We start from the raw sequence: 142,173 nt of genomic DNA, 5'->3' as shown, positions 1-142,173 counted from the left end.
TATTTACTTTCAAATTGAGAACCTGGTAATATTTTAATATATATATAAGGATTAATGAATCCAGTAGATATTGAAAGTAATAATTTATTGGCTAATTGGTAATATTCCATTACATTTCTAGAAGATCATGTTCTTAATAATATCTTTCTTGCATGTTTCAACCCAAATCTTGTCCGCGTCCTTCCAACTCTATATAAAAGAAAACCCATTTAGTTCTAAACCATAACGGCCAATCTTTTTTCTCATCCGAAGAAAAAAATATATTTAAGAGAAGAAGAAGAAGAAATGGCGTCTTTGAATCCTGTTTTCTTTCTAGTATTCCTCCTATTGACAACGTTCTACCACCTTGGTGAGGGCCGTGCGCCCCATACATTTCTTGTGGGAGGATCAGACGACGGATGGAAAGTTCCAGAATCATCCAACAAGACTCGACTCATCCATTGGGCTGAGACCCAAAGATTCCTAGTAGGAGACAGTCTCGGTACAGATCTCATCTTTCTTTAAATTTTGTTTATCTTATGTAACGAAATGGATCTAGGGTTAATAGCGATTATTAATCATAACTATTACGGTTTTTTATAAGAAATATTTTATGTTATATATTGATTTTGTGGTTCACACTATAGTCTATAGTTTCATGATGATTTATTAGTCGATATAAACTAATTAAATATAATTATATACCACGAATACCAATTCAGACTTGTATTAACATTATTTTTGCATGCGACAGAGTTTAACTACGATAACAAGACAGATTCGGTGTTACAAGTGACAAAAGAAAACTACGAAAAGTGCATTACAAAAGAGGCTTCGAAAACATATACTGCGACACAAACCATCCTGAAACTTAATGACTCAGGTCCACACTACTTCATCAGTGGAGATCAAGGTAATTGCGCTAACGGTGAAAAATTGATCGTGGTGGTTCAGTCACCTGATCACCCGCCCATGCCCAAGCCCGTACCCCCCACTGCTCCACCAACTCCTTCAAAACCTCCTACTTCACCGGCACCTCCTACTTCACCGGCACCTCCTACTTCACCAGCACCTCCTACTTCACCGGCACCAACTCCGGCCAACAACACTGCCGTTGGGTTGGTTGCTGGAAGTGGCATCTTCTGGACCTTTATTGCTGTCATTGGGCTCGCTTGGGCTTAAGCCTCTATATTAGAAGATGATCTTTATTATGCGACCAAATCTATGTTCTAGAGAATAATGATTATCGAGAAAACGGTCATTTAAATACCGAACTCACACCAATTTGCAAAAACAAATACAGACTTTTCGTTAATTAAAAAAATCATACTTACATTGACCAAGCCAAACTAGATACACTTATGGTCAACTTTATTAATCGTCAAATCTCCGTTTATAGTTCACGGTGTCATATACGTCCTCGTTTAATAAAAAGGAATAACTTTCCAAAATCCCCTAGTCGATACTCTTTGAACCCTAACCTCCAATTGAATTCACATCTTCTTCTCTTCTCTGCGGAAATAGAATGTTTGATTTTCACATCTTCTTCTGCTTTTCTTCTTCTTCTACTCTTCTCCTTTGTTACTTTTAAAGGCTATAATTGAGTGACGAACTTGAGTTTGATTCCATTTGGAAAACCAAGCTTGCCGTCAAAGTGTGTTTGTAGGGAGTAAAGTATCTATTAACATTAGGATTTCATTTGATAAGAGCATTTATTTAAGTGGGTGGAGGTATCATTACTTGAAGAGGTTGAAGATTCAGTTCCAATACTTGAGAACATTCTGTCTGACAATGTGAAAGAAGAGGCTGATTGCTTGAATAAGGTGGCTGAGGAGTTGAAAGAGGATGTAATTTTGAAAAAGTTTGAGATGAGGAAGTGGAAACTCATTACTTAAATAAGTTGCGGATTCGTTTGTTTTATGTTTGTTGTGATTGTAATAGTCTGTCTCATGTTTCTACTAAGCTCTTGATTGTCTCATTTGTAAGCATTTTTTATTAAACTCTTGTATCCTTATCTCATGTGTAAGACTATTAATCTATGTTTGTTGTTGAGCTCTTGTATCTTTAACGTCCTCTGGTTTTTAACTGTCTTTGTGTTATGAAAGAAGAATTAGACACTAATCCCAAATACCAAAAAAGTTTACCAAAAAACAAAAAGTATATCTAACAAAATTTAGGAACAAAATAAAGACAACATAAGTTCTGCCGTGACCCAGTCCACAACAAGTAACAGACAAAAAAACAACGACAAAATGAAGCAACATATGCATCATACGACCATCTTCTGAGCCAACTTGTGATCCACTTTGTGAGAATTGTCTCCTCCATCATTCTTGCAACATCTCGAAAGTGTGATGATAAAACTTTTCACAAGCTTCTTCTTCAATTCTTACGCCATTGTTCTAATTCTCTTCTTCTTCTTCTTCTTCTTCTTCTTCTTCTTCTTCTTCTTCTTCTTCTTCTTCTTCTTCTTCCTTTTCCTTCAACTTCATTGTTTCTTCTTCGATCTCATCAGCAAGATCATCAACAGTAGAATTATCATCGAGTATAGGTTCACAATCGTCTCCACCATCGTTTTGAATTGTAGTAGATCATGTTTCATCACCTTCAACAAAGGTCGAGGCTCAGGTTCTCTAGTTCTACCTCGACGTAAAGCTCGTTCTGCCTCATCGTATAAGGAAAAAAACTGATTTGCAGTGAAGAGATGTTAAGAAGGGAGAACGAGTATGGGTTTGGGGATTTTTAGTTCTCTATTCTAATTAAAAAACGACATCATATTAATAGCCGTAAACGGAGTTTTGACGATTTAGAAAGTTGACCAATGATAGTATCTATTTCGGCCTGGTCAATATAAGTTCATGATTTTTCAGGTTAATGAAAAGTCTATATTTATTTTGGTAAATTTGTGCAAGTTCGGTATTTAAACGACCGTTTTCTCAATGATTATCTGAATTTATGCCATATCTGACATTTACCAATAATTAATTTGCAACGTTTTTCCTCTTGTCAACAAATTTAATTTTAATACATACTGTATCAATTATTTTCCTAGCAATGATTAATCATCTTGGTACCTAAATATATCATATAAGTTATTTAACTAACAAAAATATACGATTGATCATGGCTTGGTTGTTTATAAAACGCTTTTTCCTACATATGTAAAACGCTATCACTTGGTTATTTTCATTCAAATACTAAAAGAAGAATATATTGTCACCAAAATTTTACATTTCTGATATTTAATCATATGATTGTATATGCACAAGTTTAAAATATGTTGATCATTTTATTTTTCCGTACAAATGTATTATATAATTAAATAATTTTGACTTTTGTTGCAGTAATCCATAGTTAAATTAATTACTTTTAGTTTAGCAATTTTATATAAATTAAATATTATAAGAAGTTTTATTTTTATTTTTAAAACTAAAAGTGGATCAACATTTATTTACAATATTAATTTAACTAATTATTTAAACAATAAAATGATAGTTGTCGCAAACATTATGATATTAGAAAGAAAATAGTTGCCACTAGTCACTTGTGATAGAGCTATATTGATGTAGCTTACCAGAGTTTTCATTTTCATAGGATAGCGAACATCAGCACCATGCAGTGGCGGGTCTGAGGGGAAACATTACAAGCATCCGCTTCCAGCCCACAAAAAGTATTCGCATAAATCAATTTTTTCAAAAAAAAATTATCTACAAAATTTATAAAAGTAACCAATTTTTTTAAAATTGCTTGTGGTCTTTTTCATTTCATAACATGTCTTTAAATCCCAAAATAATAGTGCAACTCCACCGAGATTGGTTGTATATGTCATCCACACAGATATCGATGAGTTGATCTATATTTTGAAAATTGACAAAGAAATACACTGATGAGTAGATCAATGGAATTTCTCGAAAAGCCGGAGGAAACCATAGTTACTAAATTTATCTTTTTCGATAAATGTAAAGACGAAACTAAAATTATAACTAGGGACTAGCCTTTGATCAACTTGATTGTTCTTTTTTGTGTTGTTGATTGTTACAATAATTTTAAGATTTGAATATCTTTTCAATGTGTTTAGTTTCTAAACTTTCCAAGTTATGGTTTTTATACGTTTTCTGCAATCCGTAAAGTTTCTAAACTTTCTAAATATTAAAAAAGTCCTAGCAAAAAAATGCAAAATGTTATTATTTTTAGTATATTTTATAGTTTTATTAAATTTAAAGACGGTTATTTTGATCTGAAACATGTATAAAAAGGTAAATTTGATTTTATGTATATTTAAAAATTGGTCCAAATAACAAAAAAATATATCAAAACAACATCGTTTTAGTTTGTTAACGGTTGACTAATTTCTGTTAAAGTCAATGTTAATTTATGTACATTTTAAGAAGTTCTGATACTTTTTTGAATTATAATTGAGTTGAGTTCGTATTTCTGATTGACTATTTGTTTGGGGTATATTTGGTACAATCGAAATTGGCACATCAGCGGAAAGGAGCGAAGTTAAGGAACAATTAGAAGATGAAATAAGGCCCCTTTAGGAAGATATTCTGGCCCATGAAGGACCCATTTTATACATCATTTCGGTCAGAGCATAGTGATATCCCGAATAGGACAAATGAAGAGAAGACAGCATGGTGGACCCGACCCGGACAGCAACAAGAACAAAGTCAGTAATCTTACAACTCTTTTTCTCTATGCTTTCTTCATCGCCGTCAGATTCGACTGTAAGTTATATCTTCTTCTTCTTCTTCTTGTTCTACATGTTCCTCCCAGAAAGATCTCAATTGCTGAAAACTGTCCGAATGATCTTTGATTGAAGTACTTTTTTGTCTAGATTAGGGGATTCATGAGTTGAAGGAATCTTAGAGAAGAGCATGTTTGATTGTGGCACAAATGGAGTCAAATCTCAAGTAATCAGTGGCCATCGTGAGAAGTTCGTCAGGTATATATAGCTAACCATCTTTTTGTTTGTTTCTATTCATGAACCTAAAAGCAGTTTCTTGATTTTCTTGATCAGGTTAGAGAGTATGGACTCAAGGTACTCTCAGAGCTCCGATAATACAGGCCTAAACAAATGCACATTAAACATACAAGCGCCCAAACGTTTCGCTCAAGGAAGCAAAACATCGTCCGAATCTTTCAAGAAAGGTTTCAGAAAAGGCTCCGAGGGTCTTTGGTCCATAGGAAGATCCATAGGACTCGGCGTTTCGCGCGCAGTCTTTCCAGAGGATCTCAAGGTATCAGAGAAGAAGATATTCGATCCTCAGGACAAGTTCCTCTTGCTCTGCAACAAGCTCTTCGTTGCTTCCTGCATTCTAGCTGTTTCAGTGGACCCGCTCTTCTTGTACCTTCCGTTTATAAACGATAAAGCGAAGTGCATCGGTATAGACAGGAAGCTGGCGATTGTAGCGACGACGCTGAGGACGGTTATAGATTCTTTTTACCTCTTTCACATGGCTTTAAGGTTTAGAACGGCGTACGTTGCTCCTTCTTCGCGGGTTTTTGGGAGAGGGGAGCTTGTGATTGATCCTAAACAGATAGCTAAGCGGTATCTGCAGCAGTACTTCATCATTGATTTGCTTTCTGTGCTTCCTCTTCCGCAGGTATAACAACAGATTATATAATCTCTTAATTTACTTTGTTTGGTGTTTACTTTTTCTACATCTTTTTCAGATTACAGTTTGGAGATTCTTATACACTTCTAAGGGTGCTAATGTTCTGGGGACGAAGCAGGCACTTCGGTATATAGTGTTAGTTCAATACATTCCGCGTTTTCTTAGGATGTATCCTTTAAGTTCAGAGCTGAAGAGAACAGCAGGAGTGTTCGCTGAAACTGCTTGGGCTGGTGCAGCTTACTACTTGCTACTCTACATGCTTGCAAGTCATGTCAGTAACATTTCTTTTATCCTTTTGTTACCATTGTTTTGTTTCTTAAGTGTATGTGGTTGCAGATTGTTGGGGCTTTGTGGTACTTGCTTGCCTTAGAACGCAACAACGACTGCTGGAGTAAGGCTTGCGTCAAGAAAGACAACTGCACCAGAAACTTTTTGTTTTGCGGTAACCAAAACATGGAAGGTTATTCTGCTTGGTACACTGCTAAAAGTTCGGTTCTTCAGGAAAAGTGCCCTGTCAATGTCACTGAAGGGGAAGAGCCTCCTTTTGATTTTGGAATCTACTCGAGAGCTCTCTCCTCTGGCATTGTCTCGTCTAAGCAGTTTGTCTCAAAGTACTTCTTCTGTTTGTGGTGGGGATTACAGAATCTTAGGTAATGATGAGAAGACAAACAAATAAACAAACCCATTCAGCTTTTGAGTCTATTGTTAGTAATCACTGTGTTGTCAAAAATGCAGTACACTTGGTCAAGGGCTTGAGACTAGCACTTACCCTGGAGAGGTTATATTCTCCATAGCACTTGCTATTGCTGGACTCCTACTCTTTGCCCTTCTCATTGGTAACATGCAGGTACTAAAAACAACAAGAGCTTGTTCGGTTATTATGTATTATGAAGAAACAATGTTCTAGAAATCATCGTTAGGTGGTAACTAAACACTTTGTAGAGAACTAGCGACTAAGCGGATGATTCGGGGCCTAGGCAAGATCCATGCGTTAACGAATTATTGATTTATTATATATATTTTTTACATTTATATAAGATTTTAGCTTTTGAATTTAATTATAAAATTGTTTTGATGTATTATCAAAATTAGATATACAAACCCCAAAAAATAGAAAAAATTGTGAATTTGTGCCAACATTATTGCTCTTAACAGATTCAGATTTAGATCGATTTAAACATATTTTAACCCATTTATAATAGTTTAAACTCATTTGAGTCGTATAAATTGGATTTTAAGAAAATCAACCAAAGTGCCGCCTTAGGTGGGTGTCTAGGTGTCCTCTAAGCCTATTTAGAACCATGTGAAGAAACATGTAATGATGTTGGTGTTTCTGTGGACAGACTTATCTTCAATCGCTTACTATCCGGTTAGAAGAAATGCGAGTCAAAAGACGCGATTCAGAACAGTGGATGCATCACCGAATGCTTCCACCAGAACTGCGAGAACGTGTCAGAAGATATGACCAGTACAAGTGGTTAGAGACGCGTGGAGTTGATGAAGAGAACATTGTCTCCAACCTCCCAAAGGATCTAAGAAGAGACATCAAACGTCATCTCTGTCTAGCCTTAGTCCGAAGAGTAAGTCTCCTCTCTCTTATCAACTCACTCCATTTGAAACATCTTGTTTGAAAACTGAACGTCTCTTAGGTTCCATTGTTTGAAAACATGGATGAGAGGCTGCTAGATGCAATCTGCATGAGGCTCAAGCCGTGTCTATACACTGAGAAGTCTTTCTTGGTGCGTGAGGGAGATCCTGTGAACGAGATGCTCTTCATAATCCGTGGTCGGCTCGAGAGTGTCACCACTGACGGTGGGAGAAGCGGATTCTACAACCGTAGTTTACTTAAAGAAGGAGACTTCTGCGGGGACGAGCTTTTGACATGGGCGCTTGATCCCAAATCAGGCTCTAACTTACCGTCCTCGACGAGAACCGTCAAGGCCTTGACAGAAGTAGAAGCCTTCGCTTTGATAGCTGATGAGCTTAAGTTTGTGGCCAGCCAGTTCAGGAGGTTACATAGCAGACAAGTGCAGCACACTTTTAGATTCTATTCACAGCAGTGGAGGACTTGGGCCGCTTGCTTTATCCAAGCTGCGTGGAGACGGTACACAAAGAGGAAGAAACTGGAACAACTTAGAAAAGAAGAGGAAGAAGAGGAGGAGACTGCTGCGAGGCTTATTGCAGGAGGTAGTCCTTATAGCATCAGAGCGACGTTCTTGGCTTCAAAATTTGCTGCCAATGCGCTTCGTAGTGTTCACAAGAACCGGATTAGGAAGTCTAATTTGGCACCACCGTCAACTAAAGAGCTGGTGAAGTTTCAGAAACCTCCAGAACCAGATTTCTCTGCTGATTGCTGAAGAAGATCTTTGGCTTTATATTGATACTATTCTTCTTCTTTTTTTTTTACTTGTACACAATATCTAAGAACACGTCAACTTAAAAGATTAGTTTTTCTGTTATAGAAAAATACTTAGTTGGGTGTTTTATAAGTGTTTGTTAACACCCAAATACTGTAATATAAAGAATAATATGTTATTTGCCTTTTTCTTTTTTTAATTAAGACATGTGAATTATATTCCACAGAAATTGTTTTTGAAAGTTATTTATCCAATGACAAAGTTGAGGTGGTGTATTTTTAATGCAAATGCAGATTGAACTTTGGTAGATATACTTCCACCAAATCATTTTATTCCAATATACTTTCACCAAATCATTATTCACCTCATTTTTTTTTAATATATGGCATATATGCTAATAATAATTATTATGTTTATTTAACCTATTCAGTCGGGGAAAAAAAACATTTCACTTGATCCAGTTCACTTGAATGATTCAATTTTTTGTAATAAAAAGTTACAGGTGTGAGTTTCTCAGGAAAATTAAAACTGCATGTCTCCCCTTGTCTCTTCAACAAATTCTTTAACTTTTAAATTTTGAAGAACTGAAAAGTGATACTTCATTGAAATTTCAATATTCAAAACCTCTATTTACTGTTCATTTAGTTACTATAATAATATAACTTGCATGTAATTCTACTAATCTCGATTTGTGTTTTGGAACTGCCATTCTCGTCTCTTAACAACCATCCAATACCACAAGTTTCAGAGTCTACATGCCATAAAAGTATCTACAATGCACTCCAGTTTATCTACTGTAAGAGGGAAGAGAGACCATTTTGGAATCCGTTGAGGTTATTTTAATCCTTTTAATCGGCTTTTTCTCTTGCTTTCAAGCTATTATTTTGCATTTCAGTTAATCTGGTGAAGGATGAGATCACTACTATTTTTATTAGTTTTCATTTTACATTTTCATGAAAATTTCATTTACATTCAAATCTTACACTATCTAATAGAAGTTAGAACGAACTTACACATCTGTTTGTGTTTTGGAATTTCTTTTAGTTGACAACTTTCAGTTTTTGTTTTATTTCTAAAATTTGATTTTGATTTGAATTAGTTCTACTACTGGGTTTCGGCTAATAAGCCCAGAGGCTTTCCAACGGCTTCTTCACGTATGCTCTCTTTTTGGCATCTCTTCTTCGCGTATTCATGAAACAGATATCATCATATTTATTCATATCCGTCATGAGGATAATATAGCCTCCGTTACCAAATATGATAAATCCTTTTCGTGGGCACGTGCGATAAAGGTTCGCCTGCTCAGTCGGGCTAACGTTTACTATTTTCACACTCTTCTATCGATTTTTTTTTTTGATAAACCTCTTCTATCGATTTTACCAAAGAAAAACACTGAATTTGGTGATGTATCACTTTTCAAAAGTATTAGACAACTAATTGTTTTATATTTCTATCCAGAAGCAATATACTGATATATCCTAGTCCACACGATAAATCATCTTTTATTTATAAAAATTATATATGATCATTGTTTTTTGGGTTGTTTTTTTGAAAAAAGACAAAAAAATATATATATATATATGATCATTGTTTGTATATGCAATAACGTATATGCAATATAAACGTTGTATATATGAATGCTTTTTTATTTTGTGTTCAAGTTCATTGTATAGTATGATTTCTCACCGTATTGCATGTATCAAAACCGTATATAAGACTGCATTTATGTTAAATATATATATACGACTGCATTTTATCATATTTAAAAAAAAATATTTTTAACATGTTTACCAAAAAAATATAAATATATATATTTAAAAATATGGTTACAAAGGCGTATATAATATGAGCATGCACGCAAATAAAATAAGGTTGAAGAAGAAAGAGAGGAGTTAGAAAGAATGATATCAGATGGGGAAATTGCAGAAGAATAAACGCACTCCGACGAAGATTTGCCGACTCTCTTATATTTCTTTTTTACTTTTACACTTTTACTTTTACCTTTACTTTTGCATGTACTTTATTTTACTTTGAAATATTTTTGCGGATATTTTAGAATTCCAAAGCCAAAACGCGAGTGTTGCTTGTGGGGTGAGCTTTTACTTCACGCACTTCTATAAAAATATCAGTTGATGGGGTTTTGTGTATATAGCTTTAAAGCTTTTTAATCTCATTTCTGTTGTTCTCCCTTTTTGCGAGTGTGAGAACTGTGAATCAAAATATCTTGCTACTATGGATGACATGTTTAGTTTTTTTTTCTTTAATTTTAATATGCAAGTCTTTTAAAATTTCGAGATTTGGAAAAAAATTGATTTGAGCATTACAAATTTTTAGATTAAATAACATCTAAGTTTTTCTAAAATAAGTGATGGTGATTTGGTGATGAAAAGCATGTGTATATGGTATATTTCGTGGATCGGTTTCACACTAAAAATATTTCAATTCCATTTGGTTAATCAAAGTGGAACGCCATAAACTCATTACAAACTCTTACTTAATCAGCTAATTTACTTATAAATTATATTGGAAGGTTAATCGGAGAGTTTAGGCCTGATCACACTTAATTAACAAACAAAAAAGCATTGTAAGTAGATTATTAAACCACATAATATTTATAGACACTTATAAGAATATTTCATAAATTCAAAAGTCTTTTAGTCTCTTAAAAAGTTTTTCAAACCAATAGTTCTTTAATGTATTTTTAATAAATAAAAATTAAATAAAATTATAAATTATTTTCAAGTTTCAAGAAAATTACAAATATTAGAACTTAACGTTTTAAGATATTAGTATTGTGCACTATTTTGCCAATAGTATTTTGCACTCTAATTTCGGATTATACTGTTAATTTTAAACTCATTTAGGAGGCGAATCATATAGAGATAAATAATTTGTAGGCATATACAATTATATTAGCATGAACATTTTGCACCTATAACCATGTTTTTTGGATTCATGGGTATGTTATGCATGTATCATTACGTGAATTCAAATACATATAATGTATTATTGTTAAAAAAAAGTACGTCATATCTCAGCATCATTAGATGATATCCAATATGGCTGATGCTTTTAGTCTCACTTAATTATCAATAATTCAATATAATGTTCTCTATGATGGATACACTTCAGTGGGTTATGTTATGTAGCTGTTACAATAGGAATGTAAGTCGCATATGCCATTAATGCATGTTTAATAAAGTTGAGTAAAATCATGTTTTTTGTATTTTTGGTTTACCCCTCTTCAAACATTGTCATGAAATCTCTTTGCTTCACACTTCAGCTAATTCTATGTGAACGTTATATACCTCGTTTGGGTCTTCGGTTTCAGTAGCCTAATATATGTCACATGAGCTGAGGATAAATGATATGCTGCTACAATTTTTTTTGTGGTCAAGATGTTGCTATGAACTTATGACTACCGAAATGTTTTCTACAAGAAACAACACTTATCTTTATATATAAAGTTGGGTTTGTTTCCTTCTTAGGTTGTCCACGTAGGCGTACATGTCACTAATTCGAGTCTTAAAACGCCGACACGTGTCCGCATTCAAAACGCGGCGTTTCATTAATTTAGAGATGGAGATCGTGTGGGCTTTTGGTGTAACTCATAAACATGCGAAAATATTGTCGTATGGACTTTAGATCAAATTAAAAATAATACTTTTAACATATACTTTTATATTTTAATAAAATTCTTCGTCCGTCTTATGAATACATCATAAAAACAGTTCTTATAATATTGTTGACATTCAATCCGATCATACCGATATGACAAATTAATGTAAATCAACACCACCGCGTACGATGATTTTAATTGGATTTACATGTGTTGAAAATACAATAAAATTTTTTTACTTATTTTAATGTGTAAAATAGCCTGTAAAAACCAAAAAAAAACTAGATGAACCAATATGCTTATAGTATATTAGTGAACTTAAATATAAAATATATAATATTATATAGTGAATGCAAAATTGAATTTACTAATTTGATATACATATACTGAGCATTTAACATATGAATAATGTTTTAGCAAAAAAAACATAGGAATAATTATTTGCTTTACCCATTTACATCAATTTATTTTTTAAGATCCATGATTTCACGATAAATAATGCTCCTATAATTTTGTTTTTCCATTTACATCAATTTATTTTTTAAGGTCTATGATTTCACGATAAATGGTGCTCCTACTTCTTCTTTTTTTTTCATACAATAGCACAAACATATTATTATATATTACTCCTACTTAGCTATTTGATTAAACGAACACTCTGATAATTGAAAATTTTGAACGATTCCCTTGTACGGTAATCGGTTTTATTTCAAAGTATTAATACACCAATGAAAAAATATATTTTGCAAGATAATTACAAGCATCTGCAGCATAAGTTCTTTATTACATATGAGCATGAATGCTATAAAAACGTCCATGCAATATTATCATTTAATTTAAATGTATTGTTAATTCATAACGCAAGTTTCCACGGTATTAATAACTTCTAAATTAATAGTAAAACTTATTTAATAAATTCTAAACTTATATTTAATAACAATAGACCATATTCAATTTAAAGAGTTGAAGTATGACTTTCATTAGGAGAAAACTATCACATTTTAATTAAAACATACACAGACCAAGCTACTCACACTAACAAAATTTTGTTTTAGCTTAGATAATATAAACTTTTCTTTAACATATTTTTCGGCATGATCATTGCATAATTATATAGGGACATCATTAATCTTATTATATTAGATTGTTCTTCATAGAATAATGAAAGTTATTATCATTTTAATTCAGTCCAAATTTTTTATTAAAAATAATAACATGATATCTGAATTCTATTTATTTAATTTTGTTTATAATATCGCTTTCAATCTATAATTTTTTTTTTAAAAAAATGCTTCATAAAATTAATGTAAATTCATATATAATAGTTTTTTCTAACGTCCGCAGACCCTAGTTAAATATATTTTGATGAAGTGGCCCAGATGTATATATATATATATATATATATATATATTAGTTTTATGAAAATTTTCTAAATTAAAGGTGATAATTATATGTGTATGTATACCTCTAAACCATAAATAATGACGTAAAACAACATATATTTTCGTATACCTGATGGTATAAATGATAATGGATCGAATTAAAGTGTTGTTTCCCATTAACTTCGAATGTGCTAGATTCGATTCTTCTTTTCATCGAATTTCTGCAGAAGAAGAGTATTTATTCAATTAAAAGCAGAAAGAACAAGTCAGGCGGACGAACACTATAAGATACAAATGTGTAGAACACGAATTTGAAGCATATAACATTGGTGTAATTTGTGTTTGTGAGAATATTGGCCCACATGATATAGATTAGATATTTTTATTCTTTTCTAAGTGGTTCAGAAAATAATATTAGCATGCTTTTGTAAAAAGAGAGGCAAACATCAACGTTTTAATTCGGCCACTTTAAAATTGATGTGGCGCAAATTATTGAGCAATATGATTCTGCTTCTAAATAATCGACTACTATATATGACAGGTTTCAACTTATAGTAATATTGGTGGTAAAAATGCCATCAAAACTATTTTGTACTCCATGGATTTCATTTTAAATATCGTTTGTTTATTTTTGCATAAATCCACAAAGTATTAATTTGTATTATATATTTAAATAGTAAGCTATCTATTTATTTAAAACAATGTAGTAAAACTAAAAAAAAACTCATTTTTTTCTAAATCAACAATTTTAAATGACATTAATATAAAAATAATGATAATATTTAATAAAAACACACATAAAGCATATAATACAATAAAAATAATGCAACAGCCACTTTTTTTTAATGATATTCTAACTAAATTATATACATACAATGAAATGGAAGAGTTAGATATTCTTCTTACTAATAGATTTGGTAATATTAACGGGAGAATAACTTATTCATGGTTCAACTTAGCTCAAATGTGACAATTATATACGTATTTTAACTAGACTGTTTTCACATTTATATTCTTAAATTAGATTTTTAGTATATCTATTTTGAGAAAATCAAATGATGAGGTGCTGCCACTTCAAATAAAACAATTCAAACTGCTGAATTATCTACAACTTCAGTCATTACGTTGTTAATAACTAGAAACAAAAATCTATATATTCTAATAAATTTATAGTTTCAGTAATCTTAGTAAAATATAAATTTATATATAAATCGCATTTCTTATACTTTGATTACTACTGTTAAAAGTTATTTTTATCTGTCATCATTAATAAAGCACAATAAAAAAAAGTACTCAAAATTTGATACAAATTCGTTGAGCCATGCAATACATGTCTAAAACCAAATATCATAATGATATAGAGTTAGAGGCTTCACCGAAAGGTACATACGGTACGGAGGTTGGATCACAACTATACTAGATCTGAAACAAACCTTCACCACTAAATTAAGAGAAACTGATTTCTGAAACAAACCTTCACCACTAAATTAAGAGAAACTGATTTCAATGTTGGTTTATCTGGATTCGGACTTGAATCAAATACAAAATTAACCTAGAAGCCTTGTGAAATTACAGTCCAGCCCTTGTGACCAAACAAAAAAACAGAAGTCATTTTTACGAATATAACCCCAGTAAGTCGTCTGAGATGTTGGAAGTCGTCTGGACGACTTCAAAGTAAATCTTCAGGTGTAGATGATCTTAAAAATAAATTATAATTTTTTAAAAAAATATTTTGATAAGCGAAAAATTAAAACCATGTAACTATAAATAATTTTAAGTGATATAAATTAAAATATAACAAAATTGAATTGTTTTCAGCATAGATGAGTGTAGGTAGTGAATCATTGTATTCTTTGGTCTAGGGTTTGACAACATATGTTGTAGTATTGTATGTATTCTTAGGGTTAGATTTTGGAAAGCTTGAATGTTTTTTTGAAAAATTAAATTTTTACCTATATGTGTTTATTTTTGTGTATAGTAAACACTTTTGAAGTTTAATTTGATTTTATGAAGTGTTTAGTTAGTTAATTAAGTTTAGGGGTTATGTTTAGGGTTTAGATGACTTTCATGGAAGTCGTCTGGTGAAGAAATTAAAACAGACGACTTACATGTAAGTCGTCCAAATATTCCCGCCTAAATTTTTTTTAAAAAATTATTTTCCCGCTTAAATAATTTAAACCAGACGACTTACTTGTAAGTCGTCTGGAAAGTCTTCTATTTTAGTTTTCCGCTAAAAATATTAAAGTCTTCTGGGCGACTTACAAGTAAGTCGTCTGAATTCAAAAATATTTAACCTAATTGGATTTTTTGACTCCCTATATAAAGAAAATTTACACATTCCATCTCTCCTCTCAAATGGCTGCAACAAAAATGTAATGTTCATCATTCTAAAACTCTTCAACCTCTCTCTAATCTCTTTGACTTGAAAATACCAAACTTTATATGAATTTTTCAGTTTTGTCTCATGTCTTTCTTACTAATCTATTTTTTTTTGCAGGTTTTTAATCAGATGGTACTCATCTTCCACTCATCTAAAGGTAAATCTATTAATTTTAGATATGTATTTTTGTGTGTTCTATAAAGGTAGATTTATCTAATCTTCCACTCATTTTCTCTGTTTTTAAGCAATTTGAACGTTTTTGGATATGCAGGTTTTTCAGATCTGGATTTGACATGCAGGTTTTTTAGATCTGGAAGACTTCTGGGACGACTTACCTGTTAGTCGTCTAAAATATAATGCACTAGACGACTTCCAGGAAGTCTTCCAGACGACTTCCAGGAAGTCTTCAGACGACTTCCAGGAAGTCTTCAGACGACTTCCAGGAAGTCTTTCAGACGACTTCCAGATGACTTCCAGGAAGTCTTCTGACGAAGTGTTCTTCCATATCAAGTGTAGTCCAAGCTTGTCTTTGTAGAGGAATGATCTATAATAGTTTTGTTTGTGCTCTGTTTTGTGATTTGTATGTCTACTATTTTAGTTGTGAATTTTTTGTAAAATCAGTAATAATGTTTCCCAAGATGTAATACATGTGCTAACAATGTGTTTACACATTTACAAATTAATGAAATAATAGACTTCAATAGCATTTTTCTTATATTTTGATCTTTCATATGCAATAATAAACTCCAATGGCCTTTTTCTCATCTTAATAAACAATAATGTTGGTAACTTCATATTGATACAACATTTTAAGAAGCATTTTAACCCTTCTTCCAACTCATAACAATACTCATCATTTGTGTCTATAACAATAATACTTAAGAGATGGAAACAAACAATAGTAACTAGTCAAAGCATATCATATTTTTTATAAGTTTGTGTTGAAAAACTTAGTCAAATTTAGTAAAACTAATGGAGAAAACATATTTTGAAAATATGATTTTTACATATCTTGAAGTTACTTATCACTCTTAAAAATACAAGTTATTCCAAAACTAGCGTAGAAGACTTAAAAACTAGCGTAGAAGACTTAAAAACTAGCGTAGAAGACTTCCACAGAAGTCTTCTCGGATCAGTTAGAAACTTTAATAAACGTGAATGTTGGTAACATCATAAATATCACCAATTAAATTATAAATTTCATTCAGTAGCCCAAATATTCATTAATAAACATGAATTAACAAGAAAATGTTAAAAAGTCTTTATATTTTTAGAGAAAATGCAAGTTTATTAAACATTGATGCAGACGACATCCACGGAGATCGTCTAGTAGACTTCCAGAGAAGTCGTCCATTTAGGTCATTTTTGCAATTAAAATTTTACAAAGACTCTTTTGTAATGAGTAGGTTAACTCCACAGACACTGTGTTCATGTCCAGGTTATAATCGTCTTGAGCCATTGCAACAAGATCAACATGTGTCGAACCTTCACTCAAAAATAACATTCTCGCTCCTTTGAAATGATCAATCACAAAATTCCAACATCCATCTTTCAACAACCATTCTCCATACCTTGTATGTAACTGGCGCATCATATGAAAAAGTCAAAATAAAACACATTAGCAAACATAGAACAAAGAAAATGAAAGTTTATTAAAGATCGACGCGGACGACTTCAATCTAAGTCTTCCAGATGACTAAAATATAAGTCGTCTCGTCAACGCAGATGTTATTTTGCAATTGACTTTGAAATCTGTTATCTTAGACGACTGAAAAATAAGTCATCTACTTTTGTTTGGTTAAAAAAAACTCCAAAAAATCTAGACGACTTACATTTCAGTCGTCATATGTTAGTTTTGCATTTGACTGGATTATTTCAGAAGTTTGACTTTCGTGGACGACTTACATTTCAGTCGTCTGGTGAAAAATTGAAATATCAATAATTTATTAAAACTTGACAACTTACAATTAAGTCGTCATAGGTTAGTTTTGCAATTGAAAAATAAAACTTCAATATTTAATTATATATAGGTGACTTACAATTCAGTCGTCCGTCCGAAGACTTACATGTAAGTCGTCCAGGATTTACGAGGTTTGACCAGAATCTCAGAATAAAATCCTGGACGACTTACATGTAAGTCGTCGGGCGGACAACTGAATTGTAAGTTGTCTGGGTATAATTAAATATTGAAGTTTTTTTTTCAATGGCAAAACTAACCTACGATGACTTACATGTAAGTCGTCAGATTTTAATAAAATATTGATATTTCAATTTTCCACTAGAAGACTGAAAGATAAGTCGTCCAGGAAAGTCAAAATTTCGACAAAATCCAGTCAAATGCAAAACTAACCTATGACGACTTACATGTAAGTCGTCTAGGTTCTTTGGAGATTTTTTGTAACCAAACAAAAGCAGACGACTTATATTTCAGTCGTCTCAGAAAACAGATTCCAAAGTCAATTGCAAAAATAACATCTGCATTGACCAGACGACTTCCAGGTAAGTCGTCTACAGCCAGACGACTTACCTGGGAAGTCGTCTGGACGAACAGATCTGGAAAAAAACTCTATTTCATACCTTAAATTAGTGAGATAGCTTCCTTAGCACACATAAGGCTTCTCCAAGCTTACAGAATCTCAAACGAAAGTGACCCACCCAGAATCGTTAGCTTCTATGACTCTATGAACCATAAAAAATGTAAAATCAAAATCTTGGGTTTTTTTAGCTGAATGTGGAGAGAAAGTGAGAGGGATGTTGTGTTTAGTTCATAAGAATGGAGAAAGAAGAAGGGTAAATTTATTTTGGGAGCATTAAGAACTTCAAATTGGTTGTTCATGGTGGTTGGGGTATTGATGACAATGACAATCTTGTAATTACTTGAAGATGATGAGGGTGAGAGAGTAAAAATGTCATTTTCGAAAGAAAAAATTGTTGGCATCTTCATGAATTATATGAACTTGTGGGGTGAATAGGGCAAAACTAATTTCCAAAAAAAATGGAGGTTAGTTTTGTGTTTGACTTTGAGTTTTAGGTCAATTTTGCAAAAAGCCCTAAATTTTTTATATTTATTTTACCAACTTACATGTATATTTATCAAAAAAAATTACAATGTTGTTATGAAAATAAGGGGAAAGTCTATATCTTTATTAGACAATAAGGAGCCCTTTATATAGGGAATTACATAAGTACGAAACCCTAATACAATATGAGCTAGAAAATACAAAAACATAAGAATATGGGCCTTCGAATATGGGCTTCCACCAGACCTTGGTTTATAACACTTCCCCTTGGAAGACCATTTCCGAAGTGGTTTGTAATACGCTTTGGATGTTGCCTCATTAAAATATTACCAGGAAAACCCAATGGGATAAAACCATGGTGAAGAAAAAAGAGTACAACACGTATTACTCCCCCTGTTGAGTACATCTCTGGATGTCAGTAACGCCTTAGTGATTAGATCCACCAAATCCTCGCTTGAGTGAACTTGGACGGACAAACAACCTGTATCACCAAAATAATTTTTCCCTTCTTCGGGTAGGTTAGTATCAAATGGACCCAAGTCTTTAGTTCCTTGTAGGTAACAAAAATATGTATAATCTCGTTCTAGTGCCTTTGGGTTGATCATGAGCTATATCTAGCTAATAGATTACGGCAAATTATTTATCTAGCCTTGTATGGCTCGTTAAATCCGTTAAAACTTTATGGCACTTAGACATGGAATTTCGGGACCAAAGATCTCCTCATTTTCTTCATTAGGGCTGAAATTATCTTTTCTAAACTGAGGAACCTTATAATTATGGGACTTGTCAATTCGTAAGCTTAGTCCATATCAAACTTCTTGAGCATGTTATCTATGTATGTCATTTGATACATAAGGATTTTCGTTTCAAGGTGCTCAATGTATAATCTAATATATAATCTTGTTTTCCCAAAACTTTTCATGTTGAATTCGAATTCTTTCTTGATGTATTCTATATTTGGGAAATTTCTCCAGAGGTTCCTAGGATATTCAAGTCGTTCACATAAAGATATTCAATATTGTTCTCGAGAACTTGATGTGTTCGGTAGTTCGATACCCTCTGGAACTTTCACATAAATTTCGTTATCCAGTGGACCGTATAGATATGTATTTTATTTGCCAGACTTATAAGGAATCAGAATGTCGTTGCATCCACCACATAGGAGTATGTCTCATTTATAATTGATTCCAGGTCTTTGTGAGAACCTTATGCAATTTCACCATTCTTATTATGTTTTCTCACCAAAGACTTACTTATGTCCAATTGGTTTGACTACATCTCTTCTCTTAAGAGATTTCATATACCACGTCTTATAGCATTATCAATTTCCTTAATCAATTTCTCTGAGTGCACTCTATGATAGACGTTGGTTTCATGATCCTTGCTTTTGTCAAGCGCTTTTGTATTCAAATATTATATCATCATCGACGTCGATATTATTTTACTGGTTCCATTTATAATCCAGACATGACATAATGCATTTAGATTTTATTATTTTCAGGTACCTGATCTTTATTCATGGTCATGTCTAAGGTTTCCTTTGGACAACCTTAATTTCGGATCTGCCATTTCAATTTTATGCTCTTTTCATTTTCGAGTAATACATGTATGGAACCGTCTTATCTTAACTAAGTCCAATATCAATTTTATTAGAGCATAACCCGCTGGTATATTTCAGTTTGGGTCATCAAACATGTCTGGCAATTGACTTGTTTAAGTTCTAAGAATGATTCATTCTTTGGACTTTTATTCTAATTCATATTTGAGGATCATTATTCATTCTCGAAATCGTTTACCAGCTTATTATTTCTCTCCTTGATGTTGGATATACGGATTTATCTAATCCATGGCTTAGCCTTAATCATATCTCTCGTGGCCTTATGTATTCTTACGGAGATTTATATCCAACGTATACACTTAATTCAATTTCAGATCTCATCTTATAACTTTGTGGTGGAGCAACTTATTTAAGTTCTCTATATGGGAACATTAATTCTTGACCCTTTATCATATATAGGGGAGAGTCTCTATTTATTCTTTGGCATTTTGCAAACAAATTTTCCTGCAACTTATAAGGATTCATAAATCCACCGGTATCACCAATTACGCTTGCAAACTTATTGCAGATTTTGACAAGGATATGTACAACCATATGTCTTCACATATGATGGATGATCAGTCCATCCGTGGGTGATCAAGCCCACAAAATTTCTTGCTTATTTTTGAAATATCATGGTGAATACTCATATTATCAATTCCCTTATTCAAATCCCAAAGGGGCAGCATATCTTAAACCATTCAATAGAATGTCGCATACTTAACCGGAATGGTATGACCGGTTTGCCAATCATTAATCTCCATATAATCTTTCTGTCTTGCAATTTCGTTTTCAGATTTGATTTTTTGGCCGAGTTCTATTTGGGCTATTGTTGTCATGGATGGTTAACTTATTTAGGGATTTTGGAATTCTCTGATTCTCCCCCTCGAGATAATAACACTTAATGTTCATTTATCTCGTATTGAATCCCAAACTTAGGTAATTTAATATCAAATTTTGTTCTCTTAGACAATAATTTTTAAAACATCATGCATTAAATAAATCAAAGTGTGCAACAAATAGCCATAAATAAATTAAGTCTGATTAGATTAATAGAGATTTAAATTCGGCCAAGATAGATTATTCAAAAGACTTTGGCCAAGGAATTTTGGCCAAGGGGATTCGGCCAAGAAGATTTTACCAAAATGCTTTGGCCAAGAGATTCTATTAGTTTGACTAGATTTCATATTTGGCCAATAGAAATTTCAATTTGGCCAAGCTTTTGCCTTCGGTCAAGGTCTTTTAAAGGTTGGACAAGAGAATTTAGACTTTGCATTTGATTAAGATTTAAGCTAGGCCAAGCTTCTATATTTGGCCAAGGCTTTAAAGATCATGCGATTGTTCATTAGGCCAAACATAAGTTTCGCCCAGGCCAAATCCGAATGGTTCTAGGATTCTTATAGATTTCGGCCAAGGAGTAATTTTATGATCAGATTTTAAGTTTTAAACAAGTGATCATGTCTTAAAATTTGGCTAAGATTTCATTTGGCCAAGGCTTTGAGAAACGATCCTACAAATGTTCATATGAACATGTATAGTCTTGGCCAAGCTAAATCCAAACAGTTTTAGGATTTGGTTATGTGTTTCGGATTTGCTAAATTTTTCAGCATATGATTCAAGGTTTAAAAACACATATAGGCCAGGCAATGTAATCGAATCAAGTTTAGCATATGATGAAGTTTTGATCCTACGGCCAATCTTTTAATCATGCGGATAGGATTTCATGCAATCTCTATGTTTTAAACAAGCAAGACATCATTTTCAATCAAGTAATCATCTAGCAAATCAGATTTGGATCATGTGAGCATGTGACTGAGCAAATTAAATCTAGGTTCCATGCTGCATGCAATGGGATTTTATCTTTAACAATCAATCCGGATTTTAATTTCTTAGCATGCGAGCTAGGCGATCAAACAAATCAGATTTTGGGGTTTGAAGCATGCGAATCAGATTTGGTTAAGACATACGATTCAGATTTTAAACATATCACTAAATTTTGACCCGCACTTGGAAAGCGCGGGTTTTTTGGAATATATTATAATACAAAGTCTTATTATATCGAAAAATATAATTTTTAACAGTTATATAATCTATGAATTAGTTTATTTGAGATTTTATATGTACACTTTTACGTACGTTTCTTTTAGGCATGAGAATTATATCTTTCAGTTCATCGTGTCAGATTTTGAATATGATTTTGAATTTTTAGGTATTTGAATTTTTTGGGTATTTGTTTGGAGTTTCAAATATTTTTCAGATTTTTTAGATATTTTGATTTTTTTTAGGATCCTAAATACCCGAACATATGTGGACCCATGACGTCCATATCAGGTCCAACAACCTTTTGATATAGATTTTTAACGTTATTGTACAAACACATGGTTGTTGAAATATTTTTCTGAGTAAAGGTATCATAAGAAATAGTATTAGGATCTGTTAAAAATATTTAAAATATTGTATGGTTAGAGTGATTAATGGTATTACCAAAAAAAAAGTTATACATGACTCCAACAACTTTTTTATATTAGATATTTTAAGACTATTTATCTTTTAATAGCATTGATTCGTTTTTAAGTGAAAAGTATATAAAAGTATAATATCTAAATCAATAATTTTCAAAATCGTGAATAATCAATATTGATATCGTGAAGTCGGGCTAACTTTAACAGAACCAATGAATTTCTATATTTTTGTGAAGGTAACATGAATATTCAGAAAATTCATTTTTAAATATGAAAATATCGATCAAACTTTTGACGGTTGCAAGTTTAGTATATGATATGAGATTTTAGTGAGAAAGTTTATATATGATATTATTACTTTATTAAAAAAGAAAGAGGAAGTTAGAATGTATACATATATGTCGTGTAACTTCTCTTGCTTTAAATCATATATTATATGATAAAAGTGATAATATAAAACATTAGTTTCAATGCTTTTAAGATTAAAAATAAAAATGGTAAATATAATAATAGTAATGATTAGGATTTAGGAGTGATATTTGAATAAATAAAGAAATTTAATAAATTATTGTTAGAGAAATATATGGTAACATATTGTTAGTCTAAATTTAAGGTAAGACCAAAAAATAATGAGATAAATGAAATGGTCCAAACAACTTTCATAGGTAGATTTTTTAAGACTCTTTCCCTTTTAATAGTATTGATGTGATCAAGCAACCAAATCAGATTTCAATCAATAGCATGTGATCAAGGTAATTTCTATTTCTAATAGGATTTAATCATGCAATTTCAATTTCCTAGGTCTAATCGATTTTTAATCAATTAGCATATGAATAATTTCAATCTAATCATGAAATTTTATCCCTAGGTTTCATATGATTAAATTCTGGAATTCTAATTTAAATTTAGTAAGTTTTAAATTTTCAGGAAATTCCAATAAACATGCGATCAGATTTTAGGTTAAATTTCAAATCCTAATTCTAATAGGATTTAGACACGAGAACATGTAATTATTCTTAGTCTAATTATGCAACCTCAAAAATGTATTTATTCATGAAAATATCAAGTTATGCAAGCATAAAATCGGCCAAGACAAAAAAAAAACCTTTTTTTAAGGGGTTCTAGGTTTTAGCATGCAATTTCAGTTTAATGTTTATGTTTCGATTTCTAACATTAAAACATGTAATTTCTATTAGAGATCAGATCAAACAATTAGGTTTTATCAATCCTATCATGTGATTAACAAAATCAGAATTTAAACCTAAACATGCGATTTAATTTTCTATGTCTAGCATGCGATTTTGATTTTAATGTTTAGCATATGATTTGCAAACCAAAAACATAAAATTTCTATTAACAAACAGATCAGAGAATCAAGTTTTAATAATCCTAGCATGTGATTAGGTGGTCAAACAAATCAAATTTCAATTAAGCATGCGATTTGCAATTTTATGCCTAGCATGCGATTTCTAATTTTTTTTAAAAAACATGTAATCAGATTTTCTTAAACAAACAATCATATTTTAAAACTTTAAACAGCATGTGAAAACAACTTTTAGAAACAACTTTTAGAAAGTTTTCATCTAGGGGGTTTTAATTTTAAAGCTATGTGATTTTTAGGTTTAAGCAAATTAGGTTTTTGATGTTTAGGAATCGGTTTTTCAAACATACCAAGTATGCGATCTGATTATTGACATAATCAGATCTGAAACTATAGTTTTAGGTATATGATTCAAGTTTTAGAATTATTAGAATCATATTAGATAGTATAGGTTTATACAATTTTTTTGTTTTAAGCATGACATTCGATTTTCATGTCATGCGATTTTAGGTTTAAATTAGTTCTTAGGTTTAAAACTTATGACCATGTTTTACTAAGTTTTAAACATATACTATATGATTTATAAGGATATAAATCGAATTATGTATTCATAGTTGGTTAGGTTTTGATTTCTATGATCACATACTAAGGTATATGCGATCGGTTCTCTCTTGTATGGTTCGAGTTTAATTACATTAAACTCGACCTCTAAGTAGTTTTAAAGTTTGAGATAGTTTACCTATGAACTCTTTTTGATTTGAATGGAAAAGAGAGTTTGATCGCACGGGCAGCAATTCCTCTCGGCTTAAACTCCTTGTTGATATTAGATTTTAATTCCCTCGGCTCATGAAACAACACGAGGAGCATTAGATAACATGAACGCCAACAAGATAACATGAATCAACTAAGGTATGATAAACTTATCTTGCACAGGAGTTGAGTTCGGCTAGAAAATCCTTGTTGGAATCGGATTTGGTTTCCAAATCAAATCGGCGCGCACTGTATCTGTGCGTGAGGGCGCGTCGGTGGTCAGATCGACAAGCGGTTTGCACTGACGGATTCGTCTCGGCGAGGGCTTCGATTTGATATCTTGATCGTTTTCTGGGTCTTCACGGTTTGAGAGAACGGTCTCTTTGAAGTTAGGAGGCAGATTCCTTTGCGTTTAGGGTTTGATGATTTTTGGCTGAGATGAAAAATATTTCGTGAGGGCTTAGAGTTAGAGACTATCGTGCTGATAACGTGTTATGAAAATAAGGGGAAAGTCTATATTTTTATTAGATAATAAATAACCTTTTATATAGGGAATTACATAAGTATGAAACCCTAATACAATATGAGTTAGGAAATACAAACACATAAGAATATGGGCATTCGAATATAACTTTCACCGGACCTTGGTTTATAACAAATGTATATTAAATATTAATCGTAGTTTTTGTTTGCTCATAATTAATATCAGAAATATTATATGGAAAAAAGACTAAGCAACAAAAACAAGGAAAAGGATAAAAGAAGCGTTACTTAATAATGATCACTGAAAATACGTGAGAAGGAAAATAGGGAGATTGGTTGCATAGCATATTGCTCATGACCTCATCTTCATCTCCCAAAATGGGCAATTCTGGTCCATCTAGTTCTGTTTGAACTGTCCTTCTGAAGCTTAGCAAACAATCAAACTATAATCTTAATTAAGCTTATAGTAATTCTTTGATGAGCAACGTAGGAAACGAGTGAAAAGCAATATTAATAACAACGAAACAAGGAGTCAATCACGCTACCACCATTGGTTATGTGTTTCTTCTTTATGTGTTCATTCTTTTACGTTATTGTCATTCAAAAAAAAATCTCAATAAATTTGTTGCTTTTCACAATGACTGAGAAGCATTTGATGTGTTACAGACTGGTTTAGAATATTACATGTTTTGTAATTTTTAATCAATACTTAACTTTTTAAAAAGTAGAGAGCAACACGTGACAAGAAAGGATAACTAGAATCATAGAATAAGAAAAAAGTAAAGCTGAATTATAGTGTATTAATTGAGAAGGGACATAGTGCACTCAACGATATTAAATGGTCAAAAAACGAAAAACACAAAACATATAGGGACTTCTCAGAGAAAATGTAACATCGCAAATCACACCACATCAGGCACCAAAAGTAAACCTCTTTCCGTATTCCACCCTTTTTAAAATTTTCTTTTACTTTGTTTCACATTTCATTTATATTCTATAAATAAAAATGCCATTACCATGATCTTTTTTTTTTAAATAGAAATTATATCTATCTTTCCCAAAAGGGCATCCGGAGAATACAACAGAATCCGGTTAACCGGAAAAAACGTAAGCTCTAGATTACATGCTTCTGGCCTTAAACAAACATAAAAAAAGTTACAGTAACAAAATTATAGTAAAAATATGGAAGAAAATAAGAACAAGACAGACGCAAACTGAAGAGAAGCTTCTAATATTGAACTCTCTCAAGCACTCTTTTCGATATGGGCTTTAACTGCTGGGTTGTCAGAAGCTTCTTAGGTTTGACTTTCTTTTTTGGGACTCAGATCTCTGACACGGTCACTCCAACGTTCAAATTTTTACTCCTTTGAAACGTATCTGCTGGATTTTTAACCACCTCCTCGATTATTCATTGGGTAAAACACTCATGGGAGACTGTTCTCACCGGAACACCACCGGGCCAAGCTCGGAACACCACCGGGCCAAGCTCGGAACACCACCGGGCCAAGCTCGGACCACCGCTCCTCCCACCAACCAGAGGCCTCGGTGTTCCTCAACAGAATCTACACATAGGTTAATAGACCGGCAGCACAGAGTCGACTGGTAACTCCTCTGTAGCCTCAACCTCAACTCTATTCTTCCTCAAGGGACCTCTCACATATCAGACACATAACCGTTCCAACATCTACAAAGACACGCTACTGCTTCCGCTCTAGACACATTTCTCTCAAGATAAACTCAAAGCTCTACCAGTGAGTTTACCCACATAATCTTCTTTTATACTTTGCAATGGCTCCACGACACTTTACCGCTGCTGAGAAAGGAAAAGGCATAGCGTCTCAAGCTGATGACGCCCTCTGCAAGCAGGTGCGAGCTCCAACGTTTGATACCTCAGCTCTCATCAGAGACAATGCCCTAACCCTCATTGGGAGAGTTACAAAACCCTAGAGAACAACCTATAAGCTCTCTCATCTCGTCGCTACCAAGGAAATAAAAACTTAAGGGCCATGTTGCTGGATCTGATCTGGGCCAACTCTGCTTTCAATTTCGCTTTGATTTAGAAGAAGATCTGGTACAGGTGCTCCATGACAGACCCTTTCACTACAATCACTGGATGCTGATTCTTCAACGCTAGGAGTCTGTAATCTCTCTCCTCTTCCCGTCACAAATTCCCTTCTGGATAAAACTCCACAGCCTTCCGCTGCACTTCTGGCATGAGAAGATGATTTACAACATTTGACAAAATCTGGGGACCTTTGATGACTACAAAATCACTAAGACATCAGCCAGAATATGTGTCTCCATAGATGGCCTTAAACCCCTAATCAAATCTGCTCTTGTAGAGTTTGATACAGGAGAGGAGCTCCCCATCACACTAGACTACAAAGACCTTGGCTACCACTGCTCCTCTTTTAATAGCCTCTCACATCTAGCTCGAACATGCCCCACTACGAGAAGAAAACTCAGCCCCTCCCCACCCTCTCAGTCTCTCCCATCAAGGAGCCAGAATCAAGATCTCTCCTGGACGTCGAGGGCCCCACACCTCTCTGATGACGAGCCATTCAACCGAAGAATTGATAGGCATGGAAGGCCTTTTGGTGACAGAATCCCACTCCCAGAGGCTAGAGGTCGTCCACTTCAGAACAAAATCACTCCCTCCTTCTATAGACCGGTGCCGCCGAGGCAAGAAAATAGGAGACATAGACTCCACCGCAGCAGATCTCCGGTAAGGCAGTGGAGAGAGAAGACGCGAAGCCATGATGAACCTTTAGATGCCAGAGCAAGGACATCAAAAACACCCCCACGCGCAGACCCCTTGGAGGATACTGAAACTTCTAGACCTTCTGGAGTTGACAGACTACCCGCCTCCACCAAGGATCCCTCTGAGAGAGGATGTGATGGAGGACCTCCGCAAGGTTACCTTCCAGTACACAAATGTCGCAGACCCTATCGAAGCAACTGCAAGACTCCAAAGGGTTATTCGCAGTGAAGAGGAAGGATTGATGGAAGAAATAGCTTCCAGGATCATTGCTGCAGCAACAAATAACCTGAGGCAACACGAGGATAGACTTAGAGCACTCCCAGAGGAAGATACCATAGAGCAATCAACACCCACAGCTAGGGTTGAGAGGGCCTAAATCCCACCCCTAGATCAACGAGGAACACGAGAGAGAGAACTGGTACCTCACATAGAACGCAAGCAAGCCCTCGTATCTTCACTGTTACCAATCTGAGGAAGCGCAATATAGCTCAAACAGCTTCCAGACACTGCTTCCCTCACGCAGCTCCAATACACTCCTCACAAGGAAGATCCCACATCCCTGCCCCTACAGAGGATGCACCAGTAACTGCAGCCTCCTCTGTTAACCCGGTGGTGAGATCGTCGGATTTTCACACCCATCTTCCCCCTCTTCCCCCTCTTCCTTAGTCATCTTGAGCTGGAACTGTTGTGGTTTAGGAAACCCCAGAACAGTCCAGAGGCTCAAGGAACTCAATAAGAAATATTTTCCCGATGTAATCTTTTTATCTGAAACAAAAAATCCAGATGAATTTGTCTCTAAAGAACTTTAAGAACTAAATCTAGAGGAACAATACCTCTTTGCGCCAATCACACCAGCCTCAGGAGGATTGGCCCTGTTATGAAAGAAAGATGTCAACTTAACCATCCTTTCAGCCAACCAAAACTTCATTGATACACTCATCTCTTTTAAAGGAAAAAAGTTTCACGGTACCTTCGTTTATGGTGAACTAGAGATTTCGAAGCGCTTGGTAGTCTGGACAGCTATAAGTGAGCTGGCTACAAACACTGACACCTCTGAGAAGTCGGGGGGGGGGGTGGAGAGACCGGAAAGCTCCTTTAGTAACTTTTGCTCCTTCCTATCTGCCTGCGACCTCTTCGATCTCAAACACACCGGGAATTTTCTCTCATGGAGAGGCAAAAGGAACTCCCACCTTGTCCACTGTCGTCTAGATAGGGCAATGGCAAACGGCACGTGGTTAGACATGTTCCCAAATGGATGATCCCATTATCTTCAGTTTGAAGCCTCATATCATAGACCGCTCATCTCCACTTTCGACTCCAAAAAGAAGAGAACATCAAGGATCTTCAGATACGATCGACGCCTACGAGAAAACGAGGAGATCATCAAACTTGTTAAGAATGTCTGGAATGAAAACCAGAACTCACCGGTGACTACAAGGATTAGCAGATGTCGACATGCCATCTCTGCTTGGAGCAAGAATTTCCACATCAATAGCCGGAAACTCATAGTGGAAACAAAGGAAGCTCTGGATGCTGCTCTCTCTGCCAGTCTTGCAGATGATGAAATGATTGCTCAACTAAATCTGAAGTTGCTTAAAGCTTATAAATCAGAAGAGGAATTCTGGAGTCTACTAAAGGCAGAAGAGCCAGAAATAGGATCTCTGTGATTGAAAATGCAGAAGGCTTACCAGTATTTGAAGATGATCAGATTGCAGAAACTATTGGAGCATATTTCTCTAACATCTTCACATCGTCAGGAAATTCTGCAATAGAGTTAGTAAATAAAGCTATCACACCTTGCATCACTCAAGCCACAAATGAGGAGCTAACTAAAATGCCCTCACCTGCTGAGATCAGAGATGCACTCTTTGCTATTCATCCCGATAAAGCTCCAGGCCCCGATGGATTCTCTGCTAGCTTCTTCCAATCCAATTGGGAGGTAGTTGGCCCTGCAATAACAAAGGAGATTCAATATTTCTTCGTTGAAGGGACTCTTCCACATTCAATCAGTTCAACTCACATCAGGCTAATTCCAAAAATAAAAAGTTCTAAGGCGGTGTCTGACTATAGACCTATTGCTCTATGCAATGTTTACTATAAAGTCATCTCAAAGTTGATTTCCATCAGACTAAAACCTATCCTACAAGAAGTGATATCTGAAAATCAGTCTGCTTTTGTACCTGGACGCATCATATCCGACAACGTCTTGATCACGCATGAGGTCCTGCAGTACCTGAAAACATCTGGAGCTGTTAAACATTGTTCAATGGCCGTTAAAACTGATATCAGTAAAGCATATGAGAGACTGGAATGGTCCTTTATCAGTGCGTTCTTTACAAGAATGAGGTTCAGTAATACCTTCGTAGAGTGGATCATGGAATGCGTAACAACGGTCTATTACTCGTTCCTCCTCAACGATGAAGCCGTGGGGCGTGTGATCCCCCAGCGCGGGATTAGACAGGGAGATCCAATGTCACCATACATTTTCATCGTCTGTGGTGAGGTGCTCTCAAGACTCTGCATCAAAGCACAAGAAGATGGATCACTACCGGGAATAAGAGTTTTAAGAAATAGCCCATAGATAATTCACCTGCTATTTGCTGATGATACTATGTTTTTCACTAAGACTGACAGCCACGCCTGCTCTAGTCTTATAGACATACTACGTAGCTATGAAGCAGCGTCAGGTCAGCAAATTAACACACTGAAATCCTCCATCTCCTTCTCGAGTAAAACCCCTGTAGAAATACGCAACAGAGTTAAAGAACTTCTAGGCATAGAGAAGGAGGGTGGAGTGGGCAAGTATCTAGGCTTACCTAAACATTTCGGTAGGAAGAAAAAGGACCTCTTCTCATCGATAGTTGATAGGATGAAGCAATGTGCCATGAGCTGATCTACACAGTTCCTCTCCATTGCAGGCCAGGCAGTGATGATCCAATCAGTCCTCTCGCCGATCCCGTCCTTCTCTATGACTTGCTTTGAGCTCCATGTTAGTCTTTGTAAACGGATTCAATCAGTGTTAACCAGATTTTGGTGGGACACTAAAGACGGAGTGAGGAAAATCTGTTGGGTCTCGTGGGAGAAGTTGACACAACCAAAAGACCTAGGAGGGTTAGGATTTTGAGATATACAAGCATTTAATCATACTTTGCTAGCAAAAATAGGATGGAGGTTGCTCACCAAACCAGACTGCCTCTTAGCAAAGGTTCTTCTAGGGAATTACTGCCATAAGACCTCCTTCCTAAAGACGCAACCGACCTCATTGATCTCGCATGGCTGGAGAGGGATCCTGCGTGGCAGAGACCTTCTTCTGAACCACCTTGGCAAGGCAATAGGAAACTGTTAATCAACGTCTGTTTGAACTGACTCTTGGATCCAAACAGAGACAAACCTCAAACCAATTGGCCCCGTCTTCCTCCTAGACAGAGACCTCATGGTCTCAGATTTATTGACACGAGAAACAAGAGAGTGAAATACAGACCTTGTGGTAAAGCTCATGCCTGAGTTAAAGGAACACATCTTGAAGCTGCGACCCAGCGTCCTTGGAAAGCAAGATGCATACATCTGGCCCCTGCAACAATCAGGAAACTACAGCGTTAAGTCGGGTTATTACTTTACCTTCCTCTCATTCAACCAATCGACAAAAATAGTATTGGGAGTCAACAATGAAGGTAAATGGAAAAAACTTATCTGGTCTCAACATCTCCCCCGAAGCTGAAGTTCTTCCTCTGGAAGATAGGATCCAACGCGCTACCGTCTGGTGAGAATTTGCCCAAAATAGGGATGCTTCAAAACACCACTTGCAGCCATTGTGGTGAATCAGAGAGTATGGATCACATCCTCTTTCACTGCCAATACACAAGTGAGGTCTGGAGCTATGGACCGTGGAATCAACCCATTGACACAACAGCTACTACATTGTTCTTCGAAAAGCTTGAGAACTCCTGGAACCTAGCTCCCCTCCCACCTTATGGATTCACTGGCAACGCCTTGCCGTGGATATGCTGGGCAATCTGGACCTTCAGAAATCAACGGATCTTTGAGAATAGAACTCAAACGCCAAAGGAAACAACTCTAAAAGCTATCCAGGCCCTCAAAGAATGGGAGATCGCGCAACCCCCGCGTCTTAAAAGCCCAAAATCAGCGACGATTCACCAGCACCAAGATCCGCCGGCTCTCGATCCCTCTGAAATCTTCTGCAATATCGATGCCTCCTGGAACCACACCTCGAAAGAAGCAAGGCTAGCTTTGATCTTCACAAACGGATCAGCAACAGAAGTATCTCGCAGGTCGATTAAGCAAACGGCAGTTTCATCGCCATGCATGGGCGAAGCTCTGGCAATCAGAGAAGCTCTACTCCAAGCAGCCACCAATCACTACTCCAACATCTATATTCGAACAGACTCTCAAGTACTTTCACAAGCAATCAACTCTCGGCGAAAGACGACGGATCTCTACGGGGTTCTTTCAGATATCGACGAGTTCGCCTTCTCCTCTTCCTTTCCCTTTATGCATTGTCGTTTTACTTACATTTCTAGAGCCAAAAACGGGCCGGCTGATGGGCTTGCCAAGGCCTGTCTTGTAGTCCAGCCCGTTTTAAACCCAAACTAAAATTCTGTTTAATTTTTTAATGAAATTTCATGTTGTTCAAAAAAAAATAAGAACGAGACAAAAGGAAAGGTAGTAGAGCAAATCAGTCTGGTACCCCCACTGCCACTTGTATAGTACCGTGTTACTAGTGGTGGTAGGCATTAGTACACTACACACGTCTATTCTTATTTTGTTTTATTTTTATTTCTCGAAACAAAAGATATATTGTTCATAATATTGAGCTATCTTACGAAGACAATCATTTAAAAAATGCATAGAATCACATATACTAGAGTATTTTTTAATGGTAGCTACTAGCTATTCTATCAAGATCCATTAGAAAATTTCTAACTCCGCTCTATTTTTCAACTCTAAGATAGAGTTTAGAATAAAAAAATTTCAATGCTATTTTATTTTTCACTATAAGAACATCTCCAAAAGACACTTTGTAACTTCAAATATTAAGTTTTTTGTTCTCCAAAAAGGAACTTCGAAAATTCAAATTTGAAGTTTTGAAGAATGAAACTCTATATTTGAAGTTTCATATTTTTATTTGCATTTTGGTCCCTAAAACTACACATAACATTTATGATTCATATAAATATTTTCTTGTATATTGTTTTAATCCTTATAAAAATTATATCTCATAAATATTTTAAGTTTTGTTTACAAAATCTAAGTTTTACACATAAAATTAAATAAAACTTTAAAATAAGATTTAAAATATTTAAAACTAGATTTAGACAACAAAAATATACAAAAGAAATTTAACAAAAAGCTTTTAAAAAATTACAAGAGGACATAATTATTACACAAATTTAAATATTACAACACCACTAATAGTCATGTAAGTTTGATCCGGAACCTTCAAAATTTCCAAATATTGACCAATTTTTGTTTGTGTAACTGAAGATGGTTGTTGTTGTTGATGATGTCTTTTCGTACAATTCTTTCTTGTTCATATTGAATATATTCACGAGTATAAATATCATCGATAAAAGTTAGTCTTTTAGCAATATTTTATGTTTTTTGTTTTATTTTCTTGTTCTGATCTAATGTATTTACAAGTATTAATATTACCTGATTTCAACAATTTTTCATCTTTAATTTACAAATTAATAAAAATGAGGAGAGTCATTTTTACTTCGAAATGCACTAGTATATCTTATATGCATTACGAAAATCACTTTATGAATAATATGATATTTTGCTTGAAGTTTAATACTAATTAAGTTATTTTGCTTAAAATTTTATATTTTAATATAATATTTTATTAATTAATATTTTTGTAATATGTTTATATATGTGCTAGTTATTTACAAAAGTTTTATGAATTTAAATTAGTTATGAGAAATATAAAGATCATATTATAAAATAAAAATAATTTTGAAGTTGAGTTTGAAGTTTTGCTTTTGGAGAATAACACTTTTAAACTTCAAATATAGAGTTTTAGAAACTTCAAAATATAGTTACTTTTTGGAGATGCTCTAATAGAGTGAAAAATAGGTTAATCCAAATATAGAGTAACTTGTTTTTTTTGTTCATCACTTTATTTTCTACTCTAAAATAGAGTACCATTGAAACAAACTCAAACTCTATTATAGAGTTACTATATTTTAGAGTTAAAAAATGGAGTAAACCATTAGAGATAGTGTTAATATCATTAACACATATGAATTTTTCCATTAAAGTTTTTAAAATATTACAAAATAAAGATATTAATAAACTGTTATTCTGAATTTTTAAAATAATAACTATTTATATCAGAGTGTAGCATATAATAAAATTTGATCTGAGTTTGAAATATCCAAAATTAAGTATACATATCTTTAAATTTACACTTACATATTTAAGAGATTCAAAAAATAAGGTTAAGAATCTTCCATTTCCTTTGGTACTCTTAGGTAAGAGTAAAATCTAAATAATCCCAACCTATTGGTGATTGATATAGAGTTGAAACCCTATATAGGTACAAAATATCAAAATCCAAATCTTTAACAAATTTTAGATTTCTTTCGTAGTAAGTTGTTTAAAGAATGTCAAACTGAGAGTATACTTCGTTCTCATGTACTCATATTAATCGTGTATGAGCTCTCTTTGTGTCTGGTTGTGTGTGCGATCCGATATTCATAATTGTTAAGTGTAGTTTAAGTACTCATATGATTCGAATCCAACAAAAGAACATAACCTTACTAATGACCAATTCTATTTAAAACTAAGCGAAATCTCAACATAATTTATCAATTTACAATGGTATGATCTTTTTTGTTTTGAGTTTTTAGAAAACAAAACAAAAGAATAATATTTTCAGTAACGTACCCAATTAAGAATAATGCTCTATTTGATATTTTTAAATTTCAAACAGGGAACAAAAGAAAACTGATTCTCCATGCTTATGATTCTATTCCCATCAAAAAGTTGATAAAAATGCAATTTGTTAAAAAAAAAAAAAAGACTAAACCTTTCTTATGTTCTCATCCCATCTCTGATCTCCTCCCCTAATTTGCCACCCTTATTTATGTGTGGAACAAGTTTTCACAAAATTGGCATTAAAACAAAAAAAGAAGAGAAACTGAACAAAAGTAAAATCACACACCAATACGGGTCCGTATCAGCTTTCCAACCTCATTCTCCCCTCCCCACACTAACCACTATACAACCTTCTCTCTCTCTACAAATCCAGAAAAGAAAGCTCTCTGGTTTTAAACCTGTTTCTGTGTTTTGATTATCTCTCCTTAAAATTCACACATAATTCAGTGCGAGCCAGAGACAAAGAAAGTTTTTAAAACAAAACCAAAGAAAAAGAAAAGCATTCTTCTTTCTTCTTTCTTCTTTGTTGCTTTTGCTTTTCTCTCTTTTGTGGGCACAAAAAACATCAAACAAAGTTTCTGTTCTTCAGTTTTGTCTTTCCTTCTCCTTGTGGTAAACCTTTCATGGCGGTTATGAAGAAAGATCCATACTTTCTCGTCTCTTTCGTCTCCTTCTTGTTACTCTGTTTCTCAACTTGTTCCCTCTCTTCTCAGCCCAGAAACCCTGAAGGTAGCACCAAAAAAAAAGATTGCTTTTTTTATTTATTTATTTTCTTTGGGTGTCTGAAAGCTTCAAAATTTATGTTTTCTTTTTTTTATGTTGACAGTGGAAGCTCTGATAAACATAAAGAACGAATTACACGACCCTCATGGTGTTTTGAACAACTGGGATGAGTTCTCTGTTGATCCTTGTAGCTGGACCATGATCACTTGTTCTTCCGACAACCTCGTTACTATCCTGTAAGTGTTTTTTTTACTCTCTCTCTCTTTTGGTTTCTTGTAACAACTCCGACAGACATTAATCTTCTTCTTCTTCTATCTCCAATGGCAGAGGAGTTCCAAGCCAGTCTCTTTCTGGTACTTTATCAGCCTCCATCTCAAACCTCACTAACCTCCATCAAGTGTAAGACTACAACACCCTTTCTCTCTTCTTCACAACCATACAAAATAAAGTTTGGAACTTTTCCTTGTTTGTTTGTTTCTTCAACCTCGATTCGAGTTTTATGCTGATGGGTTTTTGTTTTTTTTTTAAAAGGTTGTTACAGAACAATAACATCTCCGGCAACATCCCACCGGAACTCTCTTCTTTACCAAAGTTACAGACTTTGGATCTTTCCAATAACCGGTTTTCAGGCGAAATCCCCGGTTCGGTTAACCAGCTCACTAGTCTCCTATATCTGTAAGTCTTTCTCTCTGTGTTCTTTTAATAATCAAGAGCTTGTCCTCTCTTAGTTAACCTCGTACGTGCTGTTTTGTTTTGGTGTAATGATTTCATTTTTAGGAGGTTGAACAACAACTCATTATCTGGGCCCTTTCCTGCTTCTCTCTCTCAAATCCCTCACCTCTCTTTCTTGTGCGTATATATACAGTCTTTTTTTTTTAATTTGGTTTAATTTTTAACCTTTCTTTGACTCCTGTTCTTGATGTTTTGTTTCAGAGACTTGTCTTACAACAATCTGAGAGGTCCTGTTCCTAAATTTCCTGTAAAGACAATCAAGTAAAGAGTGCTTTTTCATTTTGTTATAATCATTTCAACACACTTGTTGTTTCTTGACTTATTTAAACTGATTTTATTGTAGTATTGCTGGGAATCCATTGATTTGTAGAAGCAGCCCACCTGAGATTTGTTCAGGATCAATCAATCCAAGCCCTTTCTCTGTCTCTTTAAGCTCCTCCTCTGGTAAAAATCTTGGTCTCTCTTCTCCTTTGGTTTTATTACATTTTTTTCATGAGTCTTTAACCATTTGTGATATTGTAGGACGCAAGACCAACGTATTAGCAGTTGCGCTTGGTGTAAGCCTCGCCTTTGCTGTTACTGTGATCCTCTCCCTCGCCTTCATTTGGTACAGAAAGAAACAAAGACGGCTTATGATCCTCCGCATAAGTGGTTAGTTAGTGAACTCAGACCCTTGTGTTTTTTTCTTTTTCTTTTGCTGCTCAAATTCAAACCTTTTGTGTGTTGTTGTTTGTGCAGACAAGCAAGAGGAAGGGCTACTAGGATTAGGGAATCTAAAAAGCTTCAGTTTCAAAGAACTCCATGTAGCTACGGATGGTTTTAGCTCCAAACACATACTCGGTGCAGGCGGGTTTGGTAACGTCTACAGAGGAAAGCTCGGGGACGGAACCATGGTTGCGGTGAAGCGTTTGAAAGATGTGAATGGAGCCTCAGGGAACTCTCAGTTCCGCACCGAGCTTGAGATGATCAGCTTAGCTGTTCACAGGAACTTGCTTCGGTTAATCGGTTACTGCGTCAGTTCTAGCGAAAGGCTTCTTGTCTATCCTTACATGTCCAATGGCAGCGTCGCCTCTAGGCTTAAAGGTAACACTCATAGAACTCATTTAAGTAACAGGAGACTGAATCACTTTTTAACTGATGATTGTTTACTGTTACAGCTAAGCCTGCGTTGGATTGGAACACAAGGAAGAAGATAGCCATAGGAGCTGCGAGAGGTTTGTTCTATCTACACGAGCAGTGTGATCCCAAGATCATTCACCGTGATGTCAAGGCGGCGAATGTGCTTCTAGACGAGTTTTTTGAAGCTGTCGTTGGAGATTTTGGGCTTGCCAAGCTGCTCAACCACGAGGACTCGCACGTCACAACCGCGGTTAGAGGCACGGTCGGTCACATTGCGCCTGAATATCTCTCCACTGGTCAGTCATCTGAGAAAACAGATGTCTTTGGGTTCGGTATACTCTTGCTAGAGCTCATCACAGGCATGAGAGCTCTCGAGTTTGGCAAAACCGTTAGCCAGAAAGGAGCTATGCTTGAATGGGTGAAGAAGCTGCACAAAGAGATGAAAGTAGAGGAGCTTGTGGACCGAGAACTTGGGACAACGTACGATAGAATAGAAGTTGGAGAGATGCTGCAAGTGGCTTTGCTCTGCACTCAGTTCCTTCCAGCGCATAGGCCGAAGATGTCTGAAGTGGTTCAGATGCTTGAAGGAGATGGATTGGCTGAGAGATGGGCTGCTTCACATAACCATTCACATTTCTACCATGCCAACATGTCTTACAGAAGTATTACCTCTACTGATGCTAATGGAGACAACCAAACCAAACATCTGTTTGGATCTTCAGGGTTTGATGATGAAGATGACAATCATGCCTTGGATTCTTTTGCCATGGAACTATCTGGTCCTAGGTAGAGAAAGAACGAAACAAAGATATCCCCTATGAGTTCAAATTTTTTTGGAGATGATATAGACATGTAAATTGTAATGAAAATTTGAGATTATGGGGTCTAATGTTTACTATTTTGGATGTAGATATTATTTATTTTGGAAGGTGTTTTTCTTTGTTTTTTTTTTTGTTTTTGGTGTTTGTCTCTCTCAAACTCATTAAGACTTATTTTGAGAATGTTTGTTATGGTCACATATGTTTTTGAAGCTTGATGTGGTCCAGTGAAAGCAATGTTTGGTCAAACTGCGCCCTTCATGTGGTATCTGCAACAGCTTAATGATATTCTGACTTGTACTTCTGTTTGTTTTTGTTTTATTAGTTTTTTCAGTTTCACTCACCTAACAAATTTCTGTAATGCATGATGAGAGGTACCAAGTCAAAATGTTAGGCAGTAAGTAATGATTGTTATATTTCAGATGAATAGTAGTAGATAGAAATTACAATTTAAATTACATAAAGTTCTTACTACAAATTCCTACAATTAAAAAAAGGCCTAGTTGGATCAGCCTGGTTGATAAAAGTTTTACTGTATAGGAGGAATAGCATCAAGATACATGTAAGATCCTACAACTTGCATCACAAGCGACATACATGCATCATGTGTTCCAAGGCTTGGATCAGGGTCTAACATGAACATTATAGGGTCTTGATCTCATATAACATGTCATGTAATCTTAGTCTCTTCTGCTGATTAGGTTTCCTGAAAAGGAATGGTTCCTCTACCGTGACCTCCACCTATAGTCCCAAAATTTGGAGTAACTAACACATGCATATATTAAAATCTCCCACTACAAAGATGTGAAGTACATACATGACAGATTATATGAGATCGACACCCTATAATAATATATATAACCTCAACAAACCTTTGCTATTTTTAGTCTTATTAAAAGAACTTTACTCTAGACCTGTCAATGAAATAATTGTTTATAGCTTCACCAAGACTTCCAATCTTATGTAGGAACAAGAGTTCGTCATCATGGTGCAAGGCTTGTCAATGTTCTTCAGCCACTTATATGTTATATACATTCCGGTCATGTAGTGCTGCAGTGTTGTCGTTTCAGAACATAAAATTTGAGATTGAAATCGATGAATCGCGTAGCCCGAGTTTTCTAAATGAGGCCTAAGATATGGTCTCACAACGCATGACCAAGCAAATAACAACTTAGTTCATGGTAAGATCAAAGTCTCAAACTCAGGACGAGGCTACCACCGTTTTGTTTAAAAAATCCAAATTTTGGGACTACATGTAGAGGTCGATGAGCCATTCTTTTTCAAGAAACCTAGGCAGCCGAAAACTAGAGTAGAGCAAATGTATGATGAATATTTGGGAAACAATAGAAAAGAGTCAAAAGACTAGTAATGTTCCATATTAGTTATATATATTTTTTTGTAACACATGCATATATATTAAAAACTCGCATTACAAAAGATGTGAAGTACATGACAGGTTATATGAAATCAAGAACCTATAATAATATATAACCTCAACAAACTTTTGCTATTAGTAGTCTCATGATCTTTTGTTGTTCTTCTTGAATACTATTTCTTCTAATGGTGTCATCAAATCGATATGGTTTGATATTTTATATTCTTCTTCCAACCACATTCTTGATGCCACGACCATATCTTAATCTTCTATAGTATTACAAAATGGTATATCCGACTCTTCTTGTTATGAGTTCTCAAGTCCATGAGTGTCTGCTCTGTCTGAACAACAATGGAATGTTTTTTGCATACATCATTCTTACTCTTCATCATTCTCTCCTACTCCATAGTCACAGAATCCGCCAACAAACCTAACCGAATGGCTTTGAAGCTGATACACCGTGACACAATGGCCCGTAAGACTCGAGTTCCAGCCACTCTAGAAGATCATATGGAACATCTGACAAGTCTCTCATCAGCTCGGTTCATGCATCTACAGAACACGATTGATAAAGAGCTAAGCAACAGTGACTTCCAAGTCGACATGCACCAAGCAATCACAACGTCGATGTTCTTCGTGAACTTCTCGGTAGGACAGCCTCCGGTACAGCAGTTCGCAATCATGGACACAGGAAGCTCACTGTTATGGATCAAATGTCTTCCATGCAAACAATCCTCCTCGTCAACACGTCCTATCTTCAATCCAGCACTGTCTTCATCGTACGTAGAGTATTCATGCAACGATGAGTTTTGTAGGTATGCACCAGCCGGACATTGCGGCTCCTCGCACGAGTGTCTTTACGAGCAAGTGTACATAAACGGCGCTGGCTCAAAAGGCGTGTTCGCTAAAGAACAGTTAACGTTCACAACGCCTAGCGGAAACAGAGTTTTGACTAAACCAGTTGCGTTTGGGTGTGGCCATGAGAATGGTGAACAGTTAGGGAGTGAGTTAACCGGTATTTTGGGTTTAGGAGCTAAACCGGCTTCCGTTGCGGTCCAGCTCGGGTCTAAATTCTCTTACTGCATCGGCGATCTAGCGAACAAAAACTACGGTTTCAACCAGCTGGTTCTTGGAGAGGACGCTGATGTTCTCGGCGATCCAACGCCCATCGAGACAGAGACTGGCATCTACTACATGAGTCTAGAAGGGATCAGTGTCGGGGAGAAACAACTGAATATAGAACCAATGGTGTTCAAAAGAAGAGGGGCGAGAACAGGAGTGATACTCGACTCGGGCACACTCTTCACTTGGCTCGCAGAAGCAGCTTACAGAGAACTCTATAACGAAGTCAAATCTATTCTTGATACGCCGCTGGAGAGGTTCTGGTTTAGGGACTTGTTGTGCTACCATGGGAAAGTAAGCGAAGAGCTGATAGGTTTCCCCGTGGTGACGTTTCGGTTTGCGGGTGGAGCAGAGCTGGCTATGGAAGCTGCGAGTATGTTTTATCCGTTGTCGGAAACTGATGTGTATCTTAACGTGTTTTGTATGTCGGTGAAACCGACAACGGAACATGGAAGGCAGTATAAAGATTTCACAGCTATTGGGTTAATGGCTCAGCAATACTATAATATTGCTTATGACCTCAAGGAGAAGAACGTTTATCTACAGAGAATCGACTGCGTTCTACTTGATGACTATTCCCCATCATGATAACATCTAAATGTTACCTTTTGTTGAGTGCAACAAGCTGCATCATATCTTTGGCAGACACGTTAAATAGATTTTTACAGAACTACCCATTTCTTTTGTATTTTAAGCTGACCCATATCTTTAAAAAAAAAGCTGACCCATATCTCTTCTTATTTATAAAATTGTCAGATGCGTTTAAATACTACCTAAACTACCCCATTTGTTTTTGTCATTCCAAAATAGCCCGTATCTTTTGCAATCACATAACTGCAATTAATCGTTTCCCTGTTTAAAAAATTACCCTATATGTTCTGACATGCTCCAGATCTTTTGGTTATTAATGTTTCCAAAATTTTCTACCCATACCTTTTTGTATTTCCAAAATCACCCTAATCCTTAATATTTGCAAACCAGCGTTAGAGCATCATTATTGGTGGATCTTAACCATGGTTCTTAAGTTTAAGAATAATTAAAATAAATAAAAAAGCCCAATTAAATTAAGAGGCGGGCCTTAATCAAGAACAAGAAGATCTACTTCTTGTGGGACGCGTGTTCTAACGCCATTGGTTTGGTGATTTTGGGAGCAAAAGAAAACTTCAACGCGACGACTCGCAGAGCTTCTCTCTTCCCCGAAGAGTTTTGGAGGTTCCCTCGACGAAGAATCTCGTCGGCGATTCTCGTCCATGCCTGAGAATCATTGGCTCGCACCTCATGGAGAATCGGTGGCTCTCCCCTCTTCGAGAATCGGTGGCTATCTTCGACGAATCTCGGTGACTCTCTTCGACGAATCTCGGTGGCTCTCGTCTAAGAATCCCGGTGGCTATCCTCGACGGAGTCAATCGGTGGCTCTCCCGTCGTTGCGAATCGGCGGTTGTTGCAGAGTTTAATTGAAAGGTAAACTCACTTTCTTTTTTGAAGTTCTCATTTTTGCATGTCTTTGATTTTGATCCATCGTGTTCTTCTTGATTGTTTTCTCCATTTATTTCCAACACGAAACTGAAAAAGAGATGTTGATCGACAGTTAAACTCTTTTGTCTGACTCAATTTCAAAATTTCCTCGCCATGATCATCATGTCTATAACTTCATGTTTGTAACGGTTTAGTAGATTCTTGTTAGCTGAACATGTGTGATTATCTAGATTCTTTGAGAATGGAAAACAATTTAGATCAAAATAATATATAAATCCTTCCATTCTTTGATTCGTTTTTGTGTTTCTGTCTTAAGGTGGCTGCATAACGAGACATGACCAACGTGAAGAATCAAAGCACAACCATTGCCAAATAGGTAAAATCCGCATTTCTCTTTGATCTGTTTCGGTTGAGTTAAGTCATTTGATTGTTGTTAGGCTCGGTTAAGTGTGTAATAAATGTTTAGGTAAGTGGTAGATTATGGTTGTGTTAGTAATAAATAGAAGTTATGGTTAGATGGTGTAGAGTGATAAATGAGTCGATGGTTGTTAGATATATGTCAAGTCCCTCTTCTCTTTATTAATGTTACTCTTGTTCACCATCTCTTCCATCTAAACACAATCTTTCCTCTTGTTCTTCTCTTCCATCATAACATTTTCGTTCTTCTTCTTCTTCTTCTTCTTCTTCTTCTTCTCTTTGTTTCCTCCTTTTGAAACGTTTTGATATGGATTATAATCCATATCAGAATGGGTCTAATTTTGTTGATCTTCTAACCAGTCAACAAGAAAGTGTCTTCGGTCATTCACAAGATCCCTTCACGGCCACTCAACGTAGTGAAGAGACTTTTGTATAGCGTAGAGAACGCCGCACATGGACGCCTAGAGATGACATTGTCCTCATAAGCGCATGGCTCAACACAAGTAAAGACCCGGTGGTTGGAAATGAGCAGTGTTCAGGTGATTTATGGAAGCGAGTTGGAGCCTACTTCGCGGCAAGCCTGAAGGTTGCAGGCTGCGAACGGAGAGAGCCTGGCCACTGCAAGCAACGTTGGCAGAAGATAAACGAAGGGGTCTCCAAGTTTTGTGGAGCTTACGAGGCTGCAAAGAGAGAGAAAACAAGTGGACAAAATGACAATGACGTTCTGAAGAAAGCACATGAGATCTTCTACACGAACCATAAGAAGAAGTTCAGCCTCGAGCATGCGTTTATGGAGCTGCGTCACGACCAGAAATGGTGTGATCTTTCAAGCTCTAAAACCGAAGGAAGCTCAAGGAAGAGGAAGTATGAGGACGGTGCACAATCTTCAACCTCTCACTCTACTGAAGCTAACACGTCTGAAGCTGATGAAGCAAGCAATCAACCACCGGGTGTGAAGGCGGCTAAGGCGCGGGGTAAGAAGACGACGTCTGATGAGATACCTCTGTCTAAGTTTCAGACTATGTGGTCCATTAAACAACAGGATCTTGTTGTCAAAGAAAGGCTATCCAAGATGTTTCTGCTTGATAGTCTTATTGGAAAAGAAGGACCACTAACTGACTCTAAGGAAGCTCTGAAGAAGAAGCTGATCACTGACTTGTTGTCTGTTTGAACCATTGTCCTTTGTGTGTTGCTTTCTAGTTAAGTCCTTTGTATTGTCTCTAGTTATGTGATGCAAAACCATATTCTTGCTCTTTAGTTATGTGAACTAAAACCTTGTTCTTGCTTGCTTGTTCTTGTTCTAGTTATGAAATGGTAGTTATGTAATGTAAAACCTTGTTCTTGTTTAATATTAAACTTTGTTCTTGCTCGTTTAATATTAAACCTTGTTCTTGCTCGTTTAATATTTTTGTGTTTGCGTTTAATGCAGGGGAGGAGTGAACCGAAGTCTTCTGTGTCAGTGAAGTGGAGACAATACATGTGTGTCTCACGGACTGAAGCCATCTCTTTGGTGTCAGATGGTTCAGAGACAATACCCGTGTGTCTCTTCTTGTCTCAGCAAACTCACGAGAGTTTGTATTGTATTGAAGCAAACAAGTATTGTCACGAGATTTGGGGTCACGAGATTTGGAATGTATTGTCACGAGACAAGTTTGTATAATTTGATGTATCACGAGTTTGTATTGTGATTATTTGGGGTCACGAGTTTGTTTATTTTAGTGTCACGGGAGTTTGTAAAATACATTTAAAAGCTTGTATATTTAAGATTGTATGAACCAAATTCATTTTTACAAAAGCCATTCTCCTTCTCCTTCTCGTTCTTGTTTGATCAAAGTCAACCTCCTTCTCTCTTATTGCTTGTCTTTCTTGTTTACCAAAGTCCTTCATCTATTTTCTACTCCAATCTTGTCTACCAAAGTCATCCAATCTCCTCCTTCTACTCCTTCTATTTTCTAAAACAGATATGGCATCTTCATCTAATAATAACACTTTTGAGGGGTCAATGGATGAAATGTTTGATCAAACTTTCGACCAAGCATTCGAGCAAACTTTCGAACATTTGTTTAATCATTATGCTGATGAGGAAGATGAAAGGAAAACAAGGAAAAAAAGAGTTTTTATTGAAATAAATCGTGAAGAAGGTCATCTCCGTTTGTGGAATGATTATTTCAGTGATACTCCTACATATCCTGAAAATATATTCCGACGCCGATTTCGAATGAACAAACCATAGTTCATGCATATTGTTGATCGCCTCTCCAATGAAGTTCAGTTCTTTCGACAAAAGAAAGACGGTATCGAAAGGCTTGGTCTCTCTACACTTACAAAAGTGTACAGCAGCTATTCGTGTGTTGGCATATGGTTCAGCGGTTGATACGGTCGACGAATACCTCCGGCTCGGTGAAACTACTACTCGGTTAAGCGTGGAACATTTTGTAGACGGAATAATCAACTTGTTCGGAGATGAGTATCTTAGAAAACCAACACCAGATGATATTCAACGTCTACTTCATATTGGAGAGCTTCGTGGATTTTCCGGGATGATAGGAAGCATCGATTGTATGCATTGGGAGTGGAAGAATTGTCCCACCGCTTGGAAAAGACAATATTCTCGTGGCTCGGGAAAACCCACAATCGTTTTAGAGGCGGTTGCTTCGTATGATCTCTGGATATGGCATGCGTTTTTTGGACCTCCAGGTACTTTAAATGATATCAATGTCCTTGAACGCTCACATGTTTTTGATGATATAATAAATGGTCAAGCTCCGCAAGTTAATTTTTCGGTCGAGGGAAGAGAATATCATTTAGCTTACTATCTCACCGATGGTATTTATCCGAAATGGGCAACTTTTATCCAATCTATTCCAATTCCACAAGGACCGAAAGCCACTTTATTTGCTCAACGTCAAGAAGCTGTCCGAAAAGATGTCGAGCGTGCTTTCGGAGTCTTGCAAGCTCGATTTGCCATTGTCAAAAATCCAGCACTCTTTTGGGATAAAATCAAGATTGTGAAGATTATGAGAGCATGTATCATACTCCATAATATGATAGTAGAAAACGAACGAGATGAATACACTCAATTTGATGTGTCAGATTTCCAACAAGGAGAAGGCTACGGAGGTTCTCATGTCGATCTCAACTATTCTACAGATATCCCTACAAATATCGCCAATATGATGGGTGTCCGAACGAGAATTCGTGATAGACAAGTGCATCAAGAACTCAAAAATGATTTGGTTGAAAATATATGGCGTAAGTTCGGACGTGATCAAGATTTCGATGCATCTTTTAAATTTTTTTTTTTTTTGTAATCTTTTATTTTAAAACCTATGTTTAAAATATTATCTTTCAATATGTTATATTTAATTAAAAAAATTAAAGATTAATTTTTTTTAAGAACCCTTGTTTAAGAAACAACCAGAAGAAACAACCATTGGAGCAATTAAAACAACATGTTTCTTAAGAAAAGTTCTCGAGTGTACTTTATCACTATATTATTGCCTAAGAACCCAATTAATGGTACCAGCAATAATGATGCTCTTACATTTTAATCAAAGCAGCCAGCAAATTATGAATATTTACATAACTGTACTGCATCTTTTGGCAATTTCAAAACTGCCAAATTTTATGCAGAGTGAAAAAGGCACATACGACATGCGACATCCTTAGCATATACAAAACATTTCAAATCATGGTGTATTTAAATGAATGCCCAAGAAATTCTGCCATAACCTAAGTAACTCATTCCTCATGAGATATTGTAGAACTACTCATGATGTTTAAGTATTTTATAAAACAGCTACACATGTTTAGGCATTTATCCAAAAAAGAACAAAACAATTATGTATTTTCCAAAGTTCACAGGTCACTTGTTTGCGATAGAAGAAGCAATGAATCTAGGATAAATAAACACATAAAATATATGAAATCCCGTCAATCCATCACATTCTTTGGGTTCTTGGCAATATTTTAGTACAAGAAAGAGTAATCATGAAGACTTCTTACTGATCAGTTCAAAATAACTGTCAATCTACCACCAAGTGTTCTCAAACAGAGAATAACAAAAGAACTAGTGCTTAGAACAAAGAGATGATTACTGGATGCATATACCAAAAGCTAAGAAGATCTGCCCACTGGTTCAAGAGCTTCCACGGTGACAATGCTGTTTCCTCTAATCACCTACCAGTAAACCAAAAGTAATACAAGGTTAAACATCGTTCTAAAGCAGCAATATGACCCAAGAGGCAGTGATACTCGTATTAAAAGACTTACCACCATTCCAATGTCGGTTTTGTCATCACCGTTCACCTCAACAGTGTTGTCAACAACAAGATTCATGAACTGATCAAACCCACGGAGAGTTCCAACAACCATTCTGTTAGCATTAAGCTTGACTGCAATTAAAATACCAATTGATCAGTTTCAAGTACCAGGACACTTGGTGTAATAAACGAGGATGAAGATAGTGAACTTACTTTGGAGTTTCTTGTCCATGTACCTGCATCACGACGACGAATACCAGACCAAAGAATCAGAAACGGCAAGAATATAGAAACATAATCGAAACAAAGTCAATTCGGAAAGAGAAAAATGAGAAGGAAGGGATTACTTCTTGAGATCCGGAGGCTGACCTGACCGACTCATAGCTGCAGAATCCGAATTTGAGCTTGGGGTTTAGGTTTTCGTGCTCGACTAGAAGAAGAAGAAGAAGAAGTTTGCAGTGCGGCACAGAGACTTAAGAGAAACCCTTAAGATTTGAGTTTTGGAAAGTTAAAGACTCACTCCATAAGCCCAATAAAGAATTAAGGCCCCATAACTTTTAAAGTTTTCATTTATGCAGTATTTATGAATGGTGTTCGATCACAGTTGGGTTGGTTCAGTTTCTTCGATTCTTTCTGGATAGTTCGACCATGGAGCCGTTTCAGCTTTATCTATAATTATTCGGTTCAGTACCTCTTAATTCGGTTCAGTTTTCTCGGTTCTGGATAATACGCCATGCCAAATTGTTGTCACAAAGAATTTACAGAAATTATATGAAGCCATGAAAACAAACGAATCTTCTACTTTCCAGTACAAATTCATCGACAATAAACGTACTGATATCACCACGATGAACATAAAATGGTTTGATGCAAAACCATGAGGAATGTGGTTGACTAGTTTTGGAAAGAAAAAGAGTAAGAGCCAGTGTTTGGATCTTTCACAGCCTTGAAGTTGTCTACACTCATCCCAAATTTGCCCAATATCGTGTTTCCCATCTCCTTCAACTTTGCTGTTCAAATCACAAAAACACATTTCTCATCATCCAGATTTGAATACTAAAAAGAGTCACTATGCAATGATCTTGATCAGAAAACAGGTCTTTTTACCTATGGCTTCTTCTTTCATCTTTTCTCGCTTCTCAGCCGCCAATGGTTCCAAACGCCTAATCCCTTTTCTAGCTTGATCGTTTGAAGGGTCCAGTTCTAATATCCTCTTCAAATCTACACAACGCAAAGACAGACAAATAATTTATTTTTCCAGTCAAACTCTTTCTTTTTCTACCCTAACGAATGGTTTCTCTAAACTCTATTCTTTGAGAGTGTTTGAGAAGAGAATGAAAACCAGGACTCACCAGTGAGGGCTTCTTCAAAGTGTTCAAGCTTTTCATGAGCTTCTGCACGACGAACCAAAGCTTTAGTATAGCTCGGATTCAGCTCTATCGCTTTTGTGCATTCCTTGATTGCTTCTGCATATTTGCCCTACAGTACAGAGAGATCACATCAGAAATCTTAACGACTATTTATAGCAATAAAAAAATACTCAAAAGATTCTGATACCAATTTGAGATAACATATAGCTCTGTTTGAATGGCAGATAGATCGAAGGTCCACAGATTCAGGAAACTCCTGAGCAAACTGTAAAGCAAGCTCATACTTTGACAATGCATCTTCGTAAAGACCATTTCCAAACAGCTTGTTTCCTTCCATTTTAGCTTCATTTGCATCTTCCAACGCTTTCTCCTTCTGAACAAAAGAGCAAGTAGAAGCTAACATCAAGCTTAAGCCATTTCAAGTTACATATCCAAGCTAACATCGAGCTTAAGTCATTTCAAGTTATAGACTGAAGCTAACATCAAGCCTAAGCCATTGCAAGTTATAGATTCAAGCTAACATCAAGTATAAGCCATTTCAAGTTAGAGATTCAAGCTAACATCAAGCTTAAGCCATTTCAAGTCATAGATTCAACCTAACATCAAGCTTAAGCCATTTCAGGTAACAGATTCAAGCTAACATCAAGTATAAGCCATTTCAAGTTACTGATTCAAGCTAACATCAAGCTTAAGCCATTTCAAGTCATAGATTCAACCTAACATCAAGCTTAAGCCATTTCAGGTAACAGATTCAAGCTAACATCAAGTATAAGCCATTTCAAGTTAGAGATTCAAGCTAACATCAAGCTTAAGCCATTTCAAGTCATAGATTCAACCTAACATCAAGCTTAAGCCATTTCAGGTAACAGATTCAAGCTAACATCAAGTATAAGCCATTTCAAGTTAGAGATTCAAGCTAACATCAAGCTTAAGCCATTTCAAGTCATAGATTCAACCTAACATCAAGCTTAAGCCATTTCAGGTAACAGATTCAAGCTAACATCAAGTATAAGCCATTTCAAGTTACTGATTCAATCTAACATCAAGTATAAGCCATTTCAAGTCATATATCCAAGCTAAATCAAGCTTAAGCCATTCCAAGTAACAGATTCAGCTAAAATCAAGCAGTTTCAAGCTAAAAGCAAGCTATTACATCTTCTAAGTTGAAGAAAGATCAATCACCTGATTTGATCCAACATCGGCAACGGCAACGGCCTCGACCTGTTCTTCCTTCTTCTCAGGGTTATCCGACGGCTGTGGCTCCTGATTCTCTATCGCGTCTTCTTTCCTATCATCTTCTTCCTCTTCTTCTTCGTTATCGCTGACTTCACGTTCGCTGGCAGTTTCGAACCCCTCGGAATCATCTCCGCCGACGATTTTCGCCTCAGTTGTTTTGGGAGGCGACGAGGAAGAACGAGATGGAATTGGTACTTCTGTGACGGAGATTTCGTCATCGCTTTCGCTTTCGATCAACACCATTTTCAACTCAGTGAGTTCGAATTCGAGGTCTTAGCAAAATATTCGACGATGGTGATTGATCGACGATCTAATTGGAGAAGAAGGTTCAAGATGTTTCCTTTATACGGTGTCGTCTTTGTCTTTGGTTGTTTTCAGTTGGGTTAGATACTACTAGGCCCAGTACCGGCCCATAAATGTATTTTCTTAACTCATTCTATTCTCCCATTTGAATAGTATACAGACTACTTTTCAAAAATAAATCTCCTATTAGTTTCCGATTGATTAGTGGAAAGCAATTTGAAAAGATAAAGTAGTGGAGATCTTTCAATTTACAAAATCAACAAGTCAGAAAGAAGAAATGTCAAACGCATTATAGATGTCTTTGATTTGTTTGCGTGATCGTCATGTCTAACATCACAGCCTGCAGAAAAAGAAGGAAAGTTTAGATAAAACCACTTTCATAAAAAAAAAGAGAGAAAAAGATATAAAACAATTATGGAAATTAAATAATATATATATATATATATATATAATATCTTTTTGAAAGCTAATACTATATTCTTGTAAGTTATTTTAAAAACGAATTAACTATATATATATATATATTAACTATTAAAATTTTGGAGTCAAAACAAACTTTTTGTCTCGTTATACGTATGACCAACCTTGATATAACAAAATAAATTTCGAGTATAAGTATTCATCGAACTTACCTATACGAGTATTGTAATTTTTTTCTACGCGTTTCTTCACATATAAAGCAACAATACCTTTCTTTTAGGAATACGCATCTATGTTGTGAACAATAGGGGAAATGTGTGTTTGTGTATATTATTACTCAATCAAAGTGTTCCCTTATATAGGGGTTACAAGAAAGAGGAAAAAGAAATTATCCAAAACCTAATACAACATGAAATAGGAAAAGATCTAAAACAGATAAATGGAAATCATCCTAGATCTAAAGTCGGTCAATCTCTCTCCTCATGGATCGCCGACTCTCTCTCCTCTTGGGCCACAGTTTGGCCTTTGGTTACTAGCAATCCACATTGTTCATAACACACCCCTTGGATGCTATAACCATATAGGCTCGTATCATGCACGATGTTGTCTCATTAAAACCTCTCTAGGAAAACCAAAAACCCAAGGTGGGAAAAAATGGAAACCGTAGACAGGAAAAATAGTACAACGCATGACACTCCCCCTGATGAAGGCATCACTGAAGATCCTTCAGCCGGCGCATTCCTATCTGATGAACCAGCTTCCTGAATGTTGAGGTTGGCAGAGACTTGGTGAAAAGGTCGGCTGAGTTGTCGCTGGATCGGACTTGAACTACTTGAACCCCCTTTGCCTTCTGCAAGTCGTGGGTGAAAAAGAACTTGGGCAGGATGTGCTTTGTCCTGTCTCCTTTGATGTATCCTTCCTTGAGCTGAGCAATGCACGCTGCATTGTCCTCGTAGATGATCATTGGCTCCTCCTTCTCATGTCCCACGGCCAGACCACTCACTCTTAAGACATGGCTGGTCATGTTCCTCAACCAGACAAGCTCACGGCTTGCCTCATACATGGCTATGATCTCGGCGTGATTAGATGATGTATCTACTAAGGATTGTTTTGTTGAACGCCAGCATATTGCGGCTCCACTATGTGTAAACACATATCCTGTTTGAGATCTAGCCTGGTGTGGGTCAGATAAGTACCCAGCATCTGCATATCCGACCATGCTCTCTCCTAGCCGGTTGGTGTAGAACAAACCGAGATCTTTTGTTCCTTGCAGATACCTGAACAGATGTTTTACTCCGTTCCAATGCCTTAAGGTCGGACATGAACCAAATCTAGATAGTAAGCTCACGGCAAAGCTTATGTCCGGTCTAGTATGACTAGCTAAGTACATTAAGGCCCCAATGACACTTAAGTAAGGCACCTCCGATCCGAGTGTTTCCTCGTCCGGTTTCTTAGGTCCGAATGGATCCTTCTCAATGTCTAAGGACCTCACGACCATAGGACATGGTAAGGGATGAGCATGGTCCATATTAAACTGCTTGAGTATCTTTTCTGTATAAGTTTCTTGATGCACAAGGATGCCATTTGCTTTATACTCAAACTGTAACCCCAAACAGAACTTAGTTTTCCCTAAGTCTTTCATCTCGAATTCTTTCTTTAGACATTCGACGGTTTGGGAAATCTCTCCAGGGGTTCCTATTATATTCAGGTCGTCCACATAAACAGACATTATAACATAGCCCTTGCTGTCGAATTTCTTTATGAATATACATGGACTTATTGGATCATTCTTATAACCCTCTTTGGTTAGGTACTCTGATAATCAGTTATACCACATTCGACCTGATTGCTTTAAACCATATAAGGCTTTATTCAGCTTAATGCAATGTTGTTCTCGAGAACTTTTCTTATCTTTGAGCTCAATACCCTCTGGAACTCTCATATGTATTTCATTATCCAGTGGTCCGTATAGGTATGCAGTTACTACATCCATTAGGCGCAAATCAATGTTTTCTTTCACGGCCAGATTGATTAGATATCTTAATGTAGTCGCATCCACCACAGGGGAATAAGTTTCCTCATAGTCTATTCCTGGTCTTTGTGAGAATCCTTGTGCTACAAGCCGTGCTTTGTATCTCACTACTTCTCCTTTCTCATTTCTCTTCCTTACAAAGACCCATTTGTATCCCACTGGTTTGACATCTCTTGGTGTCAAGATTATAGGGCCAAAAACGCCTCTCTTTCTCAATGATTATAACTCCACGTTTATAGCTTCTTTCCATTTGATCCAATCTGATCTTAGCATGCATTCTTGTATGGACGTGGGTTCTAGATCCTCATCTTTATCCATGATCTCAAGTGCTACTTTGTATGCAAATAAATCATCAACGTTGATATCTTTTCTGTTCCATTGTTTTCCAGACATTACATGGTCTATAGAGATCTCTTGGTTGTCCGGCTCTTGTGTCCCGTGAAGTCCAGCGTCTCGGACCTCACTTTGAGGAACGGCCGGATCATCGGGTGTGGTCGGTACGCTTGGCTCAACCGTCATGGTCGGCTCGACCGGTCCATATATGTCCTGGACGGTTTCCTTTATGCTCTCGAATCCAGCACCTTTCTTGGATTTCCGAGGCTGTTTGTCTTTGGAACCAATTGGTCTACCACATTTTAAACGTTGCTTAGACTCTGTAGCCACTTGACATTTTCCATCTTGGACGTCTAATCTTATAGGTGCATTACAAGCCGGGATGTGGATATTGTCACTCTATTTGGGTCAGCAAATGTATCTGGCAGTCTATTGGCTAGCTCTTGAAGATGTATAATCTTTTGGACTTCTAAATCACAATCTTTAGTCCGAGGATCTTGCCAAGATGTTGATGGTCTAAACCATTCTAAATCTTTTGTTATCAACCGGCTGTTATCTCCCCGTAAGGACGGATATGTGGACTCATCAAACTGTGAGTCTTCGTATCTGGCCTTAAACAAATCACTGGTTGTTGGCTCAAGATACTTTATAATGCTTGGGGATTCATATCCTACGTATATTCCCATCCTCCTCTGCAGTCCCATCTTAGTTCTCTGTGGTGGAGCAATTGGAACATAGACGGCACATCCAAATGTTTTGATGTGGGACACGTCTGGCTCATGACCTGTAAGTAGTTGGGATGGTGAATATCTATGCTCACTATGTGGCCTGATGCGAATCAGTTCCGTTGCATGTAAAACCGCATGTCCCCATGCTGATACCGGAAGTTGAGACTTCATAAGTAATGGTCGGGCTATCAGCTGGATACGTTTAATGAAAGATTCGGCCAAGCCGTTCTATGTATGGACATGTGCCACAGAGTGTTCTACTTTTACCCCCATGGACATGCAATATTCATTAAACGCCTGGGACGTGAATTCACCAGCATTGTCTAGACGTATAGTCTCAGTCTGGAAAGTGTGCTCTCAGTCTTATCATCTAAGCAAGCAGCCGTGCAAAGGCTAGATTCCGAGTGGATAGCAGACATACATGCGACCATCTGGTCGATGCATCAATGAGGACCATGAAGTATCTAAACGTCCCACAGGGTGGGTGTATTGGTCCACATATATCTCCTTGGATTCTTTCCAGAAAATTTAAGGTTTCTTTATTAACCTTGGCTGGTGATGGCCTAGTTATGAGTTTCCCTTGTGCACATGCTGCACATGTGAGATTTCGTGGGATCACTCCTTTAAACGTGTGCCCTTGTGAATTCATCATCAATTTTCGCATCATTCCTGTTCCGGGATGACCTAGCCGGTTATGCCATAAAGTGAATAGCTCGGAGGCAATTGCCTCGACCATACTGATCCTTGCATAGTATAGACCAGTAGACATTGCGGGCATAGTCTCTAGGATCTTTTTATTACCTTTGGTGATCGAAGTTATGTTAAAGAATTCTTTGTTTCCTTCTTCCCATGTTTCAAGGTGGAAACCATTCAATCTTATATCCTTGAAACTCAATAAGCTTCTTCTAGAGCTTGGGGAATACAAGGCGGTTTTGATCTCTAGGTGAGTGCCCTTGGGCATCAACACATAGGCTTGGCCGTGACCTTCAATCAGGCTAGCCTCACCCGCAATGGTTTGTACCTTTGCACTTTGCATTGTGAGATTCATAAAGTACCTTTTGTCTCTAAGGATTGTATGACTTGTGCCAGTATCCACCACAAGTATACTCATCTCATCATTCATTTCTATAAGTAAAATTTTCTAAACTTTAGAGATTTTATAAGATCCTTAAAACTCTTATTATTATAAATGTCATTACATAAAATAAAAACACCAAATCAAAGACATAAAGCAATAAGACAATGTGATTCGAAAAACTAGTCCTTTAGACAATCGGATGTCTCAAAATCCATTTGGTCATCTTTGTTGTCCCTGTCGGATTCATTGTCAGCATCATATCCATATCCTTTGTCATCATGACCGTTTTCTTGGATCATGTTTGCCTCCGGGTTCTTGTTCTTGAGACTCTCTTGATAGAGTTCGCACAAGTGTTTCGGAGTTCTGCAGTTCTTGGCCCAATGGTTGTCCATCCCGCATCTGTGACATAATGACTTGGACGTGTAAGATGGTTTGGATATGCCACCTCGTCCACGGCCATAACTCCCTCGGCCCCGACCGTAATTGGAACCACGACCACGGTTATTGTGGTTTCCTTTTCGGTCGGTTGAGTAGTTGTCTCGACCATTATGATTGTCACGCCTACGCCCCCTGTACCCACCACGACTATTGCCGTATGGTTTCCTGTTGTCTTGGGTGTAGTAGGTCTCTTTGGGATCTTTCTTTTCAACCTCGTGGGCTTCGGGTAATGGTGCTATCCCGGCCGGTCTGGCCCCACTATTCTTCATAAGAAGCTCATTGTTCGCCTCGGCCAAGAGTAGACATGATATCAGATCAGTATATGTGGCAAAACCTTTTGTTCTATATTGCTGTTGCAACACAGAATTCGACTGATTAAAAGTCGTGTAGGTCTTTTCAAGCATCATCACATCGGACACTTCTTCACCACAAAGCCTTAGTATTGAAACTATCTTGAACAAGGCTGAATTATACTCATCCACCGACTTATAGTCCATGAATCTGAGATGCATCTAGTCGTGCCTTGCCTTTGGAAGCAACACCATCTTTTGGTGATTATATCTATGCTTTAAGGCATTCCAAAGATCCAGTGGATTCTCAATCGTCATGTACTGATCTTTAAGACCTTCAATGAGATGATGGCGCATAAAGCTTATGGCCATGTATCTATTCTTTTCATTCTCATTGTTGTCCTCGATGATAGTATCACCGAGTCCCTTGGACTTTAGACTAATCCTTGTATCTAGCGCTCACTGCAAGTAATTGTCTCCGGAGAGATTAAGGGCTGCATAGTCTCTGTTTGCTATTTTCGACATCTGATTCACATTATCATATAAGATTTTAGATTCATAATGTGATCACGTGGCCGCATGATATAAGCAAGCTCGGCCACAACACGTCTTATGCATTTATGATATTCAAAGCAATACTAATCGACCATGGTGCTATCAATCATGAGCCACACGGCCCTATAGGTTTACTAATGCAATCAACCTAAGCTCGTGTGATCTATATGCTGGCCGATCTTGTTTCAATCAGTTATGAGTGCATTTATCATGTTCGGATTCATGTAAAACGATTTAAACTCTCCTTATGATACCTAGGGTTTTCAATCTTTAAATTCTATCAACTTATGTTTAAGGTTTCAAGGCCTTAAGTATTTGTATACACAGTCAGATTATTTCAAACAATCTAAACAATCCTAAACCTCAATTCAAATAAGAAATCAAACAATCAAGATCAATCTTAAAATCGGATTCTAGCTTCTTTTAGGGTTTAGGGTTTTCGATTCCTTTATTAGGGTTTGTCATGTTTCAGTTTGAATCAATCAATCATACAATCAAGTTCTAATTGGAATCGATTTATGTTTCTAGTTTTAAGACTTGTCGATTTTAATCTTATGGTTTCTTTTAGGGTTTCATCAAGACATTGTTTTCATAATAATGGAATTAGGGTTCTTAATTGATCTAGGTTCTCAGATTATGTTTATACCTCTGTTTCGTAGGGGATTTAGAACCGGACCACCTGAGAATGGATGAAACTTCGAGCTGAGAAGAATGGACGCTTGCTGCCTCCTATCGGGTCGCGGATGGGGTCGATCGCGGGCTGGAGGCGTCTCGGCTGCGAGCTGTTCGGGGATCGGATCGTCTCGGGTCGGTCGCGGACTTTGGGTTCGATCGCGAGCTGGATGGCGGTTCTTCTGATCTGGAACGTGATCTGAGAAGCTTTTGGGATTCAAGATGGAACTTCTGAGTTCTTGGATGAACTAAGAACAAGATTAGAATTAGGGTTTAGGTTTTGAGTCGCCGGTTTAGGCTTTTAGGTTTCGATTTTGGTCTCATGGTTTAGAGGTTATCGTGTTGATAACGTGTTGTGAACAATAGGGGAAATCGTGTGTTTCTGTATATTATTACTCAATCAAAGTGTTCCCTTATATAGGGGTTACAAGAAAGGGGAAAAGGAAATTATCCAAAACCTAATACAACATGAAATAGGAAAAGATCTAAAACAGATAAATGGAAATCATCCTAGATCTAAAGTCGGCCAATCTCTCTCCTCATGGGCCGCCGACTCTCTCTCCTCTTGGGCCACGGTTTGGCATTTGGTTACTAGCAATCCACATTGTTCATAACAATCTATGATTTTTCTTAGGGAAAATTCCTTAAAAATACCCGGACTGAATTTCTTTTGCTACTTTAATACACGAACTTTTTAGGCTCCTCATTTAATACACAGACTAAATTGCGTTACCCATAAAATACATCAACTTCTGAATTTCTGAGGATTCACACTTCGATTCTAACAGCGTTTACTCTGTTTAACAGAGAATCAAGACGACGTTAATTTTTTAATTAAGCACGTGATTAAACCGTTAAAACATCGGGTTCCTTCATCAAAAGCCCCAAATTGAAAGAAGAACAAACCCTAATTTCATTTACCCCACAATCGAATTGGTCTAGACTCTCTTCTTCTCTAAACATTGTTCTTCTTCTCTAAACTCGGATTTCTATGTTCTATGAGAGACAGAAAAGATGAGGTAATTCCCGATCCCTTCCCTTTATCTTTATTTGATTCTTCTTCTTCTTCGGTTTGATTGTGTTTCTAAATCATAATCTTTGGTTTGATTGCAGTGAACTAGGGTTAATGAAGATTAGGCTACATTATGGAGGCGTTATGGAGCATAAAGATAACGACTTTCAGTATCGGGGAGGATTAGTGAATAAAGACATTGCTATCGATCCAGATTACATGACGTGGTGTATGTTCGAAGGATTCTGTGAAGACAATGGGTCAAACGGGAAGGTGAAACACGTCTGGTACAAGCTTCCACAAGAATCTATGGAGTCGGTGAAAGTGATTTTGGGACTTTCTTCAGATGCTTCTATTAATCAGATGTGTTGTGAAGCTATGAATGTAGGTGGAGTAGATATCTACATTGAGCAGAGTGTTGGTGAACAGGTTCCGGAGAATGGTGAAGAAGATAGAGGTGAAGAAGACAGCGGTGAAGAAGAGAGAGACGAGGAAGCTCAGAACAATGGGGAATCGTCCAATGCTCGTGATGAGGTTGAGGAAGAAGTCATCGAAGAAGCAGAAGATATTCCATTTCAGTCACTCTTTGGAGATAACCATGATGATGAAGTTAGAGGTGCCACTAGTGAGGAAGTTAGAGATGCCGATAATGAGGAGATTAGAGGTGCAGGTTGTGATGATGATGAAGAAGAATTGGAGAGGCAATTAAAGGATAATGAACATCCGGCTCATGCTGTTGACACTGATGATGAGTGGGATTATTTCAATCGACAGGAAAAGGTGATTTCGAGAACTACGTACAGCAATGAGAAGCCTACAGCAATGAGAAGCCTTCATACCTGTGGTTAATGCAGACATTCAAGAGCGGAGAAGAGTTCAAAGACCAGCTATTGCGCTATGTTTTGAAGACAAATTTCGATGTGAAGCTTTGCCGATGGGAGAAAACAAAGCTGGGAGCCATTTGTACAAAGGAAAATTGCGAGTGGAAGATTTATTGCTCTGTTGAGAAGCCAAAGGGGAAGTGGATGGTGAAATCTTATGTGGATAAACATAATCATCTGAAGAGTAGTAAAGCAAGGATGTTGAAGCAGGGTACAATTGCAAGGATGTACAAGGATGAAGCAAGAAGAAGACCTGGTATTAAGTGGACTGACATCAAGGATGAGATAATGATGAGGTACAGTCTCTCAGTTTCTAAGTGGATATGCACGAAATCAAGAAGAATGGCTCTAGATTTGGTAATACAAACTCAGAGAGCAATTTTCCAAGCTGTGGGATTATGAGAGGGAGCTTCAGCGTTCAAATGAGAATACGAAGACTGAGATTGTGACTATTCCTCGTGACGATGGTAAGGTTGTCTTCGACAGATTCTACTTTTGTTTTGAGAATCTGAGGAACACATGGAAGAATTGTTGTCGGTCTATTATAGGACTTGATGGTGCATTTATGAAATGGGAGTTAAAGGGTGAGATTCTTGCAGCTGTTGGTCGAGATGCAGATAATAGAATTTATCCTATAGCGTGGGCAATAGTTAGAGTGGAAGATAATGCTTCATGGGCTTGGTTTGTTGATAAGTTGAAGGCTGATTTGGATTTGGGGTTAGGCAATGGATTCACTATCATATCTGACAAGCAGAAAGGTTTGATAAATGCTGTTGCAGACCTTCTACCCGAGTCAGAGCATAGACATTGTGCTAGACACATTTTTGCAAATTGGAGGAAGGTTTATAGTGCGTCAGAGTATGAAGATTATTTCTGGGCAATTGCATACAGCTTCACGAATGGTGATTATCAGATCAATTTGAAGGCTTTAGAAGTGTTCGACGCAAAGGCACATGAGGACTTGCTGAAGACAGAACCGAAGACATGGTGTAGAGCATTTTTCAGTAGACATGCACGATGCGAAGATGTGTGTAACAACCTCTCAGAAAGCTTCAACAGAACAATCAAAGATGCTCGTAAGTTGCCACTGATTAACATGCTTGAGGAGATTAGGAGACTTGCAATGAAGCGTAACTCTCGAAGGCGTGACATAACAAGTGGCTGTTCGACTCAGTTTCCACCAAATATCATGGAGATTTTTGAGCAAAACCGCCAAGCAAGTAACCACTGCACCGTTATTAAAAGTAGTGAAAGCTTATATGAAGTCACTGAGTGGGATTGTAGCTACGTGGTATGTCTTCCAGAAAAGCATTGTGCTTGTAATCGATGGGACCTCACCGGGATACCTTGCCAGCATGCTATTTATGTCATAAACGAGCATAACAAAGAACCTGAAGAGTAAGCACCATTCTTTCTTCTCATATCTTAGTATTATATAGGTTCTAACTCTATCTCTCTTTCTATTTTGTAGCTTTGTTGATCCTTACTATCTGACATCAAGGTGGCAAGACACCTACGAAAACAACATAAAACCTGTCAACGGAGAGAGACTGTGGGAGAAGACAGGTAAGGAAGCTATACAAATCCCTGAAAAAGGAGAATGCCAGGACGCCCGAAGAATTATGATAGGATCAAAGAGGCACATGAGTCAAAGACAAATCCAACAAAGGTTACAAGAGAAGGAAGAAAGATGACATGTAGCAACTGTAAGCAAACAGGTCATAACTGTGGAACTTGTACTCTACAAGCTGATCCTGAGCTTCCTAAACGCAAAAGAGGACGGCCAAAAAAGACTGTAAGCAAAATGCTTTTCTTATATGTTTTTCCTGTGGTTTGATGTGTATGTAATTTCACATATGATTTTCTTAATAAGGATGATCCTTGGAGCATTCAAAATGCACCGAAGAGGAGGAATGCTCAAAGCCAGTCCACACCAAATCCGGTCAGGACACAACCTTATGTTGATCCACAGCCATCAACTGCTCCAACTGCTCCAACTGCTAGAGGCCGTGGCCGTGGACGGGGACGAGGGAGAGGGCGTGCTCGAGGCCGTGGACGTGAGTGTGTGCCTCCTGTTGCAAGAGAGTCTGGTTGCTATATTGCTCCTTACTCTGGTCGTGTATTTGAGGTATGGGGGTCTGCTGCTGTGAGTGATCAGAATTCACAAGCCTCTCAACAACAACCTGAAGACTCTTAGGCTTTATAACTTCATAATCTTCTTCTCTTATTTTATTTGGATGTTTTCAAACTCTCTAGGATGATCTTCTTTTGTTTGGATGTTTTAAAATTCTGTAGGATGATCTTTTGTTTGGATGATCTATGATATGTATTTTTAAGAAATTATACAGAAAGAAGACTCAAAATGTAACAACAACAAACATAAAATTCATTGATCAAAGAGAGATGAAAATGATGCCATTACAATAAAAGACACACACAAACCATGACAATCCGAAACAGAAAGACCAACAAAAGACACAAACATGACAAAACAAAACAGAAACACAGATCCTAATGAAACATTACAACAAAAGAGACAAACCATAACTACTTCTTCAGAATGGTAATGACAAGGATGACTGTGACAACAGCGAAGCCTCCCATCGAAAGAGCAATGAATTGCCTTAGCAATTTCTCCTTTTCAACTGATGTGATAAGAGCAATTTCAAGTTTTTTCTTCTCCTCTGCGAGTCTGTCCCCTTCCTCCAACAATAATGCAGTTGAATCTTCAGATGTGGCTGGTTGAGAAGCTGTGCTAAGCAACTGTTTCAGATTTCTGATTTCTTCTCTCTGACGATCCATCACGCCTCTCGCCTCCAGTAAACTCTGTTTCTGCCATCCATTTTGCTCCTGCTTATCAATCCAATCGACAAACCCATGAGAACCGTAGCACCAAAACCTTCTACCCGGATTGTCATCTGTCCATGCCTTCGCCGGAGTCGATCTCTTATTACAGTAGCATAACGGACCGTCGACCTTCTTCTTATAGGATGACCTTGCACTAGAACTCGAGCCTTCACTCTTAGCCATCGATTTGAGGGATTTCTGGAAAATAAAAAGTTGAATGAAATTAGGGTTTGTTCTTTTTTCGATTTGGGGCTTTTGATGAAGGAACCCGAAGATTTAACGGTTCAATCACGTGTCTAATTAAAAAATTAACGCCGTCTTGATTCTCTGTTAAACAGAGTTAACGCTGTTAGAATCGAGGTGTGAAACTTCCGAAATTCAAAAGTTGATGTATTTTATGGGTAATATAATTTAGTCAGTGTATTAAATAGGGAGCCTAAAAAGTTCGTGTATTAAAGTAGCAAAATAAATTTAGTCCGGGTATTTCTAAGGAATTTTTCCTTTTTCTTATAATGCGTTTAAAGTTGACAACTCATTAATTCCATCAACACAAGTTAGAGAATCATAAAATATACTTGCAGATGACAACTGTGTCTATAACGACACAACTATTTTGTCACATCCATCACAAACGACCTTAATTAGTGGTAACAATAAATGAGACCATGACATCTTTCTTATTATTGTACTTGTAAAGTTGCAGATGTGTATTTCACTATTTTGTAACCTCCCATGATTTATATAACAATTTTTTACATTATTTAATTAGTTTGTTGCTAGCTGAACTTATTGTATATACAAATTGTATTCTACAACCAATGACAGATATGACAATACTTTTTTTTTTGTCAACAGATATGACAATAAATATTCATTTTTCTATAGCATATTTTTCAATTTAAGGGTACAAGAAAATATTATTATACCGAATTGAGATTATACAAGCAAAAGACAAAAGAGAGAAAATAAACTATGCTTATGCATGATAACATATTATGTATCTTTTTGTTTCTCTTGAGTTTATATATATAACATTGTACTATCTCCATCTAATTAACAAGCAGAGCCAGCTTCCACCAGCTTGTTGAGTTTATTGTTTCTCAACCTCTCTTCATAAACTTCACTTCCTTGCATATCTTTCTCATACCTGAACCATTTATTATATTAAGACTAAGTAGAAATTAGAGAGACAAATTACAATTTCGAAGTCCTAGCATATTATATCTTGCATTCAGGGTCCTCTACTAGTTCGAGTAACTAGTGCATTTACATAAGATTTATAATGATCAATTTTTTTTTGTAACACTAATAATGATTAAATAGTTTTGTTTTCTAGAAGACTATGTACCTTGGTGGCATAGGAATCAAAGGAGATAGAATCTCCACAAGTTTGAGAGCTTCTTCTTCGGTATTTACAATTTGGTTGAAGCAAAAGTATCTACCACAAGCCGAAGTATCTTCGAAAACTCGAATGTGAACATCTGCTACGAACTCTACGTCTACGTAGGCTAACACACCGTTCTCATACATCTGCGCAGCTCCTGAAATTGCATTTCCACCACAAGAGTATCAATACATCTAATTATATATGTTTTTCTATATTGATTGAATGTGTGTGTATAAAATACCTTTCAGGAAAGACATGGTGGGTCTAGGGTTGTGTTGAGTCACCGAGGGTCCAACAGTGAGCCCTGGGTTAACTGAGACCATGTTGACCATACGGTCCATGGCTAGTGCCCAAGCCGCCTTCTCAGATTGTGTCTTGGCCAGAGCATGCCATAGCTAAATAGAAACACAAGTTTTGAGGGAACTTCATTTTGTATTTGTGATCCAAAGTAATTTGAATGCTAATTAATTAAGTAATATTTTAAAATGATGATCTAGGTTTAGAAGTTTGATTTCTTTAACACTATATCATAAGGCAGTCTTACATTGAATTGAATCTTGACCAGATTTACTCTAGAATCACAATGACGAATCACAACATTTCATGAAGACCCAACTTTGAATTTACTGTTAAGCAAAATACTCAAACTCTCATATTATCCAACCACTTACATATTAAAAACGTTTGAAGATGAGACTAATATGATTAGGGACCCATAATAAATAATTGAATAGACATTTCAGATTGATCGGTGATTCAAGGACAAAACTATCATATTATATATAGTGGGTCCAATATGTTTCAGTCTAAATCCCTTGAACTTTTCAAAATATTGAAAATTATTAATTAAATGAGTTAAAATGAAAAAAACGTTGACAAAACAAAAAGAACTAAAATGAAAAGTATATTTAAATAATTAAATAAGTTAAAATACCTTCTTTTTGAGACAAAAGTCTAGATCACTCCAAGACTTCTCATCAACATCTTTTTGAGTTCCAATGTTATCTGTCCAAATTGCAGCAGTTAGTGAAGAAGAGAAGACAATCTTGTCTATACTCTCTGTTCTTGCACATGCTTCCACCACATTAATCGCTCCTCTCACCTCCAAATCAACTTCCATCTCCTGAATAATCACAACATTTAGTAACCAGAAACAATACAGATAAGATTTTTTTTTTTAAATGCTCGAGTGATAACATAACAAAACTCACATCGTACCCTTCAGGATTGTCCAAGCAACAGAACACAGCGTTACAGTTGTTGAGAGAAGCAAGGATGCTCTGGTAATCCAACACATCCACATCGTAAACCACTAATCTCTCCTCTGCGGCTTGCATGTTCCTGATTTTCTCCTCAAGTATACTCTCCCCTGTTACCAAAGTCCTCATTAAATTAAACCATGAATAGAAAATATAAGAAGAAACAGAGCTCTTTGTCACGAGATTCTCATATCAAATCAAAAATCTTATTCTCATATCAAATCAAAAATCTTAACTTTAATCGTACCCCTAAGAGAATTGATTATAGAAATTGAACCCAGAATATTTTACCATTTTTACGGATGGCTGCACGAACAGAGTAGCCTCTGGTGAGCAATTTCTTGAGAATCCAGAAACCCACATAAGTGGAAGCATCAAGAACACAGCAACAAGAAGTGGGTTTCTCTTGATTCATCACTCTGTTAGATTTATTGTTTTTCTTAAAGCGAGAAAGAGATGATTGAATCTGTCTTTATAGATGAGGAGAGACGTGTGGGAAAGAGAGGTAGGAGAATGGAAGTAGTACATATGAGAAAGGTGGGTGTACTATTACATGTTTACACGCTCCCCCAGCTATTACCACCTTCACTTTTTTTACTAAGGATTTTTTTTTATCAATTTTTTACAAGGACAATTTGCTAAATATTCGTAATAGACCAAAAATAAAGAATATACTCATTATACAGTAACATCCAGTGGATGCGATAATTTGAGCACAAACTTAACGTTCTTTCTTTTCTATCATGTGCACGTGAGAATGAGAAGAGAAGATAAAACACATGTATTACTTTATTAAATAAATATTATAGATAATCTGAAGAGGAGAATTTTAACTTTCTATACTATGACCCGGTGTTAAAAAAAATACTTATTCTCCTCTAGATTCACCGACCAATAGTATTGTGTTATTTCATATTCGATATCTTTTAAAAAAAAACAAAATATTATCAAATTATATTATCTTTTTAAAATTAAAAGGTAAAAAAAAAAAGTAGTAATTACAAAAAAAAATATTTTTAACGTCGCCAGCAAAACATTAAACCCTAAATTCTAATTCTTAAACCCTAAACCCTAAATCCTAAATCCTAAACCCTTGGGTAAACCCTAAAATGTAGGATAAATCTTAAACTCTAGGATAAATCTTAAACTCTAAATCAAAATCACTAAACACTAAAACACTCTAGGGTTTAGGGTTTAGAGTTTTAGAGTTTGTTTTTATTTAGAGTTTAGGATTTATCCAAGCGTTTAGAGTTTAGGATTTATCCAAGCGTTTAGAGTTTAGCCAAGGGTTTAGAGTTTACCCAAGGGTTTAGGATTTACCCAAGGTTTAGGTTTACCCAAGAATTTAGGGTTTAGGGATTAAGATTTAGGGTTTAGTGTTTTGCTGACGACGTTAAAAATTTTTTTTCTGTAACTGCTATTTGTTTTTTTACCTTTTTATTTTAAAAACATAATATAACTTGAAAATATTTTGTTTCCTTTTTTAAAAGATATCGATTTGAAATAATAAAATTCTATTGGCTGGTGAACCTAGGGGTGAACCCAAGAATAACTCTAAAAAAAATACTATGACCATAAAATATATTAGTATGTTCAATAATTACAACAACTGTTACAAAAGCTTTCGTCTATTTTCACCTGAGATGTAAAAACCACGATTTTAGTTTCTCATCAAAATGCATTATCATAATCCTAAAAAACCATAAAACTATACTTTCATCAAAATCGCAAACTGTATTATTATGCTAGACCACCAAAACCGTTTTCATCCAATAAAACTACAAAACTATATTTTTCAAAACTGTAAAAAAATTGTTTTTCCATAAAAACTGTAAAACCGTATTTTTTACATAAATAGCAAAAACATGTTTTCCTACTAAAAATACAAAATTAGGTCTTTTTCTGGAATCTGCAAAACTGATACAATAAAGTTTTAACCACTGAACATATATTGCAAATAAACAGTTAACAGTAATACTATTTCAGGAATTGAATCCACAAGAACCAAAACTACACTACAGATCATCGAAAGAAGAGTCAAGCTAAGACAAAAGATTTTTTTGTGTGTTTCCAACTTGTAAGAAACTAATCAGCAGGAAGTAAAACGATCTAAAACAAATGGATTGAATTGTTAGACATTAAGTAATTCTCAGTAAACACATATCATGAAACAACTGCTAGACATGGAATGCTTTAAGAAGCGTTCTCGAATTCAAACAACGTGATTAGACTAGCCTTTTTTTGTGCACAAGATTAGACTAGCCTACTTCTGCAGCTATGTATTAGAATCCTAGAGACTAATATCGGTCGAATTTCAGATTTTAAACATGCATAAAATCGAGTTTAGTAGGTTCTCGAATTCAAACAACGTGATTACACTAGCCTACTTCTGTAGCGCTAAAACCTATGTATTAGAATCCTAGAGACTAATATCCGTTGAATTTCTGATTTTAAACATGCATAAAGATCGAGTTTAATAGGTTTGAGAAATTCCCTAACATTAACTTACATTGGTTAAGAATATCTTGCTCATTATATGTTCATTCATGCATTTAATTGAACACTTTTAGTGTGCTAAACAACATAAGATTAGAAACTAGGTCATTAATATAAGTTCTGCATTAAGAGCAACCTAGATGAAGAACCGAGTGACTAATTCCCTAATTTTACAAATCAGTTTCAACAATCCATGAATTTCTTCAAACAAACCTAAGACCGACAAAATGACTTACTTAGATATGGATGAATAAATACAGGAAATCACTCAGTAAAACCATGATAACAATGAAAATCAATAGGAGTCCAGAAATCTTCTCTTAAAAAAGTATGAAATCGTCTTCTTAATGGAACAAATCTCCAGAGTAATCTCCAATCAAAAATAAAAAGTAATGTAGCCTTAAAAATGGCGGAAAATAGCAGGTCTAATTTTCGTGATGGTTAAAATTAGATTAAACCAAACCGAATATAAGAAAAATCAAAAATTATTTTTCTCGTATTGAACGACATAATAGTTTTCAGTAAATGCGCATAATTTTTAATCTAACTGATGGATAGACCTCAAACTAGTGACATTAGAAAGCTAATTTAGTTTTATCTTGTGTAAAATTTGAGCTCAATCGCACCGTAGTAATTTCTCAATACATTGATAAACTTCTGATGAATTTGCATAGTTCTGCATCTTTATTTACTCTTTTGCACTCAGTTCAGTTCGACACATTTTACTCCAAATCAACCCAATACATGAAAATACTTGATAAATGATTAAATGACTCGAAAACACATATTATAATTCGATAAACGACTCAAAACAAAATTTAAAAACCGACAAAATACCATTTATCAAAAATAATATTTTCCATTAAAAGTGCAAAATCAAATTTTCTATCAAAATCATAAAATTTTATTTTCTTGTAAAAAATGCAAACATAGCTTTGAAATCTAGGTTAACATATACAACACCATCCTAGTATAAATGTAAAACTTCCAAATTTATTTCTCTCCCAGATCCAATTTTGAATTTTTTGTCAACCCAATTTTAAGAATTTAAATGTTGAATTATTGCCTAAATAGATTTGGAGAAACATCCCTGCCAAATTTTAATGAAAAAATGATAAATTTGTTATGAAATGTTAAGTCCATGGCAATTTCTTCGCAGATTGTGAAGAAACCATCGTCACAACTCTTTGGTGATATTGAGATTTCGAAAAAAAGCTGCATATTTTTTAGGGAAAATTGTGTAGGTAAGCTTCGTCATATGAAGAAAAAGTTGATAAAAATAACAAAGACAATGATTTATATAGTGGACTACTAACGGAAGATCACAATCTAAATTAGGAAAATAAAAGATAAAAAAGAAAACCAAAATATAAAAAAGCTTATACAGTTTCTCTAGGGCCATCTAATAGTATGAGCAAGTAGAGAGGTTGAAAATGATTCAAATATAAAAATATAAAAAATTAAAACTTTTTGAAAATAAATATATAAAGTATGGTTTAATACTTTAAAATTTTAGTTATAATATTAAATTTAGAGCTTATAAAATTAAAAGAGACGTCAAATATATATAAATAGAGTTGTAAACTTTTAAAACTACTCCATTATATCGTTAAATATACTGTTAAAACTTTTTTGGACAGGGTCCATAAATAATTTGAGACGCTAGAATGATTTTTAAAACTTTTTTTTCTTGAACTTTGGATTTTCAAAACTTAAACGAACAAGAACTCACAAGACTCCAGTTACAAAAAAAAAGAACTCACAAGACTCTTCCAAAATGACAAAGACGATAAAAACCAACAACTCAGAAGACTCACGGACGCAACAATCTTCAAGAAGACAAAATACTTTTTTTTTTTTAAAGACAAAATACTTTCAAGAATACAAAGATTCATGATCAAGAAGAGCAATGAGAAATGATTGTCAATTAAGCAAGATGAAGACAAGACTAACAACAAAATTTTCTTCCAAGTGAAGTGAATGATCAATTATTATGCATAAACTACTCGACACATGCAACATCCACATTCAAGACATGCATCCCTCATTCAGGATTACTCAAGACACGTCGAAAGTTCTCATGCAAGACTAAAAGAGTCAACAACTATAGAAAGTTAGCAGAGGGTAACAATGTTCTCTTTAGTTCATTTTCTTCTGGTATATTCAAGTAAATATTAATAACTCATTTTCATCATCATTCAATTGTTTCAGTGTCTTAATTTACATATTTTTTATTGTTGATTTAATATATGGACAATTAATAATTATTACTTAACGTTGGATTTAATAAATAAATCCTTCATTCTATAGGAAATATCATCTATATATATATTTGGTGAATCTTTCGAATACTTTTGTATCACTTTTAACAGATTACAAGTCTAGTGAGTCAGTCACTGGGTACCATTACGAGTACCAAAATGAGATTCAAATGACTTGATTGTACACTAAAAATTGGCTCTAATATGTCACTGAAAAAGACCATGCAATATCAGTACATTGGAAGGATATGTAGGTTCGAATTTGGTAGAAAGTTAGGCAAATAAATGCACAAAGCATAGTCCCACATATCAGTTGGTTTCTAAAAAGTAAAAACACAAATAAGACATTTAGAATGAAAACTGTAAAAAGGAATATTTTTAGTCAGCCATTTTATATTATACTCTTAATTAATAATTTATTCTTCTTTCTGAAAAAAAGGAATACTGATATTATATTTTTTAACTGGATATTAAAATTAGGACAATTCTCTCAAATAACCATTTTTAAATTTTTGTAACAAAAATAGCTTTCAAAAAAGAAAATGACCAAAATAACTCCTTTTTTATTTTGAATATTTTAATATTTATTTTTAATTTTTTAAATTTGAAATCATATCCGCAAAACCAGACTCCTTGACTCTAAACCCTAAGTCTAGATTAGTTAACCCTAGGACAAAATACATTTTAAAAAATACATTTTTACCGTTTAATAAAACTTATTTTGGTCATTTTCATTATTAAGAGCTAATTTTTGTGACAAAAATTTAAAAATGACTATCCTAGAAAATTTATCTTAAAATTATGTTTGCATATTAAAATTATGTTTCATTAATATTATATAATTTTTACACGTACTTCAAAATATTTAATACTATTCATATTACAGGTATTTATTCTTTTTCTCAAAAAAGGAATACTGATATTATTTTTTTAACTGGATATTAAAATTATGTTTGCATATTAAAATTATGTTTGATTAATATCATATAATTTTTACACGTACTTCAAAATATTCAATACTATTCATATTATTTGTTTTAATTTTCACTTGATTTGATCATTTTATTAATAACTATAAGAGCAAATTCACGTCAATATTTTATTCAAAAGTAGAGTTAGTAGTTATTTGCAATCTTTGAAGAAAGTACATAAAACTATTCTTTATTATAAAAATTAGGAATTGTTAATACTAAGGGAGAAGCCAGCTAAAAAAATAATAATACTAAGGGAGTAAAGGGGAATACGATAAAAAGCAGATAATATCTAAAGTACACAAAAAAAAAAAAGAAGAAGCAATAAAGCAAAAAAGGTAGCCCTTTATCAAAAAAAAAAATAAAGCAAAAAAGGTAAAGGAGTAGGAGTAGAAGTTGACAACCCAACATTGACGACAAGATTGTTACTTGCCACAAGCCAAGTAGGTAGCGATTGTGGTGGGAAGATGATTTACGATGACATTCTAGATTCGATTTAGTGAGTGACAGACAGTGGTCGAAGAAGTAAGAGTAAGACTAAACAATAGGGAAAATTGCATTTTAAATATCGAAAGTGTCACTTTCTACCGCTTTAAACACCGAAGTTTTTTGACTAACAATTTAAATCTTCAAAGTGACATTTTTATCATAATAAACCTCCAAAGACGTTTTCCTGTTCATAGACGACCGGCACTGTTCATTTTAAAGGTCAAAATGATGACGTGTCGGTTTCTTTTTAAAAAAAAAATAAAAATACAGAAAAATCGAATGAAACTGGAAAAAATTGTAAAAAATTTAAAACAAAATTTTTAAAAAATCTAAAAATTCAAAAAACATAAAAATTAAAATTTCAAACTTAAAAATAAAATAAAATATTAAAATTTCAAAAAATTCAAAAATAAAATCTAAAATTAAAATGTCAAATTCAAAAATAAAAATTTATAATTTTTTTTAAAAAAAATTCTAAAATAAGATCTAAAATTAAAAATTTTGTCCCAAAAATATTTTCTAAGAAAGAAAATGACCAAAAATGTTTCATTAAAGATGCAAAATACACTTATGCTCTAAATATATAAATACAAATAAATAAAGAAAAATTTTCAATTATTATTTTTAAAATATTTTAGAACTTATTTTAGAATTTTTAAAATTTTAATTTCGTTTTTAAATTTGAAATTTTAATTTTAGATCTTATTTTTGAATTTTTAAAATTTTTAAAATTTTATTTTATTTTTAAGTTTGAAATTTTAATATTTATGTTTTTTGAATTTTGAATTTTTTTTAATTTTGTTTTGAATTTTTTATAATTTTTTCTAACTTCATTCGAATTTTCTGTATTTTTACGTATTTTTATTTTATTTTTTATTTTTAAGAAAAAAAAAGAAACCGACACCTCATTATTTTAACCTGTAAAATAAACAGTACTGGTTTTCTATGAACTGGAAAACGTTGTTGGAGATTTATTATTATAAAAATGTCACTTCGAAGGTTTAAAGTGATAGTAAAAAAACTTCAATGTTTAAAGTACTAGAAAATGACATTCTCGTACAAAACATATATTATGATTATGTATAACATAAGGTATACTTTAAACGATAGTTAGATATGATTGTTATCAGGGGCGAAGCCAGAAACTTTTTATAATAGGTTTACTAATATTAAAATTGAATATATGGTGTAAGCAAGTTTGAGAAGAAGTTTTGGAAAATAATTCTATTTATATTTCGCCTATCACGTTGTAGTAGTTATGGAATTAGGGGTTTAACAAATAAAATCGAAAAAGGGGATCAATAACATATTATAAGCAAAACAATAACTGTGTGAAAAAAAAAGTATAGCTCCTTTTAATTCGCAAAAACATAGTTGCATAATACAAGAAATTGAAGGTTATTTGACTCTCTAAATTGTAAAGGTTGTTCCAGATGCGACCATCACGTGAGACTTGCTGGTGGTTTGTTCATGGAAGTTTCTTCTCATCTTCAAGGTCGTCTAATGCAGAGTTCTCATGGCGGTGAAGGTGGTGACACTTTCATGCTTATATTGCTTGCTTGAGAAGACTAATACACTAAGCCGAGTCGATTTACAGTGATTCAGTCTCCTCGAAATAGAGATCACCTTATCGAGCAGTAACAAAACCGAGTACGACACATTTATCTAGAAATAGATTTTCAAAGTCCTCTTTCAGCAATGCGAGGCGGTTCTCAAGAACGTGAGTGCTCTGCTAAATGCATGAAAGCATGTATGGAGAAAAGGGTTCTTTCATTAACACTTGGCATCGTACTAAAGTTTGATTATGACGATCCTTATTATCCCGTATGGTTTCACGAATTGGTTCAAGGTCCAGTTGCAAAGGTCACCACATCACCTATGTATTTCACACGAGGATTTACCTTTCACACATACGAGTATGGGAGACATCGGGCAACGAGTAACTACGGAATATGTGTGAAAGGTGAAACAGACTTTTACGGGATCTTGCAGGAGATTATTGAAGTGGAATTTCTGGGGTTATTGAAGCTAAAATGCGTCCTCTTCAAATGTGAATGGTTCGATCCTGTTGTGAACCGAGGGATTCGGTATAACAAATTTGGTGTTGTGGATGTCAATTTTGGGAGAAGATACAACAAATTTGAGCCTTTCATTTTAGCTTCACAAGCTGAGCAAGTTAGCTTCCTTCCTTATCCTCGGCTTCGAACTTCCGGGATAAACTGGTTAGCTGCTATCAAAATTACACCTCGTGGACGCATTGTCGCTGGAGAAGAACCGCCCTTGCAAGAAGAAGACACTATCAATGAAGTTGAGGTACCAGAACAACCAACTGATGAAATCCTTTTGATCGACCCGCAAAACTTTCAATATGAAGATATTCCCGAAGATGCGACAGATGAAGCACGTGAAGACGAGTTCGAGAGAAGCGACGATGATGATTGTAATGATAGTGATGAGAACGAAAACGATTTAGAGTGATGTAATATTGATGAGAACGAAAACGATTTAGAGTGATGTAATATATGTAACAAATGTTGTATTTCTCTATTGTAACGTATGTTTAAAGAAATATTATTTTTTTACCATCCTAATGTATGTGTAACAAATGTTGTTTTATATAATATGTATTTCTTTAGTTTTTAAAAAATTATTTGGAGTTTTAGGGTTTTAGAGTTTAAGTTGGAGAAAGAGCACAAAGTAGTAGAGAAGAGATATGATGTTAGATGATATGTGACTTTGGGGTTTAGGGATTTCATTCTCGGTGTTTAGGGTTAAGCGTTGTAAAATCGTCGTAAATGGTTATCTATTCCACGTAATTTCATCGTAAATGGAAAAACGCGGGCCTGGTAACTTCGTCGTAAACGTGGGCCTTGTAAATTCGTCGTAAACCGACGTTTCGACGTAATTTCGTCGTAAATCGAAAAACGCGGGCCTGGTAACTTCGTCGTAAATGAAAAAACGCGGGCCTGGTAACTTCGTCGTAATATTACGTCGCATTTACGACAAATCTTTTTCTATATATTGAGACGCCGAGACGAGGCTGCCTCGTTCATTCCTCCCAAACTCCTCTCCTCTCCCTCTAAGGTACATTCTCTTTCCTCTTTTTTTTTAAGTTAGTTTAGGTTATTAATTAGTTAGGTAATTAGTTTAGGTGATTAGTTAGATAATTAGTTTAGGTGATTAGTTAGATGACGGAATACTATAGTTTAGGTGATTAGTTAGGTAACGGAATAATTTTTTAATTATGTCATTATAGTTGATTAAATTTATTTAAATTTTTTTTAGATGGCTCCTAGAAGGAAACCAGCAGCACCTACTTATGCCCAGTTGTTTGGCGATAGTTCCGGTACATCTTCTTCCGGTCCATCGTCTTCCGATGCAGTTTCAGACTCTCAGACTTCTCAGAGAGTTTTTTCGAGTCCTCCTCTTCCACCGCAGATGCCTCCACCTCCTCGTCCAGCGGCTGCACCTGAGCCTGTCCCAGAAGGTGCAGTTCATCCGGATTTGTGTGTGCCTTCATATGCTCCCTTCGCGAGATATACGGTGGAGGATTTGTTTGCCCAGCCTGGACGGGAGGGTTTGGATGTTCTAGACCCCGATAGACCCCGAGGAACTTATTGGTAAGTTATTAATTTTTATTACATTAAAATTAGATTAATTTTTATTTTCTAACGGTTAAATTGTATTTTTCAGGTTTGAGGCTAACAACCATGTTAGCCGGAGCGTTTCGGCGACGACCGCTCCGGCTACGACTAAGAGTTACTACGACGGGGCATACCCGAACTGGAGCAAGACACCAAATCACGTTAAGATCACGTGGTTTAAATGTTTTGCGGTAAGATTTTTAAATTTAATTAAATTTTCACTTTTAAATATATATATATATATATATATATATATATATTTTTAATATTTATTATTAACTGTAATTTTTTTGAAATTTTTTATGTTTCAGCAAAAGTGGCATTGGTCTTTGGGAATCACCGAGAGGGTGAAGGCGGAATTCGTTGCAAAGGCAAAGATACGCCTCTGCAACACAGTCTCTGATTGGAAGGACAAGTGGGAGATCTACGGGTATGAGGGAAAGCCCACTGAGCTCACGACAGATGTGTGGGATGGCCTCATCGCCTATTGGGAGCACCCCTCTTCGATCAAAAAGGCCAATTCGTGCTCGGCTTCTTGAAGGACGAAGGATAAAGATGGTCATTTGCCCATGCTTCACAGAACCGGGCAAAAACCTCATGCAGGAGTCCGTCTAGAAGCTGTAAGTTTTGTTTTAAATATATATTTAAAAATATTCAATTAATATAATTTATAATATTTAATTAAAATTTTTTTTTGTAGTTCGAGAAGACGGAAGTCTTACCTTCTCTGTCTGACCTATTCAAGATGACTCACGCCACATCCGACGGAGTTTTTGTGGATCCTGCATCTGAGAAACTCTTCCAAACAATGGCTGGTCGGATTGAAGAACGGGAGACGCAACTAACCCAGGAGTCTCCCGATGGATTACCAGTCACATTGTCCACCGAAGAGGTCGACAGAATCTTCGAAGAGGTACAACTTAAAATTTTTGTTTACATTATTTTAAATATTTTAACATAATTAACTATATTAATATATGTTTTGATTTTATAGGTGGCTCCTAAAAAGAATGGACGGATAGTCGGTATAGGCTCTGTTAACGAAGTTGCAAAGGCAACTTCGTCATACACTTCGAGACGGGATGAAGAGACTGCTCAGATGAAGGCTCGAATGGATAGCCAGCAGGTTCGTTTAGACTCTCTTGAGGATTTGCTAGACGTGATGGCCGTGGGAAACCCGGTTATGCAGAGAATGTTGAGTGAGAGACGAGCCGCTCTTGGAATGCCACCACGAGATCCCCAAGAGTCCGATCCAACCCGTCAACAGCCGAGCAACCCCACCAACTACTTCGAGAATATGTAGTTTTTTTTGTATTATGAATTTAAATATTATTGTATGATTTTTTAAAATATGTTTTCCAATTTCATATTTCGTTTAAAATTTAAATTATTTTAAATTCTGAATATTAAATATAAATTAAAATTTATTATATACTAATTAATAATAATATAATAAGAAACGATGTAAACTCCTCGTAAACATTACATGGACTTTACATCGAATGTTTACGAGTGATTAACATCGAAATATTTACGAGGGTTTTACATCGAAATGTTTACGAGTGATTTACAACGAAAGTATTTACGTGTGCTTTACATCGAAATAATTACGTGGGCTTTACGACGAATGCTTACGTGTCGTTTACGACGAATCCTTTCCTAGCGCCGTTACGACGGACGTTTAACAACGAAACGTCTTTCGACGTTAATTCGTCGTAACACCCCGTTTACGACGAATTTACAACGAATACTGCCCTAGTAAAAAATATGTTTTTTTGTAGTGTGTATTGATTAATTACGGAATTTAATAATTCCACAAAGCTATTTTTACAACTTCGTATAGTAGAGTAAACCATTGCATGAACCCATTAGCTTATTACAATACAATAACAGCTGGGCCATTTCTTGGTTGGTAAAAACATAGTTATATATATGATGATGAAATTAATTATATAATATCCGCAACAATCTCTAAGCAGAGCATTTGTTCAGGACAACAGATTCAATAGGAATCTTATCAACCGGAAAAGCACAGTCGACGGGAGCATTTTCCGGCAACAAGCTACACGGTTTTGGCGTCACCTTGCTAGAAACTCCGGAGATGGCTGTACAATTCCACAGCAACTTCTTGGGCTCAGCAGCCAAAGCAATGTTTATATTCGACATACATATCTTGGTGAAAGGATCGTTGGTGAACCCATCGAGCCTAGCGGGCTGCGTAACGTTATCCGCGGTCATGTCACGGTAATTAATATTCGTAATCTCGGGCATAGCCTTGGGGTCATAACCCGAAGCAGGGTGTTGGTTATAAGCACCACTCATCCAGAAAACGTATTTCATTGTCTTCATTGTGAACCTTCGAGCAAAGATATCTTTAACGTAACCTCCACGACCAACAGCTGTTTTGATTCGGATAGCGGATTGTGTCTGAAGCAACGTTATGTCTTCCATCCTAACGTCTTTGATTCCACCGGACATTTCACTTCCGAGTGCTATTCCAGCACTGTCGGGAGAGATGCATGTGAGCCTTCGGATAGAGAGTTGCTGAGTTGGCATTCCGACTTTGATACCGAACTGATCCCAACCGCTCTTGACGGCGATGCAGTCGTCTCCGGAGACTACGAAACAGTCTTCGATCAATGTGTTGGTGCATGAATCTGATACAATCAAAGATAAAATAAAGAGTATGAAAACAAATAAAAACTATACCAAAATATTATAATATAGAAACGCAAACAATTATAACTATTGATAAAATTTTGATATTGCCATGCGACGTGGGATATGGACGTACCAGGGTTGATTCCATCGGTGTTAGGAGAATCGATAGGAGCGAGAATGGTAACGCCTTTAACGATGACGTTAGTGCAATACACTGGATGAATATTCCATGCAGGCGAATCGACGATTGTGATGTTCGAGATCTGAACGTCTTTAGAGAACACGAGTTCGAGTGTGTAAGGTCTCGTGATATTCTTAAATCCACCACTTCGATACTTCACCCACCAGTATTTTCCTTGTCCGTTGATTGTTCCGTTGTTACCTTACCAAACAAATATTAAACAACACACGTTATTTAAGATGTTAAACAATGATTCTTTGGGACATTTTTTTTTAATTATCCTTACCGGTGATAACAACATCAGTTAGGTTTGTGCCAGAGATTAAACTAGCGAATGTTGGCCCAGCAGCATCTCTTCCTTGTCCATAGGATGGCAATGGTGCAACCACTGGATATTCAGATTCATCCTAAGGAAAAAAAAAATCTTATAAATGAATAATTTCTTACACAATTTTTTACAAAACTATAATGATATTTTCTAGAATGGAAATCATAGTCATACCTGAGAAGCAAGAATGGTTGCATCTTTCTGGATGAACAAAGTAAAATGGCTGGTAAGGTTGAAACTTCCGGTGAGCCATTTTCCTGGTGGAACAATGAGCTGCACTCCACCGTCGGCCGCCTTAGGAGCAAGCTTGGTTATGGCTTCCTTAAACGCTTTTGTGTTTGATGTTTTTCCATCACCCACAGCTCCAAATTCGGTTATAACTGCGCTATGTTTTCGACAATTAATCGCGTCATATTGAATATTATTTGCCTTCACCTTGTTGGCTAAATCTGGAGATGATTCCATCATCTGAAAACTGCATATTGCTAAAACTACTACTATGACAAAACTTGTTCGAGTCATCTGTTTGGAAAAGAAAATCACGTCAGATTCTCTCTCGAATTTGATCTCGCTACAAAACAAGTTTAGAAGCATGACGTTGTTTAACATAGCATTGAATAAATCAAGAGAATAGATCAATCACCTTTAAAGCTGAAGGTTTTAGAGAGAACTCCATTTTATTTGACTATTGTTTTATTTATTTATTTTAGATATTTTCTGATTTGTCATAGAACAAAGTAATTTATAGAAGATAAAAAATAGTAAATAGAGAATAAAACAAAAATAATAAAATATCTACTTCCATGCTTGACCTTGATTTAATCTCCCAAAATAGGCATAGCTAAAAAAAGGAGCCTAGTATCATATACCAATCCTTTTCTTGTTTTCTTAAAGATCAACATATCCCGTTTTAGAAGAAGATGTTCTAATATTTGAACAATTAATTTAAAAGATTTTTTCACATTTTTAAGAGAAAATATACTTTTAGTTAATAATTTTAGTTGATACTTTCAGTTTTTAATTAATTTAATTTAATTTGTTTCTTAATAAATTTATATTGTTTATATTGTTTGTATCTTATATTTGTTTTAATTTAATTAGTTTTAAAGTAGGATGCCCTAATTAAATTCTATAACATCAATTTTACAAAAAAATATCTTAAACTTGAATCTTGAATAAACTAGGTGCATAGTCTACATTATAGGTGTATTGTAGAGTTTTGTTTACGGGATTTTATTATTTTTTTTGTCTATAATGTGATTGATGAGACTTTGGATATTACATAGGTTGATGAGTTTGATATAAGAATGAACGACGAAATCATATGTTGATATTTTTATATCTTATATGTTCAAAGTTGAGGGTGATGGAACTTGTTAGTGTTTACTTAGCTAGTTGTTTGTATATAAATCAAATAGTGCATGGAAAAAAATAATAAATTTGGATTTAAAATGTTAGGGTTTAAAAATAACTGGGCCTTGAATCTGTGGTTTAGTCTAATACTGAAAAAAACTGTTAGGACTTCAACTCCTTTTTTTCTCTATGTCGGGAATGTGGGCACTAATTTCCCGATTCATGTAGGTAAAATTGTTTCTTAGTTTGTGAGATTGAAAAGCGTAGATTGATTTTAAGCATGATTGATGAGAGGTTTACTTGCATCAGCTTCGTCTGCCGTGGGTGTTGAGTTTCGTCGGCGCCAGATGTTAGACATGCAAGAGAGAAGATCTGAATATGTTAATTTCGTGTTTTGTTTTTTCTTCTCTCGTGTTTTGTGGGTTCCACTCTTTGCTCAGGCTGTACAAAAGATGAAGTCTGGCTAGGCCGTCTCACTTCTCTGAAGTATTCCCTTGATTAACCTCCCACCAACATCTATCTTCTGATTCTGTCTTGAAGTCGAGGAGCTTCCAGAAAAATTAGCTTCCATCTGATGTTCCGCTTGGAATGGAGAGTTCTGAAATGCCGCATAAAAAATATATTGGCAAATAACTATTGATTGTCAACAACTATCACTATACTAAATAGAAAATAAATCAAGGTTTTTTGTTCTGCACAAACTAAAATCTTACAACAGGGTTGTCACGGTCTTTTTTCAGGAGCAAGATCTTTTTCTTCCCAGAAACCATAGTCAATGCAATTCTTGGGAGAGAACTATCCATGACAGAGGCTAAAGTTGCATAGATGAAAAAATAGATCAGAAACACAGTAGATTTTTTCAGATAAGGAAAATATGGGATAAGTTGTTGACTAATTACCAGTTTCAGTTGTTGGTATGTCATTCCACTTGAATTTGCCTGATTGTAATCTTGCTTGGAGCTGCCAAATATGCTATGTTTACCAATTTCTAGGTTTGTGTTCGCAATCACTTGGAGCACCTAGCAACCTCAAAACGATCGACTTTCACAATGGAATCTGCTTTCAAAGATGGCATGTAATGATTAGCATGTCCGACGGGAGTAAACCCATGAATCACGGAATCTGCAAATAGTATTATCCAACAAAGAATCAGGAAATAAATTAAAACAATTATGTTAAATAAGTGTGATAGATTGAAGAATAACTTACCTTTTCATCAAGGAAAAGAACCGTGATTCCCACAAACTCTCTGTCTTTCTTGAAGTTCAGGGAATCCCAGAAGCGGAGGAAGCCATAGGTTATGCTCTGACTACTAAGACCAAGACGGAGAGACTCGAAGGTTGAGTGACGGACGCCGGGACGCCGGTTTGACGAACTGGAGAGACAGAGAGAAATGTTTTCTAGAAGAAGGTTAAAGCTAAGAGGAATCAATGAGTTTTGTGGAGATGCAGATTGAGTTCATCAAAGATGAGAATCATATATATATGGTTTACAGAGGGGCTACAAATCAGGAACATTTATGATCAAGCGATTTAAGATGGGGACATGAAGAGTTCACCGGTGAAAAAATAGATTACGAACATACACACGGCGCAACTCTGTAACTCAGACTTGTTTGAGACAATGATGAAAAGAACCCATATTAAACTACAATAGTTTACAATATAGGAAAACCATAATTGTTGCAAACTTAAGCTTTTTTTCATATAACGTGATGAATCTCATTTAAAAATGAAACCCATAACACACTTGTAGGTCTGACCCTCAGAGGAAGCCGAAGAAGCAAGGGCTTCCGACCTTCATAAATATATATTAGGTTCGGCCATCAATGTACAAAGGTATCAGTTAGCTTAGTGGTATAAATGTTGGTGTTTATATCTCAATAACCCGGGTTCGAGCCATGGACTTGACAACTTTTTTACATTTTTTAAAAGTGAGGCCCACAAAACGATGACGTGGCGCGCTGAGGAGTGAGCAAAAACTGATCTATTATAATATAGATTCGAATACAATAGGGTGTATTTGAAATTGTTGATCCTAAATTAAGTTTGACTAGACTAATTAAAAGCATGTGCATTGGTTGTTTTTTAATGGGAATTTTCACAATGATAAAATATGAGTGATGGGTCTCTCATTTGAGAGACTCAAAAACATGTTTGAGAGTGGCGGAGCTAGATATAGATTTTATGGGGGTCAAAATTAATTTATTATGGAAAAAGAGACAAGCATGAGACTTGAACTGAGACTTGAACTCAAGTCATAGGGGTCAATAAGAGAGATTTCAACCATCTCACCACAAAAATAACAAGCCTAAACTTAAAATTTAATAGATTAGGGGTCAACTGACCCCCCTCCAACCAATGTGGCTCCGTCACTGGTTTGAGAGACTTTGGTAACAAATGTCATTTTCACATTAATAATAGATATTGAAACTTATTGTTAAGAAATTCGAGTAGTCTCTCACTATTGTGCTTAGGGGTGGGTGTTCGGGTACCCATTCGGGTTCGGTTTGGATCTAATCGGGTTTCGGATTTTCGAGTTAAAGATTTCAGCCCCATTCGGGTATTTCTAAATTTCGGTTCGGGTTTGGTTCGGATCTTTGCGGGTTCGGTTCGGGTTCGGATAACCCATTTAAATTATTTTTAAAATTTTAATATTCATTATATGCTTAAATTTTCTCAAAATCTATAAATCAAAATAATATAATACATATAAATTTGTATAATATATGTCAAAATACCTAAAATTAACATATAAATTGGTTTGATTTAAATATTTGGATAGAAAATCAATATATATTTCAAGCATTTTGGTGTTTTGAATATATTTTAGCCATTTTAAACATTTACTTTTGACTATTTATGTATATTTTCAAGTATTTTAGACAACTTTAAATTATCTTATATATTTTAGATGTTTTTAATATATATTAAATCTAAAAATAAATAATATATTTAGGTATATAAATCTATTTCGGTTACATTCGGGTACCCGACATACTTCGGTTCGGGTCGGGTTCGGTTTCGGTTCTTTAGATACCAAAATTTTGAACCCATTCGGATATTTAATCAATTTCGGTTCGGGTTTGGTACTACTTTTTTGGATCGGTTCGGTTCTTCGGATCCGGATTTTTTGCCTAGTCCTAATTGTGCTGATGTTCTAAGTATGCAAGCAAAATGTCACACTATAAAAAGAAAAGAAAAAAAAATCTCAAACTATATAAATGTACTGTAGTATCATGGATTTTTTTGTTATACTAAATCAAGGAGATAGTTGACCACAAATCTACAATTAACTAGTATCTGAAGATACTCACTAAAATCATTATTACGTACTAAGGGGGGTTATTGGTAGTTAAATTTTGAAGGAATTATAAAATTTAGAGATTCTATTTTTATTGGTTTATGTATTCTTACAATCTTGTTAGAATCCTTTGTTATTGGTTTATTAACTTTTAAATTCCATATAAAATCCTTTGTTATTCAAAAAGTCTAGTTTTTATTGATTTTGTAATTCTAGTAAACTTTCTTGTTATTGGGACATAAATTCTCTCTAGTTTTACTCATAACACTCAACTTTACAAATATCATCTATACTCATAAGATTCTTAGAATCTACGTAACAAAAAACACAAATATACAGGCACAAAAAGTTTTGTATTACATTCTTGTTGTCATGTAAAAGATAATTGTAAAAAGAAATTTAAAGATAATAAATTTTTTAAAGATAACATGATCAAGAATCATGAAAAAATCATAGGTTGACCTTAGAAAACTTTAAAAAATCAAACAAGACAAGTTCAAATATTAAAAAATCAAAAAAAATATTTTAACATCAAATAACTATATTTCTTGAAAAAAAAATAGAAGTATTTTTATAGAAAGATAAGTCTGGAAAGAAAAACATATATGGAAATTCATGCTAATCAGTCATAATCAATGACAATTTATACAATACTTATGGCAAGAATTCATCAAATCTACTTAACTCTTAAAAATCTTTGAACTTCAAAAATTTTCTGATTCCACACAAATTTCATTTCCAATAGGCCCCCCTAAGAGTATTTCAGAATATCTCAACTGATATCTAAACCATATAATAGTGTAACTTAATCAAGTAATTTATTTTTAAATTAAAAATTAAGTTAGTGATAAGATATATTAGATTGGTAAAGTAATCGATGTGGGCTATAACTTTGAAAAATAATGTTAAAGCATGATTGTTAAAGTTTAATGATTTAGAAAAAACTAAAGTATGTAGATAAAACTCAACTAATCACCCCGTATGACTTTCACTTTAAAAGCGCAGAATTAAAATTTTTTTAATTTTCTTATTTATTAATTTAAGATAATATATAGTAGATAAAAATTAAATATGTTTGACTATTTTTATTTTCTGTAAATATAAATATACTGTTAAGATTTGAGAGAAGATTTGTGAGGATGTGTTGTATATTTCTTATTGCTTACACCACTATATATATAGTGGTTCATACAAGGTGGAGTCAAATGGAGAATTAATTACAAAGATACTCTACATAATGACATGGTCAAACTCATAAAGACTAAGGTTGAATGGGTCTTCCATGTGGCTGGATGTAAACCCCCAATAGACTCTAGTCTTGAACTTGTATGGTCTAGGTTATGGACCATCCACTTCATGATTCATAACACTCCTCCTTGGATGCCATAACCATATAGGGTTTGTAACATGCTAATGTTGCCTCATTAAAACCTCTCCCGGAAAACCCAAAACCCAATGTGGTAAAAAGAGAAACCAGAGAAAGGAAAAAGAGTACAACACACATTACTCCCCCTGATTTGGACATCACTGAAGGTCCTTGAGTCTACGCGTGCCAATCTTGTTGCGTGAACTTCCTGAATGTGCAAGAGGGCAATGATTTGGTGAAGAGGTCGGATGAGTTTTCACTAGACCGGATCTAAAGGACGTTGACCTCTCCAGCTTTCTGCAACTCATGGGTAAAGAAGAACTTGGGTAGAATATGTTTGGTTCGGTCACCTTTGATATACCCGTATTTGAGTTGAGCAATGCAAGCTGCATTATCTTCACATATGATGGTCGGACCCGTTGGGTCGCATATGGACGCATAATGTGGTCCTATACCTTTTGTTCAAAGATGAACTTCGATCTTATAGCTTATCTTTATGATAGCTTATTCATTCATACCACAGTTTGGTTGGTTCATGCTGAGAATTCGACCAACCATAAGTATTACCAAAATTTGGCTAATTTGTGGTGATGGTCTATAACCTTTTCTAAAGTTTAATGAATAACCATTTAACCTATCTTAGGCTGGTTAGTATAAAACACAAGGAATTTAAAATTCCTCTATGAACTGATTTGAATTGTTCTTATAGAACTCTTCACTTGCTTACATGTAGTAATTTAATTCAGTCCATGAACAGCTTTAGAAAAATGTTGTTCAAGAGAACTTCTTTTCTCATCTTTTGATTCTGAGCTCAATACCGTTTGGTAAACCTTTTGGTACCAATAATATTATCATCATCATCATCCAGTGAGTCATATATAGCATACTACATCTTTTGAATTACTTCCAGACATCATATGTAGTGAAATATGTAGTAGTATCCACCACATTGGATTATATAGATTTTTCCCGGTCCGTCTCACGATTTATCCTTCTTTCAGGATTTATATATTCACTGGGCATCATATGGCGTTTACATATTCATGGCCAATACAATACGCCTTTTATATATCACTTTAAACTCCACGTTTCTTTCATTATTCATTATGAGTACTCTTGTGTGGGTTTATGATCCTCGATACATATATTTGTATTCATGTGCTATATACTTGCGCATTTTCTATGAATGTATGTGTCGACACACTTATATATATATATATATAGTTCCTTTTAGTTCCAGACATGGTATAAATCAATTTGAGATTTCATTATCTAGGACCTTAATAACCTTATAACTTGGCGTCCCAAGCTATATGGTATGGTACCTAGTTGTTCAGCTGGCCAGCCTTATATCTCAATGTCTGGAATGGTTTCCTTTAATAAAACTCGGATTTTATCTCATGCACATTTCTTTCTTTCCGAGGTTCCTTAGAATTTATGGAACTTTATTTGGAACATTTATTTGATCTATCTTATATAGACTTTGTAGCAACTTGGTTGTGTCTTTAAGACATCAAAACCGTGTGGTGCTAAGCTGGGATGACATAGTCATTCTTTCTCTCAGGTCAATGTGTCTGGCATTTTATTTTGCTATCATTGTAGCATATGGACGTCTATAAATTATTTTCTAGTCCGAGGATCTTTGCCAAGACATTGATGGTTGATACCAGATGGTAGGTACCATTCTTTATCATTCTTTATACCAGCTTATTACTTTTCTCCTTTCATTGTTGGATATTCGGATTCATAAACCTTATGTAATCCTTGTTCCTTGGCCTATAATTAGATCACCCATTTTGGCTCAAGGTTTCTTTTAAACTTATGGAGAAAGTATATTCATAATATATATCCAACATATATTCCCAATCCTCTTTATGAGATTCTAAGATCACATGATCTTAGATGGCACATATATTTGTGGTGGATTCTTTCATAATTTGTTAAGATGATATATGTCTGGACTCATGACCCGTATCAGTCTGAGGTGGAAATATCTATGATCACTTATATGGCCTGATATAATTACTATGGCCTGATGCAGGTTCATTCTTTTATAACTCATGGTGTCCTCAAACATATGGATTTTTAGAATTTGAACCTTATAGGTAATGGTCTTTATATCAAATTCAACCAATATGTAATATGGTTGTGGACCATGTTTCACGGATTTTAGTATGGTCATGTATCATGGGATTTGTCCTCACTCCCCCCTCATGAACATACTCAAATTTGTGGTGCTTGGGACAATAAATTCCCTTGTGCATAGATATATTGCACACACGTGAGATCTTATGGGATAACATTTGTGCCCTTTTAAATATTTGCATCATAATCCGAATGGCTAAGTATGGTAATGCCATCTAAGTGATAAATTTCGTGGGTTAATCAAACATGATTGCCCTGACTATTTGTTTAATATCATATTGATCACTAGATCAATAGAGAATGTAGTCTCGACCACTTAGGCGATTTTAATTTAGGTACTCTTATTCCCTTTTGTCCATTGTTGGAAACCATTTTCTCTTCTTAATTCAATGGACCTTATAGGGTGAATATAATGCCATTTAGGCAAAGCCTTGGTCGAGCTTCTTTTCCTTTCTTTCAAGGAATGTCCAGTTGAGTTCAAGAGTATTTTATAACTGAGTCTGGATGGCAGAGCATGTCGTGCCATTTGTCAAAAGCTTCTTTGAACTCTTTGGAAAAGTGAGTTGGGATATTAATCCTCAATCATATTTATCTTGACACAATAAAGGCATATAGATATAGCTTCTTATCAAACAACAGTTTGAATAAGATAATGATCATGAACTCAAAGCAATTCATTTTATTAATGAAGTCGTGTATAAAGCAAAGTATCAAAGCAATTCATGAAACATAAACTCAGGAAACATGAAAATGAGAATGTCAAAAGACAATTATATAATATGGCCTTCACAATGCATGTGTTGCCATATGGCGCTCAACTTCAGCTTCATCAGCTATAGGATGCCTCATCTCATTATTCTTTAGCTCAATGTATATTTTCTGAAGCTTGTCAAATCTGTTGATGGTATCTTTGATTTTCTGCTTTCTTTGTTCAGAAGCCAAAAGATATGACAAAAGGTCATTATAAGTGGTGAACTTCTTAGCCATGTGTAACAACAACACATCCTTTGGATGGAATGTGGAGTAGGTCTTGTATAGTAAAGAATAATGTGTTATCCTTACACCACATAGTTGAAGACTATAAGCAATATCCATCAGAGCTGAATTATATTTGTCCACAGATTCAAAATCCTGGAATCTGAGGATCTCCCATTCATGGTTGGCCTTTTGCCACGATACTGGTTTGAACCTTTCACTGTAACCAAATGTCACAAGGATCCTCAACATGGAGATACAGGTCTCTTAGTTCCTCAGTGAGAAGATAACGAATAATCGTTATAGATATATGCCTTTCACTGTCAATGATATCATTGTACTCATTGATGCATTGTCCGAGTCCTCTGGATATCAGGGCAACAAGAGTATTCTTTACCCATTCTAGGTAATTATCTCCAGAGAGATTTAGGGCAGAGTAATCTGAGGGTTCAAATCTCGACATCTGAATATTTAACGAGTAATTCAAGCACTCGGAATTCTATGTAAGCAATAGAATAAATCAATGTATATGATTTCAATAAGGCTTTCCTTCAAATCATATAATCTATTTGCTTAAGCAATCTTAGTATGAGAATGATCAATTGATCATTGCATCTAGTAATCCTTTTAATTATAATTCAAATTGGATTGATTATATATATAGAGGGTATTAAAGCCCTTTAGAATTTGAATAAGGATCAATCATCATTTTATTAAATGAGATCAAGCAAGATGGATGAAATCAAGCAAATGCATGGATCAAGAAATAGCTGAATGCATGTTCAGAACTAAGCATTGGACTTAAACAATCTATATGTGATTCCTAATGAATGAGGATATTTGGTTTTCAAAGATCATAAAGCAAAAACCGATTCCTTCCCTCTTTTACAGGGTAAACCAAGACAAGAAAATTTTATAATTTTCAGGATATGTCTAGAACAAATTCAATTAGATTTTCAATCAATCGGTTTCAAAGCTGGTTTATGTTTTCAGTTAAACAAACATGCTTAACTTTAAAAATAACCGATTTAATCTAATTAGATGCTATCAGGTATGTATATATGATCAGTATATAATTCAATCATCACAAAATCAGTTTTCAAGGTTGGTTTTTAGATCAAGATAAATTTATATCATTTGTTCAAACTATAATGAACCGATTTCAAGGCCGGTTTAGATTTAGATAAATTTTAACAAACAACTATGTGATCAAATGATTTCAACTTAGTATTTATTTTAGCCTATGTCATAACTATTTAAATCAAGACTATAGGTTATAATGTTTTGATAAATACTACCTAGTCAAAGATATGCATTTAAAACAATCATAAAAGTTTTAAATTTTGATCAGTTACAATATAAAACATCAATGGTCAAAGATATGCATTGATTAGGATTTAAGTTTTGATATCTTTGGGTTTGACTGAAAGATTATGGCTGAAAAGATTGTGGCCGGAAAAGGTCATGGCCGGAAAAAAAATCATGGCCGGATTTGGATTTAGGGGTTCAGCCGATTATTGCTTAGAGTTTAGGGGATTGATAAAAATCAAGCAAAAAGGATTTAGGGAATTGATATGTATAATGGCCATCAAGATACATATCCGGTTATAAAACAAACAAGGTGATTTGAGATTTTGATGTGGATAAGGGCCGATTTGGATCGGTAAGCACATCGAATGGGATTAAGATTTTGATGGCCAGCTTATTCATCCGGCTATACAGCCGGTAATACGGCCAAACAAAGATTATGGGTTTCAATCCTTTAGTCAATCCGAATTTAAGGCCGGATCAAAATAGGAGAAAGGAGAACCGATTTTAAGGCTTGCTAGCTAAAAGGGGTTTATGATTTTCTCTAATATCTTTTATAATTTTAAATAGTTCTTAGAAACAAGATTCATATAGATCTTAGATTATTAATAAGTTTTATAAGTTTTTAGAGATTTTTAGATCTATAGAGATTCAAATAATTTTAGAATCAAGATTCATATAGATTTTAGATTCAAGATTAATATTTGTGATAATTTTAGATCTATAGATTTTTATAAGTTTTATGATTCAAATAGATCTAATAATCAGGATTCAGATATGTGGTGTTCTTAGATTTTATGGATAGATTAGTTTACCTTTTAGAAAACACCAAATTGATCTGAATGGACCACCATGAGAGAGAGCTGATCCGCGGATGAGCTGGTTGAGAGAGAGGTGGAGGAGCTGACCGGAAAACCGTGAGAAGGATAGACTTGGCCGGCGGAGCAAGGCTGAGGGCCGGAAGAGATGGCCGGAAAAGAGATGATCGCCGGCGGATGGGATTGCTCAGGTGGAGAAAGTCTCGTGCTGATAACGTGTTAAGATTTGAGAGAAGATTTGTGAGGATGTGTTGTATATTTCTTATTGCTTACACCACTATATATATAGTGGTTCATACAAGGTGGAGTCGAAGGGAGAATTAATTACAAAGATACTCTACATAATGACATGGTCAAACTCATAAAGACTAAGGTTGAATGGGTCTTCCATGTGACTGTATGTAAACCCCCAATAGACTCTAGTCTTGAACTTGTATGATCTAGGTTATGGACCATCCACTTCATGATTCATAACATATATAATATATATTCAGCCAAGAATAAAAATCAAATATTTCGTATTGCTTCTATAATATTACCGGCAAATTTCTCTTCTCTCTTGACTGTTAAAAAGACTCAGAAGTGGTTTCATAGTAAGATCAGAAACTCTTAGAATTATGTAAATCCTCCTTTATTGAGGATCAAGGGTAAGCATAAGATCTGATAGTAAAAATTGAAAACAGTATTGCTACCACATTAAGCTCCGCTCTACTTTGCAAATGATTGCATAACAAGTTTGCTAACCTCATTTGTTCTCAATGTTTGTCTATAGATTATAGGAAAAGTAACATAAAACAAATGTTAAACTTTTCGTATAGCAAGATCAGGAAGAAACTTGAACAAACTTGGCCAGCATTGACACATACAAACCAGTCGTTTACGGCTGCCCTCAAAAGCCTTACTCAAACACGACAGAATCTGACAAAAGATGCAAGTAACATTCGCTTTTTAACATGTTTATGTGAAATAAATTTATCCTTTAGTAGTCTTGTTTGCTCAATCAAACTGAACAATTCGGGGTGACTACTGTAGCTGTTTCTCCTCGAGAACTTGGGAACAGCTGAGGGTTCATAAAGGAAGGGAGGTGGAGCAAAGCTATTTGGTTTGCTTAGGTGTCCCTTTGTTTTTATAGCATGGCTGGCTGTTCGGTATAGACTTGCAACATATTCTCGAATATTAACACATGCTTGCCTATTCTGTGGAGAACCGATTGAAAGCAGAGATCACTTGTTCTTTGGGTGTCCCTATTTTATCATTTGGATGGTTAGCTGGTTTTATGGTCATCAAACTCGGGCTACGAGGAAAAAGAATTGTTTTCTATGGTCATTCATATTTTATTATCAATTTAACATTTCACCAAAAAAATTATCAAAAATAGAAAAAATCAAGAATAGATTCAGCATTTTCATAGCTTTCTTTATTTTCAAGTGTTAGCCACCTTTAAGTTATGCAAACGAATGATCTAATATTCATTTGACACAAAAGAATCATTAAACAAAGGCAGGAACAGGAATCTGAGATCTAATTAGCAAACCTTCTTGTTGTGTCCTCTGCCACTTGGAAAACCTAAAAGTTTCTTTCTTAATCGATTCTTCATCGATCTGCGTCTCGTCTTACAAGGATTGAAACCTATTCTCAGGATTTGAAAAGGCTTGAAGCCACCTGAAAGAATTGGTTGATTTCGGTTAAGCTCCTTAAGTAGAATCCATAAATAATAACTCAAAATTTGGTTCTTGCTTTGCATACCTTGACATGATGCGGCATGATCTTGATATCGTAAGGCACGTGAAGCCAAGCTTCAGGCCTGTAGAACATAAAGTTCTCGGGCTTGCTGGTGTAAACGTCTGCGTACTGGTGGATGTGATAAGAGAACGCTGATTCTTGACCAGTGTCTGTCACAAACGTAGCTCCGAACGATCTGTTGAACATTTGTTTCATTGCCTCTCGTGCTTTCTGTCTCTCCCTGTTCAGCTCATCTAAGAGAGATTGGCATGTCCCACTTCTCTGATTGTTTGATACAGTCGCATGAAATTTACCGAGCAGTTCTTGGATAATATTGAATTTTGCCTGAATTTAAGCAGAAGAAATTGTCTTGTAAATAGGATAACCAATAGACATGTCTGCTTTTAAGTATAAAATCTACGTTCTTACTTATACTGCATCTCAAGTAACTAACTACTTGTCGCAGATACGTATAGATCCAGTAACCAGAAAGCTATTCTTTGAAAGACAACAAAGAAGAAGAGGAAGATGTCGATATACCTGCTCAAACCGGTAGCTATCTTCATTTTGTATCTGTATCTCTCGCTGATCCAACAAGTGTCACACAGAGAGAGTTCAATGTTGAGATTATTTAGAGAATACAATAAACTAAACGCTATTATCACGTATGGCAAACTAACCTCAAGCTCGTGAATTATGGCAACAGTTCGCCAACCAGCCTTTGAAGGCCCTCTCAAGTCACTAAATAAGTGATCTCCAAAATAAATAACCTATGAAGAAAACATGTTTGTATGCATTCAGAAGCTTACAATTGGAATAATATCACCTTGGAGTAAAGCCTACCTCGGGGCCACGCCACTTTGTGATTTGAAGGAACGATTTAAGGCAACCATGGTAGTATATTTTTTCTGGGTGAAATGAATCCACTTTAGTAAACGCCAACGTATCCCTCCCCTCGTCATAGCAACTACAAGGGCAATACATACAAGTGCTTAAACCGACAAGAACATAGCATAAGCGTAGTTTCATAACATATCTTAGCATCTGTGAGGAAGAATTCAGTAGTGAATAACACAAACCGGAAAGGGTGCTCAGATGTGTAAAATTCTGGTTTATTTGCTTTAGCAATCACAACATCGAAAAGATCCCGCCATGAGTCTCTGAGGCCAAAAGATTCCTAACGAAAAACAAGCAGACACATATAGAAATTATGATCCACTTTCAAGGGAAAAAAAACATTTGAAAGGCTATTCAATAATGTGAATCACCTCCATCAGATAACGCATTCCACCATCGACAAAATGGTAGGGAGAGTTGGTCATCAAAAAAAGCTTCTTCCCTTTATCCTTAAGGCTTCTCAGGAAACGTAGTAGCTGACCCTGAAAAGTAACTAGATGTTCAGAAAATATCAATCAGAGTAATTGTTATCTACCTGAAAAGTTTTGCACTAACGTTTTTAAGCAAGTATCTGGTAGGATCAGCAAGAATTCCTCTATGGACCAAACCACTTCTATGGACATGTTGAATAGCGCGATTTACATCATTGTAGATGTAAGAGGCATCAAACTCAAGCTTGGCGTCTACAAAGTACTGTACCATGTCTGCAATAAGACAGGCCTGAAAAAAGAACAAATTTTGCAATCAAGTAAATCAGAGATGACCCTTATCACAGGTCTTTATTGATGATGGAAACTGACCTCGCTGAAACAGAAGAAGTCCATCAATCCCACCAAAACTCTGGCCTGCTCACGACCCATGTGTCGCGTTCCATACATATTCTCTAGCTCCTTCCTACTAAGCTGCACAACGCAGAGGGATCAAATCCCTTATCATCCCATTAAAAAAAGGGAAAGAGCAATACCTTACGGCGACCAAAGTAACACCCTTCGGGCTCGATGGAACCAAAGAAGTCCAGTTTCATGAGACACCCTTTCTGTTTATCGTAGTAGAGTCCTCGGATGGGGAAAGTAGGATCGTACTTAAACTTCATACAACTCTCAGGGTATCTAAACTGCAAAGATTCAAGATTTCAATTACTCGAGTCTCGATAAGAAAAGGTTATATAAGATTACCTCATTGACCATGTGCTGCTTGGCAAGATCGTAGATCAAACTCTGCAAGTCAGAGGATTAATGTGCCAAAGTGTAGTCATAGTCAAATCCGTAGACTTGTATGTTATCCAATCTGAGGTTCTTGTTAACATAGATCCCTACAAAAAGTATGGAATCAATCAGCGACAAAGAACACGAGATGTTGGCTATAATAAAGTCAATGGCGAAACCTTGAGGATTCATCTTAGGCATGCTGCTTAGCGCTTCAGGGATGTTGATGAACCTCTGTTTCGCCAGCTCGAACTCGTGACGGATCTTGGAGATGTCGTCGTCGTCGTCGTCGTCTGCTGAAGAGCATTCCGGAATCGCAACGGCGCATTTCTCCGCTAGATTCGCTAGCGTTGGCTCTGTTGAAGTGATGGTAGCGAGTCCTCGCAAACCAAACCCTGAGATTTCGAACGATCTTTAATTCACCTCGCGATCGAGGGAGAAGGGAAATGAGATTTAGAAAAAAGAACTCACCGTTTCGGATTTGATTGTAGGAAGAGAATCTTCCTCTCTGCACCGACGATAACGAGACTCGATCGTCATGAATTGGTTAGTGAAAATAGAAATGATGAGTATTCGGGAGAGAGAGAGAGATTTACAGTGAGCGATGCACCGAGAGGAAGAAGAAGACGGCGAGATGATGTCATAACTTGGGCTGGAGAAAGTCAGCTTCTGCATCGAAGGATGTGTCTCTCTTTCCTTTTTTTTCTCTCGTGAGAGTGGACTATACAACTTGGTTTTGGTTTTGAGAAGAAGAAGATGATGACATCATCATGATGTGGCAACGCAGATAATGGCGGTTAGGGTTTTAGCTTTTTTTTTTCCCGATGAAAGTAGCATTGGGCCTTATGGGCTCTATAACTATATTTCTTTCCATTGTGGTCCCAATTACTTCTAGGCTTTGATTGGTAACCATGCCGAATGGCGGAATGGCATTTGAAACGCGATTCCGCAAGTATTTTACCAATCAAGAAAATGTTGCTGAAAAAAAATGTAAAAACGCAAATCTGCGTTTTTGCTGACAAAATTATAAAGAGAAAGTTTATTAAGTGGAAAAGTGAGTTTTAGTAGATTATGGTGGAAAAGTTTACAAAATTAACACTTTTATATTATTCAATTATATGTTAATACTATCTTAAAATTTAAAATACACACTAATAATTTTTTTATGATGAATAGTTATGTTGTAAATACAAATTTATTATAACTTTTATATTATAAAATGTTAATCTATTGTTAAAACATATTGAAAGATAAACTAGATATTTATAATAAAAACTAAAATATTTTTAATACATTTTACTTGTTTTCAGATTTATAATCATTAGTTTAATTATTGCTATTTGTTTTTTTGTTATAAAAATTAAATATCATATAAAATAGTTTAATCAATTTAATATATATTCTACCATTCCACAAATTTTAAATTTTTCAGCCGCTTAATTAATTTTTTTCGCAGCTTAACTATTATTTCTATCATTCCGCGATTAAGCGATGATTACCAATCGGAGCCTGCAATAAGACAAGCTTTACTGGAATTTACTTTTTGTAATATGGTTACAGTTTCTTGGATTCCGAGCTCTTGGTAGTATCAAACTCCTAAACTCTTCCAGATTTATATATTTTCGGATCAAATTCAGTTCAGAATGTTCGATTGGATTCTGGAAACTTGTTTAAGTTCCCTTTTATCTGAATATTGAGTTCAGTTTAGATCCAAAGAACTCATTAAACCCAAAATTAAATAATGTGGAAGAAGTGAACAACAGATTCGAATTGTCGGTTCGGTTTATTGGTCCACCTCGACTCGAGAAGAAGTATAATCGACATTATACCAGATAAAATTCGGATATTTTCAGTTCTAAATTTGGTTTTTCATGTATAATCCAAACCTCCGACGACATAGACTCCGTTCTGGGTTTTAAAGGAACCGTATCCGATCCAAACTGACTTATCCGGGTTGGGTCCGGACTTCTACCTCAAAGAATATGGCCTACATAGATACCCTTGTATTGTAGCAGATCCACATTAAATATCATGAAACGATTAAAGTTGAAAAGATAGAGAGTATTTAGCTCAAGTGCGAACTAAACTAATGTTGTTGTTTTCTTCTTCTTGAAGCAATCTCCAACGCCCAAGCTTTGCCTGTATCAGTCTGGAACTTCCCTGTATCAAACATCAACAAGTTTAGAGCCTCCAACCATATATATACTCTTGATTATGTTTATGGACAACAGAACGTACCTGCGGTTGATTCGAAAAACTCTTCTAGATCTTTACCTTGCTCTGCACAAAACAAGCAGAAAAAAATAGAGTTTTAGTTTCTGCATATTTGTCAAATCAGGAATCATCAAAAGTTTTTTTTGTTCTTGAGGTCATTTTACCCTGTTCATATTCCAAAGCTTGTAGTATCAACTCAAGCTTATCGAAATCTTTAACAACTTTGGCTTCTGGTGACGCGTTTGCTTCATATTCTCTCCACAGCTCAGCGATTTCCTCAGCTGCAATTATATCATAATATACATTCTTAGAAGTTGGAAGTGTTAAGAATACAAGAACAATACACCAAAAATATAAAAATGTAGTTTTTTTTCAGCTGAGAGAAGAGAAACCAACCTCTTTCTCCTCCACCCAAGAGCTTGCACATTTGTTCGAGTGCTTCGCTTTCTCTTCGATTTTTCTCTTCTTTTGGGATACCACAAGAAGGTGTAATGTCTCCTACAATGGCTGCTCAACAACAAATGATCGAATTTGATATATTTTGATGGAAAAAAGACGATTATATCTATAAGTGAAAGAACAAACCTTCTGCAATGTCATGAACAATTGCCATTTTAATGCATCTGAAAGAAAGACAGCATGGAAAGTTCAAATGAATAGTTTTTCTTCTACCAGAAACTGAAACTTGAAGATAGAAAAGCAACAAAGAAAGCTTACTTGTCTCTGTTTACACCGGGGATATCTGAAGAGATAAGCGCCATAAGACCCATCCGATACATGTGATCGGCTATTGATTCGGGATTTTTAACATCTCTTTTACCCCATCCAGCTCTTGGAGTTGTCTATTTTCAAAGAAACATATACTTTAAATCATTACCATAAGATCAACAGGAAACCAAAACCTACCAAGGAACCGAAAAAACCTTCACACCCATTAAAAACTTGAGTAAACACAGAACATCAAAGCTAGAGATCATTTCATTTCCCAAACGAATTGTAGATTCCAGTACAATCCATCAACAAGAAACATCAAAAGTACGCAGCCAAGAGCTAAATCCACACAGATTCATCATACATTAGAAACAACATCCACAAAAAAAAACATGAACAAATCATGATCTTATCAACAATCCATGAACAAGAACATCAACAGTCATCAAACTATACATCACTGCATCAAACTAAGCAATCATGCACATACAAACTCACAGATCCATCTTACATTAGTACCAAATATCCCACATAAGCATGCATGATCATATAATCTTCACACTGATGATTGAAATCATTCCATGAATGGGATTAAATGGTTGAAATCACTGAGACCACCGGATCTTAGCGGATCATTCAAAGGCTGAGGTTGCATTACCTTGAGGCGAGAGCATAGGGAGAGGAAATCGATGGCGGATGAAGCGGAAGAAGCCGGAGAAGGAGGAGGGACGGAGACGGAACCATCTCCGCCGGTTAACGGTTGAGAGAGTGGTGAATCGCTGGCCATGCAGTGAATCGCTCGATTCGGAGATGAAGCTGCGGCGGAGTAGGAGAGACGGAGGTGAGGAGGAGTGAGAGGGGGGAGGATAGAGAGCGGCTTCGTGCTGCAGAAGAAGACTCGATGGATCATCACATTCCTCATTTTTGATTATCTTCTTCACGTTTTTGGGAATCGCTGTTTGTTTCAATAGTTCATCCTTCCTTTGTCAGTTAATTTGGGCCTTGTAATATGAAGACCCAATAATATATAACTGGGTCATTGTAAAAATGACTAATTTTTTTCTGTATACATGTAAAAATGACTGTGTTCAACAAAAAAAAACATGTAAAAATGACAATCACAATTTTAATTTTTTAATATCCAGATTGGTTATTTGATTTAAAGTTAGTCGTAACATAAATTAATTTTGATAAAATAGATATGGTCGACTTATATTATTAAAAGTATTTTGTGTGTTTTTTCAATTATTTGATGAGTAGATTTATAATAAAATATTTATTTGATTTTTAATATTTATTTTATTAATTGAAATAATATTTTAAATATTCTAGAAATATCATTTTTTAAATATCTAATTTATTTTTATCATTTTTTAAATCATTTTTATATTTTCACACACGCCCATATATATAATTTGGTGGATTTTTATGTGGTTTGAAATCATTATAATAAAATTAATATTGTTAAATTATTTGAAAATAAAAATAAGTTTAAATATATAAAATCTATATTATTTATAATATTTTTAGTTTATTAAGACTACAATTTTTAATTAATATCTCATGGTTTTGATTCAAGCACATGTTACAAATAAGATTGTGGAATTCATTATTGACTTTTTTCTAATATCAGCGATTGATTTCACCGAGTAAAATCCACTACCACACCTCCACTGACCGATGTTAGTGGGACGGTAGCCGCAAATAAATTCCTATAAAATGATTATAATTCATTCACACTAACTTCACATGGGTCTATAGTTAATATGCACTAATAATCTGGGGGCTGTTCCATTTAAGCGAACTATTTCATATCATGCAAATCACATGATCACGATGCGTCCCATTAGTACGTACTATTGCATGAAACGAGCAACTATTACCATACCAGTAATATACATCCACTGAATGAAAGTTTAGCGTGATAAAAGTCCGTTCTCACTTAAATTAACAATATAAGAGCCTTTACACTAAATATTCTATATTTTTGAAGACTGAAAACATGAACCTTTACTTTAACCAAAAAATGCTGAAAATACGATTATTTGTTTATTTGTCTAATATTCAAAAAAAAATTTCTCTGTGTGAGTGAACAAGTCAATAATTTAAGAAAATGACCGAAGCAAGTTGGTCTAACATTCGAACTTAGTGGCATCCACTTCAGCGCTCACTCTATCTCAAAGCTTCTATAAATACGCTAACACATTACCCTCTTCTATCCAACAAACCATAAAAGAAACACAAACGATAATTCTTAACTAAATAGAATATTTTAAAATGGCCAGGCTCCATGGTATGGTTCTTCTCAGTTTGTTGGTTCTTTCGGGTTTACTTATAATAACCGAGAGTCGGGTTGCAAGAAAGGACTTGGGGATAGGTGTTGGACTGGGTGTTGGGTTGGGAATTGGTCTTGGTGGTGGCTCGGGATCTGGTGCTGGTGCTGGTTCAGGCTCACGGTCTAGTTCATCATCTAGCTCAAGCTCATCTTCGAGTTCAAATTCTGGTGGTTCAGGTGGCTCGGCTGGATCGTCTGCTGGTTCTTTTGCCGGTTCCAGGGCTGGATCAGGATCTGGTAACTAAATCCACAAGTTATGTTTTCCAAACAATGAGGGAAACTGAATAAGTGAATGTAATGTTTTTATTTTTCCTATAATGATGGTTTGAAGTGTACGCTATAGTAGCTAAAATTGTGTGGATTGGATTAATCATCCATGTTATTTCCTTGCAAAAAAAAAGGTTGTCTTTTTAATTATGAAGAAAACCATTTTAATTCTCCGCGTTTTTCAAATTTATTTTTGAGAGTGAAAGTAACTATCATTAGGGTTTAGTAAAAAAAATTGATAAAAATACCCATCAACTAAAAGTTTAATAGAAATCCCTTAAGTGAATAAACGGTTCACAGTAGAATACACTTTTTTTTTTGTTTAAAATTAATTAGAAAATATTTGAAAATCAACCAATTAAATCAGTGGCAGTGGTGTTGTCAAATTACGTAATATCATATTTTCAGATTTCTAAATCTATGATGATAAAATTAATTATCATGGTGGCAAAACCTTGGAGAAATTCAAACGAATAATATGTATGCGTTGCAAAAAAAAAACAGAGATGTATGCATTCATCGCTAGTATGAAAAGTTATACTCTGATAAATCCGATTGGCTTTAAATTTATTAATCAAATGATTTGATTCAAGATCTTCTATGATCTATTGATCCTTAGGCACCACCCCTGGCCAGCTACATCATGTAAGGAACATAACTAGTATCATATATTGACTAATCATTTGACCGATCTAATGACATAAATATGAAATATGACACTATCAAACAAACTCACTGATATGTCACATGTTTCCTTATTCGTAGTATGCCCATAAAACCATCTCCAACCTACCTCTACTTTCATTTCTATATTTTCCTCTAAAATAGGAAAACTCTATTATATATATAGTTGATATATTGCTCCAATGTATGTCTATATAATAGAGTTTCTCTATTTATATGGGAAAATATAGAGATATATTATTTTCATCTCTAAATATAGAGGCAAAAACTAAATTTCATCTCTATTTTCTTTTAAAATAGAAAAACTCTATTATATAACCATATATTAAAACAATTTTACTTCTATAATAGAAATCTCTATATTTTAAAGGAAAATATAGCATACATTGGAGATACTCTAAGTAGTACTTGCCGATACATTAGGATTACTTTGTACAAAACTTGGACTGAATATGATTTTCCATCTAAAGGTCCAACTATCCAGTTCTATTGACTAGATGTGAGGAAACTACAAGCTTAGTCATGGAAGTTGGAGTGTGCTTGGCAAATACGACATTTTATCTGCCAAATCATATAGGAATGTATATCAATTTCAGCAAATCTGTTGGCTTGTACAATTAACTGTGATATACATACTCTTCAAGAATTCCATCCAACATTACGAAATATGACTATCTCCCAGGCACCAACAACTTCAGGCGGTGTTCCAATGTCTCTAATTTTGATTTTTTTTTTTTTTGCGGCTTCCAAAGATAATATTAGAATATAAAATTTTCATGGTTTGTTTGGTATATTTGAAAAGTTAGGAATAGGCATGGGCATTTTACCCGGATCCGAAAACTCGAACCGGAATCGACCCGAAAATACAGGTTCAGGTCCAGGTCAATACTAAAGTACCTATTGGGTCTTGTCTTTTTGGACCCACGGGTCTCGGTTCAGGTCCAGGTCCTACCCGAGACGCGTTCGGGTACCCGAAGTACCCGCAAATAATTATATATATTAGGTATATTTGGGTGATTGGGTATATTTTTGGTATTTCAGATTTTTTTTAAAGTTACGGGTTCGGGTTTTCTGGTATAATTGTAGGTTTCGGGTAAAATTTTAGATTTTTAGAAAATAAAATTCAGGTATTTGGGTAAAATTCGGATATGTTTTGGGTTTTTGGGTCTGATTTTGGAAAAAAAATTGGGTATTTTCGGGTATTTTTGCGGTTCTTCGGGTAGTTTTAGAGTTTTCGGGTCCAGTTCGGGTATTTCGGGTCCTTTTCGGGTCCTAAATACCCGAACCGATCCGGATCCGAAATATACTCGAAAATTATGGGTATTTTACTGGTATTGAAATTATAGACCTTAACCAACCCGAACCCGACAAGACCCGGAACCGATCCGAAAATTATAAGTACTTATATGGGTCTAAATTTCTAGGACCCGAAAGACCCGGACACGACAAAATCCTACCGGAACCCGACCCGAGGACCCGGATGCCTAGGCCTAGTTAGGAATGATATGAGTACCCAAGTTGGGTAGAGATTTACAAGAGGTGCTAGCTTAACATGGTTTAGTTTCTTGATTTATTTATAACACTAGTGTATTGTTGTTTACATACTTTATAGATTTCGAATCTTTTTACAGGTTACTCGATTATTCTAATGTCACTCATTCAGTCATCCCCAAATATGCTTTGTATTCCCAATACTTGAGTTTAAGGGAACCAGTAGAGTAACAGCTAAACATTTGGATATGCGAAAATCGATGTTTTTGGAATTTTGTTGTGATAATTTTACAAACGAATATCTATACTCAGTCTGTAGGAATTTCTCTGTGTTGCTAATATGGTTTATAACCGTTAACTACGAACAAAGTTAGTGACCTTCCACTTGACAGTGTAAACATTTTAAATGGCAAACATGCCTGGTTATGGCCCTATATATTATAAAACAAAAAAGATTGTTTATACTCCAGTGTTTTGGTCATTATAATTCAGAAATACTGTAGTTCAAAGTAATTATTGCGTCAAAATGGAGATTAGTGATTTAGGGAAAGAAGGAAAAAAGGGAAACGTAAAAAAGAATATGAAGAGGGAAGAAGTTGTTTCTCACGAAGTGCATACATGTTTTTGGATCTTGCTTTCTTTTACGTAATTGAGGACATCAGATTATACGTCTTATACTTCTCTATCAGGCAATAACAATACATTACGGGAAGGTATCATAACCATCAACATATATAATATTCCTATATATATTAAACAAACAAGAACTAGCCCGAGCTAGAGAGAGATGTTTGATTTTGATGAAATGGAATCTCAAAATCTCTTTCTCTATCTATCACTCCTCGTTCTCTCTATAACCTTCTTCTTTCAGAATATCAAGCCGAGGCTAGGCCGCTTCTTCCAGCCTTCTTTAGAAACTCGAGCCAAGGCCGCCATTTTATCAAGACAAGAAGTAGCCCAGTTTCTTGATTCTCCCATTGTGAAAGAACAAGAACAAGAAGAAGGTATAAGCCCCCGTTCCACGTTTGATTTTGATCCGTACATGGAAACAAAAGTCGAATTAGTAAACAAAGCCTTAGACGAAGCCATTCCAGTAGGTGAGCCACTCAAGATCCACGAAGCCATGCGTTACGCGGTTCTTGCAGCAGGGAAACGCGTTAGGCCAATACTATGCCTTGCTTCTTGCGAGCTAGTAGGAGGCGAAGAAAACGCGGCGATGCCAGCGGCTTGTGCGGTTGAGATGATACACACCATGTCTCTAATTAAAGACGACTTGCCTTGTATGGACAATGACGATCTGCGTCGTGGGAAGCCTACGACGCACAAAGTCTACGGCGAAGGAGTCGCTATTCTCTCCGGAGGAGCTCTCTTGTCTCTTGCCTTCGAGCACATGACGACGGCGGAGGTATCCTCGGAGAAAATGGTTTGGGCGGTCAGGGAACTGGCTAGGTCAATTGGAACTAGAGGGTTAGTCGCGGGACAAGCTAAGGACATAAGTAGTGAAGGTTTGGACTTAGACGAGGTAGGACTAGAGCATTTAGAGTTTATACACGTACACAAAACCGCGGTTCTTTTGGAAACTGCTGCGGTTCTTGGAGCCATTATTGGTGGTGGGTCTAATGAAGAGATTGAGAGAGTAAGAAAGTTTGCAAGGTGCATTGGGTTGTTGTTTCAGGTGGTGGATGATATTTTGGACGAGACCAAGTCGTCGGAGGAACTGGGAAAAACCGCCGGGAAAGATCAGCTCGTGGGAAAGCTGACGTATCCCAAGCTGATGGGTTTGGAAAAGTCTAAGGAATTTGTTAAGAGATTGACGAAAGATGCACGTGAACATCTTCAAGGGTTTAGTAAGGAAAAAGTGGCTCCTTTAGTAGCTCTTACTAATTTTATTGCCAACAGAAACAGATGAAATGTCATGTCTTTTAGAACTTGATTTTTTTTGTTTTATTTGTGTGTATCGGGTTTATAAAATCCGCCATAAAAATACAGATAAAAATATCAATTTTCAATGATAGTATTTATAAAATCAGCCATAAAAATAAAGATAAAAATATCAATTTTCAATGATAGTATAAATATCTCTATACAAGAAAGAGACTAAATTTGCTGCTTTATATTGCCACTTCTTCTTTGATGTAGTTCATGATTTCAACAATATATTTCAACAATAAATATTCGGTTTAACAAAAGAACATCATCAGTAAAGCCGAAGAAAAAGGGTACCGGAACAACTTTTCAATATTTATATTCTGATACAATATAGGCCTGCCCATTTTAAAAGAAAGATTAATTACGCACAAGTATAAGACTAAAAACTGTGGTTCAATATATGACTTGTGTCTCATGACTCGCTCAACGTATGTATGTACTACACCAATTTTCATGAGCAGACATACACCATTATTTTAGTTTTGAATCTTTGGCCAATTTTTAATCCAAGATTCTTGAGTTTTTTGGGTCCTATATGTGGACTCATATGCATTTTCTACGTGGTGGTATTATTGTCCTTTAGAAGATAGAGGTATTTAGAAGTCGTTGAAACTCAACTTCAAACTTTGAAATTAATGCAAGTCTCTAGTCAACAACTATTGAGTATCCCCTAGCTTATATTTGCGAAGTGATTTATGCATGTCGTCATTATAATCATTTTCGCTGAAAAAAAGATGACATGACACTTAAAATAGATGACATGGTTTTAGAAAATAGTGATAAGACATCATATTAATTGTGAGATCTAAAATTTCCTTATAAAAATTTAAATTTTTTTGCAGGGATTTTAAATATAGTAATAAAAATAATTCATATATTATCATTAACGTCAATTTTTCATATAAATATTTATTTATGGTAAGCTATTAAATATATTAATAATTCATATATCACAATTAAAATAATAATATATATGTATATATCTCACATTAATAAAAATAAACTAAATAAAGTAACACTAATCCAAAAAAAAATTGAAAGTTCAATATTTAAACATTATTTAAATTTATCTGTTCATCTTCATCATTTAAATTAACAAAAAGATTTTTTCAGTTTAACTAAAACAAACAAAGTCTCAAATTTATTAAAATTTATATTTATATGTAAATATATATATATATATATATATATGTGTATATATTTAAAATTAGATGGGAAGATATATATATATATATACATATATATATATTTAAAATAAATAATCATTAAACACAATAATATAATTAAAACTATTTTTATAAAAGCTAATTTTATCTTTATTAAAGTTTAAATAAAATCAAATTTAAATAGTTATACGAAATCAAAAGAAATAAGATAACAAAAATACGTTTATGATTTTTTATAACTATTGAAGTTAAAATATAAATTAATAATGTTGAAATATAAATCAAAATTTTATTTTGAAATAAAAAAATGTTATATTTGCGAAGTGATTTATACACATGTCGTCACTACAATCATTATCGCTGAAAAAAGATGACATGACACTTAAAATAGATTACATGGTTTCAGAAAATAGTGACATGACATCATATTAATTGTGAGTTGTAAAATTTTCTTATAAAAATTTAAATTTTTTATAAGAAATTTTAAATATGGTAATAAAAATAACTCATATATCATCATTAATCTCAATGTTCCATATAAATATTTATTTATGGTAAACTATTAAATATATTAATAATTCATATATCACAATTAAAATAATAATATATACGTATATATTTATCTCATATTAATAAAAATAAACTAAATAAAGTAACATTAATCAAAAAAAAATTGATAGTTAAATATTTAAATATTATTTAAATTTATCTGTTCATCTTCATCATTTAAATTAACAAAAATATTTTTTAGTTTAACTAAAACAAACAAAGTCTCAAATTTGTTAGAATTTATATTTATATGTATATATATATATATATATATCCCCTAGACTATATTTGCGAAGTGATTTTGCCACATGTCCTCTCTACAATCAATTTCACAAAACAAATATGACATTGCTACTGAAATTGATAACATGGCTTCTGGAAAAATATGACATTAATAATCTAATCTATTAAAACAGAATTACAAATATAAAGTAACCCTTAAACTTTCACAATATTTACAATCTAATGTCATTGAGAATTAAATAAATCTTCATTTAAGTAATCATTGTCTTTTCCAATTTTATTAAATCATTTTATAAATCAAGTTTAGCTAAATTTTTGTGATGAAAGTATTTCCTAAAATGATTTAGCTAAATTTTAGGAAAATTCAAGTTTAAAAATGTTTTTAATAATAAAATATAATATTTCCCAAGTATCATATAAACTCCACACATTTAGTTTGTAAGGCTTAAAATATATGTTTAACCACTACCATTAATTATTTTAAACAATAAAATCTATCTATGCTAAGGGTTAACTATTTTGGAATTACTTGTAGAATAATATGTATTGTAATCGAATATTCATTTTAATCCATCTAAATGTTGCCTAAAGTATATATTTCTAATATTTCTAAAATATATTTTTATTCATTTCTAAAATACATATTTCAAATATTTCTAAAATATATTTCAACAAGAAATTTATCTATATAAATTTTTAAATATCATAAAATTGTTTGTAAAATAATATTTAATTTTTATAATGGAATATTTATTTTCTGATGTATCTAAATCTCGCCATATGACCCATATATAATTAAAATATTTAAAATATTATATAGTTGGGAAACGATTTCGTGTTAAAAGGGACATTACTCAAACGTATCAATGGTTCAATGTTTGTCAAAATTTAAATATGGCACACGGGTCAATATTTGTTTCCAACATGTAAACTATTTAACTATGATGTTTATAAAAATTTTAAAATATGATAAACATCTAAAATATTAATTAATAAACATTTAAATAATATTTTTATATATAAATGTTAAAATAAATACTCGCACGGGCGTGCGGATCAAGCTCTAGTTTCATTTAATGTTGATTTATATTTTTGGCAAACTTATTAGAATATGGTAATAATTCATATATTACATTTAATATTGATATTTTTTTCGTAAACTTTTTTTAAATATAGTAATAGCTCATACATCATCTATAAAATAAATATATTCATATATAATATTTCAAATTTCGAAATGTTATTATTTTTGTATAATTATACAATTTGTATTACTAAAGCTTTCAAAAATTTCTACAATTTTTTAAAAAATTAAATATCTAATCGTAAAATCATTAGTTTCTTATATATCAACAAATTTTATAAATATTGTTTAGGCTAATTTTTTGATAATTATACAATTTTTATTAGTTTTATGCAAATTGATTTAATATATATCAAATATATATTAAACATTAGTAAGAAAATATTAAATATTAGTAAAATATAGTAAAATATATAATATTTAATAAAATTTATTTTTAAATATAAATTAGATTAAAAAAATTCTTTACTGCACATGATGCAGGAAAACATCTAGTTTGACTATATCACAAAAGGGAAGCCAATATGATTCTTTCTAGAGTAACTGGTAAGAATGTACCCAAAAGCCCATATAATTTGTCATATATCCTTGTTTCTTTTTAATATTTTTATGACTATAATACCCTTATCTCTGCCTCTCTCCCTTTTCTCTTTTCCATTTTATGTGTTCTAATCTCTTTATCTCTCGTATAGATTCTTCAAATCATCTTCTAATTCAACACAAATCTTAATTTTTTTATTCTGATTCTTTTGACATCCATAATGCTAATCTTATTATCTCACCCCAATTCCAATGTTTCTAATTTCGACTCACAATCAACTTTTAGATAATATATACGTTAGTAGTTATTTTATTATTTACCTGCTATTATTTAGATTTTAATGGATTCTTAATCGATACATGAAGTGTTAGCTGTTACAAATAGTTTTGGGGCTATTTGATAGATAACTAATTAATTGTTAATAGTTTCATTAACTGATATATGATTTATTAGTCGATACATTTGTTTGATACATAGATTGTTAGATGATACTCAAATTATTAGCTGATATGTTAGTTGATATGTAGATTGTTACCTGCTATGTAAATATTTAGCTGATAAATCTAAAGTTACTTGTTTTCGATAAAGCATGAGGCACTACAAGAAAACAGCGACATACTGAGGGAAAAAATCGTCGGTATGTCGTCCGAATAACGTTATTCCGATGACATACCGACAAAACAAGTCCTCGGAAATAAATCCTCGGAAATTCCATTTTCCTCGGAAATCCCTCGGAATATACCGTGGGAGAACGTCCTCGGAATTTACCTCGGAAGTTCCGACGAAATGTTCGTCGGAATTTTCATCGGAAAATTCCGAGGAATGAACCCTCAGAAAATTGCGAGGAACAAGGGTCCCTCGGTATATTCCGAGGAACATGTCCCTCGGTATATTCCGAGGGTTCATTTCCTCGGAATTTGAATCCTCGGAAAATTCCGAGGAACTAGTCCCTCGGTATATTCCGAGGGTTCATTTCCTCGGAATTTTAAAAAAATTAATTTTTTTTAAAAAATTAATTTTTTGAAATTTAAATTCGAAAATATAAAATTTAAATTAAAATTGAAATCATATTAGTTAATATTCAAAGTTGTACAAATAAAAATAAAACATTCCGAGTTTTAGAAAAAAAAAACTACGGGTCTGGCACGTCCGGGAACACCTCGTTCGGGTACATCCTCTGCATCATCTCCATCATTTGCTGGTTCAACCTCCTCTGTGCCTCATAGCCCGCCTGTTGAGCCGCCATCTGGGTCTCCAACAAAGATATGCGATCATCCTTGTCCTTCAACTGAGCCGTAAGTACTTCTGGATCAACAAAGGGCGGTGGTGCAGTAGAAGGAGGAACCGACCGGGTGCGACGACCCAAACCGACCAAACGTCCATTCTTCTTTGGAACCGACTGAAATAGAAAATAGCCAAATTTAAATCAAGAAATAAATGAATTAAACTTAAAAAAAAAAGAACTTACGGATTCAACGATTTTGTTGATTCGAAACCGGGACAAGTTGGTCGAAGCCGTCGAAGCGTCATCCTCGGTTTGAAGCTGAGACACTTCGTCCTGCACCTGAGTTTGGACCAGGATGACCACTTCCCTCACAAGACCGTCATCAATCTGGCCGGTCTTCTTGTTGGTATACGCCCTCTTCATTAGGGCGAGATCATCAACTGGCTCGCCATCATTTGCTTCCGCCTTGAAAAAAACATAAATTAAAGAAACATTAGAAATTAGAAGAAATGCACAAAAAAATAAAATGTCAAAATTTAAATAATTGAAGAAAAAGCGATTGAACTTACCATGCGATCTCCCAGAGAGGCAATAGATTGAGCACCCAAGTTATGCTTGAAGACGCCCTTCCATTTACGGTCGCTCCTGCGGTTGGTGGAGTTGGTGGAAGAAGTTTCTTTCGTCTCTTCCTTATCCCAATGCGCACACAACTCCGTCCAGACCGTGTTGTTTATCGACTTTGGGACCTTTTAATAAAAAAAAAAGAAAATAGTTAAATAAATTAAAAAATTGTTTAATAAATTAAAAAAATTGTTTAATAAATTAAAAACAAATCTTGTTGATTTCCCACTTCTTCTTCCACTCGTGGATCTGCTTCCCATAGTTGTCCATAACTTTATGGACGAAGTGGTGATAAATAAAGAGCGTTTCATCGGAATTCCAGTTGAACTCTTGCTGAAAAAAAAACACAATTAGTAGAAAATTTATATTAAAGATTAAAAATATAAGTAAAAAATTAGAATACTTACCGCAAACTGACGAAACCACATATGCTGCTTGTCAGTAGGGAAGTGAGTGAAAGTCGGATGTCCCCTGTCGAGGGCCGAGTACATCATACGGTTGATCCATGCGCTGATCCCGTTCCCGGATCGGTTGAACCTAATAAAAAGAACAAACGGTTAATAATGAATCAAATTTTAAAGAAAAAAATATGTTTAATTACCATGTTTGACCCCGTCCATGTGGATACGGAGTGAGATAGGGAAGATGGTCACGACCAGGCTGTCGAACCAACTCCGCAACACTCATCAATTCCGGAGGAACCGGAGGAGCAGGAGCGGGTGCAGCAGCGGGAGCGAGAGGAGCATGAGCGGGTGCAGCAGAGGGAGATGTATGGTAGGAGCTGTGGGGCGAAGGGGAATCCTGAAAAATGTTTAATAAATATAGAAATTTATAAAATATATATATATATTTTTTAAAGATCCCAAATAATAGTTTTTAATCACAAAAAAGTTTTATAGATATTAAAAATGTTTTGTAAAATCCAAAAAATCGAATTTATATACAAAAAACGTTTTGTAAAATCCAAAAAATTGAATTTATATACAAAAATCGTTTTGTAAAATACAAAAATCGAATTTATATACAAAAATCGATTTTATAAATAAAAAAAAATAAAAAAAATTATAAAAAAATTCTAAATCAATTCAACAAAACAAATTATTCAACCAAATCACAATTCTAAACTTATTATACAACCAAATCACAATCCTAACCAATCACTTTAACAAAAATCTATCAAATCTACACAAAAACCTAACAAATAGTACCTAAGAGAGTGGGATAGGGTCCTTACATGATTTGTGTAAGAGAAGGGGGAGATCGCCGAAGATATCGTCGGAATTCAGGGGGAAATCGCCGGAGAGGAGAGAGGAGCCGCGCAGAGGAAGAAGAGAGAAATGGGAAAGAAGAAGCGGCTCGTGGTTATAAAACCTAGGGTCCGACAGATACTATCCGTCGGAATTCTAATTTCAATTTTCGCGAAATATTTGCCCGGTTAAAATGAAAATATTCCGAGGAAATTCCGACGGATACTAAAATATCCATTGGAATTCTGTCGGAATATTCCGAGGAAATACCGAGGAACTAGTGTTTGGGGTTTCAAAACATCAATTTTTTTGCCGTATTTCATTTCTAAGACTTCATAATCAGTCTAAGACACTTAATAAGGGTTATATAAGTGTTATTCAAACCGCAAAACGTTGTTTTCGGTTTAAAAACCCTATTTCCTTGGAATATTCCAAGGGAATTCTGAGGAAACCCTTATCTTCCTCGGAATTCCGTCGGAGTATTTATTAAAAAAAAAAAAAATCGATGCTACTCTGTTTCCGAGTCATCATCACCAGATGAATCTGAATCTGGATCTTGGTGAAACTCTCCAATCACTGGTTCATCCTCTACGTGAACGACGGCTTCCTCTCCGAAGTCGGTTAAATCGACTACAAGGCCAACTCCAGCTAAATCTTCTGCTGCACTTAAGTTGCCGGATGTGCTTGGTTGTAGTGGGTCTTCCAGCTCAGAACTTCCCTGAACTCGGCCTCTCGGGTTGAGTCTTGTAACAGTAACCCATGGATCATCTCTGTTCCTTACCTAGGGGTACTTGATATAACAAACCTGTAACATTTAAAAAATTATTAGTAAAATTATAAATTAATACACATGATGATGAATCATTCTAAATAATTAACATTTAATTACCTGATCGGCCTGAGAAGCAAGAATGAAAGGATCATAATATTGCAGCTTTCGCCTCGAATTTACTGATGTAACACCAAATGCATCTGTTCTCACACCTCGATCTAGAGTGTTGTCGTGCCAATCACAATAGAAAACAGTACAGCGCAATCCAACCATGCCCAAATACTTGATTTCCAAAATCTCACGTATGTGTCCGTAGTATACATCATCTCCTGATGCAGAACAAACGCCAGCATCATAAGTCGTACTCGAACGTCTCCTCTTCTGAGTTGTGAATGCATATCCTCGAGTACAAAATCTCGGATATGACTTCACAACAAATTTTGGTCCAACGACCATCTCGCGTATTCAATCGTCAAATGTTTCACCTCTGGCCAAACCAGCAGACACCTAGATTAATAGCACATATATATGTTATATCAATAAATGTGAATTAGTATAAATATGTGATAAATTATATTTTAATTTGTTTAAAGCACTCACATAAGTAAACATCCATCCAGAAAATTCTCTCTGTTTCATTTCTTCTAGCTCGTCCTCTGTAGCGTATCTATATTCGAACCGCTTTTCTGCCATGAAAATCCTGTACATATGATGACAATAATGTAATTAATTAAGATTTAAATTTCAACTTGTTAAAATAAAAATTTGTAAGCTAATTTATTTACCTCTCATATTGAAGAACATCTTCGCAGTTGGTGAGCAAATATGTTTGCAAATTACTGCGCTCCTGCTCAGTAAGTCGACGGTCCTTTGGTTTTCCGCTAAGTCGTCCAACGTCTGTGAAAATGTCTGCAACCGTAACATGATATGTTGTCCGTTCGCCTCTATCATCATGCCGAGCAGGTCTTCTGTTTTTGGTCTGAACTTCTGCTGGAAAGTAGTACTCGGCAAAGTTTGAAGTTTCTTCATTGATCATCTGTGCGACTATAGAACCTTCCACCCTACTTAAATTTTTCACCATCTTCTTCAAATGGAACATATACCGCTCATACAGATACATCTATCTATACTGCACAGGACCACCAAGTTCCAATTCTCTTGCCAGGTGAATAACAAGATGATCCATAACATCAAAAAATGAGGGAGGAAATATCTTCTCAAGGTTGCACTGAATCAGGGCTATGTTAGTCTTCAAATTTTCAATACCTTCAAGAGTCACTGATCTCGTGCATAAATCGCGGAAGAAACCACTTATCCCTGCAATTGCTTCATGAACATTTCGTGGTAATAGTTCCTTGAAGGCAAACGGAAGGAGGCGCTGCATCATTACATGGCAATCGTGGCTTTTCAAGCCAGTAAACTTTCCTTTCTTTCTATCGATATAGTTACGCAAATTTGATGCGTAACCGTCTGGAAATTCCACATCGTTTGAAATCCAATCAAAGAACGCATCTTTTCCCTCTGCATCAAGTCGGTATATGGGAAAAGGAGCCCTACCATTCTCATCAACATGAAGTTCTGAACGAGCACATATATCGACTAAATCCAGTCTTGACTTCAAATTATCCTTTTTTTACCTTGAACATTAAGGATCGTGTTCATGACATTGTCAAAAAAGTTCTTCTCAATATGCATGACATCTAAATTATGCCTTAGCAGATGATCCTCCCAGTATGGCAGATCCCAGAAAATACTTTTTTTGTGCCAGTTATGTAGGTCTCCAACAGCATCTACCGGAAAACGCTCATGTCCACCGACGTCTGGCGTCCTTTCTGCACCAAAATCTCTTAGTTGTATCTTCAAATATTTCCCACAAATTTCCGGAGGTGGACTGTCAAACACCCTCTTGTTCTTCGTAAACAAATTCCTACTCCTACGATATGGATGATCAGGTGGTAGGAATCTCCTGTGACAGTCAAACCAACACGTTTTCTTTCCGTGTTTTAGTTGGAAAGCATCAGTGTTATGATGTGTCGAGTTTTAACCCGATTATCTAACTGCAAGTGCACAGTAAAGTACGCAGTAGTAATGCGGGATCGAATCCACAGGGACCGATGATCACACGTAGAGTTGTAGACAAGTTAATAGCTACAGCGAATCAAGGTATATGTTTGATGGTTTTTATTTAATTTTCTTAGGTGTCACAAAACATAAACAAGCTGTAAAAAGATGATTTAAACGATTTGAAAACTATTTTAAAACAAACGTTGGGCATTGGGAATTTCTCAGGGATTTCTTTTTATTAAGATACAATTAATGGCAGACACAGGGATATATTAAGAACCGTCTAGAACTCAAACACGATATTAGAATTAACCTACTTCCGTAGCGCTAATTCTCTATGTTATAGAAATCTCCACACTAACTTCCGCTGAGTTTCAATTTCTAAACAAGCATTAAGAACAGGTTCAATATGTTCACAAAGCGCAATAACATCAACTTCCGAGGGTTAAGGACACTTTGCTCATCTAAAGTATTTTCGGAAGTTCAAACAATCACTTTCGGTGCATCAAACAATCTGAAATCATGAACTAAGTGATCAATTCAGTTCAAGCAGTAAGAAATCCATTAGATGAAGAACCAAAACGTAATCCCTTAGTCTACACACGTTTTATGGATCAAAACATCAAGAAATCCCCTATGAGAACCCCTAAACCCAACTAGATGACTACTCACACATAACTAAGCAAGAACAAAACGATTTTGATGAAGAAAACATGATAAGATTGTATTAAAACAGAGTAAAGGTTCAGAAGATCTTCTCCAAATGGTTTTGAGATGAACTCCTTTACAAATCTTCACAAATCACACCAAAACAAGTACAAAACACTCAAATCTTCTCTCTAGAACTTGTAAATCTCCTCCTTGGTCGCCCCTGGTCTTTTCTGAGTCTCAAAGGTCGAGTTCTTTTCTGAATTATTGAGGGGAGTGGGTAAAAAGGAGTGAAAAGCTCGTTTGTGCGTGTGGAGCCCGTAGAGCCTGAGATCGGTCGATCCACATAGACCGGATCGGTCGATCTAGTGCATGAAAGCATAGGATCGGTCGATCCACATTGACCGGATCGGTCGATCCCACGTCCTGTGCGATCAATACTTCATTCGGTCCATTGTTCGGTCCATCTTGCTTCTGAATAAATCCCGAATGCGTTCTTTTCTTTCAAGCTATCTAGTAACCTGCATATTACACTTAAGAACACCAAAACGCATCAAATAGACCAAAACATTAATTAAAACCGACCATTTAATTGCTCCAAAACGAGTTTAAAACCGTTAAAAACACGGAATATCAACTCCCCCAGACTTGAATCTTTGCTTGTCCTCAAGTAAAGAGGATTTAAAATTTGGGAGCTCACTAACCCTCAGTAGACCTTACCTTGTGATTTCGCTAACCACTTAAATCAGAGACTGTCAAGGCATTCATTCCAAATCCCCACCAAGACCGCGCAAACCTTTCCATATTTCAGACCTGCAAGTCTCAGTTTCAAGTAATCAACTCTTTACATTCATTAAAAAGTGCGTGACCTTTCCACCAAAGATATCTCCATCAGGTATAACGGGCTCGGTGTTTGGGAGGCTGTTTTAGTGTTTAATTAAGTGAGGCTCAAGTGTTTGTGGGTATCAGCGATAACAAAAAATGCAAAACATTATGCAAAATCGCGGGAGAAACCGAGTATATTGATAACCACGTTTTCGAACTGCTCAAGTTTCAAATGATCAAAACCCAACAAATCTCAAACTCTAACCCCAAATTTAAACAAAGCATCATCTCTAGTACATAAAATAAAAATAAAATGTCTAAATCAAATACACTGAATGAGATATAAACATGAACTCTTTTTTTTTTTTTTTTTTTTTTGGACCGATTACTTGCAAATGTTTTGTGGTAATCGATCGAATAATATCTTTTTTTTTTTTTTTTTTTTTTTTTTTTGAAGAAAACTTATACAAACCGAAATCGAATATATACACTGCGATGCAATCACACACTTACAACACCCAATTTTTCTATTTACACCTCTAGACACACAGGTCCGTGTCTAACCACCTAAATGTTCCGATCCTACCTAAGCAGTCGGATGAACCATGTCTACCCTAATCTCTCCATTGTTTTTGCACATGTATGCACATATGATCAGTGTGTAAGAATGCATGGAGATGAAATAAAAGGGTAAGGTGTAGGTGTGGTACCAAACTATTGATGAGTCTGGCCATTCAGGATTATTAAAGAGTGGTAAAATGTGGTAAAGAAAATCCTGAATGTGTATATGGTGTACCGTTTCCTGATGTTGATTCCTCGTCAAAAGAAATTAAATTCATTAATGGTCAAAAATATTTGAGTCGATTACAATTCACCGAGACTTGATAAAAGATTTAAGGAGAGGTTGCTTGGTCAAGTGGTTCCTCGGTTTGTCTGCGCTAACAGTCCTGAAAAATGGTCAATATGAAATGTAATGCACAACACACAAGGAAATAGTCTAATAATCATCACACGGTCTGTTTTTTTTTTTTTTTTTTTTTTTTTTTTTTAAACACAATCAAATCCGATAAACTAAGAAAATAAAAGAAATAAAAGCAATATGGTACATAAGTAGCATCCTCCCCCAGACTTACTTCACACCGTCTCGGTGTGAAAATAATTCCAAGAGAGATTACCGATCAGGCGTTGCGGTCAGTGCGCCTCTTCGAGCGCCTCTCCAATGCTCCATATCCCACTTCTGACACCAAGAGTCCTCCGCTGCTTCAGGTCCAGCAGCGGTGTCGTGAGCGCCTGTGTCACACATGTGTCGTGAGCGCCTTAGATCGACCGATCCATACGTGTCGGATCGACCGATCTCTTACATGGATCGCCCGTTCTGTTTCTTTAGGATCGATCGATCTCTGCCTGATCGTGATACATGCCTGAAAATCATCTAAAAACACAACCAAAAATCAATTCACACAAGAAAACATAATCACAAAAGAGAAAGAAAATCAAACCATGTGGGTTGCCTCCCACTCAGCGCTTGTTTAAAGTCGCGAGCCTGACTATTTTGTTGTCCTTAGGCGAGATCAGGTTCCGATAAAGGAATGTTGGTTCCTTCTTCGGGTTTTGCATCTGTGAAGTAAGGTTTTAGCCTCTGCCCATTGACGGTGAATTTCCTCCCATTGTCTTCCAAGACAACAGCTCCATAAGGTCTAACCTCTGTGATGGTGAAAGGTCCGGACCAACGAGACTTAAGCTTTCCAGGAAATAGCTTGAGTCTAGAGTTGAACAGAAGGACTTTGTCTCCAGCAGCGAAGTCTCTCGGGATTATCTTTCTGTCATGCCACGCCTTAGTTCTTTCCTTGTAGATTTTGGTGTTCTCATAGGCGTTCAACCGAATCTCGTCCAGCTCGTTCAACTGAACCATCCTCCTTTCTGCAGCGGTTTTAATGTCGAAGTTCATCAACTTCGTTGCCCAAAAACCACTGTACTCCAATTCCACAGGTAGGTGACAAGACTTTCCATAGACCAGATTAAAAGGAGTGGTGCCCAAGGGAGTCTTGTAGGCGGTTCTATACGCCCATAAGGCGTCATCAAGCTTCACAGCCCAGTCTTTCCTTGTTTTGCCTACAGCCTTCTCCAAAATCCCCTTGATTTCTCGGTTCGATATTTCAACCTGCCCACTTGTCTGAGGATGATAAGGTGTAGCTACCTTATGCTTTACTCCATGTTTCTTCAGCAGTTTATCGAACGTCTTGTTGATGAAGTGAGAGCCTCCATCACTAATAACCACTCTCGGGATCCCGAATCTTGGAAAAATGACTGTCTTGAACATTTTCTTGACAACACTAGAGTCATTTGTCTTGCTGGCTACTGCTTCCACCCACTTGGAGACATAATCAACCGCAACCAAGATGTACTCATTTCCATAAGAAGATGGGAAAGGGCCCATAAAATCAATTCCCCATACATCAAAAACTTCAACTTCAAGGATGAAATTTTGGGGCATCTCATTTCTCTTACTGATGTTACCCTTCCGCTGACATGCATCACACTTTGAGACAAACTCATGGGCGTCTCTGAAAAGTGTAGGCCACCAGTAACCAGCCTGCAGGACCTTAGAAACCGTCTTGAATGTTGCAAAATGGCCTGCGTATTCTGAGCTGTGGCAGTGGAAAAGAATCCCTTGCATCTCATTCTCCAGAACGCATCTCCTGAATAAACCATCTGAGCATCTCTTGTAGAGGAAGGGATCATCCCAGTAATAGTGGTTCACATCTCTCATGAACTTCTTCCTCTCATATCCCTTCAGGTTCGGTGGTTCAATTCCAGCACATAGGTAGTTTGCAAAGTCTGCAAACCATGGGAGATCATCCTGAATTTGTCTCATGGCACAGCAATCAGCCTGATCCAAATACTCATCCTCCAGCAAGGTGATCACATAGACATTCTCCTCGGGTAATGTATCATCCAGTGGTGTTTCAGCTTCCACTCTCATTCGGGAAAGATGATCTGCCACTCCATTTTCTGCTCCTCTCTTGTCTCTGATCTCAATATCAAACTCCTGTAGGAGTAAGATCCACCTTAAGAGTCTCGGTTTAGCATCTTTTTTCGTCATCAGGTACTTCAAGGCTGCATGATCTGTGTGCACAATTACTTTCGAGCCCACCAAATAGGACCTGAACTTCTCGAAAGCATAAACTACTGCCAGCAACTCCTTCTCAGTGGTAGCATACTTGATTTGAGCATCATCAAGCGTTCGGCTGGCATAATAGATCACATGGAGTTTCTTGTCTTTTCTCTGCCCCAAAACAGCTCCAATCGCGTAATCACTTGCGTCACACATTATTTCAAATGGCAAGTCCCAATCTGGTGGCTGCACAATGGGAGCACTGACTAGAGACTTCTTGAGAATCTGAAACGCAGCGAGGCAGTCAGCATCAAAAACAAACTTCGCTTCTTTGCACAGCAGACGGGTGAGTGGCCTCGCTATCATAGAGAAGTCTTTGATAAACCTCCTGTAGAAACCGGCATGTCCCAGAAAACTCCGAATATCCCTCACTGTCCTGGGAGGCTGTAGGCTGGTCATAACTTCAATCTTTGCTTTGTCAACCTCGATACCCTGCTCTGATATCCTGTGACCCAAAACAATGCCATCTTTCACCATGAAATGACACTTCTCCCAATTTAGCACCAAGTTCTTCTCCTCACATCTTTCCAGCACCTTGCACAGATTAGCAAGGCAGTCGCTAAATGAAGAACCGTAGACTGAGAAATCGTCCATAAAAACCTCCATAATGTCCTCAATAAGATCAGTAAAGATCGACATCATGCATCTCTGGAAAGTTGCAGGAGCATTGCACAATCCGAAGGGCATTCTCCTGTAGGCAAAAGTACCGTATGGGCAGGTGAATGTTGTCTTCTCTTGGTCGTCTGGATGAATGGGTATCTGAAAGAACCCGGAGTAGCCATCGAGAAAACAGTAGTAGGGGTGGTTGGCTAGTCTTTCCAGCATCTGGTCAATGAAAGGAAGTGGGAAGTGGTCCTTCCTTGTGGCTGAGTTTAGCTTCCTGTAGTCAATGCACATCCTATGCCCTGTGACTGTTCTGGTAGGAATCAGCTCAGCCTTCTCATTTGTGATGACAGTGATGCCACCCTTCTTAGGAACCACATGAACCGGGCTCACCCAAGTGCTGTCTGAAATTGGGTAGATCACCCCTGCACTCAACAGCTTTAGAATCTCCTTTTTCACAACTTCCATCAGTTTGGGATTCAGTCTTCGCTGGTGCTCTATGGACGTCTTTGACTCATCCTCCAAGTGAATCTTGTGCATGCAAAGATCTGGAGAAATACCTGTAATATCATCCAAAGAGTACCCCAATGCTTTTCTATACTTTCGCAATTTTGAAAGAAGCAAAGCGGTCTCCACATTATTCAGGTTAGCACAAATAATAACAGGATATGTGGAATTCGGTCCCAAGAATGCATACCTCAGCCCAGCTGGGAGGGCTTTAAGTTCCACCTTTGGAGCATTCTCCTCACTCCAATCTGGTTGGGAGGATGACGGTTTGACGGTTTTATCGGTGCCTGAGTCTTCAAGGCTGACATAGGCGACATGCTTCTCAATCGGTGAGGCTGAATCCAAAATCTCAGAAAATCCAACCACTTCTTGGTTCATGAACCCGAACTCACTCTCCCTTTGGGTCAATGCGACTTGTAGAGGATCATCAGTGTGCAACTCTTCATCCATTTCCTCCACCAGTTCAGTCAATGTATCAACCCAGAAAGTCTGTCCATCAATAGTCGGATTTTTCAGCACCTTCTCCACATTGTATCTCATCGCCATGTCTCCTAGACGTAAGTCTATATGCCCATTCTGTACATCAATCATGGCTCCAGCAGTAGCTAAAAACGGTCTGCCCAAAATGAGAGGATCTTTAGGTTCCTCTTCCAGCTCCAGAACTACAAAATCGGTAAGCACGTATCCCTTTCCAACACCAACAGGGATGTTCTCTAGTACACCGACTGGTCTTCGCACTGATCGGTCAGCAAGGACCAAGGAGATCCTTGTAGGTTTGTAGTTCGTCATGCCTAGCCTCTCAGAGACAGAGAAAGGCATTAGGCTCACTCCTGAACCCAGATCGCAGAGACTCTTCTCAAAGGTAAGTGATCCAATGCGGCATGGTAGAACAAATGCTCCGGGATCTTCACGCTTTTTAGGCATGACATTTTGTAGAACTGCGCTACATTCCTCATTGAGCATCAACACACCACGCTCTAGGCTCATCTTATCGGTAAGAATCTCCTTCATGTACCTTTTAAGAGAAGGTACCATCTTCACCGCTTCAACGAATGGCAATCTCACATGTAACTCCCCAACAAGGTTCTTTAGCTTCTCGTACTCACGTTCTTTGATCTTCTGCCTTGGTCTGGATGGGTATGGAGCCTTAGGAACATAAGCAGGAGGCGCCACATACACCTCTTCAGGTTCAGAGGAATTTGGCTTCGTCGACACGGGATCGGTCGATCCAGATGGACCGGATCGGTCGATCTCCTTCCCCTTGGATCGGTCGATCTGTTCTTGAGATCGGTCGATCTCTTTCTCTTTCGATTCCTCAATCGTTTTTCCACTCCTAAGTGTTATAGCATTCACAAACTCCTTGGGATTCGTCTCTGACTTCCCTGGTAGAAATCCAGGTGCTGTTCTGCTGCTGGAGGCGGTTTGAGCAACTTGCTTTTCCAAAACTTTCAAATGGGTGTTCAAAGCTTCGAACTTCCCATTAAGCTCTCCATACATGTTATCCACCTTGGTGTTTATCTCTGCAGTGCTATTCTTCTGACCTTCTAGCACCATTTGCAGCATCTTCTTAATTTCGTTATCCTGAGAAGGCTGTGACGAAGAGGCATTTCCTTGATTCTGATAGTTGTTGTACTGCTGCCTTTGCTGAAATCCTGAGTTGCCCGAGTTGTTCCCCTGATATTGATTTCTGTTCTGAAATCCTTGGTTGAACACACTCTGGTTCTGATTCTGGTTCTGCCTGTTTCCTGCCTGAGGGTAGGACTGATGTTGTGGATTCTCCACATTGTTGCTCCGGTAAGACAGATTATTTTGCTGATTTTGATTCCATCCAAGGTTCTGATTGTAGCCTCTGTTGTAGTTTCCTTGACCACCAATGTAGTTCACATCAGCTTGCATATCATCTGAATCATCACCAACAGTTTCTTGTGAAGAACGATAGCCTTGCTCCTCCACAAATTTCACAGATTTCTGATCTCTCTTTAGAAGCATCTCAATCTTGGCATTCAACTCATCTATCTTCTTGGATTCATAACCAACACCCTTCTGGCTGGTGTCAAACCTTGACTTGCGGTTTGCTTTGCTGGATGACAGGTTGTTCAGCAAGGTGTAAGCTTCTTCAACAGTCTTGGTCATGAAATCACCATTACTTGCTGTGTCCATGGCATCTTGACTCTCTTCATGAACTCCATTATAGAAAATGTTCAGCAAGCTCACATCAGTGTAACCATGGTGAGGGCAGTCCTGTGTGTACTCCTTGAAACGCTCCCAAGCCTCATGAAAGCTTTCTGAATCAAGCTGCTGAAAGCTTCCAATTCTGCTTCTCAGATATGTGGACCTTGACTTGGTGAAGAAATGCTGTAGAAAAGCAGCTCTTGTCTCTTCCCATGTAGTAAGAGATCCTGGAGGGATGGACTTTAACCATCTGATAGCTTTATCAGCTAAGGAAAACGGGAACAACCTGCATTTCAAAGCGCCTTGAGGAACTCCATTATGTCTGCTGGTGTCACAGACTCGCTCAAAATGCTCCAAGTGATACATCGGGTCCTCAGACGGGTTTCCATGAAACGGATTTTTCTCCACCAAATTAATGAGACCAGTCTTGATCTCAAAGTCTCTTCTCTCAATGGGAGGTGGGCGAATCCCAGAACGATCGGCATAGAATGCATCTGGTGTATCATAATGTGCAAGCGTCATCCTAGGCATGCCATAGTCTCCAGCCTGTTGTCTTGCAGCTACACCAGCCTGCTGATTATCACCAGCATTGTTGCCTTCTCGTTCATTTACAGGAATTGGATTTTGCGGGTTGTCCTGAAATTGGTCTTCTTGGTGTTCAGCCATTTCAACCTCTTCAGCGGACTCAAGTCTTTTCTTTTTCACTTGTCTCTCTAGGCGGCCGAGCTCTAACTCCAAAGGTATTAAATTCGATGATCCTTTGCTTCTAGTATGAAATCCGCTCATTCACCTGAAAACACAAACAGAAAGAGAAAGACAGAAACATTAGACAAAATAAAGAAAATGCTATAGTCTTAAACTGATCATTAACTCTAGGGTGACCAAATGGTCCCCGGCAACGGCGCCAAAAACTTGATGTGTCGAGTTTTAACCCGATTATCTAACTGCAAGTGCACAGTAAAGTACGCAGTAGTAATGCGGGATCGAATCCACAGGGACCGATGATCACACGTAGAGTTGCAGACAAGTTAATAGCTACAGCGAATCAAGATATATTTTTGATGGTTTTTATTTAATTTTCTTAGGTGTCACAAAACATAAACAAGCTGTAAAAAGATGATTTAAACGATTTGAAAACTATTTTAAAACAAACGTTGGGCATTGGGAATTTCTCAGGGATTTCTTTTTATTAAGATACAATTAATGGCAGACACAGGGATATATTAAGAACCGTCTAGAACTCAAACACGATATTAGAATTAACCTACTTCCGTAGCGCTAATTCTCTATGTTATAGAAATCTCCACACTAACTTCCGCTGAGTTTCAATTTCTAAACAAGCATTAAGAACAGGTTCAATATGTTCACAAAGCGCAATAACATCAACTTCCGAGGGTTAAGGACACTTTGCTCATCTAAAGTATTTTCGGAAGTTCAAACAATCACTTTCGGTGCATCAAACAATCTGAAATCATGAACTAAGTGATCAATTCAGTTCAAGCAGTAAGAAATCCATTAGATGAAGAACCAAAACGTAATCCGTTAGTCTACACACGTTTTATGGATCAAAACATCAAGAAATCCCCTATGAGAACCCCTAAACCCAACTAGATGACTACTCACACATAACTAAGCAAGAACAAAACGATTTTGATGAAGAAAACATGATAAGATTGTATTAAAACAGAGTAAAGGTTCAGAAGATCTTCTCCAAATGGTTTTGAGATGAACTCCTTTACAAATCTTCACAAATCACACCAAAACAAGTACAAAACACTCAAATCTTCTCTCTAGAACTTGTAAATCTCCTCCTTGGTCGCCCCTGGTCTTTTCTGAGTCTCAAAGGTCGAGTTCTTTTCTCCATTATTGAGGGGAGTGGGTAAAAAGGAGTGAAAAGCTCGTTTGTGCGTGTGGAGCCCGTAGAGCCTGAGATCGGTCGATCCACATAGACCGGATCGGTCGATCTAGTGCATGAAAGCATAGGATCGGTCGATCCACATTGACCGGATCGGTCGATCCCACGTCCTGTGCGATCAATACTTCATTCGGTCCATTGTTCGGTCTATCTTGCTTCTGAATAAATCCCGAATGCGTTCTTTTCTTTCAAGCTATCTAGTAACCTGCATATTACACTTAAGAACACCAAAACACATCAAATAGACCAAAACATTAATTAAAACCGACAATTTAATTGCTCCAAAACGAGTTTAAAACCGTTAAAAATACGGAATATCATGTTATCTTGACAATATGGACATGATAGCCTTCCATGCGTTGTCCATCCAGATAACATACCATATGCTGGAAAATCACTTATTGTCCACATTAGTACTGCCCGCATTTGAAAGTTTTCTTTACACGAAACATCGTATGTTTCAGCACCTTGAGCCCATAGTTGTTGCAACTCATATATTAGTGGCTGAAGAAACACATCAAGTGATCTCTTAGGATGCTCTGGTCCGGGAACGAGAATCGAGAGAAACAAAAAATCTCGTCGCAAGCACAAGTTTGGGGGTAGGTTGTATGGTGTAAGAATGACGGGCCATAGAGAATAGGCCTGGGCATCCGGGTCTTTGGGTCGGGTTCGGGTCGGGTATTGTCGGGTCCGGGTCCTTCGGGTCCTAGCAATTTAGACCCATATAGGTACCTATAACTTTTCGGGTCGGTTCCGGGTCGGGTCTTGTCGGGTTCGGGTCGGTTCGGGTCTATAATTTCAATACCCATAAAATACCCAAAATTTTCGGGTATATTTCGGATCCGGGTCGGTTCGGGTATTTAGGACCCGAAATAGACCCGAAGTACCCGAACTGGACCCGAAAACTCTAAAAATACCCGAAGAACCGCAAAAATACCCAAAAATTTATCCAAAATCAGACCCGAAAACCCAAAACATACCCGAATTTTACCCGAATACCCAAATTATATTTTCTAAAAATCTAAAATTTCACCAAAAACCTACAATTATACCCGAAAATCCAAACCCGAAACTTTAAAAAAAAATCCGAAATACCAAAAATATACCCAATCACCCAAATATACCTAGTATATACAATTATTTACGGGTACTTCGGGTGCCCGAACGGGTCTCGGGTAGGATCCGGACCCGAACCGAGACCCGCGGGTCAAAAAAAAAAAGACCCAATAGGTAATTAGCATGGACCCGGACCCGGACCCGAACCTGTATTTTCGGGTCGGTTCCGGTTCGGGTCTTCGGGTCCGGGTAAAATGCCCAGGCCTAATAGAGAATACTGTCTTCCACTCTTGCCAAACGGACTGAAACCATCAGTACATAATCCAAGGTAGACATTTCTTCTCTCATAAGCAAAGTCAGAATAGTTTGATTGGAAATGTTTCCACGCTTTTGCATCTGAAGGATGTCTGATCTCACCATCTGTTGAGTGCTCCGCATGCCATCTCATTGGTTGCGCTGTGCGTTCAGACAGATACAACCTCTGCAACCTTTCTGTCAAAGGCAAATACCACATCCTTTTATATAGCACTGGAACTCTTCCACTCGTATCTTTATAACGAGGCTTTCCACAAAATTTGCATGTAACCCGCTGTTCATCCACCCTCCAATAAATCATGCAGTTGTCGCTGCATACATCTATTACCTGATACGATAAACCAAGACCATGTACGAGTTTCTGAACCTCGTAGTATGAACCAGGAGCTACATTATCCTCGGGTAGAATACCTTTTACAAAATCAGCAATCGCATCCACACAGTCTTCAACCAAATTATAATCTGTTTTAATGCCCATCAATCTTGTAGCAGATGATAAAGCTGAATGACCATCTCTGCAACCTTCGTACAATGGTTGCTTTCCAGCATCCAACATATCATAAAATCTCCTAGCTTGTGCATTGGGTAAATCTTCCCCTCTAAAATGATCATTTACCATCTGCTCAGTACCTACACCATAATCTACATCCGTTCTAATTGGTTCTTCTAATCTAACCGCTGGCTGAGGTTCGCTAGTACTACCATGTTCATAATCAGTTTCCCCATGATGATACCAAATTTTGTACTATCATGTTCATAATCAGTTTCCCCATGATGATACCAAATTTTGTAACTTCGTGTAAACCCACTCAAATATAGATGAGTCCAAACATCCCACTCTTTAATAACCTTTCTATTTTTTCAATTAGAGCAAGGACATCTTAACATACATGTTTTTGCTTCCGGTTGTCGGTGAACTAACCCCATGAATTCGGTTATACCTCGTTGGTATTCTTCCGTAAGCAATCTCGTGTTCGGATCCAAATGAGGTCGATCGATCCAAGAACGAAAATAATTTGAAGAAGACATGTTTTTTATGAATCAAATTCGTGTGTAAAGAGAGTAAGAGGGAGGATGAAGATATGGAGTGAATGAAGAGGAAGAGGGGTGCTTGTATTTATAGTTGAAATCCTACCGACAGCCCGAGGAAATTCCGACGCCAACGGCTAGTTCGTCGGAATTTCCTCGGAATTTTTAAAATCCCCCAACGGCTCTCTAACGGCTATAATATATCCTCGGAATTCATCGGTTTTTTCCGAGGAATACGTTTTTCCTCGGTATTCCATAAGAATATTCCGACGGATTAGTATTTCCTCGGAATTCCGTCGGTATATTTCGAGGAAACCAAATTTTGTGTTTCCTCGGAATTTCGTCGGAATTTCCTCGGAAATTCCTCGGGATATTTCGAGGATTTCATTTTCCGTCGGAATGTCCGTCAGAATACCGCTGTTTTCTTGTAGTGAAGGTATTTTCGTCCGCACAGTGTCAAATTTTTTTTTTTTTTTTGGTTATCTATAATTATGGGCATTCAACTAATTTAGACCTTAATTAGGTATATTTCACACATTCACTCTTCTTTGTATGGCCCATGCAATAAGCCAATAATCATCATCCGACGGTTTCCATACACAAGGGTGGTTGGGCATTCCTATACGCAATTCTTCTCGTCTAGGATTAATTCGAGTTTGAGGGTTATTGCTGACTCAAGGTTTTGTTTAACAAAGGTCGGTTTAACTAAACAAGTCTGATACACAAAATTAGTTTTTTTTGGGTATTGGCCAGTAAGGTCTGTTTAGTCAGATCGAATGTAGCATATTTTTCACTTGTAAACATCATTTGGCTATCTTAAGATTTCAATTTTATTTCTGTCACGTCAAAAATGTATGAAGATGAACTATTTTTCGTGGAAAAGACAAAGAAAGAAAAAAAAAGCAAGTGAAATTAACGTGTTTGAATATTAACGCGTTTTAGTCTGAAAGTAGATGGCTATTGTGGAAATATTGGTCAGAACGTCAAGAAAAATGAAGTTTCAACATCACACCAGAAGCCAGATTGAATGTCAATTCGGATTTATCTATTTTTGTCATTGTAAGACGTCAACTCTTATAGTCTATGCTGATTAAACTTTTGCTTTAGCTACTAAGCGTTCTTGAGGAAAGATGCAGCCCATCTTCAATGCGATCATTCAGAATGACATTCCAGCTTTTCTGGGGTTGGTCGAAGAAAGATAATCGTGGCTGGAGGAGATAAACGTGGAACAAAACAACAGCAAGGTGTTGCGCATGGCTTCGAAGCATGGGCATGGATAACTGTCTCAAAGATTATTGAGCTGAAACCTTCTCTCATCTTTTTCTGCAAGAAACACACCGTTGCATCTCGCTGCTCTCCTTGGAGACGTAAACACAATTAGGACTTTGTTAGAGTTTGGATCGGAAACGTGTTCCGCGAGGAACAACTACCAAACTCCCCCTCCATTTAGTTTGCCGCAGCATTCCACGGAGGCGGCCATATTATTTGTGGACAAGAAACATTTTGTCAGCCTCGATGAACTCAAATTTGCCATATCAAGTGGATCCACTTGTAAGTTTCTTGTGCACTTAGTTTTTGTTATTATAGTGTAGGTTCCCTTTCTCTCTCTCCAAACTACTCTCTCATAAAAAACATATCTCAAGTCATCTTTTCTTCGGTGGCCGGTCACCCTCCCCCTTTTCCTGATCCTCTTTTTCTGATTACCATCTCCTTCCCTTATTCTCCCTTGCATAACCACCCTGATATGCCTCCTGGATCTCCTCTGGCTCTTCTCCGACGGACCGTAAAAGGCCCTCGGGTGTTCATCTCGCCTCTGATGCAGCGGTGAGGAGTTGGTTTTGTCTGCTGAGTTGAAGGGTCTCTCGACAGATGATGCTTTGGGTTAGTGATGATGGATTGTGCCAGATATGGTTCGGCTTGGCGATAGTAGTGGAGTGTTGCTGCCTCTTTACTTTTCGTCGTCCGCCTTCTTCTTGATGACCTATATATGATTCTGTCTAGGGTTCGTCAAAGCTTATCCTCTCTTTTAGAGCAAGTCGGCGTTGGGGGTTACATCCGAAGATCTTTGTTTTGGGGATCTAATATTCGGCTTACCCAACATTTACTTGCACTGAAGTTTCTTCTTTTCCATGTTGGTGCCCAAGGACTTCGAGGACTGACCCTTTCCTGTGCCGTACGTGACGTAAGCTTCCAATATCCTCCTTTCTCTCCTTGTCCGTTTGTAGCTTTTTCTCTTGTTCTTCAAACCCCTGAAAGAAGCTTCATGTGGATGTGTGTTTTACCTTTTGGTTGGTTGAATCGACAATATCTCCTCCAAAGATGTGGCCGGTGTAGGGAAATAAAGCACGGCCTGCCTTTTCAAGAGTCTCTACTCCCCTTCATGAAGATTTACAGAAGGTCGGGTCATGTCGGGTCATGAGAAAGAGAGACGATCCCAACCTAATTTTAATTTTCCCCATATTTTGATTTCTTTTTTGATTAAGTCAGGTCGGGTTTTTATGGGTCGGTCAGATTTTAGTTAATAGGGAATCACTGTTCACAAAACATGATTTACAAATCTATAATTTCGTTTTCATAATTGGATTAGAGAAGAGGATCAGGGCAGAATTAAAAAAGGGGGCGTTGTAAAGAGATATTATATCTTTGGATGGTTTGGTCAAGAGCTAAGTAAAATAGGTGAGAATAGATAGGGTTGTGGTGTTTACACGGAAGGGGTTTAGGGTTTAGGGTTTAGGCAGTCATTTCATTGATAAAAAAAAATTTGTGCACGCCCAACATTTTTGTGATTTGTATAAACTCAGTGGCTCACTATTGTGTTGGATTAGAAAAAGCTCATAACACCAACGGTTTATCGCCTTTGCATCTGGTGGTCCTCATAGGCTCGGTTGTAGTTCTAGAAGAGTTCCTGGAAAAGGCTCCATTGTTCTTCAGATCCCTCACACGATCGAAGGAGACAGTCTTTCATCTCGCTGCACGAAACAAAAACGTAGATGGCTTCATTTTCATGGCAGAGAGGCTGGGCATTAACAGCCAAAAACTTCTGCAGCAAGTAGATGTTAATGGCAATACTGTCTTACATATCGCTGCCTCCATGTCTTGTGGTGCTCCGGTGAGTAGTTTTCAATGTCGTTGTCAGCTTTATAAACCCAAATTGTTTTTAGTTTTAAAATTAAAATCTAACGCGACTCAAATGAAATAGATCAATTGTCTAAATATGATTCTTTTATATAAAATTTATAAAATATATTTCAAATTTCATATATGAACTTATACTTTTCCACATAAACATTGTAAAGTAATAAATCAATTAAATAGACATCAAATTTAAATTACATAAATTTCATAACTACTGTTAATATTTATATATCTTACTTTTTTTTTAGCAACATTTATCAATACTATTAAAACACAAGGGTTTTTTTTAAGTACCCTTCTGTTTCAACAATACTTACAAGATTTTGCCAATGGAATATTTTTAATCTATGTTTTTAATTATTGTATATATTTCACAGAAATACTTTTAATCCAACAAATTATTTACCAAATCTTTATCCAAGTTTTTGAGATTGCAACGGCTCTTAGGGCTTCATGCTAAAGCTATAAATTCAAGGTTCGTATTTTGGAGAAAGATGCAATGGATATTGTTCTCTTTTAGATCGATCAGAGGAAATAACATCCAGAATAAAAAATGGCTGTTTTTAACAGAAGGGAAGGATACAAGTAAAAGACTCCTTTGAATAGAGATAAAGCTCTCTTTGTGGAATTGCGAGATCTAAGAAAGAGGATGAAAGCGATCAATGAAATTGTATGTATTTCCTTGATCCAACATAAACACGATACAATCAATATATACACAAGGTTGTTCTACGGTTCCACTATACAAGGGATATGGTCAAGTAACGAGATCCTAGAATATAGGAACATATCATTGAGCATATTCTTTCACCCTCCCTCAGTCTTATCGTTGGGCCTTCTAACGGAAAGACTGGTTTTGAATTCGTTGAAGAGAGACGTTGGAAGACCTTTAGTGAAGATATCCGCGAACTGAGAAGAGGATGGAACATGTAGAACTCGGACCTGACCCATTGCGACCTTCTCACGAACAAAATGTATATCTATTTCTACATGTTTTGTTCGTTGGTGCTTTACCGGGTTGGTGGAGAGATAAACTGCGCTTATGTTGTCGCAATACACCAATGTGGCTGTGGAAATAGGAAATTTGAGTTCGAGAAGAAGGTTCCTTATCCAGCAGGTTTCAGCTACGACATTTGCAACTCCTTTGTATTCAGCTTCGGCACTAGATCGTGAAACTGTGTCTTGTCGTTTTGATGACCAAGATACTAGGTTGCTGCCCAAGAAAATGCAGTAACCGGAGGTGGAACGTCGAGTGTCGGGACACCCAGCCCAATCTGCATCTGTGTAGGCAGTGAGGGTGGTTGTGCTGGATTTGTAGAGCTGTAAGCCGTCTGTAATGGTGCCTTTTAGGTAGCGTAATACCCTTTTTAAGGCATTGAGGTGAGAGGCCCGTGGGTCATGCATGAAGAGACAGAGTTGTTGCACCGCGTACTGGATGTCTGGACGTGTTAGAGTGAGGTATTGGAGCGCGCCGGCGAGACTCCGATAGAGTGTTGGATCATCAACTTTGTCGCCACTGTCTTGAGATAGCTTTGATTTGAGATCGACTGGAGTACTTACAGGGTTGCATTCTTGCATTGAGGCACGAATTAGAATGTCTTTTGCGTAAGCTGTCTGTGATAGGAGCATGCCATCGCCATTGTAGTCAACCTTTATGCCAAGAAAGTATTTGAGTTTCCCGTCGTCGGACATCTCAAATTCTTTCTTCAGTAAGGTTGTTATATGTTGACGCAGAGCCGGTGACGATGCCGTTAACAGTATGTCATCGACATAAAGGAAGAGATAGGCAATGTTTTTCCCTTTGCTGTAGATGAAAAGAGAATTATCGCTAGAGCTTTTTGTAAAACCCAGTTGTTCTACGTACGAAGAGAAACGACCATTCCAGGCCCTTGGAGCCTGCTTGAGACCGTAAAGGGCTTTCTCCAACTTCCATACATGATTTGGCTTCGACTTGTCGGCCATACCTGGCGGTTGATGCATATAAACGGTCTCATCTAACGTCCCATGCAAGAAAGCATAGGTACGAACCTTGAATTTATAGCATTAGCATATACTTTATTGTAAACATTGTACTTATACTTTTATCTCTATTGTAAACATTGTACTTATACTTTTCCACATAAACATTGTACTTATACTTTTCCACATAAACATTGTAAAGTAATAAATCAATTAAATAGACATCAAATTTAAATTACATAAATTTCATAACTACTGTTAATATTTATATATCTTACTTTTTTTTTAGCAACATTTATCAATACTATTAAAACACAAGGGTTTTTTTTAAGTACCCTTCTGTTTCAACAATACTTACAAGATTTTGCCAATGGAATATTTTTAATCTATGTTTTTAATTATTGTATATATTTCACAGAAATACTTTTAATCCAACAAATTATTTACCAAATCTTTATCCAAGTTTTTGAGATTGCAACGGCTCTTAGGGCTTCATGCTAATGCTATAAATTCAAGGTTCGTATTTTGGAGAAAGATGCAATGGATATTGTTCTCTTTTAGATCGATCAGAGGAAATAACATCCAGAATAAAAAATGGCTGTTTTTAACAGAAGGGAAGGATACAAGTAAAAGACTCCTTTGAATAGAGATAAAGCTCTCTTTGTGGAATTGCGAGATCTAAGAAAGAGGATGAAAGCGATCAAGAGGTTAATTGATTACGGTTTCAGGGTATTTGTTTCATTCTCTTCTGTTAGTTAGTAGTCCATTTGAGTCTGAATTATTAGTTGTTGCCAATTAAGATTTGGGGGTGTCCATGATGTCATGTCAATGAGTTTCTTACTCTTGGTGAATGAATTTGAGAATTTTTTGACTTATGGGTTAGATGCAGTTTTTTGGTTTACGTATGTATTACCGTTTTTTATTTGTTTAATTTAAGAGTCAGTGGAGTAGTAATATATTTTTTTAACTTTAGGAAAAAAATAAAGTAATAATATTTTTTATTCATGATAGAAAAAATGTAAAATCCAGTTTGTCTTTACAAAGCAAAGGAAACAATGACATATTTTATTTTGATGAACCAACAAATTACTTTCCAAAACACGAAGGAAAAAACAATCGCAGCATATGAACCATAGCTTACACTTTTCGCTGGTACTGAAGGTCAAGTTTACGCTCCACTTCTTTTCTAGTTTCTTTATACTTTTCAACCCGGACTATTGCAGAGCGAAAGGTTTCAATCTATTGCAACATTTCCGTTTCAGCAACTAATACTTGACTCTTAATATCTTCCTGTTACCAGTCGATCCAAATTATCATTCAGTTATTATATACCAATCGAAATACAAACATTCAATAAGTATCTATTTGCCTCACCTTAACTTCGTTTGGTGGTCGTTGATCACCTCATATAGTGCACTCTCAGCCAAACCCTGTTAGGATTCAGAGGCTTAAAGACATCACTTTGTCTCAGCATAAACCCACAACAAACCAAGATAGAAGTTGCTTGAAGTCTAAAAATAGAATGCTGTAAAAAACATTGTTGTAGAGAGTATGAAGAAGAGAATAGAGAGAAGGATAAGATGGGAGCACACACACAATTTAAGGAGTTCGCGCCCGTTAACGAGGGTCACTACATCTCCCCGAGACTACAGCTCGGAATCCACTAGAAGGTATAACATAGTTACAAAGATACAAGTGATTCACTCATCATATCACTCATGAACTCACTCTAATGTATCTTACTATGTTCTAATAAGAAAACCCAAAGCTAGGCTTAAGCTCACATGTTTCTCTCACCCTTCTATGCTCTTTGTGTGGCTCAATCTCTCTCTCACGTTCTCAGCCTCCCTTTATAGTAGAGACATCTTTAAACCTAATGCACAAGAGGACAAAATGGAGAGGCTCCTCCTTGTGGTCCCAAAAGTAACTTAACCCATCTTCAACTCACCATACTAACTTGAGTTAAGCCTTGGATTACTTTTGATCTTCATTTGCTTGATAAACAAGTGTTCTCATCTTCACAAACCCATCTTACTCAACAGAAAGGACTCGGGTTCATAGTCAAACTCATCATCCGATTCATCACTATATGCACAAAAACTAACTGATTAAAAAACCATAGAATAACACTGAAGAAGGCTTCCACAGTTATGAAAGAAAAAAAGCGAGAGTTGGTGGCAATCACCTCAAGTATAGCTCATCACAAGCAAAATGTTTCCCTTTCGTACAGATTTGGCTATCTTTTTCTTCTTCTTCTTCATCACTCTCTTCATCTACATCACTTTCCATCTCATCTTCTGATACACGCATTACAAAACCTCCACCTCTCCTTCCCATCCTTTTTAAACACGCCAATGTAAAAAACATGAGAAGCTGTTCTCTACTTTCTAAATATTAAACTAAACAAACCCTAAACCGATGCACAACTCAATAAAGAGCTAAAACACTGAATCAAAAGACAGAGAGAGAGAGATATACCGTAAGGTTGTCTGAGTGAAAGGCTGAGGAAACTTTGAAAATACATTGAGCTTCTTCTCAACAGACTCGATTTCAGAGAGTAAGCTATCAAAGTTCCAGTTAGGCTCAGGGTCAATGCTAATCCCATCGACCCTTCTCGGACAAGGATGGTTCACTGGTGAAAAAGAGAGAATCAATTTACAAAGGAGAATGTCTTGCCTGTCAATCTCAGCTTTTCCTACAGCAGTCTCATAATCGAAGTAAATACGTGCGGCATAAGTCCCATTTAGATATAATTTCCCTGCTAGATATAATTTCCCTGCCATAACAATTAGGGAGTTTCATAAGATATTGTGAATCGAACAAATGGTTTAGGCAACTATATGTTTGAATTCAAATATCTCTTACCCGCAACCATCTTAGGATTGATGCCGGCGGCAAGAACAAATCTTGGCTCCCTCCCGTACCCTTTCCTTGAGGACGTGGAGGAAGGAAGAGAGAGCATAGTCTACTTTATTGTATAAGATACCAACAAAATTACAAACAAAATCATTTGGACAGTTACAAATAATGTTAATTCGAAGGAAAAACTGTTTGTTACATTTAACCGAAAAATTAAACCAAAAATCATATGCACTATGTGTTGACATTATCATCTGAAATGACAATATAACTTTTTAGGTTAAAACAAAAACCACAAAGGTCGCAATATCTAAACAAACAATTTTAAAAAATGTTATAGATACTCATAATATTGAAACATATTTGATAATCATTAGACAGTTTGGAATATTTAAACCAAATATTTAAAATTTGTTACACCTATAATATTGAAACATATTTGAAAATCATAGAATTATTATTTTCTAAATCAATATAACATAAATATACTAAATATATACACTTACAAAACTATAATTTTACACAAAAACTATTTAATAAATTCCAACTATTTTTAAAATATATATTTTAAAACTTAAAATAATTGTCAAAAAACTTAAAATAAAGTCGATTTTCCTAAACTAAGTTTCGATTAATGAGTAGACATTTTACAATTATCATTTTTGGATTATTACATCAAATATATAAAATATTTATCAAATACAAATAGATTTGTCATTTCTGTTTATGAACTAAAAAATGGATTAACAATTTTATAACAAAAAACATCCCGCGCTTTGAAAGCGCGGGTCAAAATCTAATACATCTTGCAATACTAAAATTTCTTACTGTTTAAAGGAGAAATATGCCACCTCTGATTAAAAAATCAACCAATCACATAGTCAGAAACCGCCACGTCGGTACTGCTGTTTTGACCGATCAAAGCTGGCCTTTCATTTCTATGTTTTAGTCTGTCTTAACAATTTAATTAGGCCCATCCTAAGCCCACTTCGCCAAGCGCTCTTTTTCGTCCGAGTCTACCGAAAGTCGATCTCTCCCTCCCTGACTGCTCCACTTCTTCTCCCTCATCCGTTCCCTCTCTGAACTAAACGTTACGTTCAGACATTACTGATCGATCAATTAAGGTCTTTAAGCTCCTATTAATTGTTTCGTTCCAATTCCCATTCATATAACAATCTCTAAACACTGTGTGTTATATTGGTTTTATTCGCACTGAAACAAAAAGACATGAGATACGGTTTCGGCATAAGTTAGAAAAGCATGGGTGTAACTACAAGACTGCTTTAACGCTGACTTTGTATTTACCTTTTAAAACTGCTCTGTCTTACTCTTGCTCATCAAAAATTTCCTTATACATTGGAAGAAATAGATGGATACTCCACTGTTCTTTATGTGGGCTATTTTGTTAGTATTTTGAAGTCCCATGCTAATCATTATAAATAGATGTTACTCTCAACATTGTCATGTTGTGACTTTTGATACCACCACTCAGAGCTTGAATTTAGATATACCTGCACGGTTTTCTGTCTTAATATTTTCCTTTTACTGATTCCGTGTCTTTGATTTAAGAACCAAGAAGAGATGAGGCTGGACTTTCTGTCCGATGAGCTGATTTCAGTAACTGTCTATCTCCAGAATCATGGTATCATTCCTAGAATCTTCATTAACTCTTAAGTTTAGTTTCGACATTTAAAAAACAACCACTTACATTTGAGTACAGATTTTAACACTCACAACTTTTAACAACCAACCGTAAATAGGAACCAACTTTTAGCACTAGATTATTTAAAAACATGTAACTGGAAAGCTTTTTTGGCTTGGAAATGACTGTCTTAGCAAATGGTAGGTGTGCTGTTGGGAACTGCTATACTTTGCGTAAAGATTATAGATCTGTTCTTAAGATGTTTCAGCGAGCTAATATGGAGATATGCACATACGCTTTCTGGTCACGAGTACAATTCTTTTCTATCATGAACTTGGTGTAATAGATAGCCTTTAAACGATAAGATTGGTACTGAAATGTATTATAAATTCGTGGGATTGTTAAGACCACACTGAAAAAAAAGTATTTGGTAGAATGAATTGTGCACTTTTAAATTTGAGAGTGTTTATTCACCCTTTCAAAATTCGTGAAGATAAGAACATATTGTAATGAAAAATCCCTCAAAAGAAGGGACAAAGAGCTGTTGGGTATGTTATAAGATATCAAAATCAAAACACCTACTACATCTACAGATCCACATAAACAAAAATTAAGAACACTTGTCTACGACACTGTCTTTTAGAAAGGAAATGATCTAGAATTTGAGTACCATTTACTTCATTACAAGGAAATGTATTTTGATATTTATCCGGAACCGAAGAACTGAACCGAAGGTTGAATTAGATCCTATCAATTATACTAGTGGATCATATATTTCTAAAACCAAAAGTCGGAACCAAACCTAGAACCGAATGGGTACCCAAATATCTATAATATAATTTATATATTTATAAATATTAACTATATTTAGTATTAAAATAATCAAATAATATAAAAATAATATTTACAAGTCGAAATACCCAAAAATGAATTAATAGAATACTTTTTATCCAAAATACTTAAATTATCTGACTTATACAATTTTTTATCTGAAAACCCAATTTTTTTTGATATTTAATGTGAAAACCCCTGATATCTTTTACTTTTTAACCCAAATTAACCAAAAATCGAAACCAAACCAGAACTGAATGGGATCCGATATTACTTTGGATATAAGTCTGCTCGACTTTGATATCCGAACTGAACCAAAAACCAAAATAACTGAACCAAACCGAAAAAAACTTTCTATATAATCTAACATATTTTAAACTTCTAGAACCAGAGAACCAAATTGGAACTGAACCGGAACTGAATGCCGACGGCTAGCTATGGTAATGAATTTTAAGATGGTTTACGTTGATTGTTTGGTAATGTTCGGTAATGATCTTGAGAGATGTTTGTGAATAGAGAGATGAAAATTAGGAATTTAAGAAAGATGAACTGGAACTTTTCGTGTTTAGATTAGGTTTTCCGTTTTATCAAATTGACATTGATTAGTGATTTAACTTCTGTCAAACAAATTAATGGAAGATTAATTAGAGTGTTAAATAGGCTTGGTCAACGATTGTTTAAGGTTTTTTCTTATTTGACAAAGAGTTCAGGAATTAAATGGTATGTTTTCGAGTTAAGACTAAAAGGTCATTTTCTCTATTATATATTTGACTGAGGGGGGTGTATTGGACTGAGGATTCTAAAGAGCTGTGGAGTGTTTTAATTTTGGTGGAATTTAAGTGAGTTTTGAAGTTGTTTGAGTGATTTTAGTTAAAGTTTTAAAATAAAAATAAAAATACAGGTGATTTGGTAAACTATTTTCAAAAAATTTCTGAGTTTTTAGATGATTTGCTTAGTCTTTAATTTTGCCACATCTACCATGTAATCAAACTCGTTATCCAGGTACTCCAGTTGACATTCCAACATTTTGACAAGCCTCATGGATCCCACACACACTCATTTCCAACAACTCCATTGATCTGCATCTCGTTGGCAAACTCGTTACAAACTCAAGCTGAGAGATTAGTGGTATAACCAAAGCTCCTAAGAGAATTCACCAACTCAAAATGTATCACGTCGTGATACCTTTCTCTTTGAAACACCCATTCTTTGTTACCATCTTCCTCTGTGACTTGAATCTCAGAGATAAGACCAGCTGCAATTCTCTTAGTTGCACGTAACCAAATATGTTGTTGTGTCTGATCATCTCTACGCTAATCCTTCCTTTACGTTCTGGAAAATCAGTTGGTTTCTGTGATTGAAATCCAGAAACAAAATGATGAGAACCTTGCCTCTTCAGATTATGATGGTCCAGTACTCAAGTGATTTTGTGAGGTCTTGTGACTGCCAATCATATTTAAGAAGATGAACTTCACGTCTCTGACATGTATCAACAGTCAAACTCCTTCCAAATCGAACATGTCTAATATCCTTATGGCTTGTTATTCCTCTGGAACTACACAAACAGAAGCTCATACCGTAGTTCTTGAGAGCCTGAACAAAAACAAGTTGAATTGCTTTCTTCTCCGTCATGTAACAAAATCCGCTTTCAAATTCTTCTTCTGAGAAATTTCACACCCTTGAAATCGAACATAACCGAAAGTATGAGATCATTTTCCCGAGTCCTATCAATTTGTTGATCATTGATTCATTTCATGGGGAGGTGAGATAACTCCATTAACAGTCTCTCATGTTTCTTGTAACCAATTTCTACAATCAATGTAATTGTATTTCATCTTGTTCTTTGCTCTTACTGGTTTTGATACTCAAACCTATCATCTACTAGATGTTCTCCTTATTGTTTTAACAAGACAGGGCGACAAAACTGCAGAGGAACCTAAGAGTGGTGTTTGCAAAGTTCCATGATTTAAGAACTCCCTGAGGATCAGTGATAGAGGTCTGGGTTCCTCGTAAGCATCTTATGTCGTCTTCATCAGCAGCCATCACAGAAGAATAACAGAGAAAGAAGATGAACATAATTGTGATATATAGGAAGAAGATATATAGAATTTTAGCCGATCTCCATGGATGAAACTGTTCAGAACTTTGATTTTTTGGTATCTGCCAATGGACCAAAGAGACAAAGCTGCAAGTCATATGCGTTGGACGTCGTCTTAGATAAATACAAAGTAGCCGTCAGTCCTTTTTTTTTTTGGTATATATTTTCTTGTTCATCGTTAGATAGATGTTTTATTTTTATTTTGAAGTCTCTCCAAATAACACATGTAGAGGTAGGAGTTTTAGAGCAACACTTTTTAACTATAATATATGAAAAGTATCCCAAAATCACATTCGTAACTTTTTCTTTCAAAATAATGTTTACTTTTCAATAACAGTGGATTTGATATAAGTTTTATAAATGATTAATTGAATAATAGGAGATTTGCAAGTGTTTGAAATGATTTTACATAAATATCATGTTCAATAACAGGTGATTTGAAAAGAATTTTTAAAATCCTTAGTTGAATAACAGGGAGTTTTAAAACAACTCCAAAATCTTTTAAAATCATAGTTTCAATACACCCCCCTAAGTAATGAAGTGTAATAATCTGGTCAAAAAGATTAATAAGAAAGAATATTAATTAATTGGCTGGGTTAGATGAATAATAACTCTAACGTGATCATATTTATTTATTTACATGAACAGGTCAAATGACTCAATCTACAAATAAAAGACATACCTATTTGGCTAAACCCATATCTAGACTTTCTAATAAAAAAGATTGTATAAAACAAGTATAAATTGGCTCTATCATCATCATCGACACACAAGCACTATCAACTAAATTCTTTTGATTTCTAATTTGCTTAATCAAAAGGAATCTAAGATGATGAGAACTGCTTTTTTAATTATGGTTCTTGTTTTCGCAATGACTTTGTCATATCCGAATGCTCAGCCGACAGATCCTGAAGGGTGTAAAAACACATTTAGGAACATTACAGAAGGATGCCGCCAATATCTACGCAATATTTTTCATTTTCATTTCGGATTCGGTGGGCTCAAGAAAGCATGTTGTGGAACCGTTGTTAATGTTACAGATTTATGTTGGCCAATCCTCTTCCCGAGCCAGCCTTACGTTCGTTTTCTGTTAAAGTCTCTTTGCACAAAGTCCAATTTACATTGAAGTTTTTGAGTATTTTATTTTTATGATATTTTAAAAAGTGAAAATAAAAGGTTATCTACTTATTAGTTAATACATATTTTTGCTTATAATACCATTTATGTATTACTAGACTTTAATCCGTATCATGCTCGTAAACTTTTAGTTCAAATACAAAAATTAAATTAAATAATATGTTACAATACCATTTTCTAATTTTATTAAATTTGTAGAGAAAAACTAAGTTTTTGAGACGTCAAATTTATCTAGAGAGTCTGACTTCTAAAAGTAATTTCCCATACAAATGCTGGAATATAATCATGATGGCTTGCTTGAAGACACTATCTGGGTCTCGCTAAACAATATTGAATAAAATAATAAATAATCTTAAATATAGTTTAAAAAATAAGAGATATATCAAAGATAAATTAGAAAACTTAGGATGAAAATATTATGCTCTACCAAATGTGTAAAAATTATCCTATAAAATAGCTAAAGAATCTCAATCATTTAAGAAGTTTAAGGGACCAAATCAAATTTATTTTGATTATTCTATTAATGTTAGATTTAAGTGTAAGTACATTTATCTGAAATCGAAGAACCGAACCGTACCAAAAAAAAAGAACTAAACCAAAATCAAATCAGTTTTTTTTTTTTAATATTCGTACTGATCTTAGATCTCTAAAACCGAAAAGTCAGAAGTGGTGAAGTTAAAGAGTCTGGTAAAAATAAAATGAATGGAGGAGAATACTCTAACCGCATGTCCATTGGCTGGATTGTTATGAGTATCTCATGAACTAAAATAAAGAAATGAAATAAAAGGTAAGGGCAAAAGAGGAGAGATGGAAGAATTGATTATTCGTCAAGCTTCTAATAGTCTAATTATTTAAAATTAACTAATGCATGACTCACATATCTATTCGGGTGTTTTTTTTTTTGTATAAATAAATATTTGCTTTGTATAAATGACGGTATATATTTTTAACATTTATCCTTATTAAATAATTTTAAATATAATATTTCTAAGCACAATAAATTTATAATATATATTAGTATTTTTTATTTTTTGACCCATCAACTGTATCACATACATTTCTCATCATATATTTATCGTATTGGATTAATATGAAAATGTATGTAAAATAATATATTAACAGATTAATTTATATTTTATTTATATATTATATAAATTCACTATTATATTTTACAGTTTAAATGAATAAAACTTTATATTTCTTAAAATAAAGTAGGTTAACCAATTAATTTAGTTTGATAGAATAACCCAAAAAAGCCTTATTATAGTTATATATATTTTCACAAATTATATTATAACTTTAATATTTATATGTCTTTATATATAAAAAAAATTTCAATTTTTTCTATAAAAATTTATTGAAAATGAGACACATAATTTACGATGTAATTGTATTATGATGTAAAGACGTTTAATAAAAAATATGAAAAGAGAGTTCATAAATATGTATAATTATTATGGTGAAGATAATAAATGAAGTTGTTAGAATTGGTTCAAAAAGGAATGGAGAAGTTGTAGTAAAATACTTAAAATAGAGAAGTTCTGTTTTGTACTTATATTTTAATAATATAGATAAAATATCCATATATATATAGTAGAAAGATGTCATTTTTGTATGAGCCATCTCAGCAACTCCTTCAACGGGTGACACACGTCAGATTTTTAAAGAAAAATCACTCTATAGATTTGTCTAAGGTGGGTATTTGGGAAACCTATCGTGTTTTGGTATGGGTTCAATCAGATTTTGGTTCGGGTTTAATCGGATTTTCGGGTTTATGAATTTCAGTCCTATTCAGGTAGTATAAAAGTTTGGTGCGAGTTTGGTTTGAGATTTGTAACATTTTTAAAACCTGTTAAATCTAATATAATTTTGGGTTGTTTTAGGATTCAGAATTCACGTAACTGATTCATTGAACAAATCTTAATCGGGTTTTTGGTTCCAAAATACTTTTTGGACTTAGTTAAACCCAAAACCTAAAAAAAATCCAGTGAAATAACGATCAAAATAAAAAAAATTGAAACGATAAATTTTATTGTCACGATTCTTGTAGTTTCTAGATTAATTTTTGACAAATGAAATAAAAAATATTAGATAATGAAATTAGAGAACAAAACTCAAAAATATGTATAAACCTATCATATCTAATATTGAATCCGATAAACTCGACTATATAGAAGAAAAAATAATACCAAAATATATTAAACTAAGTATCTGAGTTAATTATTTATGTAAGATACTTATTTAGGTATTTAATGAAATCTTAGAGTATTTTGATAAATATATATATTTGGGATTAAGTTCGGATTTTGTACGTATTTTTTTGAATTTTATGAGGTTTTTGGATATTCATTCGAGTTCGAGTTTGATTCATATAACACACATAACCCAAAATACAATAAAACAAATCATATTCGATATTTATGTTGGGCTTGGTTCGATACGGATTCATCGGTTCGGATTTTTGAATTTGGAGTTTTTATCCACCCCGAGATTAGTCAGTTTCGTAGGTTTTGTATTATGTAGTTAGCCAACACATGTATTAGATAATTATAAACATTGGGCTTGACCCTACTATCTATAACAATAAAGGGAAGTTTTCTCTCACCTCCTGCTGCCACTTCAGCCTATAGGGTGGGGCATTTCGCGACACGTGTCGTAATACCAAAGCTTTTGCGATTTTTTCCGTTTGCGGTTCTCTAATTAAAGCGTATGAGAAGTGGGTTTCCCGTACAATAGATAGGTTTGGCCCAAACCTTGAGCCCGTTAAGAGACCTATCCGGGTATTAGGTATTAGGGTTCGTCCGTTCGTCGTAGTCTTCCTCTTTCACTTGCCACCTCCACAATGTAATTCACAGACTTTAAGCGTCGATTCTAACTCTGTAACTTGGTAGTTATGCCCCACCCTCTTGACAAAGCCACAGCCGATGGACACAACGTGGACGGTGGCTTGAAGGCCATTGGGCTTACCGATCAAGAGAGACACCATCGTTTGGAGCAAATCCACTGGACTTCCTCTCCACAAAGCTATCGTCTGTATGGATGCTCGCACCAGTTCCATCTGCAGGTACATACATACATAATCTCTCTCTCTCTCTCTCTCTCTCTTTCTTCTTTTGTTTTCTTGAATCATTTGTCATAAAAATCCTCTGTTCTTAGGGAGTTCGTTTTTGATGAATTTTTTTTTTTGGATGATATTCACAGGAGACTAGAGAAGGAACTATCAGGAGGAAGATCCCATTTCGTTGAGTCTTGTGGATTGCCTATAAGCACATACTTCTCTGCCATGAAGCTTCTCTGGCTAATGGAGAACGTAGATGCTGTTAAAGACGCTATCAAGAAAGGATATGCCATCTTTGGCACAATCGACACATGGCTGATCTGGAACATGACCGGCGGTGTGAATGGAGGTCTACACGTCACTGATGTCACCAACGCTTCTCGTACAATGCTCATGAACCTCAAAACCCTGAGCTGTGACGAGGACACTCTCAAGACTCTAGGCATTCCCGCTGAAATCTTACCAAGATTGTAAGCAACACGGAGGTCATTGGAGAAATCTGCAAAGGCTGGCCCATTCCTGGTATCAAGATCGCTGGATGTCTTGGCGACCAGCACATTGCAATGTTAGGACAAGCTTGCAAAAAAGGTGAGGCTAAGAGTACCTACGACACTGGCCCTTTCATCCTTCTCAACACAGGAGAAGTTCCCATCAAGTCAGGTCATGGACTTCTAACCACACTGTCTTACAAGCTTGGGCCTCAAGCACAGACAAATTACGCTCTCGAGGGTTCCATTGTTATAGCTGGAGCTGCTGTTCAGTGGCTAAGAGACAGTCTTGGGATTATTAAGAGTGCCAGTGAAATTGAAGATTTGGCGGCTATGGTAGAAACAACCGGAGGAGTGTACTTTGTGCCAGCATTCAACGGTTTGTTTGCGCCTTGGTGGAGAGAAGACGCTCGTGTTGTCTGCATTGGAATCACGAGATTCACAAACAAGTCTCACATTGCAAGGGCTGTGCTGGAGAGCATGTGTTTCCAAGTGAAAGATGTGCTAGACTCCCTAAATAACGAGAAAGGGGAGTTCTTGCTTAGAGTTGATGGTGGCGCCACTGCCAACAACCTTCTTATGCATATTCAGGTAATGACTTATCCTCTTCTTCTCACGTATGAATCTTGATGATGTGTTGTTTATTTTGTAACATTACTCTCATTTGTCCTTTTGAAACATGGGGCTGATTTGATGGGAACTCCGGTGGTGAGGCCAGTGGACATAGAGACAACAGCACTTGGAGCAGCTTACGCATTACATTTCTTTCTGAAGATGCTAGAGGAGGCTGACGTTCCAACGAAAGAGGATAATATAGTTTACAAAGAGATTTTGAAGAACCTTTGCGAAGCCTAGGCGAGATTTAATATAGTGAATTTTTACTCCTAAATGTACGACTCATATTGCTTTCTAACTTACACAATAAATTATATGGTTCCCCTGTTTCTAACACTCTCGATATGTGTTTGCAGCTTAAACAAATATGGATCATGGAACTAATCTCAAGCACACTTCCATTATCTGAGAGATCTTAATAATGCGGAGCTGTCATCATCTCTACACATACTATGTATGGTTAACTGAGATGGGAGTTTTAAAATTTTATAAATACAGAAAAATATACTCTGTGAGAAATCACGGCTGACTTACTCAACAACAAAATTTCAAAAATCAAACGCCCACCTCTGACTTACGGAATCAGTTTTGTTCTCTCAGCAACTTGGGATTGATGTTTGTGGCAACCACCACCTTTGGTTCATCACAACTCCAAAGCAAATTTGCATCAAGGAGCCTATCTAGATCGGCAAAAACACTTAGGCAAACATTTGAGTGACTTCAAAGACAGGGAGTCTAACGATTAGACATGTCCAGACTGTAAAACCTTATGTGTGCTCACCTTTAAAAGAAAATGATTTTTTTGAGTAGATATATATACCTTTCAATGCTTATGGTGATCATCATGCGTTGTGTACTTTATGTCTCTTCATTGTAAGTAGTTCTAATCCCCTTACTTGCCCAACAACATCTACAAAATGAATATATGTGCTAAGCTATCAAGTGTGATATGTGAAATAAATATATGCAAAAGTTTTAAAAGAGGGAAATGAATTCAAACATGGTAAATCAGTAGTCGTGTTGGATAATACCATAAGTTGTTTGTAATCCCGAAACCTGAAGCTCTCCCTCGGGATCCGTTCAAACGTTTCAGCAAGCTCCACAAGCTCCACGAAAACAGTTTGGTCAATGAAACGAATAGCACATGAGGACTCTCGGTAAAGGGGAAGTTGGGCTTTATGTTACATCAAAAGTATTAAGCTCATAAACCGAGTCTTCACTCAATAAGTTTTTGAACGTATTGGGACGATGCACACTAAGTGAAGCCTGAATAATTGTAGAATGAGAGAAAAACGCTTCAATGAGATGACGCCATCTCACAAAAAC

General features: G+C 35.7%; 17 protein-coding genes, 1 long non-coding RNA gene, 1 other non-coding gene and 2 pseudogenes across 20 annotated transcripts; 12 read left to right on the top strand and 9 right to left on the bottom strand.

Moving 5' to 3' along the window:
- The first annotated feature begins 60 nt into the window (after positions 1–60).
- LOC106449897 (early nodulin-like protein 3) lies at positions 61–2,031 on the top strand. The gene is made up of 2 exons (XM_013891561.3): positions 61–481; positions 734–2,031. Exons 1-2 carry the CDS (start codon positions 286–288, stop codon positions 1,159–1,161), a joined length of 624 nt encoding a protein of 207 aa, XP_013747015.1. The 5' UTR covers positions 61–285; the 3' UTR covers positions 1,162–2,031.
- A 2,666-nt stretch (positions 2,032–4,697) lies between these two features.
- Positions 4,698–8,175, top strand: LOC106446622 (probable cyclic nucleotide-gated ion channel 6). Its single transcript, XM_013888397.3, has 7 exons — positions 4,698–4,924; positions 5,000–5,585; positions 5,656–5,868; positions 5,934–6,247; positions 6,333–6,444; positions 6,941–7,177; positions 7,247–8,175. The coding sequence occupies exons 1-7, from the start codon at positions 4,857–4,859 to the stop codon at positions 7,952–7,954; spliced, it is 2,238 nt and encodes a 745-aa protein (XP_013743851.2). The 5' UTR covers positions 4,698–4,856; the 3' UTR covers positions 7,955–8,175.
- Positions 8,176–31,404: 23,229 nt separating this feature from the next.
- On the top strand, positions 31,405–32,340 carry LOC125586157. The gene has a single exon (XM_048755977.1). The coding sequence runs from the start codon at positions 31,405–31,407 to the stop codon at positions 32,338–32,340; it is 936 nt and encodes a 311-aa protein (XP_048611934.1).
- A 2,518-nt stretch (positions 32,341–34,858) lies between these two features.
- Positions 34,859–38,323, top strand: LOC106446543 (probable LRR receptor-like serine/threonine-protein kinase At2g23950). The gene is made up of 10 exons (XM_048756378.1): positions 34,859–35,358; positions 35,456–35,588; positions 35,680–35,751; positions 35,884–36,027; positions 36,130–36,201; positions 36,286–36,345; positions 36,428–36,528; positions 36,607–36,735; positions 36,823–37,167; positions 37,242–38,323. The coding sequence occupies exons 1-10, from the start codon at positions 35,253–35,255 to the stop codon at positions 37,991–37,993; spliced, it is 1,914 nt and encodes a 637-aa protein (XP_048612335.1). The 5' UTR covers positions 34,859–35,252; the 3' UTR covers positions 37,994–38,323.
- A 1,211-nt stretch (positions 38,324–39,534) lies between these two features.
- Positions 39,535–41,270, top strand: LOC111213559 (probable aspartic protease At2g35615). Its single transcript, XM_022715344.2, has one exon. The coding sequence runs from the start codon at positions 39,748–39,750 to the stop codon at positions 41,104–41,106; it is 1,359 nt and encodes a 452-aa protein (XP_022571065.2). The 5' UTR covers positions 39,535–39,747; the 3' UTR covers positions 41,107–41,270.
- Positions 41,271–41,768: 498 nt separating this feature from the next.
- Positions 41,769–43,582, top strand: LOC125586156 (glutathione S-transferase T3-like). Its single transcript, XM_048755976.1, has 2 exons — positions 41,769–41,966; positions 42,848–43,582. Exons 1-2 carry the CDS (start codon positions 41,769–41,771, stop codon positions 43,580–43,582), a joined length of 933 nt encoding a protein of 310 aa, XP_048611933.1.
- A 2,726-nt stretch (positions 43,583–46,308) lies between these two features.
- Positions 46,309–47,253, bottom strand: LOC106446620 (probable small nuclear ribonucleoprotein G). The gene is made up of 4 exons (XM_013888394.3): positions 47,021–47,253; positions 46,887–46,909; positions 46,684–46,805; positions 46,309–46,590 (listed from the first exon to the last, which is right to left on the bottom strand). Exons 1-4 carry the CDS (start codon positions 47,053–47,055, stop codon positions 46,528–46,530), a joined length of 243 nt encoding a protein of 80 aa, XP_013743848.1. The 5' UTR covers positions 47,056–47,253; the 3' UTR covers positions 46,309–46,527.
- A 192-nt stretch (positions 47,254–47,445) lies between these two features.
- On the bottom strand, positions 47,446–49,604 carry LOC106446616 (tetratricopeptide repeat protein 1). Of its 2 annotated transcripts, none has more exons than XM_013888389.3 (5): positions 49,226–49,604; positions 48,231–48,416; positions 48,026–48,152; positions 47,781–47,894; positions 47,446–47,683 (listed from the first exon to the last, which is right to left on the bottom strand). In XM_013888389.3, exons 1-5 carry the CDS (start codon positions 49,520–49,522, stop codon positions 47,568–47,570), a joined length of 840 nt encoding a protein of 279 aa, XP_013743843.2. In that variant the 5' UTR covers positions 49,523–49,604; the 3' UTR covers positions 47,446–47,567. The 2 variants fall into 2 exon arrangements, with proteins under 2 accessions (XP_013743843.2, XP_013743844.2); XM_013888390.3 differs by having other exon boundaries at positions 48,231–48,413; positions 49,226–49,586.
- Positions 49,605–54,352: 4,748 nt separating this feature from the next.
- Positions 54,353–55,123, bottom strand: LOC111210744. Its single transcript, XM_048755975.1, has 2 exons — positions 54,588–55,123; positions 54,353–54,407 (listed from the first exon to the last, which is right to left on the bottom strand). Exons 1-2 carry the CDS (start codon positions 55,121–55,123, stop codon positions 54,353–54,355), a joined length of 591 nt encoding a protein of 196 aa, XP_048611932.1.
- Positions 55,124–57,142: 2,019 nt separating this feature from the next.
- Positions 57,143–60,218, top strand: LOC125586155. The gene is made up of 7 exons (XM_048755974.1): positions 57,143–57,147; positions 57,242–57,920; positions 57,995–58,317; positions 58,394–59,419; positions 59,493–59,587; positions 59,629–59,816; positions 59,895–60,218. The coding sequence occupies exons 1-7, from the start codon at positions 57,143–57,145 to the stop codon at positions 60,216–60,218; spliced, it is 2,640 nt and encodes an 879-aa protein (XP_048611931.1).
- Positions 60,219–60,568: 350 nt separating this feature from the next.
- On the bottom strand, positions 60,569–61,051 carry LOC125586154. Its single transcript, XM_048755973.1, has one exon. The coding sequence runs from the start codon at positions 61,049–61,051 to the stop codon at positions 60,569–60,571; it is 483 nt and encodes a 160-aa protein (XP_048611930.1).
- A 675-nt stretch (positions 61,052–61,726) lies between these two features.
- Positions 61,727–64,061, bottom strand: LOC106446615 (cinnamoyl-CoA reductase-like SNL6). The gene is made up of 6 exons (XM_013888388.3): positions 63,806–64,061; positions 63,467–63,624; positions 63,190–63,378; positions 62,497–62,650; positions 62,217–62,409; positions 61,727–62,015 (listed from the first exon to the last, which is right to left on the bottom strand). The coding sequence occupies exons 1-6, from the start codon at positions 63,927–63,929 to the stop codon at positions 61,922–61,924; spliced, it is 912 nt and encodes a 303-aa protein (XP_013743842.2). The 5' UTR covers positions 63,930–64,061; the 3' UTR covers positions 61,727–61,921.
- An 11,219-nt stretch (positions 64,062–75,280) lies between these two features.
- On the bottom strand, positions 75,281–77,271 carry LOC125586355 (probable polygalacturonase). Its single transcript, XM_048756377.1, has 5 exons — positions 77,189–77,271; positions 76,720–77,067; positions 76,504–76,624; positions 76,170–76,418; positions 75,281–76,032 (listed from the first exon to the last, which is right to left on the bottom strand). The coding sequence occupies exons 1-5, from the start codon at positions 77,219–77,221 to the stop codon at positions 75,347–75,349; spliced, it is 1,437 nt and encodes a 478-aa protein (XP_048612334.1). The 5' UTR covers positions 77,222–77,271; the 3' UTR covers positions 75,281–75,346.
- Positions 77,272–89,188: 11,917 nt separating this feature from the next.
- LOC106446611 lies at positions 89,189–92,453 on the bottom strand (annotated as a pseudogene).
- Positions 92,454–93,463: 1,010 nt separating this feature from the next.
- On the bottom strand, positions 93,464–95,554 carry LOC106446609 (5'-deoxynucleotidase HDDC2). Its single transcript, XM_013888380.3, has 7 exons — positions 95,221–95,554; positions 94,569–94,693; positions 94,437–94,474; positions 94,248–94,358; positions 94,016–94,132; positions 93,876–93,917; positions 93,464–93,797 (listed from the first exon to the last, which is right to left on the bottom strand). The coding sequence occupies exons 1-7, from the start codon at positions 95,482–95,484 to the stop codon at positions 93,724–93,726; spliced, it is 771 nt and encodes a 256-aa protein (XP_013743834.2). The 5' UTR covers positions 95,485–95,554; the 3' UTR covers positions 93,464–93,723.
- Positions 95,555–96,770: 1,216 nt separating this feature from the next.
- On the top strand, positions 96,771–97,334 carry LOC106446610 (lysozyme D). Its single transcript, XM_013888381.3, has one exon. The coding sequence runs from the start codon at positions 96,840–96,842 to the stop codon at positions 97,140–97,142; it is 303 nt and encodes a 100-aa protein (XP_013743835.2). The 5' UTR covers positions 96,771–96,839; the 3' UTR covers positions 97,143–97,334.
- A 2,803-nt stretch (positions 97,335–100,137) lies between these two features.
- On the top strand, positions 100,138–101,933 carry LOC125586354 (heterodimeric geranylgeranyl pyrophosphate synthase large subunit 2-like). Its single transcript, XM_048756376.1, has one exon. The coding sequence runs from the start codon at positions 100,145–100,147 to the stop codon at positions 101,246–101,248; it is 1,104 nt and encodes a 367-aa protein (XP_048612333.1). The 5' UTR covers positions 100,138–100,144; the 3' UTR covers positions 101,249–101,933.
- A 16,826-nt stretch (positions 101,934–118,759) lies between these two features.
- Positions 118,760–118,866, top strand: LOC125586690. The gene has a single exon (XR_007323226.1). It is a non-coding gene; the product is annotated as a small nucleolar RNA R71 (small nucleolar RNA).
- A 7,087-nt stretch (positions 118,867–125,953) lies between these two features.
- LOC125586353 lies at positions 125,954–126,767 on the top strand. Its single transcript, XR_007322845.1, has 2 exons — positions 125,954–126,134; positions 126,731–126,767. It is a non-coding gene; the product is annotated as an uncharacterized LOC125586353 (long non-coding RNA).
- A 200-nt stretch (positions 126,768–126,967) lies between these two features.
- Positions 126,968–128,122, bottom strand: LOC125586153 (uncharacterized mitochondrial protein AtMg00810-like). The gene has a single exon (XM_048755971.1). It carries the CDS (start codon positions 128,120–128,122, stop codon positions 126,968–126,970), a length of 1,155 nt encoding a protein of 384 aa, XP_048611928.1.
- Positions 128,123–139,579: 11,457 nt separating this feature from the next.
- On the top strand, positions 139,580–141,565 carry LOC106362672 (annotated as a pseudogene).
- The last annotated feature ends 608 nt before the right edge of the window (positions 141,566–142,173 follow it).

This window comes from Brassica napus, chromosome C4 (assembly GCF_020379485.1).
Source record: "Brassica napus cultivar Da-Ae chromosome C4, Da-Ae, whole genome shotgun sequence".
In the NCBI taxonomy this organism is placed as follows: Eukaryota; Viridiplantae; Streptophyta; class Magnoliopsida; order Brassicales; family Brassicaceae; genus Brassica; species Brassica napus.
This window is presented reverse-complemented; position numbering and strand designations above follow the sequence as displayed.

Excerpts from the sequence above, each read along its gene's own strand:
- LOC106449897 (XM_013891561.3), top strand. The coding sequence starts at position 286 with ATGGCGTCTTTGAATCCTGTTTTCTTTCTAGTATTCCTCCTATTGACA. Across the intron at positions 482-733 it reads CCTAGTAGGAGACAGTCTCG|AGTTTAACTACGATAACAAG; the intron begins GTACAGATCTCA and ends TGCATGCGACAG.
- LOC106446622 (XM_013888397.3), top strand. The coding sequence starts at position 4,857 with ATGTTTGATTGTGGCACAAATGGAGTCAAATCTCAAGTAATCAGTGGC. Across the intron at positions 5,869-5,933 it reads TCTACATGCTTGCAAGTCAT|ATTGTTGGGGCTTTGTGGTA; the intron begins GTCAGTAACATT and ends ATGTGGTTGCAG. Across the intron at positions 7,178-7,246 it reads GTCTAGCCTTAGTCCGAAGA|GTTCCATTGTTTGAAAACAT; the intron begins GTAAGTCTCCTC and ends AACGTCTCTTAG.
- LOC125586157 (XM_048755977.1), top strand. The coding sequence starts at position 31,405 with ATGGAAAAAACTTATCTGGTCTCAACATCTCCCCCGAAGCTGAAGTTC.
- LOC106446543 (XM_048756378.1), top strand. The coding sequence starts at position 35,253 with ATGGCGGTTATGAAGAAAGATCCATACTTTCTCGTCTCTTTCGTCTCC. Across the intron at positions 36,028-36,129 it reads CTCACTAGTCTCCTATATCT|GAGGTTGAACAACAACTCAT; the intron begins GTAAGTCTTTCT and ends TTTCATTTTTAG. Across the intron at positions 36,736-36,822 it reads TATGATCCTCCGCATAAGTG|ACAAGCAAGAGGAAGGGCTA; the intron begins GTTAGTTAGTGA and ends TTGTTTGTGCAG.
- LOC111213559 (XM_022715344.2), top strand. The coding sequence starts at position 39,748 with ATGGAATGTTTTTTGCATACATCATTCTTACTCTTCATCATTCTCTCC.
- LOC125586156 (XM_048755976.1), top strand. The coding sequence starts at position 41,769 with ATGCCTGAGAATCATTGGCTCGCACCTCATGGAGAATCGGTGGCTCTC. Across the intron at positions 41,967-42,847 it reads GAATCGGCGGTTGTTGCAGA|CGTAGAGAACGCCGCACATG; the intron begins GTTTAATTGAAA and ends ACTTTTGTATAG.
- LOC106446620 (XM_013888394.3), bottom strand. The coding sequence starts at position 47,055 with ATGAGTCGGTCAGGTCAGCCTCCGGATCTCAAGAA. Across the intron at positions 46,910-47,020 it reads CAGCCTCCGGATCTCAAGAA|GTACATGGACAAGAAACTCC; the intron begins GTAATCCCTTCC and ends GTCGTGATGCAG. Across the intron at positions 46,591-46,683 it reads AAACCGACATTGGAATGGTG|GTGATTAGAGGAAACAGCAT; the intron begins GTAAGTCTTTTA and ends GTTTACTGGTAG.
- LOC106446616 (XM_013888389.3), bottom strand. The coding sequence starts at position 49,522 with ATGGTGTTGATCGAAAGCGAAAGCGATGACGAAATCTCCGTCACAGAA. Across the intron at positions 48,417-49,225 it reads CCGATGTTGGATCAAATCAG|AAGGAGAAAGCGTTGGAAGA; the intron begins GTGATTGATCTT and ends TCTTTTGTTCAG. Across the intron at positions 47,895-48,025 it reads CTTTGAAGAAGCCCTCACTG|ATTTGAAGAGGATATTAGAA; the intron begins GTGAGTCCTGGT and ends TGCGTTGTGTAG.
- LOC111210744 (XM_048755975.1), bottom strand. The coding sequence starts at position 55,123 with ATGCATCTCAGATTCATGGACTATAAGTCGGTGGATGAGTATAATTCA. Across the intron at positions 54,408-54,587 it reads AAACCATCTTACACGTCCAA|GGACAACAAAGATGACCAAA; the intron begins GTCATTATGTCA and ends TGAATCCGACAG.
- LOC125586155 (XM_048755974.1), top strand. Across the intron at positions 57,921-57,994 it reads ATTTCAATCGACAGGAAAAG|ACATTCAAGAGCGGAGAAGA; the intron begins GTGATTTCGAGA and ends TGGTTAATGCAG. Across the intron at positions 59,588-59,628 it reads GAGACTGTGGGAGAAGACAG|GACGCCCGAAGAATTATGAT; the intron begins GTAAGGAAGCTA and ends GGAGAATGCCAG.
- LOC125586154 (XM_048755973.1), bottom strand. The coding sequence starts at position 61,051 with ATGGCTAAGAGTGAAGGCTCGAGTTCTAGTGCAAGGTCATCCTATAAG.
- LOC106446615 (XM_013888388.3), bottom strand. The coding sequence starts at position 63,929 with ATGAATCAAGAGAAACCCACTTCTTGTTGCTGTGTTCTTGATGCTTCC. Across the intron at positions 62,410-62,496 it reads CACCATGTCTTTCCTGAAAG|GAGCTGCGCAGATGTATGAG; the intron begins GTATTTTATACA and ends ATGCAATTTCAG. Across the intron at positions 62,016-62,216 it reads TTGATTCCTATGCCACCAAG|GTATGAGAAAGATATGCAAG; the intron begins GTACATAGTCTT and ends TAAATGGTTCAG.
- LOC125586355 (XM_048756377.1), bottom strand. The coding sequence starts at position 77,221 with ATGGAGTTCTCTCTAAAACCTTCAGCTTTAAAG. Across the intron at positions 76,419-76,503 it reads AACTGATGTTGTTATCACCG|GTAACAACGGAACAATCAAC; the intron begins GTAAGGATAATT and ends TTGTTTGGTAAG. Across the intron at positions 76,033-76,169 it reads CACCGATGGAATCAACCCTG|ATTCATGCACCAACACATTG; the intron begins GTACGTCCATAT and ends TGATTGTATCAG.
- LOC106446609 (XM_013888380.3), bottom strand. The coding sequence starts at position 95,484 with ATGAGGAATGTGATGATCCATCGAGTCTTCTTCTGCAGCACGAAGCCG. Across the intron at positions 94,475-94,568 it reads CCCGGTGTAAACAGAGACAA|ATGCATTAAAATGGCAATTG; the intron begins GTAAGCTTTCTT and ends TCTTTCTTTCAG. Across the intron at positions 93,918-94,015 it reads AGCTTTGGAATATGAACAGG|AGCAAGGTAAAGATCTAGAA; the intron begins GTAAAATGACCT and ends TGTTTTGTGCAG.
- LOC106446610 (XM_013888381.3), top strand. The coding sequence starts at position 96,840 with ATGGCCAGGCTCCATGGTATGGTTCTTCTCAGTTTGTTGGTTCTTTCG.
- LOC125586354 (XM_048756376.1), top strand. The coding sequence starts at position 100,145 with ATGGAATCTCAAAATCTCTTTCTCTATCTATCACTCCTCGTTCTCTCT.
- LOC125586153 (XM_048755971.1), bottom strand. The coding sequence starts at position 128,122 with ATGGCCGACAAGTCGAAGCCAAATCATGTATGGAAGTTGGAGAAAGCC.